At 44.1% G+C, this 144,179-nt stretch overlaps 1 long non-coding RNA gene across 1 annotated transcript; it reads left to right on the top strand.

The window, feature by feature from the left end:
- Positions 1 to 54,255: 54,255 nt before the first annotated feature.
- On the top strand, positions 54,256 to 134,941 carry LOC146785136 (uncharacterized). The gene is made up of 3 exons (XR_014970919.1): positions 54,256 to 54,348; positions 54,912 to 55,008; positions 134,174 to 134,941. It is a non-coding gene; the product is annotated as an uncharacterized LOC146785136 (long non-coding RNA).
- Positions 134,942 to 144,179: the final 9,238 nt, after the last annotated feature.

Genomic DNA, 144,179 nt, shown 5'->3' with positions numbered 1-144,179 from the left:
GGCAAAGAAATTTCGTTTTGTGACTAATATGAAAACATGACTCTGTGTGCAAAGAGGAATTACAGGCAGAGATTTATTGCGTATTGCTCTGGTGATTTTACATTTGCATTAGATGGAAAGGGGGAGCCATTTTTTGGTGCAGAAGCGAGTCTTAGCACACACCCAGCTGCTTACCCTGTGGAATCATGCACAGTATTCACAAGCGAGTGGGGTTTGAGGTTTCAGTCAGTAATGGAAATACATTCAGCATCACTAAGGCTGGTTGCCCTTGCTGGAGTGTAGTCAGTCACCCAGGTTACACATGGTGCTGGTCTGAAAAAGCTGTTTGGACATGTGCTTTTATCAGAATCTGAAAAGTGGATTCATAATGTGTCAGTCTGTAAAAGTACTTTTCACTTGCCTAAAAAGTAGTAGAAAGTATGCTTTGCAATTGGCAAAGAAATTTCGTTTTCTGCCTAATTTCAAAGCATGACTTTGTGTGCACACAGGAATTATTTTTAGAAATTTAATTTGTGAAGGTGTTATTGTGATTTTCATTTATAGGAAAGGGGTTTATAGTATTTTAAGATTTCTAAAGAACATAAAAAATGTAGTAATATATTTAAATAAAATAAAGGAATTTTTTTTTAGTTTTTTTCAGGTATTGCTGAAGAGCAGTGAACAAAATTTAAGATGCCTACAAAATCCAGAGTAAAGAAAGACCACAAAAAAAACTATATTTGAAGACAACTGGAGGACCTAAGTTAGTTGGAGATGCTCATGTTGGGAAAAAGAAAAAATCTTCTGGTAAGCAAACAAAAGATTTTTTAAAGAACATATTCAAAAAAAGGAAAAATGTACAAAATGTCTGTACTGGAAAGAATGTTTTCAATAGAAAAGGAGAGGAAAAAATTGAGCATTTAGATAATGCAAATATACCTTCTGCAACTAAAAAGATTAACTTAAACAGAAAAACAGCGTTTAAAGAGATACGTAGAAAAATGTTTCAGAGAAGAGTTATGTCCAATTTGATAAAGGATGTGAAGAAATATAAGCAAAAGGCTAAGTTTTATAAGAGACAGAAAGAAATTGAAGCCATTGCAGCAAAGGCATTAGAATTAAAAAGGAAACTATTCATTTTAATTTTGAATAGGATGCGTACATTAGATAAAATGGTTAATGTACTGAAATCACAAAGTAAAAGGAAAAGAGTAGTGAACAGAACAAACTTTTGTAAAGTGTTTTTAGGAAAATGGATGCATAGTTCAAGTAGTGAACCTTTTTTTAATGAAGAGAGCTATTTTCAAAGTAATAGTTTGCTGCATGCAGTTGACACCAGAGGTCGTGCTTACGAAGTGAAAAATGGTTGCATAAGGGAGAAGGAGATAATGGTTCCAAGAGATGAGGTACAAGTGATGGCGGATGAGGCTATGGGGAGACGTCCTAAAGCCCCAGTGTACACTTGGAATTGTAGTAGTATTTGCACTGTGCGTCAGGAATCTATTGATAAATTTCGTGAGTTTCTAAGAGAATATAGTAAAAAAAGTGTAAAACAGAAGATTAAGGTGCTTCAAAGTCTAGATCCATGCAGAGTGAGAGAGAATACTGGTTTGCAGGGTCATTCTCTGGCTTGTCTATCTAGAAAAGTGTGTATTAGTGCTTTCCATCATTTTAGAATGCTGGCTGTTCATCATACTGAAATGAGAAAGTTTGTGAGACGGTTGTATTTTGCTAAAAGTCCAGCAATAAAGTTAGATGAATTGAATAGGGCTCTGTTCCGTGGGTCAGTATCAGATGTAGAGAAGGTTGTTGATGAAATTCAGTTTTGTTACTTTGGTCCTGAACAAAACAGTGCAGAAAAGGACACAGTAAATGAGGAAGAAGTGGAAGAGAATGTACAACCATTTGTAAGTAAGACATTTAATGATCACATAACAAAATTTGAAAAAATCTCTAATGAAAGACCAAATATTACGTGTATTTGTTGCCGCAGAACTCATTATAGAAAACAAACCAGGTATGTTGATCTCTATAGAAAAAAGTGAAAATGAAGATAATTATAAGTGGAAGGATTTTGCCACATATATATTTCTTGAAAATTGTTTTGAATTGGGTGAAGTTCAGCGTATTTGTAAATACTGTTATAATAAGTTAGAACAAAATAGAATGCCGACCAGAGCTGTACATAATAATTTAGAATTGGATGCTATTCCTGCTGAACTTTCTGAATTAAATACATATGAGTCTATACTCATTCAATGTGTTCATCCGTTCCAGACCATAGTACGTATGGAGCCCAAAACTGGTAAATTACCTCCTTCAGATTTACTGAGAGGTTTAAAAGGTAGAGTGGTGTATTTGCCCTTGGATTTGAAAAAAAATATGGAAACTATTGATGCGGATACTTTGGAAACTGAACCATTAATTATTCTGGTTAATGGTGTACCTACAAAGAATAAGAAGATTTGGCAGGAGCTGGTAGATGTACGGAAAGTACAAAGAGCAAATTTGTATTTGAAAAGGAATAACAAATGGTATGAATCAATTTATATAGAAGAAGAAGAAGAAGAAGAAGATTTACAAGAAGACACAGAAACACCAACTGGACAAATTGAAAAAGTGGACAAGTCAAAGGAAGAAGAAATTTATGAACATTTTAGCATACATCCTCTTCATTCAAAAGAAGTTATGGGAGACAATATTGATCTGTTTCAGATGAAGAAAGCAAAAGGAACTCCCGTGAGTGTATGGGAGGAGAGCTTGGAAGCTCGATGTTTTCCCCAGCTGTTTCCTAAAGGAAAAGGAGGACGATATGATGAACGTCCGGAACAGATTCCAGCTTCTGAGTATCGGACTACAAGACTATATGCTGAAGATCCCAGATTTCGACAAAGTATTCCTTATTTGTTCCATCTTTTATTTGAAAGCGACTTGTCTGCACTGTCTTATGCAGTAAATCACATTTTAAAAAGTGGAGTACATTTACAAAATGTGTCTGCTAAGGATTTTATGGAGAAAGTGCAGCACCGAGATGATCATTTGGAAACACAACTGATCAATCTGATGGCTTGTCAGCGTGGGACAAATGAATATTGGTACCGACGCCATGGTGAATTAAAATGCATGTTACGAAATTTAGGAACACCAACATGGTTCCTTACCCTAAGCTGTGCTGAGTACGCTTGGGATGATTTACTGGATTTTCTACGAGAGGCAAATTCAAACATTAAAAACATCGAATACAAGACAGCAGGAGAACTATGCTCATTGGATCCGGTTAATGTTTGCAGATATTTCAATCATAGATTTGAGGCTATGATGTCCTTCATCTGCAATAAAAAAAATCCACCTCTAGGAGAAGTAGTGGATTTCTTTTGGAGAAAAGAGTACCAGGCAAGAGGTGCTCCTCATATTCATATGCTGTTGTGGATCAAGGATGCCCCAAAGTTTGGAACAGATACTGATGAAGCAGTGTTATCTTACATTGAAGAATATGCAACATGTGCTATACCAAAAAGCACAGAAGAGAAAAAGTTAAAGGAGCAAGTTTTACGTTTCCAAAGTCATCGGTGTGGAAAATACTGTCAACGGAAATACAAGAGCAAAGATAAATACTACACTAAATGTCGATTTGGATTTCCAAGACCTGTTCTTTCAAATGGAAGAGTAAACAGTTTTATGTCATCTGTGAGACATACTATCACAAGAAAATCACCTAAGAATACCTACAACCTTAAAAGAAAAGAAGAATCAAAAAATATAAATGACTACAACCCAGTCATTTTATCCATGTGGAATGCTAACATGGATATACAGTATGTAGCTGACAATTCCATTGCTGTTGCTCGATATGTAACGTCTTACATTACGAAATCAGAAAAAACAGAATTGAAGGAAATGTGGGAAGAGATTTCTCACGAGAAGACTGTCAGTAAGAAGCTGTACAGTTTCAGTTTGAAGATGTTATCGCATCGAGAAATTGGATCCTACGAATGTTCAGATAGGTTATCTTCTGCAAGTCTCTACTCGAAATCAAGAAGAATAATTTGGGCAAGTTTAGGCCTTGCAGCAATGAGAAATCGGGTACTGAAATCTGTTGGAGAAATTGAATATTTGGCCGAGAATGACCCAGAAAGTACAGATATTTTGAAATCAAACATGTTGGACACATATTATCCCAAGAGAAGTCTTCATCAAGAGAACATGTGTCTCTATGAAGTGCTGCAGAACTACATTTATTCACGGAAAGCCACAGAAGACATCAACAATGGAAAATATAAAGTCATTGGTGAGGAAGGATGTTTGGTGAAGCAAACAAAAGGAAGTTTGATAAATCACAGGAAGCTGAGTTGCGACACTACTGACAAAAAGGAATTTTACTACTTGGCTCTTTTACAGCTGTTTAAACCATGGCGTACAGAGGATGAACTACTGGGAGAATTTCAAAGCTATGAAGATTCTTTTAATGCTTGCAAAGACAGCATACAATGCAGTACATTCTCAACTTATCTGCAAATGTTAAATGAAGAAATTGAACAGGAAACTACAATTGCAGCAGAAATAGCTAGAGACAGTTCTCAGGACAGCCAAAGTTCAGGAACACTCAGTCAAGATCCCCTAGGACAACCAATCGTTGAAAATGAAGCATCAATAGCCATGAATGAAGTGGAAACGGCTATGAATCAAGCTCAAGAAGAATTTATAGACTTACAAAATTTGGAAAGACAACTGAACGAAGAGCAGCAACAAATATATGAAGAGATCAGAAACAACATTGATCACGGATTTCTACATGAAAAAAAAGAGTGCTCATGCACATCATTTCATCCAATCAGGATGTATGTAAGCGGACAAGCTGGAACTGGAAAAAGTTTCCTTATAAAAGTCATCAGAAGCTACCTACAGCAAAAAACGGATTCTACTTTGTCTTGTGTGGTTACTGCTCCAACTGGGTTAGCAGCATATAACATAAAAGGAATCCCTTTACATCGTTTGCTAATGTTACCAGTGGAGCATGAGAACAAAATACAATACAACAAGCTAACTGGAGAAGCATGCTTGGAAGTTTCAAGAGTATTGAAGAAGATGCAAGTTCTCATTATTGATGAGGTGAGCATGGTATCAAACTTAATGCTTGCCTTTGTGCATTTAAGAATGCAGCAAATTCTGAAGACAGACTATGACGTGTTATTTGGAGGAAAACACGTCATAGTTTTTGGAGATCTTTTGCAACTTACTCCAGTTAAAGGACAACCAGTGTTTAATACTGTGACACATGAAGACACGAAGAAGTCATTGGGAAGCATCGGTAATGCAAATATTTGGTCCTTCTTTGAGTACAAGGAACTTACTACTAATATGAGGTAAGCAAACGATGAAGAATATGGAAGTATTCTGAAAGATATCAGAATTGGACTACTCACTGAAGCTGGCACAAAAGCATTACAGAGTCGGCTGCTACATAATTTATTTCCAAAGGAAGAAATAGTTGCAGAGAAGATATACAAGAACATTGCAGAAAAGAAAAGTGTCATCTGCTTAATGCCAACTCTACGTGAATGCTCAATATTCAATGAGGAGCTTTTTGTAATTGGAAAAGGAAGATATCAGGAAATTGGAAGCAGTGGACAAAATTGAGGATGGAAGAATTACTGTCACAATAACAGGCACACTGAAAAATAAATTGGATTCACTAGAGAAGAACATTTCCAAAACAGCTGGATTAGAAAAAAATCTATATGTTTGCATGAACTGTAGAGTATTTTTAAGGAGAAATTTGGATGTTGAAAAAGGTTTAGTTAATGGAGCTATGGGAAGAGTTGTGGGTTTTATTAATTATCAGAAAAAAGATGGAATTGAATGTTTAAAAATAAAATTTGATCAGATAGAAGAAGTTAAAGACATTTGTCGTTGTTCAGTTCGTTTCATGCTTGTGAAAGATTTATATGTACGTAGGAAGCAGTTTCCGTTTTCTCTAGCATATGCTGTAACTATTCACAAGTCTCAAGGATTGACTGTAGATTGTGCTTTTGTGAACATTGGTTCAACTGTGTTCAAAGAAGGTATGGCATATGTTGCTTTGTCACAAGTGAAAACATTATCAGGTTTATTCATGATAGACTTTGATGACTCAAAAGTTAGTGCTGATGCAAATTGTGTAAAGGAGTATAATAGATTAAGAAGAAGCTATGCTCCTCATTTAGGTCAGTATCCTGTGTTGGAGAAACGTGTAGTTTCTCGTAAAAGGAGAAATGAGAATATCTGTAATGAAGATGTAGAGAGGAGGAAAAAAAGAGGAGTGATGTAATTGCAAGCAAAAAGAAAAAGGAAAATGAAGAACAGGTTGTAGGATGTCATTTTGAAAATAGCTCTGGTGTCAACTGCTACGCTAATGTAGTGCTGAATGCTGCATTTTATCTGGAAAGTGTGCAAGAGCAGATAATAGTAAATCAGGGAAAAAGATTCTGTTCTGAGTTGAGTCTCCTTTTTCAAAAGCTGAGTAATGATAAAACTCAAATAGAAAGTGCTACTGAAATTAGAAAACTTTTAGATGTATGTTCAGGACGAACACAGTTTTCTCAAAATGTACAGCAAGACGCACAGGAATTCTTGATGTTTTCTCTTCAGGTACTGGAAGAAGAAGGGGTTCCCATTAAAAATGTATTTGGTCTCTCTTATAAATGGGAACATAGTTGTGAAAACTGTTATAATATATGTGGCTCTAATGTTGATTCTGAAAGGTTTATTTATTTAACATTGCCAGAAAGTAAAACAGTCACTTTTGCTAAATTAGTTAAAGATGCTAATCATAGCATGGAATGCAGTGAGTGTCAATCTGACATGTTTTCAACGTTAATTTTAAAGGAATACGGACAGTATGTAATTTTAATGATGCAACGCTGTAAAGCTGATGGTTCAAAATTAGATACTTTAATAAAGAAGTTTACAGGACAGCAATTATCAATTTCAGGAAAAACTTTTGTAACAGTTGCAATAATTTTCCATGATGGACCTACTGTAACTTCTGGTCATTACACAGTTTATCTTAAATGTGAAAAAGGCTGGACACTGTGTAATGATTCCCAATTGATTTTTAAGCAACGTTTGCCTTTTGATTTAGCAAATTCCTATCTAATCTTCCTGAAACCTAAATTTTAGAGAGATTTGGCAACATCTGGACAAAACAATTTTACCATTTTATTGGATTACCATTGGAATTTAAAAAAAAAATGATTTTACAAATTACCATTTGGCCTAATGGAAAGGTAACCAATTGTAATGTGGACTTTTTCAATTTTTAATAAAACTTTGGAAAACCAAAAATTAGAAAAAATCGGTAACATCTGCACAATGAAAATTTTGGAATGTTATTGGATTGCCATTGGAAATTTATTCAAAAAAGATTTTTAAAATTACTATTTGGCCATGCGGAAAGGTAAACAATTCTATTGTGGACTTATTTAATTATTAATAAATCTTTCGGAAACCAAAATGTTACAGAGAATCGGTGAGATCTGTACAATTTAAACTTTAGATTTTTATTGGATTAACATTGGAAATTTAATCAAAAAAGAATTTTAAAATTACTATTTGGCCTAAAGGAAATGGAACCAGATGTATTGTGGAGTTATTTGAGATATATTTTTGTGATTATACTTCTGAAACAAAAATATCAGACGGTATTTTAAAGAAATAGGTATTGATATTAGATGATATTTTTTAAGAATATTATGCATTTCTATAAAGTTATGTTTATGCAAAAAGAGATTGTGGGCTTTTTTAAAACAATCTTTGAGATTGTTAATTTTTTTTTTGCCCGCTGTTAAATGATGAATGCAATTGCTTTCACAATTTATAGTGAAATGCAATATATTCTGAAAACAGCAAAAAAGGCAAAAAACTTTTTGAAAAATATGTAAATATGTGTACTGTATTATAAAATGTTTTATTAAATATTAATACTTTTTTCTTTTTTTTCAGATTGAGATAGAAAATTTTCGAAAACTAGAACCATTTTTAAAGCAATTAAAAAAAAATTTAAATGAATAAATATTTTTTTGAGTGGGTATGGTAAGTCAAAAATATCATAGTCCCTTTTTTCCACTTCTCCACAATCACATTTTCAGTTTTTCATTGTAGTCTCTCAAGGACCTTGTAATGTGATAATTGATTTTTAGTGTTTTTTTAAAAAAAAAAAAAAAAATTACGCGTACCGTACGCGTACGGTAAAAAAAAATCAAAAAAAAGTTTTAAAAACATATATAAAAAATAGATGAAAGGTAAGGTTGGCTCTTAAAAGAGCCGTTGTGTTCATGCAGGGACAGAGGAAAGAAAGAATGGGAATATTAGACGGTACGACAAGTGTGCTGATCTATTTTATTGTTCACTAGGGAAATACTGGTCTCCCTATAACAAATTAGATCATGACAAGTGGCGCACCGTATTTCAACCCTCAGAAACCGAGGGTTGGTTTCCTGAGGACGAGAAAAAGGAGATGCTCCCCCCACAGATGAAGGGCTCACCTGACCTGCAGAAGAAGGACTCGGCCCTGCAGATGATGGTCCAGGCTGAGTTGCTGTGGATGTGCTTGGTTGACTTACTGAAGGGTTACCTTCAGTATGTCGAGCATGTGTCCTTTTGTGTACATCCTTAAGGTGTCTCAACATGGTGTGATTCCCGAAGGAATACTTCCTGTCGGGATTCCCTCTTGAAAGTACACGGCCACACAGCTTACAAGTCACTAAGGGTGCATTTACCTTTTGCTGGCCCTCTGGAAAAGAAAAATACTCCCATATGAAAGAGGTCTTTTGTTTCCTCGTTCTCTGCCTCAAGGTAGTGCTGCTAGCCTCACTCTCAGAAGGGCTCTGTTGTTCTGCCATCGTATCACAAAGACAACCCAGCTCCTTCTCCTAAGGGATCACAAGCAGAAATGAGGGGAATGGGTGTGGTGTAGGAGAGTTCTAGAACTGAAAGTAGTTTCAACCAATCAAAAGTTGTGTTTCATGATCACATGACCCACGGTACGCTTACGGTGCGCTTACGGTGCGCTTACGGCAAAAGTACGCATGCGCGTAAAAAAGACACGCGCAAGCGCGCATGCGCAAAACAGGCACGCCCCTTCACTTCCGCGTAACGTGCGCGTGCAGCGTACGCGTTACGCGCTGTGCGCGCGTGACATGCGTCTACGCAAATTGCGTAAATGAACGCAAACAGCGTAGAAATCTAACGTAATTACAGCAAGACGTGCGCTTACCGTACGCGCACGGTAAAAAAAAATATGTAATACTAATAAATTTCACCTGTTTATTTTAAAAAAATGGTAAAATAAAAACATATTGTAGAATTTTTAAAATTTAACCATAGTCTTTAAAAAAGGATAAAAAATTAAAATAAAAATATGTAAAAAAAAAAAGAAGAAAAAAAAAAAAATTGCATTTAAAAAACCTTGCAAATTCACTGAAAAAACCATGGGTTTCACTCACGTTATAGTTAGGAATTAGCATTTAAAAAACCTTGCAAATTCACTGAAAAAACCATGGGTTTCACACACGTTATAGTTAGGAATTAGCATTTAAAAAACCTTAGAAATTCAATGAAAAAACCAAAGGTTTCACACATGTTATAGTTAGCTGGACATTTCACTCGTAAAAAACCATTGAAATTCCCCCGTTATAGTTAGTTCAGCTAACTATAACTCGCGCGCCCGTAATGCACTACTGATGACGTCACATATTACATCATTCATGACATGGTCAGTGACATCACTCGTGACATCACTGATGACATCTCAAATGACATCACTGATGACATCATCCTTGTGACAGAGTGGTAGACCTCCTCTCACCCTAATATAACCTTTGATACAAACATTCAAAAAAAGAGACTGAAATTTTCAAAAAAATGGACATACCAATACCAATTACAACATCCTCTTCAATATTTCTAAGATCCACATAAACATCCACTCATTCACCAACAGTCCTATACAGTCACTCATACATGTACTCACACATCATATGTACTCATACACCTAAACATCCTGTAACACAATGCCACTCATCCATAGAGTTACTCACACATAGTCACTCATGCTAATAAAGAATCAAACATCCATTTACTTGCATATACAGTTATACACACACCACCACACTTACTTTTACAGAAACTTACACATACTTAGTCTTTTAAACAATCACTTATAGAAACACATACTTATTCATACAGGAACTCTTCCAATCTCTCACTCTCACATATACTCACTTATAAACACCAATAGTCACATATACTAGTTTAAAACATATGTAGTTACTCATAAAGACACTATTGAGACAGTCTATCACTCACTAACACACCCATGCACACACTCATCTACCCATACAGTCCTGCACACATGCTGTCTTCAACACATACAAACAGTGAGTCACTCATTCATGCACCTATGCACTACGTAATACCCCCCACCGAACCATACAGACACTCAGACTGATACTCAAAAAAACAACTAATAACCCATATAAACACTCATGTAGCTACTCACCAACCCACGCAGCCACTTATACACAAAGTGAGAGACTGATACAGATATTTACATATTTAAACATTACTCACTAACCCATGTATTCACTAAGATACACTTAATCAGTCAGTTACACAATAAATTTTTCAAAAACAAAGCATCCATTTAGACACTTATATACCCATTTATTCTTCCATCGACCTTGAGATATACATATATTAAACATATTTAATTTTCAGAAAAACACACATTCACTGGATGATGTCATCAGTGATGTCATTTGAGATGTCATCAGTGATGTCATGAGTGATGTCACTGACCATGTCATGAGTGATGTAATATGTGACGTCATCAGTAGTGCATTGCGGGCGCGCGAGTTATAGTTAGCTGAACTAACTATAACGGGGGAATTTCAATGTTTTTTTACGAGTGAAATGTCCAGCTAACTATAACATGTGTGAAACCTTTGGTTTTTTCATTGAATATATATATAGATATAGATATATATATATGAACACAACATCAATCCAGCTTCATCAGACAAAAATCCAACGAGGTAGGCACGGACCCAAGAGTGTAGGTAAAAAAGCTTCTTTTAATGAATCAGGTCACCCTCATTCCAGGATATATTTATTTATTTGTTATAGTTTTATATTAGTTACAAGTTTTGTAATTATTATATAAATTAAAATGATTAGTTTAAGAATTGTTTTAAAATAGATATGTGCAAATATATATTCATTATTATATGTCTATTTTTTTTAATTACGTTTAATTGTTATATTTGATCAAATATATATTAAATATATTTAAACTTTTTAATTAATGTTAATATTGAATATATTTAATATTTATTATTTTAATTCATATATATGTAAAAAACGATTAATGCAATGATATCTATAAAACTGATTTATTTTTCTCGATTTCTTTTTTTACTTGCCATTATAAGTATAGGATGACGATATTTTTTACAGCGATATTTTGGTCACAATATTTTGGTATGAAGATATTTTGGAGGTCAATATTCTGTCAGTAAACCGCTCATGAAATGGGTGCAGCGCCGGAGTAAAAGTATGTTTTAAGTTCTTAATTTTAAAATGGAGGGGGGTGAGCACGCTGAAGCTGCATCTAAAAGATAAAACGAGGCGCACGTGAAACGGGTGCCGAGCTGACAGTAAAAGTATGTTTTCAGTTATTTAAAAAAAGCATTTAGGCGAACCGAGCCATGTAGAACAAAAGAAAGGCACAGCCGCCATACTTTAAGGCACTGCACCAAAACAAATAAAATACATTAAAAATACCATTAGGTTCGGGGAAGTGCGGTCAGGAAGTGATAGCTTCATACCTGCAATACCATCTTAATTAGAAAGTAGTGCTCTGTAATTGTAAATGAAACACACAGAGTAAGAGCACATGTAAAATGGCCAGCTGGTATGGGAGGTTACAAGAGTAGAAAAGGTGGGACTAAGAAGGGACTACTAATCAAACTAACCAAAGATTTTTATTTTTTTTTACAAAAGAAAGTCACAAGAGCCAAATAAAAACATGGACAGACAATAGGCAGAGCTTGAAACCCATAGCCTGAGCACTGCATGTCTTGAGAGACAGCGCAAACCCTGCCTAGGCAAGGCCTAAAAATGAAGCCTCAAATGGCGGCTGTGCATTTCAAGGAAAGTCTGTAGAACATGTCTTCATCAGCTACTTACCTAGAACACTGCTGCCATTTGTATATACCTCTTTAAGCAGGTATACATTCATGGATTGGGGCAATCTCTTCATGACCTAGTTCTGTAAAATCACTCTTAAATATGGAGGAATTCTTCACTGTAGGGGCTTTCACAGGATCAATGTTCATTCTAAATGACATTTTATGGGAATATTTAAGTCATTTGGGTGAAAAATGACCATCAAAATCAGTAGAACTTTAATCCTCCTTGACTTTTCAGAAACATACAACACCATGGACCATGACGTCTTAATTTCTGATATAGAATCAACATGGACATTCTCCTTTATTCAAGGAGCTATATAGGGGAAAGTACATTTTTAGTCCTTTCTATCAGAAGCCTGAAGGATTTACTGGGATGGAGGGTTCCTCCAAATGTTTTGTGTTTTTTTGATGGTCATTATATTCATGTGTCCTCGAATCAATGTTATCAAGTTATGAAACCCTGTATTTGCAATGTATGCGAAAAGCAAGCTGATACGGTTCCACATAAGAAAGGGGACAGGAAGCTGCCCTACAGTTTCTAGTCTATTTAACCATTTAGAATGGATCAAAGAGAGCTGATTGTGGAAACATTGACTCCAAACCAGAATGTTCCTACTTGGCAAGATACACCTTGGCCATGTATAAGTATTTTTATGAGTATATATTTCTGAGTATATTTGCCTACAGCAATATGAAATCCCTTCATTCACATCTGAGGTCAAATACCCATTAGTAATGCTCAACACATCACTTTTGTTACTCCAGCCAGGCCCTTTACAAAGAGCAAAACAATTTCGCTAGAAATATTCACTACATCGCCTATCAATACATCATTAAGAAAAGTATATATTTACTCTTCTTAAATGCCACATCCACCTACCCAGACTTATAAAAGTTATGATTACATTTTTGTAGGTCAATATTTGGAGTGCGGTATAGTGGCAGCACACCTTAAACCATGATCATAGCTTACTGCATAATTTTTGCGAAGATTATGTGTATTATGCCCTCGGTGGTTATCTGTGTGAAAAGTGTGTACAATAAATACCCTACCATACAAAAGTCATACTAGATAACAGATTGCTTAATTTTCCATACAGTGAACATAACAAGTGCAGCACATGCGGCCACCACACAGATCCCTTTTCATGTTATGTTATTATAGGTTACACAGTTTTGTAGAGCACACTGTCACCAGGGAGGGTATCCTGGCACTGTGCAGGTGTGAGTCTAGGCACACCTAGGGCTAAGTGTGACTACTCGAAAAGTCAGGTCTTCAGCTTCTTGTGGAATTCAAGAGGTGAGGAAGAGACTCGTGTGTAGCAGCAGGTCGATCCACACTTTTTTAGTGATGTAGGACAAGGTTACTGCAAGGAATTTAGGGGCTCATTATGAGATGTCCGCCCGCCATCATAACGGTGATGGGAACGCCACCCAGACGTGCGGCGGTCCCACCAGTGCAATTAGGATGCACCCGCCATACTGGCAGGCGCATCCTGGCCTTTTACCATTGCGGACAGTGCTGCTGGCTGCAGCACCGTCCGCAATGGTAAAGGAGCATGCACAGCATTTGCCTGCACCATGTGGCAGGCAACACGTGGTGCCTGCCACTGGGTGCAGGGAACTGCCGGGGGTACCATGGGTACCCCCCCAGTGCACTGTTGCTGGCCCCCAAAGCCAATCCCCGCCAGCCTTTCCATGGCGGCATCGCCGCCATGGTAAGGCCTCCACAACAGCCACATCCCAATATGGCGGACGGTGCCTGCTAGGCACCGCCACCATATTAGTGGCCCAGCTTCGCCCGACAGGCAAACGTAAAGATTACCACCAGCGGAAAAGCGGCGGACGGACTTTACATCCGTCTCGATACCCACCGCCATGCTAATATGGCGGTGGGTAATTCTCATTACGATGGCGTAACGATCGCCACCGCCGGCCCGGCAGTGGCGATCGTTACGCCTTCGTAATGAGCCCCATAGTACTTGAACCTGTTTTTCACAAGCAAGAATTATGTGAAAATGCATAAGTAGAAGAATGACGAAAATTTGCTAAATGCATAAAACCCAAATGTCAGAATTTATACTAGATTAAGCTTGCATAAAAACAATTTCGCCAACACCTACACTCAGTCCAGGTGTCTTAGCAGAAAAGCGGCTTGATCCCTTTCCTATCACTGTAGACTTCCCTGAACAGGTCTTTCCAATTTCATTGGGGATTATTTAGATAACACATTAGAGGTGTGAAAAGAAGACTTGTGCAAACATCATACAGATTTTCTTTAAAAGTCAGACAGCCTTACAAAGTTGGAAACATCTTATTTTTAATTTTTTAAGTGGGTGAAACCCTGAAAGCTTTACATTTTCTGGTTACCAAGCAGAAAAACATACCTTTGCTAGCAAATTCTGTCATGATTTGTGGATTAGACTCACTTTCTTCTGCTTGGCAGATACAGGAGTGGAATACTCCGCACTCATTAGTACTGGGTTCATTCAGAGGAAGTAAATGCTGTAAATGCACCTGGGATGTCAGCACCCTGGTAGGAAGGACTTGACATCTCAGAAGGATGTACAATGCATCAGTGCCCAAATCAAACTTTATTTCCCATGACCACTGAACTCTCATGTTGTTTGAAAATGGCATCCGCCATTTTGAAGTTTTGAGTGTAAGTTTGCTTGTGGTTCAGAGATAATCAAGATACTTTCTTCTGCAGCCAGGACCATATTACCAGAACTTGTGAAAATAGTTGGAGATTGTTTGTTCCCTTTAGAAAACATGTTTGGAAACTGAAGCAGAATACAGAGAAGTATTCTAAGGATGTAAGTTGTGTTTTGTAAACCAAGGTAGTTTGAGGTGCTGATTCTAAATTTACCCTGAAGGAATGTAGAACTATATTTCTGTTGCACAATTATGGATCCTATATTAAGTGGGGAATTGGAAAGGATCAACATCACCTTTAACGACTGTTGAAATATACATTATATGTATGTCATGTTTAAGGTAATGGTGGTGTTAAGTGAAGTGATTCATTGGTATCAGTAAGAACATTATTCTAATGAATGTTGTTATATCACGGTTTTATGAAAAGACCTTGAATGCATATCACATCCAAGCAGCATATACTGAGGTAATTATCTCAGTCAGAGAAAACAGTGAGATTTTGTCAAAGGCTGAGTTAACAATTATTAAAAGGATATTGTTTATGTTCTTGTTCAGGAATGTTAATGTTCCATTAAAGCACAGAGAACATGAGACACAAAGATAACCTAAAGGTTTATAGTTTCTATAGCAAGTGATAGATGACTCACTATACAGATAAGGCATAAAAGATATTAATCTTCTCTTTAGAAATCCGATAGGAACAGTAGACATCAAAGCCCAGCACAGGGACGAGTCTGAGTGGCATATCCAGTGTTTTTATTTCCTCTCATATTCCATTTCCCTTTCGGCAGGACTCCTGGTAACAAACATATTGCTATTGTGCGTGCTTGGCAGGGGAAACAGAGAAGTTAGGAAACATTCATTGTCCCCATCGGAGCCTTAATTCACGGTTAGGGCAATTTGACTAATTCATTTGCAACAAAAGAAATTCTCACAGGAAATAGTTCCTGTTATTTTATTTTTCTGTGAAACTATGGCTGAAAGCAAAGTTATCCAGATGTGACAAGCTTTGCCACTTCACCAAACTTATTTTGTAAAAAAATAAAAAGGTGTACAAGACTGCTGGTGCTGCTGAATGCAAGTTGCCAAATACTAGGGCTATCTAGTCTTGATTCCACCTCATGCCGCTTTCTTACATAACTCTACAGTCTCTCCTTATCTCATCCTCTTATATTTTTCAGAACAGCTTTCTCTCTTTGTCACTGTTGTCCTATTTTTCTTTTCATAATTCTTTCACACTTTCCCACTCTTCCTCAAGGTACAAATCTGATTGTGAAAAACAAATGTTGGGCACAAAAATGAATATCTGTGCCTACTACCTGAAAACACTGGCACGAATTAAGCAAAGTGTTTCCTCCTAGAGATAATACCAGATATCAAGAGCCCTAGAGTTTCTTTTAACTCACTAACATGGCCTTAAGATTGAAAAGGTTGCGTGATCGACTCATTTTCAGCTGTTTTTTCTGGGCAGTACTGCTACTGTTAGTATTCTTGTCACCCTGCCCCAACATAACTCCCTGAACAATCGTTGAAATGGTTGGAGCTGACTTACTTCCCATCGTATGCTACTTTCATTAGTAGTTTTACCTGAGTCCAATGTGGGTGCCATGGCATCATGGGTGCTTACCAAATTCTCACCGGCTGAAGCAGCAAGTGGCTGGAATTTTGCGATGGATTCTCTTTGCAGCCATCTTATTCATTAAGCTTGTGTGTGGGACCTAGTAGATCTTTCACACTGATATGTCCATATATTAATAAGAGGACCATGCTGGAAGGAGCTCCTGTTCCCAAAGTCCTCCAGGATTGAGTAGACACGGAAAGAGGAAGCTCACAGGTCTTGAATCACACACCGCCCATGAAGCGCTCCATGAGAAAGCCCAAATTGTTGTACTCTGTAACACTCAGAGAATTCCAGTGGAAGAAACTTTAATTGCTTAGTCACATAGCACTGCCGCCATTGTGTGATGAAGCTCATACTGCTATATTCCTAGAGTCGAAGTCGGCTGGCCTTATAATCAATTAAATAAATGATTTAAGAAGAGCTCAATTTAGGCGGATTAGAATCGAGGATACATATCAGCCATGAGAAAGTGGCATGTTGGCATCAAAGTATGTGTTGGTTATTGACAATTTGTATGAAACATGAAAATTATTTGGTGATTTGCAATAAAAAAGAACTATAAAATGGCATAACTGGAAGGAGTGGAGCATTTGATTTGCTTGAGGAATTGATCATAGTTATTATCAATGACTCCTACCCAAATAGATTTGGGTTGTGAAGTTAACGGCGTCATGAGGGAAACGTTGGCAAGAGACTTAAGATCCCTGTTAAAGAAGTTTTAAATATTTTACCAAGACTATTTCAGTGTGGCACACTCCTCATTCAGATCTCGGAGCCCAGGTAGTGGTAAGACACTATTTTCAGACTTCTGAGTGCCTTTGACTGTGGCCCAAGTACACTTGAAAGTATGATTGTGTATAAGGGACTATGGTGCACTCTGAGAGGTTAAATTGATTGATGTTGGAGTATGGTCTTTCAGTTTTAAGCCAGTAAGATGGCTCAGTGAGTTATCAATTTTTCCCTGACATTTGCTCTTATCTGAAGGTAAAAAGTTCAGAATCTGGCAAGACCAGCTCACACTTCCACAGCGGGGGCTCCTGTGCCATGGTGGAGGAGCATCGCCCCCCCTTCCAGCAGCCCAAAGAAAACAATAATAAACCTTGGTTTATTATCATTTTATGTTGTGTCCCAGAGTCTAGTGGGCTGGGATAGGGGGATACCAGGCACCCACAGGAGTGGTATGAACTGTTATCAGTGCACATGACCTCTTGGCCGGCCGTCTCAGGCGGGCCAAACCGTCATGCGCACTTTGCATGTTCTCCACGCAGGCTGCATTACAGCCTGGGTAGAGAACACGCCCAGGCTCCCAGTATCTGGCTGAGCGCTGAACCACGGCACTCATGCCAATCACAATGCTGCACTGCAGCGTTGTGAATGGCTCAGGGGGTCCTGGGTGCTTCCTGCTTCCGGCTGGAGCAGAGTGAGGACAGGAGGGACCACGAGAAGAGACGCTGCTGCAAGGAGGTCAATGTAATTGTTTTTTTACTGACCCCCTGCCCCCACCCCTGATCCGTGCCAGCCCCCACTACACCTCCATGTTTGTGAGGTTGGTACAATGACTGCATCACATGTGTTTTCAATGCTACATTTCCTGTATTTTATTTTGCCTCATTAATTCAGTTTAACTTTTGTGTTTTAGATAATGATTGAGAGCTAAACATCAGACTTGCTCAGGAAATGAGTCAGAGAGCCACTAAAAAAGAGATTGCAGAGCCAGGACCCCAATGGGTGCTGGCGTCTCAGAATCGTAGGCCATCAGGTTTGAATGCTTTCAGAGAGACAGAGGTCCACACATAAGATATCAGAGCACCTCATGCTAGGATGGTGTCATTTGTATGCCACTCAGTTTGAAGGGTAAAAATATCTGAGCAAAGTGAGCAAGCATGTGTGTACTTGTTTGTGTGTACATTGGTCAGAATCCCTAATGAGAATGTCAATTTGGATACATGTAAAAGTAAACCTAGGCCTGTGCTGTTAATGGGGCCTTTCTGTATAGCCCATTAAACCGCCTGGATCTGGGTACATTGATCCTAAACAGATCAACCGAGGTCCCGCAGTTGCAGGGTAAGTGGGAAGGTGACCCATGAAAAGTGAGCTCTATCACACAATCAGAATACGTGAAGGAACTGGTCACTCAGGCTGACATGATTCAACATCGGATTGTATGAGGTTTTCGAGATGGAGCCTGGATGGTTAATGGATTTTGATTACGAAGCAAATCAGTGCCTGGCTGGGTTATAGTGATAGTGTGCATGCAGAGCATAATTTGTAAAAAACATCAGTGCCAGGGCTCTTGATAGGAGGCCACTGCAGCTTGCAGCACACATTGCTCCTGCCATGCTGTCAGTGATACTAACAACACATCTACTAACCACCACACTCCTACACGTGTGACAATTCGGACTGTTTCAGGCCTCCAAAGCTATAAGAATGGCTTGGGTGGCAGGGAAAAGCATTTTTTTTTACATATAATGAGTTAATAATTTCCTGTTGTTGTGGTCATCTCCAAATTAGCCAGTCAGCACCACCTTGTGGCAGACTATCACAAGCACCGGTGTTGACAATTAATAGCCGGTGCCGAGCACCAGAAACCACCTACTCAAATTAAGCACGTTCAGTGCATGGATAGTGATTGAATCTTGTGACTGAGACAGAAAGGTGAGTGGTGGAATTTTGTGATATTGAAGCATTGTGGAATTCAACCACCTCTAAAGCACAGGAGAGAGCAGACCGACCAAAGCCACTTGGGGATGGCAGCTGTAGTTTAAGAGCTGAATTTTGGGTATAACAGCAACAAATGCGACCTCAAACCTGGAATCCCTGTCAGAATCACCACAACAAAGCCCCAAGGGACTCCAATCTGATAGGTGGACACAATGCAAGACACTCAAGGATTTAGGTCTTTTGTAACACCAAAAAGGGCCTGGCCACATGAAGCAAGGCAGCTAATCACTGCAGTGACACTCCAGTGAGAGGGACTATTCCTGTTTTCCGCTGTTGGAGGAGACTCAGGTGGCAGACCTAATTGTTCTGATGAAGTCGGGGTCCCCTCTAGATCCTTGTCCACCACGCATTCTACACTTGATCCCACAAACGGTAGCGGTTGGCCTGACCCCGCTGCTCAATAACATCATCTCCTCTGGTGACTTTCCCAGCTGCTGGAAAAAGGCTTGTATCCGACCGATCCTCAAAAAGGACTCCTTAGACCCAACGGTACTAAAGAACTACCGGCCAATATCCTGCCTTCCCCTGCCAGCTAAGATTCTTGAAAAAGCTATAAACCAGGAAATGATGAGATATGTGGACCAAAACAAACTCCTGGATCCCTCTCAGCATGGTTTCCGCCCTTATCACTCGACAGAGTCCGCCCTTATTATGGCCACTGAAAACATCCGAAAGGAAATGGACGAGGGCGGCAGAACGGCTTTGATCTTACTAGATCTTACGGCGGCATTCGATACCGTAAACCACTCCATCCTATTAAATAGACTCAAAACTTTAGGCTTCACGGGTACGGCACTTACCCTGTTAACCTCCTTCTTGGACTCTCGTATCCAACAAGTACACTGGGAAGGTCTTCACTCTGACGAATTTTCTCTTCCAGGTGGGGTCCCTCAGGGTTCGGCACTGTCGCCCACCCTCTTTAATCTGTATGTCACTCCCCTGGCTGCCCTAATTCGATCTCATGGCCTTCAATTAGTGTCTTATGCCGATGACACTCAAATCAGAGTGTCAGTGTCCCAGTCCATCGAAGCTACGGCAGAACGCTTCAAAAACTGCCTTCTGGATGTTAGAAACTGGATGAGTTGTAATTTTTTTAAATTAAACGCGGACAAAACCGAGATAATCGAATTCGGTCAGAAACCATCTGTCTGGAGCAACCTATGGTGGCCTCAGGAGGCAGGCCCCTGCCCTAATCCGGTTGATAAAGTCAGAAATCTTGACTTCTTGATGGATAAAGATCTCTCCTGTAAAACGCAGATAAATCAGGTCACCTCCACTTGTTTCTACACCATTAAAGTCCTTAAAAAAATCCTACCTTACATCCCTCCAACTCTAAAAAAGACTGTAATGGCTGCCCTGATAATGTCCCGAGTGGATTATTGTAATGCACTCTACTTGGGCACAGGTGAAAAACAAATTAACAAACTCCAGGCAATTCAAAACGCAGCAGCTAGGGCTCTACTCAATCTACCCTACCGTCACCCAACGTCAAAAGCTATTAGGGAACTTCACTGGCTCCCAGTTAGAGCCAGAATACAATTCAAGGCACTTTGCCTGGTCCAGAAATCTCTGTATGGCACTGGACCTGATGACCTGTCTAAACTTCTCCCTCGCTATGTGCCACCGCGTGCACTAAGGTCAGCCAACCTTGATCTAATATGCCACCCAAGAATAAGAAGAATGCGATGGGGCGGCAGGTCTTTCTCGTACCAGGCCTCCAGATTGTGGAACTCTCTGCCCTCCCACCTGCGCTCACAAAAATCTAAACAATGTTTTAGGAAAGCATTAAAAACCTGGCTTTTCTCTCCTCATTAATGATCCACTCTCACCATTCTCTACGTTATCTCAGCGCCAAGACGCCTCGGCATTCGAGCGCTCTATAAATATTTCAGTATTCAGTATTCAGTATTTATTGTCCTTGGCACCCACTGGCAATGCCATTTTTAAAGTATAGGGCAAAGATTCTGCTACCAGAATTTTGTGTAGGGGCAAGGGGTGGGACAGAAAGGGATCCCTTGAAGTAGAAGACTCCCCTAGGGTTTCACACTCAAAAACCTCATCTTAGGATCCATTTGGGTCCATTCAGTGTTCTAGGAGGAGAAGTGAAGTCCTGCACAAGATTTCAAGATATTGACCTGCGGCTCCCTCTGCCTGAAGCAGGGTGGAGAGGCACCGTTTTTGTTAGAAGTTGAATAATGCAACCAATTCAGGACTCTGTGGTTGACCCCACGGTCACAGGTTTGAATCCCATCCACGTAGCCATTTGGTTTTCCAAGAAAAATAAAATGAGTACCACTGAGTTTGGTAACAATAAATATTATTCAGTAATATCGCCAAGATCTCCTATGGTGTGAAGATGAGCTCTAAAAATATACTTGTTATGTTATTAAAATACTCCAGGTTTCATTACTAGCTTGTTCCTGCTGACAGCAACCTTAATCTCTTGGCAAAACATATTATTCCCAAGAAGCAAGTAATGGGGAGCATTTCTGGCCAGCTGAGTAGCTAAGGACCCTTGTATTGGTATATTAGGGAGTCAGGGGAGATGGGGGAATACAGATGAAATCCACTCGACTTGTAGCACCATCCTTAGTTTGCACACCTTGCTCAGTGCTTGCCAGTTGGGCATTTGGGAACCACCAATCAGATCTCTGTGCCCGTGAAGGTTGACTCTGATTAGCCAAGGATTGATTTAGAGCATCAGCAAGAAATGATGGAACCAATTAAAAGAGACATGTTTGGTCATAGCCTGTAGGAGTGGAAGACAGGTTTCCTGACCCCTGCTAAAGTCTCCAATGATCTGCCTTGGATTCCAATGGCCCAAATACAAGCAAGGTGAGTATGATAGGTTCCTCTGAAGCACCAAGCACTGGTAGATCCGTCAGCGAAATACTCAGACACATTATAATACAGGGACACACATTCCACATTTAACCCACTTATATACAATCACAGAATATTGTCAACCTATTTAAAAGCTCAGTTATCTACCCCACAGAGAGTAGAGAGGAAAGGTGTCCAATACGTCTGCATGTTAATGTCCTGAGGAGATGCTTAACTCTGTACAAGTGTGCCCTGTAGTGCACAAAAGCTATTCTAAAGTGCGAACAGGGAAAGCGCGACAGTGAAAATTTGTGAAAAGTATGGGAAAAAAGGATAAGCTTTTGTAATTAAAAAAATGCTTCAATCTGTTCGAGCGTGCCCTATAGGGCACAAAAGCTATTCTACAGTGCAATGAGGGAAAGTGTGGAAAGTATGGGGAAAACCATAAACCTTTGTTTAAAAAAAATCTATAAGTATGAGGCCTGTACTTCAGAAACATTCGAGATGTTCTTTGGTTGCTCCCCTAATTATATTCATGTAGTAGCTCTGCAGACACTCTTCAGCTGAGAACTTTAAGTAGATCCCATCATGCCATTCTTTATTGAAACGTGTGGGCGGCACTCGGTAGAGGAACCCCTCATCTGAGCCAGCTATGATGGGAGGGAACCCCAATGACGCCTGTGGGCAACTTGAAGCAACAAGTGGATGGGGAGCCAGAGCCCGACATGTCCCAGGAATGCAGCAGCAGAGGGAACATGAGGTGCATTGGTCCAAGGCAGACCTCATCAGGAGCGTGCACCACAGAGAGCACAATTACAGAAGCCCTGGGAACGGCTCGCCCCAGCGGCCAAAATTACAAAGGGTTCGAGCCTCAGGTCTCCAGGCGCGAGGCTCAAAGACTCGTCGCTCCCGTTCACTGGATTAAATAATCACTGTTTGAAAACTTTTAAATGTATCATATTTCTATTGGTATTTGCAGTTCATGAAAGGAATGATAGCGATTATTTATTTTTAGAGTTTTATATAGCGCTGGTAGGACCGTGGGTTTCAGAGCGCTTTACAACATGTACACAGGCAATAAGAAAAACAGACAAAACGAAATGGACAGCCGTTCGGAAGGCAGGTAGTAGAGTCGAGAATTGGACAATGCTGGAGTGGAGAAGCGGGGCAGCCACCGGATGCGGCCCAGTAAAATTGTTTAATATGTATATCGAAGGAGCGCTGTGCAGGTTGTGACAATGAGCCTCCTGGGGAAAATAACATTTATTTTAAAAGATAACTTAGAAACCCCCCATTCTATAAAATTAATGTGAAAGGTCCGTGCCTTCCCCTCAGCGCCAAAAGCAAAGTCCTGTGAATGGAAGATTCCCTCTAATATGATGTCACAAGGCACAGGTACATCCTGAGGAGAGGCATCCATCACAGCAGCGGGAGGAAGAGAGACAGCTGTTGTGCTGGGGAAGCATGTCGAGTATGATGGGATATTCTTTCAGGATCAACGCAAGATCTTTTTTGTGACCAGATCATTCGTTTTTTTCTCAAGAAATCGGATAATACCCTTGTCTTGCCGGCTCTCCTTGTTATTCTGAAGCACATGGTATCACCCACCAAGCAGTGATGACATGTTGAGAAGTCTTCATTGTGACGTGTCCTCGGTAGAAAAGGCCCGTAACCAGGTAGCCGCAGCATTGCACTCAAGGGCATTGGACGGAGAGGACCACTGCAGACGGCTGGAGCTGGAATGGTGAGAGGCTGAAGATGCAGGGACTGAGCAGGCTTAAAAAGAAAAGGGCAGGGGTGGGCAAGGTGAGAGAAAGAAAACCGAAATGAAAACCAAACTGAACTGAAAACTAAACATGTATCCAAACCAAAAACTAACTTGAAAGTGACTTCAAATTTCAATTTACCCTAATCATTCGTTTTTTCACCCCCATTCATTCACCTCCACTCTTGACCCCAATAGCCCCTCCAGCCCAATGCTTCCCTTTGCAACCTCATATTTCACGTTTCAAAATCCATCCCTTCCTGTCTCTTCTGGCCCATTTCTTGCCTTCTTTCCACTTTCGCCTGCTTCCCTTCCTTCTCCAACTCAACCCCTTTTCAGATCTTCCCTTCCCTACCTTCACCACATGTTCCTATTCTCCTCCTATTCGCCAACTCCTCTCCTACCAGGCAGCTGGACTATTTTATTCAAGGACACAGGGCGGGGAGGATCGCTGCTGGTGGGTGAAGCTGGGGACAGTTAGAGGCTGAAGATCGGCGAGCAGTTAAAATATCGAAAATAAAATATCTACCTACACTAATATCGAGTTGACAATATCGAAGGGACAGAATATCGAAGTCAATAATATCTATGGACAGAATATCGACCCTAAGGTAAGTATTTTTATATCGATGTTAGTAATATCGATATCAAATATATCGATGTTACTACTATTGATGTTACTAATATCGATATTTATATTATTGTTATGTATTTTATTATGTATTTAATATGCATGTGTTATATGTTTTTTGTTAAGTGTTCTACTGGTTTTAAAATATATTTATACAATTTTTATATGTTAATAATGGTTCTTTAAGTCAAGTTTGTATTTTAGTACCGTAGCGGGTTGTGGGTTTATAGGGGAATAGGGTGGGAAGTAATTTAATTATATGAAATTAATTATACATTTTTAGGAATTATAAATTAATTTTAATTAATTTTTGCGTTTAAGTTCTGTAGTGGGTTGTGGGTTTATAGGGGAATAGGGTGGAAAGTAATTTAATTGTAATTAAGGAATATTTTTTTTTTATTTATTGGTATTGATAATTATATTATTGTTAAATAAGTATTCATTGGTAATTCATTTTTATTAATTGGTAATTAGTTTTTATTAATTAATTGATAATTATGTTAAGTGTATTATTGGAGTGTGTTGTGCGTTTATAGGTGAATAGTGTTGGAAGTAATTGAAATCTAATTAAGTAATTATTAAATTTGTTGTTGGGTATTGATAATTAATTGGACATTAATTATTAATTGGTAAATATTTTAAATTATAATATTTTGGTTATGAAAAATAATTTATTGTTGATTAATCATTAACTGTTAATTAAATATGATTAAATATTATGTTTTGATATTTCTAATTAATATATTAATAAGTAATTATTAATTGGTAATTAATGTTTAATAATTATTATTTTGGGGTATGAAAAATATTTAATAGTTCAATATTTTTTAATTGGTAATTAATGTTTAATAATTATTATTTTTTGGTATAAAAAATTTAATTGTTCAATATTTTTTAATTGGTAATTACTTTTTAATAATTCATATGTTTTTGGTTATGAAAAATATTGTATTTAATATTTATTATTTGGTAATTCATATTTATTAATTATTATTTATTGGTATTTATTATTAATTTTTTGTTAACCCCTTCAGTGCGGCGCGGATTACCGCGCTGTGCTGAAGGGTTCGTGCGCGGGCGGGGCCATGACGGAGCGGTTCCGTCGTCCGCACAGCGCAACCGATGCGCATGACGGAACCGCTCCGTCATGCGCATCGATGTGGTTAATTAATTACTCATTGGTAGTTATGTTTGTAATAATTGTTTATTGGTATTTGTAAATAATTTTGAGTTATTTAATAATTAAATCACTAATTATTTTAAATAAATATTTTATTTATAAGTATGTTATTTTTTTACATTCTACGCTATCCAACACTTTCCCTACTGTTGCACTCTCTGGAGTTGGAATAGTAATTTTTATCCCTACGCTATCCAACACTTTCCGTACTGTTGCACTCTCTGGAGTTGGAATAGTAATTTTGACCCTTACGCTATCCAACACTTTCCCTACTGTTGCACTCTCTGGAGTTGGAATAGTAATTTTTACCCCTACGCTATCAAACACTTTCCCTACTGTTGCACTCTCTGGAGTTGGAATAGTAATTTTTACCCCTACGCTCTCCAACACATTCCCTACTGTTGCACTCTCTGGAGTGGGAATAGTCATTTTTTTCCCTACGCTATCCAACACTTTCTCTACTGTTGCACTCTCTGGAGTTGGAATAGTAATTTTTACCCCTATGCTATCCAACACTTTCCCTATTGTTGCACTGTCTGGAGTGGGAATTGTAATTGTTACCCCTATGCTATCCAACACTTTCCCTACTGTTGCACTCTCTGGAGTGGGAATAGTCATTTTTACCCCTACGCTATCCAACACTTTCCCTACATTTGCACTCTCTGGAGTGGCAATAGTAGTTTTTACCCCTACGTTATCCAACACTTTCCCTACTGTTGCACTCTCTGGAGTTGGAATAGTAATTTTTACCCCTACGCTATCCAACACTTTCCCTACTGTTGCACTCTCTGGAGTGGGAATAGTAATTTTTACCCCTACGCTATCCAACACTTTCTCTACTGTTGCACTCTCTGGAATTGGAATAGTAATTTTTACCCCTACGCTATCCAACACTTTCCCTATTGTTGCACTGTCTGGAGTGGGAATTGTAATTTTTACCCCTATGCTATCCAACACTTTCCCTACTGTTGCACTCTCTGGAGTTGGAATAGTCATTTTTACCCTTACGCTATCCAAAACTTTCCCTACTGTTGCACTCTTTGGAGTTGGAATAGTCATTTTTACCCCTACGGTATCCAACACTTTCCTTACTGTTGCACACCCTGGAGTGGGAATAGTAATTTATACCTCTACGTTATCCAACACTTTCCCTATTGTTACACTCCCTGGAGTGGAAATAGTCATTTTTAGCCCTACGCTATCCAACATTTTCCTTACTGTAGTATTTTTTGGAGCTGGAGTAGTAGTTTCATTGTCTGTGCTATTTAATATTGTTTGTAATATTTTAGCTAATGTAATATATAATTAATTTTAACAATATTCAAATTAAATGTAATTTTTTTAATTTGTTATATATAATTATTAAATTTTTATTCATGTTATTGTTTTATGTGTATGATGTATTTGTAATTTATAATAATTTTTAATAATTTATTAGTTATTAAAATAATTATTAAAACTGATTATTAAGTAAGTATATATATTATATATTATATGTCTATGTGTAATTAATGTTTTATTAAATTATACATATTAATTATTAATTCTAAACATTATAAAATATATTTATGTTTATTTTATTTATAAGTATTATTTGGTTTATTTTATAATTTTTTTAACAAAAAAAACCCCGATATTTTTAATAACGATATTTTTGACATCTATATTTTATTTTCGATATTTTTGTACTTACCATGTTGTAGATAGGATGTCGATATTCTTGACATCAATATTTTTGCTCCGATATTTTTGTAGGTCAATTTTTTGACCTTCAATATTTTGTCAGTGATCCCTGAAGTTCCAGGGTCTGAGCAGGCTCAAAAAAATAGGGGCCAGGGGTAGCGCCAAGGGGACAAGGCTGGTGAATGAAGGAAACAAAAACTGAACTAAAAACACAAACGGAACTGAAAACTGAAATTGAAAACAAACTGAAAACTCACTTGAAACTGACTTGAAATTCCATTTACCCTTAATTCTTAATTGCTTCACCCCAAGTTTTTTCACCATGTGCTTCCCTTTTGAGTCTTATATTTCACATTTTAAACCAATCGTTTGCTTTCTCTCTTTACCTATTTATTGCCTCCGTTCCACTTTCACCCACTTTCATTCTCCAGATGTATCCCTTCCCGATCTCTAATCCCCTTACCTTCCTTCACTACATGTTCCTTATCCTCCACTCTCCAATTTCTTTCTTCCCACTCTTTTAGTTTTTATTTTATATTGCGCGAACCAGACCCGAAAATATCAGGAATCAGAGCGCTTTACATGAGCATCAGTTTGTTCAGATGGACACATTCATTTTTGTTAGGCATGGGGAGATTAAGTGATTTGCCCAGAATCACAGGATGTTGAGCGTCGTTGTCCAGAATCAAACCCGCTTCCCCTGCTTCGAGTTTGACCGCTTTAGCCGTAAGTCTACATCCACTTCCCTCTTTTCACTTGACTTTGATTTTCTTCCCTCGCAGCCTTACCCCTACTCCCATCCCATTTCTGGCAGCCTTTTGATACCAAATCCATTCCTCTCTTCCCAACACATTGACAACCACATCCACCCCCAGCACTTCTATTACCTTCTCCACTCTTTTACTTAATTTTTCTTCACCTCCCCTTATATACCTCTTTAAACTTCCTTTTCTCATGCTTTCCTTCCTCCTTTCCTCCCTTTCCTCATTTCAACTTCATTTTCATCCACTTCCTTCTGCCATCCCATTCCTTCCAAACTCAGCCCTGCCTGTGCCACCTTCCCTGCAATATAATTTCTCTTCTCTTCTCTCCCCTTCCCTCCTCTTCCCTCCTCTCCCCTTCCCTCCTCTCCTCTCCTCTCCCCTCTCTTCCCTTCCCATCCCCTCTTCTCATCGCCTCTCCCCTGTTCTTGCCTTCCCTTCCTTTTTAATTTTCCCTATTCAACTATGCTTTCATACCCTTTCTTCACTTCCATTACCTTCCACCAGCCGCGGCCCGTGGAGGGAGTTCCGTGGGGCGGTAAGGCGGGGTGGGGGAGGGGCAGGGTGGGGGGTTCTAAAACCCAGAATATGGATAATTGCAGGTAAGTAAACAATTAAATAAATAAAACGAATTTCGTAGCGCGCGCTGCATCGCAATTCGTTTTATTTATTTAATTGTTTACTTACCTGCAATTATCCATATTCCGGTTTTTAGAACCCCCCACCCTGCCCCTCCCCCGCCCCGTCTTACTGCCCCACGGAACTCCTTCCACGGGCCACGGCTGTCTTCCACCTTCCTTCCAATTACTTTCCCCTTCCATATTTTTACTCTCCTTCCTTCCCTATTTTTCCTCTCTTCTTCCCTTTCCTGTCCTTCCCTTCTGGCCCATATCTTCTATCCTTTCGCCTTTGTCTCCCATTCCCTTCACTCCTTCCATATCTCTTCCTTTCACATGCATTCCTTCTCTTCCCTTCCCCTTCCATATCTCTTCTATTCTCTCCACTTCACTTCCCTCCCCTTTCCTTCATTCTCCTTCCCTTCCCTTTCCTTCCCTTCCACTCTGTTATCTTGCTTACTTCCCTCCCTTCCGCTTCTAATCCCTATTTCTCCTCTCCCATCCCATTACTTTCCTTTCCCTCCGCCTGTATCCTTCCCTCCTGTCCCTCTTCTTCCCTACCTCCTCTCTTTCCCCCTCCTCTTCATTTTCCATCTCAACTCTTAATCCCCTTCTCCTATTACATACCCTTCCCATATCAGTCGAATGCCTAGCTCTCCCCTCTCCTCTCCTTCACTCTATCTATCTCCTCCCCATCACTCCTTTCCCCTTCCTACCTCTAGGTATTTCTTCTATCCTCTACCCCTTTTATAACTTCCATTCCCTCACTATTCCTTCCCTATCCTTTCCATTTCCCATCTCTTCTCTCCCCTTCAATTCTATTCCCTTCCCTTCCCTGTCTCTCCTCTCCTCTGCCTTTCCCACCACACCCCTCCACTTCCCATTTCTTCCCTCCCCACCTCTTTCCTATCTTCCTACACTATTTATTCCTATTCTTTCCTTTATCCCCCTTTCTTTCCCTTTCTAACCTATTCCATTACCTTCCATTTTATCTCGCCTCCCTCTCACTACCCTTTCTTCCCTCCCCTCCCCCACCCCTTTCGTTCCCTTCCCCCTTCTCCCTTTCCCATTCTCATACTATTCCCTATCTCCATTCCCTTCTCTCCTCCCCTCCTCTTCCCTATCTTCCTTCATTCATTCTTTTCCCTTGTCATCTATTATCTCCCCTTTTCTCCCTTCCCTTCCAAACCTGTTCTTTCCCTTCCCTCCAGCTTCACCCTCTCTTCATATTTCCTATCTTTACCTCCTGTGCCCATCAGTTCCCCTCTCCTCTCTCTTGACATTCTCTGCCCTTCTCTACACTTGCCAAACCCCTTCACCTTCCTTTCTGTTCCCTAATCCTATCCGCTCCCCTCCTACCCTACCTTGCCCCATCCCCTATTTCTTCTCTCCTTTCTTCTCCTTCGGTTCCTTTCCTTTCCCTCCCCATCCTTCTTCCTTCCTTTAATCATTCCCCACATCTACTTTCCCCTTTCCTCTTTCCTCCCCTTTCCTTATCCTCTTTCCTCCCCTCCCATTCACCTTCCCTTCATCTTCCCCTCCCTTCCTCTTACCTGTATTGACCTTCCCAGCCCTTCGCTTCCTCTCTCTTCTCCTTTGACATTGCCTGCCCTTCCAATTCTCTTCTCTTCTCTTTCATTCCTTTCCAATCTCTTCCCTTCCATTTCCCTTCTCTATCTATCCTCTTCTCTGCATTTACCAACTCCCTCCCCTTCCCTTCTCTTCCCTCTCCGTCTGTCCCCTTCCCTTTCCTTCCTTCCTACCCTATTTCTTCTATTCTTTCCTCTTTCCCTCCTCTCCAAAGGCATACAGTGCACACTCCTAATTTGTACGGCTTGAAAAGATTTTTAAAAAGTGCTATTCGCGTATTGTCCCTCATCTAGGGGTGCAAGAAGGGCACTGAACTCAACAGGCTGAATATTGATGCACATTTGTATTCTCTCATTTAATTTTTCATTTTTTTTTTCCCCTTTATTAATGCACTTAGCGTGGAGAGGGTAAAGTGCAGAAAGGGCAAGTTCGGTTACAGTAGTGCGAGACTTGTTTGTGAATTTTGGTTATGGGTCATTTTCAGGTAGGCACCGAACACCGTGTTATTATGCCACCTTATTGCCAACTTAGATATCAATGTTTGCAAACATTGTAGACAGAACAATCCTTCACATGCTCCAGTGAAGTCTTGAAAGTTTGCCATCGGCACCTCAGACCAGTGACTGACGTACCAGGTGCAATTTTCACATTATACCAACAAGCAGAACATGTGTTTCTATAATCACGATTTAATCAGGCGCCGCCCGTGCAGGTAAGAGCTGTGAGGGTGAATTTCGACAGACAACCATGAGGGAAAATGAATTATTTATTTAATTTTCCCCGTGAACGTCTGATGTAATACACCCCCCTCCACCCTCCCCCCTCCAAAATCTCCCCACCAACTTGGCCCCACGGCCTCGCCACTTTTACCTGCACCGGCCACAAAGTATGTCTGCATCAATTCGTCTAAAAGTCGCGCCCATGTAGGCTTCTGTGGTAGCCCCCGTGGTAGCCCCCATGGCAGCGCATGGTGGCTACACTGCACGGGCACAGCTGCCTTACAGGACCCCTCAAGCACATGAGGGTAGAGATTTAAGTGACGGAAAGGGGCGGGGCCTGTTGTCCCTTTTCAGCTCTATAATCATGCTTCATGGGATGGAATGACCTAGAAAAGGTGGGAGGGGAAGGATGCAATACTCATTATTGCAGGCAAGACGCTGAAGGGGCTCTGTGAAAGGGCACGTTAATGACAGAGCGCGTGGCCTCCACCCCCGCAAGGCACATTACACAGCGCACTTAGAAGATGTGCGCACGTAGGTCTGTTGGGAAGTGAATGAGGGGGATGCGCGCTTATTGTCTTACAAAAGTCCACACATATTATTTGAGGTGTTAATCTTGTTTCCAGTGGAGATTAGCGGTTAATGGCAAACTCGTGGCGCAGTATAATATTCTCTCGTGTGGCGTGAACAACGCGCCTCAGTCCTGCTCTCCGCCCCTCAAGATATTAAAACACAGTTATTTTATATTATATTGCAAGGCACTTATAAAGTTCCCTCTTCCATTTACATGGCCTCTTCCCACTGATGTTTGCCTCGTTTTGAAAATGGTTAGCTCCTAGCTACAGCTTTCCTTATAATGTTGAAAATGGAAACATAGAAGTGCTCACTGTCCCAAAGTACCTGTGTCCTGCAGAGTGTCTGTACTCCACACTGAGAAGTATTAATTCTCCCTTTCAAATTAAAGAAGTTTAGGGACTCAAGGACATATTTATCAAGGTTTTGCGTCGCCCATGGTCTGCGATGCAAACGGGTGCAAGGGCAGTGCAGAATCTGAGTGAGATTTACAAAGTCAAGCAAGGCCGCCTTGTGGGCCCCGGCGTGGTTTGATAAATCTACAGAACGCATTGATCAATCTACAGAACGCAACACAGCAAAAGTCGCTGCCTGGCGATACTCTGCCCCAAGGAGTTGTTCCATGGGTGGAGCGTGGATGTTCTCACGCATCCACCCATGGATTTTGGCACATTCCCAGATGTACCATTAGTGGTAGACCTGGGAATGCGTCAACATGCTACGCCTCCCCAGGTGAGACGTAACAAGGAGAAATATCTTTATTTCTCCTCGTTTTTTTCTTCTGAGTGTGCTGAATTCTGCAGCACACATAGAAAGAGGAAAATGCCCCTCAGGATTGTTTTTGTGCAGGAAAGTATCCCTTCCTGCATGAAAACAATCCTGCCTACAATGCAGGCACCCTTGCAACATGACACAAGGATACCTGTGTTGGTGTTAGGCAGCCAAAAGTGCTCCAGTGCCAGGAATGTGCTGCATAATGTTAAATACGGTGCATTCCTGCCCTATCACGCAGCACAGTGCAGCAAGGTGGCTTGTTGCGTTCTGCTGCGTTATTGATGAATATGCCCCTGAGTGCCTAACAATACCTGCACATTAAATCATTGTTTATAGTACAAACACAAAAGGGGGTTTGGGATGTGCAACACGTGAAACACTGTTGTATGAATGAAAGCTGGGTTGTGTTCAGCAGGTGTTTTTGGTTGCGCCTTACGGTTGTCCTCTGCCCCCCAATGCTTCTGTGTTCAATGGGTCACGTGCTCTGTAGTTGAAGTCCTTAAGATACCGTCCATAGAAGGTTGGTTCCTTGAAGAGGTGCAACTAGAGCCATATTTCAGGTGGGGGCTACTAAAAATTTCGGGGTGGCTGATTCTTCCAGCAACATGCAGAGTGGAGATGCAGGGGCTTTAAGAAGGGGTGAAAAACAGCAAAGTGTTGTTAACAAGTAAATGGTCTTTTAAAGACTTGTGAAGTTCTCGGGTGAAGCTGCAAGAAGACAGACGCCAGCCCACAGCAGCTCAAAAACTGTGTGTGTGTGCCTGGGAAGCTGTCTCAGCCGGGCTGACACATACGACGGGAGGGGATGAAACCCTTTGAGCCCAATGGGCGTTGCGCATCTGGGTCCTTGCCCTGGTGATGGTCTCAAACACGGCGGGCAACTAAGAGTCCGACACATCAACTTCAAGGAGCTGTTTTAAAAGTAGAATTTTGTCCATGAGGAACCTGCTGAAAAGAAGTTAGTTGCATTGTTACATAGGCCCTCCTACTATGTATGTATGGATACACAGTAGTTTTAACCCCTTCCCTGCTCATGACGGAACCACTCCGTCATGAGCCACGGGTGCCGTGTGCTCATGACGGAGTGGTTCCGTCATGCTGCGGCTGTTGGCGGCCGCTCCGCCCACGCGGCGCTAATTCCCCGCCTGTGCGGGCGATTAGCGCCGTGGGCGGAGTCATGACGGAACCCCTCCGTCATGAGCACAGCTCAACCGTGACTCATGACGGAGGGGTTCCGTCATGAGCACGGCGCCACCGCAGTGCCCCCAAACCCCCCCCCCCCCCAGCGCCGTGGCGGAATTCCCGCCGCGGCGAAGGGGTTAAACATGCAACTATTTAGTTTGTATGTCTATGAATGACGTTTATTATGGTGTGCATTCACGTTATTAGCACCCCATTGACCTTGGATTATTCTTTTCTTAATTACTTGAATTAATAATATGTTTACTAATATTGCTGCAATATATGTATCCCAAATCTTTTTTTGTTAAAAAAATACTTTTATATCAAAATTGCGACTATGGAGTCAAAACATTGGGTTATTTCATAAATTGATTTTATATTAATTCTCATAGGAAAGGTATCTGTTATTTGAAGTGGTTTTTAATCTTGCTATATCATAGAAGTTATGATTTAAATAATGTGTTTTGTGAAGATGTGTTGTGTTCGGATGTGATGTGGTATTTAAGTTGTGCTGCTGGGAGGATGGTTATTTATAGTATGGGTGTGCTGTATTGTCAGTTGTCGCTGTGGTAAAGTTAGGTGTGGGTACCACATAATGTTAAATGATGTAGCACATAGTCATGTGGGATGTGATGTGGTGCATTATATTAGGATGTAAAGTGTCATGATAAAGTGTTGCATGATGTGATGCGGTAATAAGTTGTGATGCGTTTTTGTATAGCACAGCGATCATCAATCGCTCGGCATCTTGCCATTTTAGGTTCATGAGACCAACTGAGGTCTATAATTAATCATTTGATCCAGTGGATAGAGTACCTGGTGGAGCTCATCTGATCTTGCATGTCACAGGTGAATGTGGCTCATTTGGTTTGCTGGTGAAGGGTTTTCTTTAAGGTTGAGCTCAGCACGGAGGGAATGAACAGGAGCAGATCCACAAGGCAATTAATCATAGGCCCTAAGACTTTGTAAATCTTTCTTATATAGTCACTGAAGTTAGACTACATAGGGGCCTCAGCACTGGGTTGATTGGGTTTACATTAGGAGATGCAATTTTGTTTCAAAGAAAAGTATTTTTTAGTGAAATGCTGGTTTAAATTCTTCATGAAGACATCAAAGGAGGGCTTAGTGCATATCTCTGGAGAAACTGAGTTCCATATTCCTGGGGCACTGTCAGAGAGTGATCAGGAAAAGCACCCTTGCCTTCAATTCAATCCTGCTTTTGTTTCAATGTCAAAAAAGGTTGCAATGCAAGGGTACTGCCATTAAAGTCATTCTTTAGTTTCTATGATGTAGAAAGAAAATAATGAAGGCATTGTGTCTTGTATAGTTGAGTGAACAGAAAAAGTTCTTACCTTTGCAAACAACAGGTTCATGGGAATTCCATGATATTTTCTGCCGAGGGTAACCTCAGAAACAGAGATATAAGGTCTTCCTGGTGGTGGATGGGGGACAGTGTGACAGTACTTCCCCCTACAAAGTGCCCAAGGCAAATGAAAGGTACAGGATTTGAATGTGGCATGATGTGGTATGAATGAGTGTGGCAGGTCCCAGAAGTATCACTTTCAGCCATATGCCATCCAGTCAGCAAGAAACCAAAGTGACCAAGTGACTAACATGCTTTAAATCAAGGATGCAATGGCCCCCTATCTCAGGGGACACATTCGGCGAGACAGAAGGTGCATCCTATTGGACACAGGAGCTGGATTCAGTAGAGTAATGTGAAATACCTCTTGGAGCTTATTGCTGGGTTGCAAGTGCATCAATTAGGCTACATTATTGATTTTTAGGTCGAGCCTAGAGCAGCGCGCCTGCGCTGCCTGCTCGACTTTTAGTAATGGGCTTTAGAAAGCTCACCACACGCTTGTGCGTGTGGTGATTTTTTCTCCCAGGCTATTGGGCTTTGCGTGCGTCTTTCTAAGAAAGACAGCAGGCAATTGGGCAAAGGCGGGTGCATGGCCCTCCTTTGCTCCACCCATGGTCTATTGCTTGCGCTTACCCGCACAGGCCACATCTGTTTTCAATTATCGTGCCGTGCGATTATTGAAAACAGATCGCTCACTGTGGCACATGCGCGCGCACCACTCGCGTGCTTGTCTAGTAAGTTGTCCGTCAGTCTTGTCTCTCAGAATACTTTCATGAGAATGTATTACTGCACATGAAACCACCAAGGCATTATTTAGCCGTGTATCCTTTCTATGACCGATGCTTGGTGTCCATACATATTTTCCAGTATTTCTTTCAATCCGTTTGCGGGTTTTTTCGGCCATAGTGTCAGCATGGAGATCAGTGTTATTGAGTACTTTATGAACGGGAGTTACTTTGCAGTTGTGTTCAACCTTTCCTTCTGTTACCACTATGCACTGGGTGCTAATATCACGTGCTGCTTCGATTCGAAACTGTGACATGCATGACTGACCGACACAATCACACCTGACCACCTTCCCACATTGTCCTTATGAAACGCCATTATGCTGCATGTTAACATTATAAAAGCAAAAAAAGTGTGAAATTGATGTAGCATGCGTAATACTAGCTCTTGGGTGCTGTCACTCACTAATTTTGTAGGTGACCGTTTAATCCATATGTAAAGGTTAGGCGTAGTCAATAAGGCTTGCCCTTTTGAGGTTTCCTTTTCTAGCGCCATTCAGAAATCTTAACAGGGGCGCAGCTAGACCCGAACTTCGGAGGGGGGACACTAACACTTCCTCCAAAAGGGCAGGACCAGCATGTCCCCGCCCTCTGCCAGCGCACTAACCGCCCACGAGGGACGGTGCACAGGAAGGTCTCTACCTGCTACCTGACCCTTAAAAACCATCTTTCAAAATAAGTGAACTGTACCAGAAACAATATTAAATCAGCATACAATGTAGAAATCACAGCGTATGCAAAAGGGATTTAGAAATGTCGTTTTCGCTTTAAAGTTCTTGTTGCGAGTTTTGCTAAACATATTACATGGTCGCAAGCACAAGAGCAGGCCTTCCAGCCGCAATCCCCAGGAGGTTATGCCTGCACCGTTTCCGGTAAGAGCTCTTGTGGGCGGTAAAGCAAGTCTTGCGCATGATAGGTTCGAAGATCCGGGCAAGTCCAGTGAATGTCCCTCATCCTGGGAACATCTTCTCCAACCCCCTCCTGCCCCGGAGCCGATGACATGCCTGGCATTCAGCACACTGGCCCAGCACCAGACTGTGATGTCTGCAGCACTGCAGGCACCGGCAACATCAAGGGGGGGGTTCACTTCACTCCTCCCCCGCCCCCCAGCCCGTTGGGCTCCCAGTCTCTGCTTCATTTATAAAGTGCGAGTTTCCTCCAGTCCGGGTCACAGAACACACATCCGTTGGAGTGCGCTCTTTACTCCGCTCTTCTAGGTGTGTAATACGTGTGCAGCAGACACACACCACAGGTCTTTGGAGATACCCCCTCATCTCCACCAAGGCTGCTGTCAGCACTGTCTTGGGCTCATTCATAAAAGAGTTTGCCTCAAAGCACCGCTCGCGTACATTATTCCTCCTCGATCTAGCGCTGCCCACCCTCTGCCCTGTCACCCGTGCCGGCAATGCAGGGATCTCACACGCGCAACCACGCGGCATCCGCTGCGACACTCTCAGAAACATACAACCTGGCCTCTGTCTGAGCGGGGCATATTTTTAGGAGCTGCCAGCCCTTTACTGCCCTTCATTACATCTGCCAATAAGCTAGTTCAGCGGGTTGAGCACCTGCTGCAATGCAAACAGCAAACAATAACCATGTTTGGGCTTTATTCAGGGTTAATGTAATTCTCATTGTGATATTTTCCGGCCAGCCACGAGCTGCGAAAGCCTTAACCTGACTTGAAAGCATGTCTTCTCCGGTTAATGACTTCGCTCTGTGCTAAATAAGATTTGAGACCTCTGGAGTCGTTTTCTTCGTCTCTTCGGAACAGTTATTTTGTAGTTATCTAGGCTGCTGACTCCAAACTTGACCTTATCGGAGCATGTGATCGCCTTATCTTTACAAGAACTCTGCACGGACTGTAACAGCAAGATAGGAAACTGAGTCACGCCTGGGGTGGGGGCAGGGCTTCGGACCTACAGCAGCCAGTAACATGTGACACAAAAAATTACAAAAAAAACCAACATACTGTAAATAGCTAACACTCATATAAGGTCCCAAAGGCGAGACCTATTGGCTATGCCAATGCTTGTTTTTTGTTGAGTTTTTTATAGCGCGAACTTGACCGAAGGTATCAGTGCGCTTTACATTAGCACCAGTTGCATTACGGACGAACACATGACCTAACTCTGAAAAATGGACCTCTGAACCAAACAGTAATGTGTTCTTTACTTTCAACTTGATTCTTTTGTTGGACAACTAGTCTTTTTCATCTACCAGCTGTGGTGCCAAGTCCATCTATAATTGAGAATCTGTCAACTGCTTGGATATGCTTTGGCCTTGAGCAAACGTGTATTGCCCAATTCTAGTGCTCTCCATGTGGTCTAATGCCTTTCCGGCAGTAAAGCATTTGCTGAAGCAGAACCATCATCTAATGGAATGGCTGCAAGATTTACCCCGCAGTAGCAATCGAAAGGTAAGACCAGTGGTCAGAGTGGGGGGGAACGGCAGGGCACGGCGTGCCCCTACTTCTTCACTTTCAGGGATTCCGTTCCCCTACTTTTTTATTTTGAAAATGCGTCCCGGGACGCAAGAAATCACCATCGCCTATAAATAAAACTCGGCATTCCTGGCGTTCGAGGACGGGCGGCAGAGAAGTAACAGGGCTCTGTCTTTTCCTTCTTACCCAGAGAAGAAAATACAGTGTCCACTTCTGCTCTGTCGCTTCAGTTCCCCCCCCCCCCCCAATTCTTTCCTTCTTCCCTCTCTTTCTGTCTAGCAGTTCTTCTCTTACAGAAAACCGAGATTTCAAGACGGGGTTTTCACACTCTTTCCTCTCCTTTCTTTTATTTGCTCTCCTGTGAAATGGATCCAAAAAAGAAAATCATTTTTGCTGGTAATGTCGTATTTTAATTCCAGAGTGCAGCATCTGGAATAAAAGGTTTAAAATAGTAAAAATAACTAAATAAAGTAAGACAGAGTGGTAGCAAACTGACCAGATTGATTTTTTTCACACCCAAACACATTAGCGCCACTTTTACAGAGTTTGCCAGTGAAGCGCTATTTTTTTTTTCTTGTCTTTGTTTTCTCTGGGCTTGCAACTAGTGCACCGGTCCTGGAGGTACTGCAAAGTGTGGATTGGAAAACAAAATGTGTACTGCGGCTCTGCGTCCAGGGATGTGGTCTTTTTACCATGCTGCTTACCTTTTGTAAGGATATAAGCAATGGACATTGAAATGGGTCCATTCAGGGCCCTGTAGTCATGTCCTTAACTTTTCAGGCAAAAGCACTCACTGATTTCAGAATAGTGAGTGTAAACGCATTAAGGTAACCATGTTGTTCCTGCTTACATTTCACATGGTTTGCTAAATTTTACATTCCATATGAGGGTTTGCTTTTTCCAGGATGTTGTTACTTTTTTTTGTAGGCCGCATATTGCTCTTGTCTAGTGCGTCATTTAAATTGAGCCGCATCCAGGTGTTTATAGCCGGCAGCAATTGGGTTGTAGTTGAAGGCAGTGTGAGCTTTTCTCAGTGGGGAAGTATGGTGTTCAGCGGGGAGAGGATGTGGCACTATGGCCAGAGCTACTGAATTTGTAACTGGGGAACCAGGTTCAGCCTTAATAACCAGTCCAACAGACCACTCTCCTGAGGGAGCACATTCATATGCTAGACCCTAGAAGGCTGCGCAAGACCTTAGAAGCCCTAGTGTCTTAGCACCAGAAGGTGAACCCTAGCAGTGGCAAGTGTGGGTTAACCTTCAAGGTTTGTCCATCACAATCCATACTGAAGTTCACCTCCAGTCTTGCAGACAGGCCTATGAGGCAGCACACCCTAGAGCGACAGTGACTCTGTCACTGAGGTCACAGGACACTTGAGAAGGGCCAGCTCTAGGGCAGTACAACTGGTGTGACCGCACCGGGTGCTGACTTTGGGTGGAGGCATTATGTTTGCAAGTATATTAAGGTTTTAAAAGCGCTTGCTGCCTCTTTCCTGGCCTCCAGCAATTTTCGGCAACAATAAAAATGTCATGATGACTCTGGTGTTTAATGTTCTTCCTAGAGAGAGATCATTTTGTCTAGTGGAAGTTTTGATTTATGGAAAGGTAGCTCAGAGGGTTAATGTGCCTGCTGCAAAGAACAAGTACCATACATATTGTGAGAAGTTGGCCTGGTATATGCTGTCCACTAGTTATAGTGGGCACCTTGTACCAGTCCAAACAACCCTTATTGATGATAGGTTTAAAGACAACCTTTATTGAAAGCTATCCTAGTGGTAGCTATGGAGAGCAGCGTTCAGGCTAAGTCTTGAAGGAGTGTAAAGCAGCTTGGTTTACCAGATTATAACCTCTTGAATTACTAAATGAAAGGAGATCCACACAAGGTATATATAAAATATATGTATTTATTTCTAAACGCTCACTACTAATCTCTTTATGAGATTAGAGTCCAAGATACACAATAATACAGTTCTAAAACGACAGTAAATAGCACAATATACAATGGGCCCTAGGGGCGGACCAAACCATATATTAAGAAAGTGGTATAAGAACCACAACTTGACTAGACATAGTGCCTAAAGCACGTAGAATCCCTGGTACCCCAAGGAACCACCCAAGGTAGTGACACAGGAGACCCACGGGGGATGCGTGCAGTGTGAGAACACAGGCGCGAGACCCGTACTATTTCATGGGAAAGTCGCGGTTGGTATTTTAGAAGTTAAGGACACTTAGGAGAGGACTTTGAGCAAACCCCTTTAGACTTAGGGGGTTCTAGGGCCAGCACCCACGGGACCACCGGAGTACTCGAGTTACCTCACCCAGGGAAGCCGGGTGCATAGGTGTCAAATGGTGTCGGGGATCGTCGTTGATTTCAATAGCGATCTGCTGCAGAGTGCTGCTGCCGGGAAGGAGGAAAGTGTCCGGTGTGATCCAAGACTGGATCGAAGATCAGAGAACCTGAAAGCAGAGGGGACAGATTCTGGGTCACTTGCCAGTGACCAGGGGCACGGTAGACGAAAGCCCACCAATGTTGGGTGATTTAGGTGCAAAGAGGTGAAGCTTGACTCTGCAGCCACGAGGACCAGGAGGCGTTGATGACAACCAGAAGCTGGATTTGAGCTGTCCCACGAAGGATGTCGAGTGCTGCGGTGTTGGTGCTCATATTGAACACAACAAGCCTTGGCAACAGCAACCAATGCAGGAAGAGAAAAGATGCTTCGGTGCGGACCAGCAAGTTCCTGGGGACTCCCCAAGCAATGGAGAGACAGGGCACGTCTACAGCAATCAGGTAAGCCTAATTAGAGGTAAAGTTGCCTTCACAGTGACCCACCAGTCGACAGACTAGGGATCGCGAAGAGACCTCAAGAGGAAACACAAAGGGCCAGCTCACGGAACACTTGTGGAGTGTAGACAGGCAATCTTCAGTGCAAATGCTGCTCGGGGTCAGGGCTATAAGTAATCCAAAGCTCAGCTGCAGGAGTTGTTGGAAATCTGATGCTTCTGCAAAGTGACATGGTGTCCAGGGGTTCGATTTGCATGGTCGCCATGAGGGATACGGGCCTCAGACTTGCTGTGGGCACTGATCGACCTCTAAGACCATGGAAACCCACCTCTTGTGTTGCAAAATTCTTCGGAGGCTGGCGGGAGCTTTGGAGCTCCAAACCGGTCAGATGTGTCTTTGGTGCCTGCCTTGCAGGGGAGTAACTCCTTTACTCCAAAGGAGATTCTTCACTCCTCTAGTTCAATGTAGATCATTGAAGTTCCAGGATTCAGTATCAGAGTTTCGTCCAGGTGTAATCTAAAGTCCTGTAGCCAGGGGTTCCTTTCTTATACCCAAGGAAGGGGTGGGACAAACTCTAGGGACCCACCTATGGGAGGGTCAGGAAAGAGGGGGGGGCTACACCCATTTCCTTTGTCCAGTTTCATGCCAGAGCAGGGGCTGGCAGCCCCTGCAACCGGTTTGAGCTGGACTATGCACAGGGACACCAAATAAGCCCCCAGTGCTGAACTTCAAAGCACTCTTGGAGTGCACCCACCCAGCCCCAATACACTAAAGCCTTTCTGGGAGGTGGTGACACCTCCCTGTGACAGGAAACCTATTGTCCAGGCCTCCCCTGCCGGAGTTTCGTCCAGCAGCAAGAGGGCAGACTCGTGTCTGTGGCTGGCAGCATCCATTTTGTGATGCCAGGGCTCTGTTAGCTGGTACCAGGTATACCGGTGCTGTCATGTCTCTCCCTCTAGAAGGTTGGGATCATACTCCCACACCAGTTACTGGTGTGGGGGTATGATTCCAAAGTGTTTGACACCAAATACGACATGTTTCCGTGCAGCCATCCCAAAGTTAGCATTTACCGTTTGGTTATAATGCACTTAAGAGTGTATGGTCTGGCTGCATCACAAACAACTCCAGAATAAAGGTTCTGAAGGCTGCAGAGGGGCTCTGCTCATGCATTGGCACCCTCTCACATAAAACCCAGCACCCTGCCTTCAGGATTGGTAAGGCCTGCCATAGGGGTGACTGATAGGTTTATATGTGCAGTGATATGGAGAGATATAGTGAAGCTATATCTCAGTAAGGGGTGCATGCACCACCTTACCCAGGCTGCAGTAGCGGACCTGTGGTGTCATTTTTGAAGGCTTCCCAGGGGTGGCACAATACATGCTGCAGCCCCTGGTAGGCCTCCGGGGTACCTATGCCCTTGGTACATAGTATACCATATACTAGGGACTTATAAGGGTACCCCAGAATCCAATCTGGAGTGTACCTATAGTACTTGTAATCAATTTAAGGGAGAAAGCAGACAGGCTGGGGTCCTGAATAGCAGGATCCCAGCCAGACTAAGTCGAATACCAGCAAAACACCAGGAAAAAAGTGCAGGCAACCATGCAGTCAGATTCCACCTTCCTACACAGATCACAAAGTGCACATAATGTAAATAGGTCAGTGGGCTACTGCTTTTGTCAGAGAGATACTTTTGTTACTTGCAGTTTATAAGTTAAAATCCTAACATACAACAGTGAGCTATTAACTTTCATCTAAGAGCTGCATACAAACTGCAAGGTATAAATTAGAGCGTTATTTTTCCCCCCCAGTCTTTGATTGTCCTAATGTTGCCAAAAGTGTTCTTTTGGACAGAAATCAATTCTGATTATTAAAGAGAACCCCCAACCATGGTATTACGTTTTAAAATTCTGAGTTTATGTTTCTCCGGACCAATCACTATTAATCTATACGGCCTACTAGTATGGTTGTCATGTGACTCCTACACCTTGTAATCCTTAGTCTTGTGTAACATTTTCTATCCAGTGATTTACACACATATTGATTGTCTCTGAGTAATGTGTGTGATGTAAAGTGCTCTGACACCCTACACTGGTATGAGTGGCGCTGTAAATCAAATTAAATGCATCTGAGAGAGAGTGTGGTTATGGAGAGTTGAGGGGCACTGTTAAAGGGTGATAGTGAGGGAATCCATGGCAGAGGTAGTCATTGGGGGGCACTAACAAACATTAATGCACAGGGCACCACCAGTGCTAAGACCGGCCCTGCCCTTGAGGCCAGTCTGGCTCACCCATAGGAAGCTCCATTGGCCTTGTTTCAGAAGTAGTAGCTGCAACTCACCAGGGATTGGCAATGCAGAATTTGCACGCACTCCAAACTAAGTTCACAAACTTCACAGTCTCTCTGCTTCATTCACAAGCACTTTTAACATGTGCTGTTTGCTGTGGGGCCACTGGAATAAAATATGCAGCAAAGGAGGACAAAATTATGCCACAGTGTTGACTAAATTATGCATTTAAAAAAAGGCTGCAGCGTAATGCTGTATATTTTCTGATATTTTATTATTTTGACTTGTGTACACATGCTAACAGTCTCTGGAAAGATTTTGCCTCATTAGTACCAGTGTAACATACAAATGCAGCAGTGAGAAAGGTGATCAGTCAACCTTTGCAATAAGCCATCCACGCCGCAGCAAAACAAGTCACATTTTTTATTAACTTTTGATACGTTTGAGATATAAACAATTTATTAGTTTAAATGGTCAGATCATGCAGCAGATCTTGCATTATGAGGCAAATATGGCAGAGCCATAATTATATAGAAAACATTTGCAAACTAGGATATTTTGCTATTCATGTTTGAACTGCTGTTGTGGAAAAAGGGAGAAGTGCTGAGGACAGAAACTCCATGGCTCGGAGACAAATGGCTTGGACTTCCACATTTTATCGTATTTGGGACATTCTGTGATTAGAAGCATATCCTACTTTGTGAATGTGTTTTAATGTCAATAACTCATTATAACCTTCTCTAATCATGTGTATCCATTGGTTGATTAAACTGGGCAGTGAAATGCCAAACAAATACTAAAAATTGGGATATTTGCGCATTCTGGCTACACCTCTGGCTCCGCCCACTGAGCCAATCCTTGGGTTATTCCCACCCTCTGATTCTCTGCCCACAGTTCCCCTACTTTTTTTCCCCCACTTCGACCACTGGGTAAGACCCCAAGTGAAGAGTGGCGGGCGTTATTCCAGATGAACGCTGTCAACCATGCATCTACCCAGGAAAAGATCTCAGTGATAAAGAAGTGCAAGCAATGCTCCATAGAATGGTTAAACCTCTCCATTTGCTCACCCAGGTCCCAGTTCCTCCTGGAAGTAGATTGTGTTGCCATTTTGTCCAGTAATCTCTCGACTGGGCTCACCCCCATCACATAAGATTGACAACCTCTACATGAACCTGATAACTGACTTAAACATGACATCTGTCTGAACTGCTCTTTGCTTTGGTTTGCCTTTAGTTTTCAAATTGGCTAGGACTGGAACGAGATATGGAATAAAATACGCCATTCTACACATTATAAGGATATTGAAAGTCACCGAGGAGCTCCTTTATAAGGACTTGAAACTTTGTACCATATACCAGGGACTTATAGGTAAGTTGAGTGTGCCAATTAGGGGTATGTCGATTTCACCGTGTTGAAAGGGGGAGCACAGTTACTTTATCTCTGGCTAACAGGGGTAACGACAAAATAGAGACAGGTTTCATAGCGGTCCAAGTGCCAAGAATAAGAAAGAGCATGCCAGGGGTAGCTGTAACTACCATAACGTCCATACCCATGAGCTTGGGGAGTAGGGTGACCAGATTCTCAAAACAAAAAACGGGGACAGGTCATAGACATAGAAGTAGGACTACGGTTTGCAGTAACCATCGACATAAAAGTAGGACTATTTGGCAGCTGTCATAGACATAGAAAAAGGACTACAATTACAGCTCCCTCCACAGACCGAGATGAAGCATTACAGACAACAAATCTGCAGTCTTTTATTGGCAACCCTCTCCTTCACACAGCAGCATTAGTACTTTTTATTACATTTACACTTTTAAGGACTATAGCATATATTTGCCAAAAATCTATAAAACATCACAGGCTAGCAAACGGCAGATTTACTAGCTTTATCAATGCTCGTTTCTATAGCTGCACGACAGCACCACATAAAGTACAACTCACCAATGTTGCTTAGTTGCTCATGACAGAAAAGCATGGGAGGTAAACTGCGGAATGCTAAATTGCCAAATGGCAGCCATGGACCAATGTACAAAAAAAAACTTCTCTCCAGGTATTACTGCCTTAGGGTCTTAAGGGTGGCAAAGGTTGGCCGACCACACTGTCCTCCCACATTTGCGTAGTCACTGCTGAGATGTCATGTTACCTTACTGGGGTATGTATAGTGCACTCTAGCCATTGGTATCATCTCATAGTGCAATAGTGTGAAGACCTGAGCAAAAAGCTCGAGCAGCGCTGCTCGCCTCTTCCACAGGTGTTAATACTGCTCCTTTAAGTCCTTTCCAGCTAAACAGTTTGCCGTGATCTGAAAGGTCAGTCAAAAGGTCAAGTCATAGCTTTGATATGGAGAACACAAAGCATGCATCAATTGGTTATGAATAAAACATGCAATGAGCAATGTTTTAATCCTTGCACGGTATGCATAAGGGCTACTGAAAAGTTTGTATGACTATGAATACAAGCTACAGGATGAAGAAATATTGTTTTATCCAAAGTAGAAACTTTGGCTGGCACGATGACGTAGGTGGCGCTGCGTGTAAAATGTCTCTCTTCAAAGGATTTCCCTTCTTGCTACAGCGCTCACCTCAGTGACGACACATGCCGTAAACAGTGCAAAGAGAGCATGCGCGCACATGCTCAACCGGAACAATGAAAAACAGGGACATTTCTGTGTTTAACGGGGACACTGTTTGAAAACAGGGACATTTGAGTCACTTGGAGAAAAGTGTCGGGACACGGGGACACTTCCCCAAAAACGGGGACCGTCCTGGGAAAACGGGGACGTCTGGTCACCCTATTGGGGAGGTATGTGACTCCCTGCGTGTGGCCATGAAGTCAGGTAGGCGGAGCTTGTAAAGTCTACGACGACCGATTGTCGTGCTCCGATAGCATGGATCTGGAGATGGCGCTATAGCGTGAAATCTCGGTTTATAAGGTAAGGCAGTATTGATTTAAAAGGTGTTGGGATATAGGAAGCAGACTTTTTATTCGGTTTTCCGCTATCATTCACAATCACAACCCTTTATAAAAATCGCCTTGCTGTCATTCTAGCGCTTCCCACTTCAGCGAACACATGAAGCGCATGCGCTCTCCGGTTGAGATGCACCCAGCGCCTGAACGCTGACGTTGACACCTGTATTGACTTTAGATCGGGGCGATGAGGATCGCCAGGACAAACCTCCCTCGGCTCTTCGTCTTCCATCAGGCTGGAGAATCTTAGACCTGCCAGATAGCCCTTCCAGAGATAACTCGCAGATAAATAATTTAGCACGGCCGAGATCTCTCTCCCCCTACGCTCGGCCGGCCTTTGGGGAGACGGTGAGGATCAGGCAGTGGAAATGCCCGGCTGTGATATCAGTGAGAGGCCTAACGAAGCTCTGGGGAGGCCCGCGCACAGTCGATAGTGCGCCCCTGCGGCCTACGAAGGCCTCTCAGCGTGAAAAAACTGCATTTAGCTGAGGCGGGCGCCGCAGGTCTCGTGCACCGCATGCCGCAAAGTAATAGGACGAGAAGCCGTGCTCACACTGGGGATGTTAGGGGCAAACAGGTGCTTGAGGCCAACCCTGACGAGGTCAAGATTGACGCTAGTGGTAACGAGTTCGATAAAGCGCAGATACCACAAGCTCAAATTGGATGTTTCACTTAAAACAATAAAACAACTCTAATGATGAGTGCCTCGGATGGGGTTCAGGTATTTACGTGGCACAGGAAATGCAGACACTTTGGACTCACGCTGTTTTCCGGCTCAAATGGATGGATGCTTCTGGAAGGGTAAACATCCTTTACTAAACAGTCTTTTCCATGCATACCTTCACCACACATCCTTTACCATTCATATTACTTTCATGGGCATTGCACATCAGTACATCTGGTGTAACTGAGTGTTGTAAAATGCATTTATGTTGTGTGTGTGGCCAGTTACAAAATGCATTTATGTTGTATGTTTTATGCAGGTGGACTCTGCACAGTGTGCTCATAGTGCATTTCTCATGTTGCTCTATGCTCCACAGTATATTTTTCAAGTTTTTGGGAGAGATTTAGGGTTTGGTGTACAGGGTGCTCTGTCAAAAAGATGGGAAAGTTACTCAAAAGTCCTGAGAACCCTAGTTGCCATCAGTTTCTTGGACTTGGTATTTTGACCTTGATCTGCCACTCCAGTCACTTTTCCTTTGATATGTGACCTTGGACGGTTTGCTTTATCAAATACAATTTTTTACAGGGCACATATACAATGTTGCCAGTGGCATGTGTATTATCTGTCTAGTGCTTGTGTTAGTAGGTGCATATTTTTATAGAATGTTCTGATGTGCATCTTATTAAGCAGCTAGAGTTCACCAGATTGTCCACCTTTCAAATGGACCTGCGCCACCAACATTTTGAAGATGTATGCATCCTTTGCATGGTATGTGTATTTGTATTGCAAACAACTCACCCAGGAGGGTATCCTGGTGCTAGAAATGGGGTCTCTAGTTGGCAGAGGTATGCACCCTGTGCAAGTACGGACCACCATTCAAGTCAGGGTAAGCTTACACACTAAAAGATAACCTGTGCTCACTTCTGGTAGCTTGGCACAGAGCATTCAAGCTTATCGAAAGAGGCAATGTGTAAAGTATTTTTGCAACAAACTCACAAAATAACACAATGACAACACCACCAAAATTCTCCATGCAGGCTTAGAAAAATAGATAATATTTTTTATGAGTAAGATAAGACCAAAATGACAAAAATCCTGTAAGTAGAACTGGAGTTATGAATTTTTGAAGATGCAATCAAAATATAGGGCTTAGTGTAATAAACTGCCAACCTGGACATCTGGTCGCGCTAGACCGGGGTAAATCCAAAGTCCATGCCGACTGCGATAGAGTGCAGTGTCTACAAGACTCATGCAGGAACCACTGAAAAAGTACCATGGATAGAGGAAGCGTCGATGAGAGCAGCAGAGGAGACGATGCGTCGTCATCGATCCCGGGGATGCAAGCAATACGCCAGTTCTGATCTGTGCAGTCAATGAAGTGTCGTTGAAAAACCCCTTTGCGATGTAGGCAACAGAGTGAGCCCAATCTGTAGGATATCTTGCAGGCCATTACTGCATCTAGAGAGGCACTGGAATCGATATTTGACTGCTTGAGATTAGACTTTCCTCATTTTATGCCCTGGAGAGGGTGCACAGGGTCTCAGCCCGGCCACGATTGCTGGGTGCGCCACCCAGGCTGGTGGTTGCCAGACTTCTCTACTATCGAGACTGGTACTATATCCTTGCACAAGCCAGAGAAAGAGGTGACATTAGGGTAGATAACAAGAAGGTGATGATCTTTCCTGATTTCACCAGAGAGGTACAGAAGCAACAGTCCACGTTCCTGAAGGCCAAACGGCACCTACTCCAAATGGGATTGAGCTATGCTATGTTATTCCCGGTTACTGCAACACTCTCTTTTCGTCAAATTGGAAAAAAGTGTCTTCCACATGTCCAAAGTTGACTTTCTTGGTTACCTTTTAAGTCCAGATGGACCCAAAAAAGGTGGAAGCAGTTCTTAATTGGCCCAGCCCGACCACAACCAAACAAATCCAAAGTTTTTTAGGATTTGCAAAGTTTTATAGACGGTTTATCAAACACTTACAAAAAATGATAACCCCTATTACTGTATTACTTCGTAAAGGGGATAAGTTCAGGTGGGACGACACAGCAGAAAAAGCATTCCAGGACCAAAAACAACAGCTCACTTCAGCACCTATCTTGATGCACCCAGACCCATATTGCCCCTTTATTGTGGAAGCAGATGCTTCACAATACGCAATATGTGGTATTTTAACCCAAAGACATAAGGACACACGACCAATGAACCACATTGCTTATCACTCCAGAAAGTTTTGACCTGCGGAAATTAATTACCCAATAGTAGATAAAGATTTGGTAGCCATTAAAGCTGTGTTTGGAGAATGGCGTCAATACTTGTTGGGAGCTAGACATCCTGTAACGATCTATACAGATCATCGTAACCTCCAATGCCTGCGATCTGTAAAAACATTATCTGCTTGACAACTCAGATGGACATTGTTATTTAATGATCACAATTTTATTATTACATAGCGTCCTGAAAAAGAGAATTCCAAAGCAAATGCTTTATCGCCTATTGGGGAGGAGGATTCACAAGAACAACAACCCAAACCACAGCCTATCCTTCCTTTACTGTGTTTCCAAGCAAGTATCTGTAGTACCGAATTCTTAGTTGAAGTAAAAACCGTGATACAAACACACACACAAGAACAATGGCTATCCATGTACCACTTCTCTTACTTTTCATGGTGATTTGTTATGTATGAACGAGCAACTCTTTTTACCCACACCAGAGTAACAGACTATTACTATGAAACTAAGTCATGATACACCGTCATCTGCTCATCCGGGTGTCACTAAAAGCTACCACCTGTTGAAACGTTATTTCTGGTGGCCCTCCATGTTTGATGGTGTTCAAAAGCATGTTGAAACATGTGCAATTTGTGCTCAAAATAAATCTTCGCAGCTAGTGGCCTTTTACAGCCTCTTCCAATACACCCGCAGCCCTGGCATGCCGTTTCTCTAGATTGTATCATGGAACTACCAGCAACTAAAGCTTGATACACCATTATTTTAACCATGGTTGATAATTTTACTCGCATGGCTAATTTCATACTCTTGAAAAGGCTTCCCTCAGCATCAGAATCAGCAGGAACATTCATGACCAATATTGTGTGCTTACATGGAATCCCCTCCATAATTATCTCCGATTGTGAACCCAATTCATTTCCCGCTCCTGGAAAGCTTTGAGTAAGACATTAAACATGGAGGTGCGCATGTCATCAAGTTATCACCCTCAAACAGTTTGTTTAACTGAAGGCATGAATAAAATGCTAGAACAATACTTACGTTCTATGTTAGCAAATAGCGAAGAGGAATGGGTAGATCTCTAATGGGCCATGGAATTTGCCTACAATAATGCTGATCATTCTTCCAATGGTATGTCCCCCTTCTTCTGTGCACATGGCTTTCACCCAAAAGATATTCAAAGGAATTTAAATCATGATACGACAGTCACAGCAGCACAATAATTTCATAAACATTTAAGCTCAGTACCATTTAGCCAAGGCCAAAGAAACCCAAAAACGTATAGCAGACAACATCACACACCTCAACCTCAATATACTGTAGGGGATAATGTGTGGTTAGCCACTAAACATTTGCATCTGAAAGGAAGAAGAAAATGTCATCCTCGGTTTATAGGTCCCTTTCCAATTCAAAAAGTTGTGAATCCTGTAGCAATACATTTGCAGTTGCTATGCACATATAGTTTCTATCCATTATTCCACGTTTCTCTCCTCAAGCCGTATCATCCAGCAACCAGAAAAACAACACCTCCACCTCCTTTGTACGAACACTTTAAAAACATTTTTTTTATTGAAGTTCCATAGCAGCAACTCAATAACAAACAGACATAAATAATACAACCGATAACACTTATATCAAGACAGCCATCATTATTACAATAATACAATTATACAATTTTAGGCCCCAATCCCAAACACTACCATCTGCTTGCAATTAGATAAGATGTCCCCTGTATATACATAAAAAACATAGAAAACTAGATTACCCCACCATATACTCCCCTCACCGCCCCCATATCAATAATCCTAATTTCCTTTTCCTGAATCCCTTCATAGCATATAAACTATATTCCAAATTAGAAACATTGAAAAACTTAGCCCGCCACAACTCAAAAGGCGGGGCCTCTTGCTGTAACCACAAAGAAGCAATTGTCAGCCGAGCAACCGCCGTAGCCATAAAAATTAAATACCGGCGCTTATATAAAGGCTGCCCCTCCTCAACCTCCTCCCCTATACCAAGCAACATCATGGATTGAGAGATTTTAACCCCGTCACCAGTTATTTCAGTCAAGAATTTCTCTATAGATTCTATCAGAGGATCCAGTACCACACATGCAAGAAAAACGTGAATGATATCAGCACTATCTTTACCACAACGGAAACACTTCCCATCATGCTGCCCCCCCACTACATCATTTTTTATGGGGTATGATATACATTGAATATCATTTTATAATGTTGACTTGTGAGATTAGCTGCACACAAAATCCTTCTTGCCAGGTCAATGTTTTTTTCCAATAAGATTCCGGGGTTCCCCAGCCAAGTTCTTCATTTCGAGTTGTATTTTTCTAAATCATCCGATCTACCCTCTAACAATACTTTATATATAACCCCGATCTTATCATGCCGTCTAATAGATTCTACTATTTTAACCTTCATAATACAAATAGGGTGTTTCCCTAGAAAATCCCTAATTTGTACATACTTAAAAAAGTACGTAGAGGGTAGATGGAATTTATCCGCCAGCTCAGCAAATGAATAAACTCGCCCATCATCTTGATATAAGTCACCAAGTCGGGTAATCCCCCTCCTTTTCAACCGATTGTGACCTGATCCCCAAAAATCAAGGGAAGTACTCCCACAGAATTGATAGGGGTGTACCTAGAGAGCGAAGGAATCTCACTGCTCTTCTGTACAGTATTCCACACTTTGTATAAAGCATTCAATACCTTAAAACGTGTTCTTTTAAAATAACTACCATCCACGCTATTAAAAAGGTAATGCTTCACCTCTGATCCTAGAATCATCTGGTAAATTGAGGGGGCTTCGGCTAAGTTTCTAACCTCCTCTCCAGTAAGTAATATTCGAACATTAACCAAAATACAAGAGTAATAATACAGAGCAAAATCCGGTATAGACCATCCTCCCCTTTCTCGGGATTGAATCATATATCTAGCTGCTCTCCGAGGTTTTCCCGGGGCCCACATAAACCTGGAGCAAAGTGCTTGTAAATATTGAATTTGTTTATGGGAGACCTCCAGTGGCACTGCCCTAAAGAAGTACATAACACACGGTAAAACGTTCATTTTCAGCACATTCGCTCTGCCTACTAATGACAAATGGAGATTCTCCCACCATTCCAATGAGCTTTTCACTCCAGAGATGATATCACCCCAGCTAACCTCAATGATATCTTGAACCGAGGTGCGTATCTTAATTCCCAGATAGGTGGCCTCCTTAATGTACCTAACATCCCCATCCATTTCGTGACTTGTGCATAATATTTGAGTTTTTGCAGTATTTAATTTATACCCAGAGGCTACCCCAAAAGTCTGCACCAGAGATTCGATTTCACCTATAGCAAGCCTAGGGTTAGAAGTGACAATTGCTATATCATCGGCATAGGCCAATACAGAATAGCGTTCTTGTTACACTATACAAGGCAAGATCATACTACTTTGTTCTAACATAAGAATAAAGGGATTAATATATAACGCAAATAAGAGTGGCGAGCAGGGGCATCCTTGTCGTGTACCTCTGGAGATCACAATTTCCTGAGAATAATATCCCATTGAACAAATGTTCGCTGTCGGAAGATGATAAAGGGCCTTTAGTGCCCATATATAGCCTTGTCCAAAGCCCATTTGTTGCAGTTCCTGCCAGAGGAAATTCCACGAAACCCGGTCAAACGCCTTTTCGGCATCGAGTAAGATCAGGCGAAGTTCACGGGATTCTACCTGTGCGATATCAAAGAGGGTTATTACTCTACACACATGATCTACCGTCCCTCTCCCCGGTATAAACCCATGCTGTTTTAACAAAACTATAGATGGTATAATTTTTGCCGGCCGCGTGGCCAAGATTTTCACAAAGATTTTACCATCAGCATTGAGGAGAGAAATTGGACGGTAAGACCCAGGTAATGCCGATGGTTTCCCCTTTTTCTTAAACACATAAATATTAGCCTCGGACCAGGTTTGTGGAATCCCCTGTTTCTGTTCTGAGCATATCATTTTTAATTTCATGGAAAAAAGTCTTGAATACTTCCAAGGGGAGTCTGTCTGGTCCTGCAGCTTTCCCTGCTGCCAATGAACTAATGGCCTGCTCTAACTCCCACATTGAAATCGGCTCCTTAAGTCTGTTGGCATCCGTTTGATCTAGCTGGCCCCATAGAGCAACTGGCAGTCCCATATCACTTAAAGACGGGTCTCCAATCTGGGTTTCAGTATATAATTCTGAATAAAAATCATAAAATACTTTAAGGATTTCCTGAGGGCCAGATACAATAGCCCACCATATTTTGATTCCCCTTAATTCTTTGTTCAGACTCTTTACTACGCAATTTCTGAGCTAAACACCACCCCGTAGATTCGCCGTACTCATAACATTCTTTTCCATATGTTGTACGAACACTTTTGGATGCAAAACGTATCCATGGAAAGTTGCATTATCTGGTGGATTGGAAAGTATCTAGGCCAGAAGAACGCTCTTGGGAACCATTAGCCCACCTCCAAAATGCACCACGGCTGTTATGAGCCTTCCATAAGCGCTATCCAGAGAAACCACGCCCCATTCCAACGGTGTTGGGAGGGATTTTTCGGGGGGTACTGTCACGATCTCCATATTGCGCCCTCTACGTGCACCCATCTGCACATCATAAGCCATGCATAGTGGGAGAGGACTTTTCCATTTAAAAAAATACACCCCTGGCCCATGCAACCAGCACAACCATATATGTATGTGTGATGTGAACTATGATTTGATTCAAGGTACCTTATTGTATGCACCGTACAACCAGCACTGCCGTATATTTAACTGTGTTGTGGACTGTGATTTGACCAAAGGTACATTATAGTATGCAGAAACCGTAAAAAGCAAATGATTACTTCATGAACGAATGTGCTCTCAAAAACAATGAATGATATGTACAACCCAGCGTCTGTTTTTAGATAACAAAATGCTTGCTTCCTCCAGTTAATTATATTTGTGCTCGCTCACTTGTTAGCGTCAATGCTTCTCCGTTCTCTCTCTCTAATGACGTATGCAGAATGGAGATGCATGCGCGGGATGCTGCGGCAAGGAGTTGTGACATAGTGGCAGCCATATTGGGTATGGCATTAGTATATAATCCCACACCTGAGTTCCAGAAGGTGCTTAGCCTTCCGGATTCTTCGAGGACGCACGCACGTATCCAAGGACGCTTACCTGTTTGAACCACACTCCGGCTCCCATGTTCTGGATCCAAGGTAACAGCAACTCTCCGCTGGCTCTTCACTCGATGCGCAACCTTCAAGAAAGAAAACACAACATGTGAATTCAAGTAAGAGCTAAAGAACAATTCTTTTTAAGGAACAATTTTTGGAAATACTTTACAAGAACTTTGTGATGCAACAAAGACTATAGTAAAAGTTATCTGTTATATGTTATCAGTTCTGACTTTTGCCACAGTTAAAATTCCCATTAATATTGTAAGTGTTTATAAGCAAACTTTTCGCAGTGTTTTAGGTGTCCGCAAGGAATTTCCCCAATAAATCAAGAATACAGAAAACTATAGCATGTGAGTATAAGGGAAAGAAGCGATAGTGATTGGGAAGAGGGAGAAAACTAATCCATGTAAAAAAAAAGTGTTAGTGATTGTTTCTCCTTCATTCTGTTTGTAGTTATCTGTTTTCACTGCTGTATTCTCCATACACTACAAGTGGAATCCAGACAAAACAGCTGACACCCTCTTCACCCACATCAACGGACGCTTAGCAGACGAACAGTTAATCAGGGGCAGATTGTTTTAGAACACAAGTGATAACGTTCATTTGCGTGGGAGGGAAAACTGTCTATACTTTAGGAAGACAGAAAAAGTAATAGTGCCTTTTTGTTGCCTTGCAGGTCGACAACTAAGAACATTAAAGCGTCCACCACCAGGCCCTCCTTCTTGAACCCTACTGCATCTTCCTTGTGTTACAAGCCAATCACTGGTCATAAGGTAGGGTGCTAGGAAGTCAGTCCATAACGTCTCTGCGAATCGAACAGTGCGGACTTCAAGTAAGAACGCATTGCTGATTTTGACACCAGTATTCTGAGGCACGGTCCAGACAGCTATATGTCGCTATTTTGATGAAAATGCAGGTTCTGGGACATCCCCTCTAGCAGACTGGGGTGCTTTAAAAGTGGTGATCCATGGCACCTGCATTTCTGAATTAGTGGGCATCCGAAAGACACTCTTATTCTGGTCCCAGGCTCTATAGATGAAAAGTCTTGTCCTCTTTGGAAGAGCTGAGAGCCCTCGAACGACGTAGACCGGGATACCCAGAATTACAACCCGAAACACTTGCAGTTAGGGAAAAGGTTGCAAGGCAAGTGGAGCGGTTAAGATGCTTTGACTATAAGCAATATCTGATATGAGTGCACGCAGAGAGGGCCTGCACGGCATCATTTTTAGCTTGGCTGGCAAACCCGTCCAAGTGGGGCTTGGTCATTGTGGAGCTTACCGCTGCTGATGGCTCTAAACTATATAGACAATGGCTATTAACCAGGAGTTTTATGAATACTATTCTGCTGTGTATCGTAGTATGGCTGATTGCTCACTAGTAGACGTTGCAAACTTCCTGGCACCTTTGCGGCTTCCGACTTTGTCCCCTGAAGAGGCGGAGATCCGAGCTGCCATAAAATCCATGGCTCAGAATAAGACACAGGGTACAGACGGGCTGCCAGTTGAATTCTACTCCACTTATATGGATATACTTGTCCTCAGGTTGGTCGACCTTTACAGATCTGCCAAGGCTATGGGGTTGATTCCTTCATCTACTAAGGAGGCTTTGATCAAGCCACTATTGAAGCCAGGGAAGTCAGCATAGAGAAGGAAGGCCTATAGGCCATTGTCTATGTTAAACGTCGGTTATAAAATACTGAGGAGGATCCAGGCTACGTGGCTGCTGCCCCACATGTCTACTCTGATCCATGCAGATCAGACAGGATTTATTCCAGACTGAAATACGGCACTCAATATCCGCAGACTCCTCGCACTATTGGAGGCAGACTCTTACGATGAAGCGCAGGCGGTGATCTTTGCGGTAGACATCGAAAAAGCATTCGATAGTCTAGAGTGGTGCTTCCTCTATGGTGTGATGACTTGTTTCGGTCTAGGGCAGGGCTTTGTAAATTAGATCATATTACCGTATTCTGATTCCTCCGCCAGAGTGAAGACACTTCCCCCTGTCACCACTCCTTTTCGCCCTGGCTATGGAGCCGTTGACTTGTCATGCCAGAGCTGGGAACGCTTATGAGGGTATTAAGGTCGGATCCCATATAAATCATATTGACTTATTCGCAGAAGATCTATTACTGAAGATGGTAGCCCTCCCTGCCTGCTGTGTTTATTTGTGGTATTGCCAATCTGGGTCCCTCGGGCACTATTCCGGCATATGGACGCGCTTCTCACGGGCTTCCTTTGGGGTATGGGCCGGAGGCGGGTGGCATTGTCCACAATGCAGTGATCTAGAGATGAGGGCGGTCTGGGTGTTCCTGATTACGAAGCATACTTGGCAGAGAAACTTCAATGGTTTGCACAGTGGATCGCTAGCAGACTTACCCCTGGGAGGAAGATGGGACCATCTGTACCTGATCTTCCAAGTTTGAGTAGGGTGCTTTTGCAGCTTCTCTGTCCTGGGATTACCGACCCTTCTGAGTTTTGAGTGATGCACCACTGTTGGACCAGAATACGATGACCTTACTCCCCAGATATTCCCTTCAAATTCCTGGAGGTTCTACTGCATGGGGGAGACTGGAATATGATAATGGATTGGGTGGAGGCGGGTGCATCAACACTTGGGTCCCTCTTTGAGGATGGTGTACTCCTCCCATTCCAAGAGTTTTGATCCCGTTATGACCTATTGCGGAGTCAATTCCTCCTTTATGGCGCTGTGACAGCGGCCACTCAGAAACATTTGCGTAGGAGCACATTAGAACCCACATACATTCCAAAAATTCCCAATATTTAGTTACGTCATCGGGGACCTTTAAGGCAGTCACTTGTATTTATAGAATGATTCGGGGCGATGCAATCCTACCTCTAGAGGCCCTTAGGGAACTGTGGTAGGGGGATCTGTGGATTCCCATTCCGGAGGATGACTGGGGAGTAATTCTACAACACATGCCTATGGTTTCCAGGAACACCAGGTTCAAACTTATTAATTTCTAGGTGCTTCATAGAGCATATCTTATACCTGGAAGGATTGCTAGACAATTTGCTGTGCAGGGAGCGAAATGCCTGAGGTGTGGTGACGTGGGGGCCGAGTTTTATCACATGTTTTGGGAATGCCCAGAGCTAAGACATTGTTGAGAGGAAACTACTAGAATTTTGGCAATATGAATGAGAGAGAAGTCCCATGTATGCCTGGCCACTGCCTTCTCCATTGGTATCTACACACAGCTATGAATAAGGCGACAAGCCGGTTACAGGATTTAGCCTTCATCTTAGCAAAAAGGGAGATTAAGCGCAACTGGAAAGCTCCGAGTGACACTCGGGTGGAGGTTTGGAACCGGGAACTCAAACGGTGGGCGAGTTATGAGTGTGCAGTGTTGCTGAGGGAGGCTCAGCGGGGCTGTGGATCCCTGGATATGGCCCAAGCTTGGGAGTCAGTGGTGGATACCCTGCAGGATCCTGAGTCCCCTTCACCTGGGAGATTGTCAGAGACCCCTTAATTGTTTTTAACCCTGAAAGGAGCTCGCATCCTAATTAGATGTAGCTTCCGAAATATTAAAGAGACCGAGACTGTATACAGAGCCACAGGATACACCTGGCTTAGCGTAATATACTACCCGAGATAGACCTGGGAGTTGGCACCCTCGGTTGGGAGCAGGGTATGCCAGGAAAAGCCCATGTTCAGAGTTGGGAATGAGGAAGGGACCTGCCTGTTATGGATGTCGAGCAGCAGTTAAGACCGAATTTGGTCCAGATGCTGGGCTAGTACTTTCACTTCACATTGTTATTACGAGAGATGTTACTTCTCAGTATTATATTTCACTGACTAGCAGATTACTGTCATCTGTATGAATATTCCTAGATGTTACAAAACCCACTGTGTGATGATTATGTTTTCACAAAAATGACAATAAAATCTGTTTACAAAAAAAAACAGTGTTACCGTGTTTAAGGGCGAAGCACATGCACTTTAGCACACATGCAGTTTCACAGTGGTCAGCAGTGGTAAAATGCTCAGCATCCTAAGGCCAAGAAAAAGAATTAGCAAAAAGAGGAGATAAGCAGGCAAAAAGTTTGGGGGAAGACCACCCTAAGGATGACAGGTCTAACACCTGGCGTGGAAGCAGGAGCTGTATGGGCTGAGCCAGGGTTAGGCCTAGGTTAATAGCAGAGTCTTCAGGTTCTTATGGAATTCAAGAACTTAGGTGGAGGCTTTGATGGGCTGGGGCAGGTCGTTCCAGGTTTTAGGAGTCGGGTACGCTAAGGCAGTACCTCCGGATCTGGTTCTACATATACAGGTGTGTGTGAGCAGGAGCCCGGCTGTGTGGAGATGTCCTGTAGATTTATGGAAGTTCATTCAGTTGTTGAGATATGTGGGGCCAATGTTGTGTAGGGCTTCGATGCGTGCGTGAGGAGTTTGAAGAGTACTCATTTGTAAATTGGGAGCCAGGGTGGTATTTGCAGTTCACAATGAGAGGAGGGTGGGAGTTTGAGGGTGAGCCTAGCTAGTTTTGTGTGGTCTGGAGTCTTCTGGTCAGTTGAGAATTGGGTCCAGCAGAGAGTGCATTTCCATAGTCCAGCTTGCTGGTGGTGAGGGCTAGGGTCACAGTTTCACGAGTGTTGGTGGAGATCTATTTGAACACCTTCTTGAGCATCTTGAGTGTGTGGAAGTAGGAGGCAGTGCTCACTTGGTCGGTCAATATGAGTGGATTATTGATTACTATTCCGAGGTTCTTTGCGTCGGTTGCTGGGAGTGGTGTCAGTCCGCGTTCGTCAGGTCAGCAGGTGCAGATCAGGTGACGAGCCAGGAATATAAATATGCTATCAGTTCTGATAAATACACTGCCATCACAATAACTGATGTGTAGTGCTTAATTTGATCTAGTGGTTGCCAGTGGGGGCACTGGCACTCATTTATGGGGACGGCCACTAATTTTTCTTGATCTGACATTTCCCAAGAGCTAGAGTGGAAACGCACATAAAGGGAAAAGACAGAGAAAGAGTAAGACATGAAAAATGCCACACAGAGAAAAAACTGAAGTCTGCAAGAGTAAGATAAAGGGGAAAGTGTATCCCGGTAGTGGATAAAAGAGGCATGAGGTGGATTGTTGACTACACACCTTTGGTATTCAGCATGCTGACATTTTATTGCCCCGGCCGTGGGCTTCAGAGCAGAGCTTTGGGCACCAACACTCATTCTTTTATAAATTAAGCACTGCTGGTGTGCAAGGATTTTCATGGAAGCTGGCAAAATTACACTTTGTTATTTGTGGAAAAAGAGTGTTTTTGTTAAAACGTGTTGCAGTCAAGTGCAATTTTGTGTTCATTCATGGTTGGAATCAGCTGCTTAACTGACCCCAATGTAGCACTACACCAGCAGAGAGATTGTGCATTTATGGAACGGATCTCATGTCTGTTGATGTTTTGGGGTTCAATCAGCAGCTCCCAATGGTGTAGCAGGTGCAGTGGCACCGCTGTTCGTGGGAGAGGGGACCACTGCATCCCAGTTATGGCAGTCTTTTAATATCCATCCAAGGTTTGGAGGAGCCATTTGCCTTGTGTGCATTTGGGTCAATGGCACGGTTGCTACGTCACTGGGTTGAGTGTGGGGTGCAGACGTATAATGAGTCCAATGAATGCCAGCTATGATGTGGGGCATGTATACCAATGTGTGCCCTATGGTGTGCACTGAAGGCATTAACTATTTGATGGACAGTAAGCTGCAAGCTGGTTGTGAAATTTCAACACACAGTGATGTCATTTGCGGCTGGTGTTGTGGAAGAGTGGTGAGGCAGGGGAAGGGATTGGTGGGGGACAAAATAAATAACTTAATTTAAAAAAAAACCTTACCTGCAGCCGGTCGCGCTCTACTGCTCCTCTTCTCGCAGGCACAGGCTCCCAGACTCCACTGCAACCAATCTTGATGCTGCTGTCATGTTTTGAGAGCAGTGGCCGGATTGGCCTGAGCGCTCTGAATTTGCACTCTCAGTGAGACTGGGAGCCTGTGCCTGCTCTCTCCAACCCGGCAACGCAGCTCGGTTTGGAGACAGCTTCAGTGCGCATGATGATTTGGCGGTCGTGAAACGGCCAGCCAAACCGTCATGTCCACTGACAACAGTGCTCACCAGTTATCTTGCAGCCTGTCGTTCCCCCATGGCCCCGCCCCCAAAGACTCGGCAGAAAAGGAAAACTAAAACGAGAATAAAACTTATTTTATCATTTTATTTTTCCTTCCGTTCTGAGGTAGGGCAACGCTCCTCCGCCATAGCGGAGGAGCCACCGCTGTGTGATGTTGCGCTTTTGAATGCCCCAAAGGCCACAATAAGGACTATGGTGGCCAGTTTAGCAGCGGGGATTAAGCAACATTCTCTCTGTATACTTCTCAGTTTCTTATCGGATGTCTAATATTACATGCGGGGGGGAAATTGTGCATGGTATATACATATTTTGCCCCCTTGCCAGGGGTAATTGTTACCAGCGTTAGGATTCTGCCGCACTTCTGCCCTATTTAGAGCCACCCACTGCTCTTCCATGTTCCATGTTCGCATCCTGAATGCAGTGATGCTCAATGAATACCAACAGCTGTCCGTGTTTGTCTCCCTCTGCACATCTGCCTTCCCTTTCATGAGCTCGTTCCTTCTGCAGTTGTCAGCTGTGGTTTGTAAGCGCAAGATTCATGACTACTGACCCAGGCACACCTGCTAGGGAACTGTCTGCACCTGTTTGTTCTTATGACTGGTTTTAAGGCTAAGGTTGAACAGGCCTTATGCTCATTCCGCTTTTGTACTTTTAAGGTCTACAATAGTTTTGCAATAGGGATTGTGGCTGCATTTTGTTAATATCCATCACTGCCGTCTTATTTGAGGTGGGCAATTGGCAAAGTGGAGATTGTTATAATGGAATTTTACACATCAAGTGATTTAGTGCTTCCATTTTAAATATTTAAATTTAAAAGCTCTGTCTAATACTGCATATTGTGATTGTCCATGAAATCTACATATTCTTATTAACTGTTCATATAATTTCCCAGTATGGTGGCATACTATGTACACCAAACAGCGTTGATACAGGAAATCAAAAACGTTACATAATCTAGGGGGCAGATTTACAAGCCCCTTGCGCCACTTTTGCGTCGCTTTTCCCATGTTAAGAGTGACGCAAAAGTGGCGCAAGGGGCTTGTAAATCTGCCCCTAGGTATCTATCATCACTTGCTCCACCGCTTCCAACATGTGTTTGGGGAAACATGGGGCCGAGTTAATCTGCGTTTATAGGTATACCACCACACCCCTAAAACGATAACAGCTGGTGCATCAGCAATAACAGGTGCGAGATCACACGCCTTTGGGTGTGCCACGCCAATTTAGCTTTCTGTTGAGCATGCCTGTTTCCATGATAACACTGCATTAGTGTGGTGCCATATGTGTGCTTAATCCATGGAGAGCCATCGCTTTTACGCATGCTCTTAGTACCAGTGGCGGCTCGTAGGGAACGGGGTTGGTAGGGGGTTGAAAACATATATTTTTTAAAACAATTATCTTTTCCAATGGCTGCATCTTTCCTCCACTTCTCTGCTCTTCCTAACTCCAGTCCGGAAGAAGCTGTAAGAAGCACCCGGCAGACAGACTCCCCTGAGCCAATCACAACGCTGCAATGCAGCATTGTGATTGGTCTGAGTGCCGTGAATCGGGACTCAGATTGGGACAGGGAGCATGTGCATATTCCCCAACCAGGCTGTCCATTACATCCTGGTGCGGAATATGCAAAGTGCACATGACTGCTAGGCCAGCCGGCCAAGCAGTGATGTGCACTTAGTGTGCACAGTCCACTTCTCCTCTCACACTGAGCCACCAGCCCCGCCCTGCCCTAACCCAGCCCACAGCAGCCAAAAATAAAACGATAATAACCTTGTTATTATTGTTTTATTTTTTCCCTTTTCACTGCTCTAAGAGCAGTGGGGCAACGCTCCTACTCCTTAGCAGAGGAGCCGCCACTGCTTAGTACATATAGCCTGAGACTTAATTTATACAGTGTAAATCCACATGCATACAATAGTAAATACCTACTGCTCTGCGTACCTGTATATCAGGAGTAAGCCTGATTGGGAATCCAGATATCTTTGAATATACTACATAGGTTTCCTTGTAATCTTGTCACTTACAGATTCCATTTATTCTCTCTACTAATGAAGGGTCTATATAAAAAGGTATGACGCTCAGGATTGTACTCCAGATGTATTAAGCAACACCTTTAGTGAGATTCCCACACATTTTAAGAAGGTTCTTTAATTATGCTTCTTAAGATGCGCCTATTGTAAGAATGAACATTTGAATACATTTGAATATAAGTAGGGTAGACATTCCAAACCCTTTCCTGCTGATGGAATTCCACTCAAAATGTGAAATATAGAATCTAACATCTGTGTAATTCAGTCGCGGCCGGCATGGCTCGCAGGTGGGGGGGCAGGCGCGGGGTCGAATGGGGGGGGGCGGTCGAGTGGTCGTGAGGGCAGGGGGGGGTCGCACGGGGAGGGGGGTTTAAATAATAATAAAAAATGAATAAAACGTACCTTTCTCGGGTACCGCGTCTTCTGCTCAGTTTGCTCCTGGTTTTCTGCCTCCGCAGGAACAGGAAGCAGACAGCCTCCCTTCCGGAAGCCAATCACAATGCTGCAATGGCAGTATTGTGATTGATTGGCACGCCGACCCCACAGGCATCTATGGGGAGGCCATTTTCTCCCTGTAGGCTTCACGCAGACACTGGGGTGTGATACGACGGTGTCGAATGGCTCGGCGCTCTAGGAAGTCATGGAAGTCCTGACCCTGGAACAGAGGTCCGTTGTCTGACTTTTCTTCTTCCGGTCGTCCAAAGATGGCAAAGATCTTTTCCAGGGCCGGCTGGACATATGCGAACGCCGTGGGTGATACCAATTTCACCACTGGGAACTTGGAGAAGGAATCCATGACGACCATGGTGTGCCGCCGGTCCGGGAAACTCCTGAAGTTGACATTGACTTTGGCCCATGGCATGCAACACAGTTCCTCCGTGATTATGGGCGCGGGAGCAGGGTCGCAGCCGGTGATGGTGCAAGGGTGACACCTCCGGACTTCTTCATCCACCATTTCTTCCATGCTTGGGAACCACACCTTCGCCCTGAGTCTGGCCTTGGTCTTAGCGGTGCCCTGATGGCCTTGACGAGCCAGCACAACCATTCAATGATGTAGGTCCTTCTGCACAATGATTCTCTGTCCCCTTAGGATTAGTCTGGATCCGCTAACACTGAGTTTGTGTCATACTCTCCATATTTGACGTCGGGAGTTCTGTTCTTTCACAGTGAGCAGAGAGACGCCATCCAGAAAGCAATACCATTGCCCCTTTTCTAGGTCCTCTTTGAATCTTCTCATGGTGTCAACCGCATCCGTGGTGTTGCAACGATCTTCTTTGGTCTTCTTTGGGCAGGCACTGTCCTCTATCATGCAGATGAAAGCCTCGGTGCTTGCTGTATCCCCTGGGAGCGACTCTCCCTCCTTCGCCGTGGGGTGCCTTGACAGAAAGTCATCTGGGTTGTCTGCGTCTGGTCGATACAGCAGCTGGAATGAGTGCACCTGTAGCTTGACTGTCCATCTCTCGATCCTTGGGGCACCAGACGCGTGGACCCGCTAAATAACGGTATGAGGGGCTTGTGGTCCATTATCACCAGAAAGGGATGACCGCACAGGTACAAATGAAAATGATGGAACACCCACCGAATGGCCAGAGCCTCCCGCTGTATATGCGCATATCTGGTTTCTGTCTGGGACAGTGCGCGGCTGAAATATGCCACTGGGACGCAGATTCCTTTGCTGTCTTCCTGCAGGAGGACCGCCCCTAGCCCCACCGGGCTGGCGTTGACTACGAGTTCTGTCTTCCTGTTAGAATGGAAGTACGCCATTGTTGTCTGATCAAGGAGCGCTTTCTTGATGCCTTGAAACACCGCTTCCTCCCGGGACGTCCACTCTCAGGGTGTACCAACATTTGTCAGCTGTCGTAGTGGTTCGGACACTGTGGCAAGGTTCGGGAGGAACCTCCTGCAATATGTCGCCATCCCCAGAAAGCTCCTTATTTCTGTGGGATTCTGCGAAACTGGGGCACTCCTGATTGCTTGCCTTGCGAGGGTCGACGTGAAGCCCATATCTCGAGAAGACGTAGCCGAAGAAGTCTATGGACCCTTGGTAAAAAGCGCACTTTTTCTTGTGGAGGGTGAGTCCACAGTCTGCCAACCTCTGCAACGTGGCTCTCAATCTGGCATGATGCTCCTCTAGACTCTGCGAATATATCAAAATGTTGTTGCTTAAGTTGATCACTCCTATGAGGCCAGAGAGGGCTTGCTTGATGGCATTCTGGAACACCTGTACCGCAGATGACACCCCAACGCTGAGTTGGGTATATCTTCGGAGGCCCACGTGCGTGGAGAAGGTGGTAATGTAACGGCTGTCTAGCGCTAGTTCCAGTTGGTGGTATCCAGAGTTCAGATCGAGCTAGGGAACTATTGGACACCGTTGAAGTCCGCCACTATATCATTCTTCGTCGGGGTCACATGTCTCTCTCTCCGGATGTCCTGATTAGCAAGCCTCATATCTATGCACAGCTAAATCATGCCTAGTTGCTTCGACTTGGGCACCACCACCAGCGGGGACACCCAAGGAGTGGGCACGATACCTTCACTATAACTCCCAAGTCCTCCAGGGTCTGCAGTTCTTGCTCTACCAGCGGGCGGAGGTGGAAAGGCATGCGCCGATGCCGGAGTGCTTTCGGTTGTACTCCCAGGTCGATGTGTAGTTTCACTTGGCGCCCTTGGAGCTTGCCCAGCCCCTGGAAGAGTTACGTGAATTCCCTCATCATGTTCTTTGCGTGATTCTCGTGGATCTGCTTGGCAAAGATAACCAGCTACAAATCTTCAGCCGTGTGGCAGCTCAGTAGCGTTCCCTTCTTTCCTTTGGTTATGTGGAATTTGGTTTGCACGGAGTACTTGAAATTCGAGACCTCGACCTCCTTCATCCCTCGCATTGGTATTGGTTCTGTGCCTCCATATGTGTAGAGTTTGGCCGCGCTGGGTGTTAACCTTGGTTTGGGCGACAGCCGTTCGTACTGGTCAGAGTCCATCACATTGACTGATGCCCCGGCGTCAATTAGGGCGTGTACCGAGGTTCCATTGACCTTGATGCTGCACTTCGGGAGCAGACACCCCTTGTGTCCTGGCCATCCTGCGAAGGAGATGACACACGTGTCATCGTCGTCCTCATAGTAGGCAGTAGCGCCTTGTTTGGGTAGAGCTTCAGGGTTTTCACGCTTCTCGAGTGTGAGGTTCCGAAGGGTCGTTGACCGCCCTCTGGGTGCGCCACCGCAAGATCTTCCTCCGCTACTGCGGCAGATGCTGGCGTAATGGTTGGCCTTGCCACACATTGAGCATGTTTGTCCTCTTGCAGGACATCTGGCCTGCTCTTTGTGATCAAACCCGCAGTGTTCTCACTTGCCACCGAGCCGGCCACCAGTGTTTCATCTCTGGCTTGGCGCAGGTCGCCTCTGCACGACTTCCACTGTCTCTTCTTTCACCTGAACTACTTGCTGCATGGACACGGCCGGAGTGTTCCTGACTGTCCCCTTTTTTACCGAGAGGCCAATACTGAGGGAGGAACAAACGATGGGCACAAGACAGGGGGGAGCAACAACAGATGGCCCCACAACATCAACAACCATATCTGAAGACTCACAACCAGCAATATTGGAGATAGCAGAAATGGCTAATCACTGTGACACCATCATGAAAGACATCTTACCTATTTTCAACCTCTCCTCTGTAGACCTCACAAGTGAGGAACATGATGTCCTCAGTCGAGGTCTCTCATTTGTTCCCAGTAATCGCCTTGAGTCTTTCAAACTGCATGAAGACCTGTTCTCCTTTTTTAGGAAAGTCAGGCTAAAGAAATTCTTTTTGGACAGAGCCACGGATAATAATGAAGAAAATCTATAGAAATGTAAACCCCCTTCCTTGTTCACACCAATCTTAGACATGGTAGGTCCAGAGGTTAGTATCTTTGAACAAACTGTTATGAAAGAGATATCACGTATCATCAAATACCCTTTGAATACACGTTGTAACCTATCGCAGAAAGACAATCTGGCTTTAAATAAAATCAGATATAACAAAGAACTCATTGTCAAACCTTGTGACAAAGGTGGGGGATAGTTGTTATGAATAAAACCGATTATAACAACAAAATCTTGGAAATGCTGGCAGTCTCAGAACCTTATAAAAAATCACATCCTATGAGAGCTAGCTATATTGAATACCCACATTCATAATATGACTCATAGAGCCTTAGACCGTGGATTAATCTGTCAAGATGAATATATTTTCCTAAACAAACCATGTCCCATGGTTCCAGTACTATACGGGGTCCCCAAGACCCACAAAAGCATTGTTGATCCCCCGTTACGCCCTATTATTTCCACCATTGGCTCTAGCACAGAGCCCCTCTCCAAATATGTTGATTCCTTCTTATGCCCATTGACCCAAAACTATGCCTCCTATATCCATGATACGGGTGATATTATAAACAAAATTGAAGGCATGCCATACAACCCTAATGCTGACATACTAGTAACGCTTGACATTGAGGCGTTATACACCAGCATCCCTCAGTGTCAAGTGTTGCAGGCAGTGGCGTCACTCCTTCAGCGATCCCCAGGAGTTAGGCCTGATGACTTAAGTTTTGAGTTTTTGGGGACAGTTCTGATGAATAATTTCTTTGATTTCAATGGACTTGTTTATCAACAAGCCAAGGGCACCAGTATGGGGGCTTCCTGTGCGCCGAGCATAGCGAACTCCTATATGGGTGAATGGGAGTTGAAAAATGTCTTCAATGAAGCAGCCTCCTTTTATGAAAATGTCAGCACATGGAAACACTTCATTGATGACATTTTCTCTATTCGGAAAGGAGATGTTGCCACACTGCAGGAGTACATCTGTTGGCTCAACGCCAGTGACAGTAACCTAAAATTCACTGCCAAATTTAGCTCGGACCAGGTCAAAATATGGACATCCTGATCTTCGGATTGAACAACACACTACAAGTCAGTTTGTTTAGAAAGCCTACAGCTAAGAATACCATACTTCAATACCAGAGCTTTCACCCCACCTGCCAGAAAGGCTCCGTCCCATTTGGGGAATTCCTGCGCAATTGAACAAATATGGGTGACTTTCATTAGCATGGTGACGCATTAAAGAAACGTCTCCTGGCCTGTGGCTATCCACATCGGTTAGTAAGACATGCATTCAAAAGGGCCAAGTACTATAACCGTGATGCATTATTACAAGGTACCCATCGCACACCCAAAGAACAAGTGACATGTGTCATCAATCACTCCCAATTAAATTATAAAATCAAGAATGTCATCAATAAAAATTGGAAGAGTTTGAATACAAATGAAAATTAACCACAACTACAATCACCGCTCGTGGCCTACAGGAGAAATAGAAACTTGTGTAATTTATTGGTGCACCCAAGACACCAACCCTCTATGACACAGAACCAGACTACTATCACGGGATTACCTTTAGTATTAGGTAACCACAAATGTGGTTCATGCCACACTTGTGACACGGCCGTGGTCACAAATTCATTGACATACAAAGGCAAAAACAATAAATTGAGAGACCTTACCAACTGCAGGAGCCGTAAAATATAAATGTTATTCTGCCCATGTGGTCTAGCTTACATAGGAGAGAAGGGGTGTGAGTTTTACACGAGATACAGCGAACATAAAACTGCCATAAGAACGCACAAGTTGATGGCCCCTGTAGTCCAACATTTCGTAGACATGCACCACTCAGAAATGGATCTTAGGTGGTGTATTCTGGAGAAAGTGAAGCGTCAGGCAGGGCTGCCTGTAGAAACAACTCGTAAAAGAAGGGAAACGTTCTGATTTTTCTCTCTGAATAGTGTGAAAGAAGGACTTAATGAAGAGATTATTTAGAATGTCACCAATACTTGTCAACTCAGTTCCCAAGGGAATTGCATTGGAAATCAGTGAGCATTGCACACACTGTGTGGCTGACCACAATTCTTCATTATGTTTGTGACCACTTAGAATTTTTCATTTTAGGATTTCCTTTAATGTACTAGGTATTTACTTACATTTCTTCATTTAGTTAGACCCATTCCCCTTTTTTCTTTCTTTGTTGCACTTTCCTTCTCTTCAGATTTTGGTTGGTGGACTTAGTGTCAGATATGTTGACTTTTATCTTTGAGAGGTGGTAATTCCACTTCACGCCGCTAATTGCGGATATTATGATTATCATATTTTAGTGATGGTTGCAATCACCTTTTGTTAGACTACACACTTCTGGTTCCATCTCATAACTCTGATGAGACTATAGTTTTTTTGTCCATCCTAAGATGGCGCCCGCCTTTGCACTTCTGACCAAAGTAAGTTGCAGTAATCTCACGTGATGACTGGTTGTTCATGTAGTTTGACGTGCGTGGTTTGACTTGGCAGATCTCTTTAAAGCTCATTAATGGCGTCCACCGCTGTCTACCCGGCTGGGTATGTCGATGGACCACTTACGATTCTAGCACCAGATTGATCCGGTAAGTCCCTATGCATGCGCTCTTTTTCGAATGCACCCCAACCTATCTAACTACTACTGTGGCATAGCTCATACTATTCCTGAGCCTTAGCCGTCGATAATCTCGTAGCCCTGCCTGTTTATATAGCTGGCCACAGCATTTGTTTCTTACGGCTGCGTGTTTCTAACTAGACATTCATATGCTGTCAGACCTCAGTAGCCAACCGGTATATGGAGCCCATATACGTTTTCCGTTTGTGTAGGTTACCATTTGCCTCATGGGTGCGTACCGTGCCTGCTTACACCCGGCCCCCACATCATAGTATATTCCATGTCTGTTTGTGTTTGGATCAGGATTATAGCCCTCTCAAGATGTTGATTGCTCTTATTGCATATGTTATATTGGGTTCTGTTTGGTCCTCTTATTGCCTTATCTCTTCCATCAGAGTAATACCGGCACTTGGTGTCAGAAGAAAGTCCTTTTTTCACTATATTGAAGAGACGCCCTTTCTGTTGCAACCCTTTGAACAAAAATATCTTTGAGCAGGCGTCGTGTCTCACCCATTCAGGTGTGTATGCCATCGGGGTCCCCATTGGATTATGAACTTTAGGAATCTACTTTTTCACAATATCAATATCCCCTCACACAGGGACTTATGTTTTCCTATCTGCTTTCAGTAGACTGAGTGCCGCCTTGACACATCCGGCAATCTGACCCCTAGTCCACAAGACACCACTTGTGAGTGTTCTAGGTAAGGCACAAACAGTCCTCCTAGACTATTATATTCGCTCTCTCTTAGTTTTGTATTATTTATATTTCTTACTTTCCCTGTCATTTTATTTTCTTTCCTGACAGCATACTCTTCAATATAGGACATTGCTGCGTATCATGCTAGTAATGTAGTGGCCATTTCTATTGAAGTATTACTTACATTACTATATTGTGTAAGTATATTGATCCTTAGTGAAGATTCCACACCATCAATTGGCATCTTTTGATTTATTTTGGGTAATCTCACTTTGGTCCCCCTCTCTTTCTCTCATAAGGTACTTCTGGCCTTACACGATGATATGAGGTGTTTTCTGTACCTTTTTCTTTTCTAGTAACTGTTTCTCTCATTTTTGCGCAATACTTCCCACTGTACATATGGGGAGATATGTGCGCCTCACACCTATGTTACAAACTTTTAATGTGTGAGCTTCACGTGGCGTGGTGTTTCGGTTACAGTTTTTTTGTTGGTCATTTATATCAAATTAAATGTTTTCTTGTCACCTAGGTCCAATCTATTGTTTCTCTAAAGGATCCTTTTATTGGGCTTATAATATACACTGTTTATACCTTTTAGGTATCCCCTGAGTGTTTTGTGATCTTTTGGTATCTGGAAAGGTCCTGAGAAAGGTGGTCTAACTACCTTTTATATGCCACCGAAATGCTCGTCGACCTTGGTTGTTCAGATCCAGCTGAACATATCTACCTTACATGGTCATGGAGACCCTGCAACTCTGTCTCCCCTTTACCCAGATATATATGCTTGTGTGAATGCTGTATGAGTCAGGATGGCTTTTGTTTGAATATGTATGAATATTTATCTGTATGTTTAATTGTCTACATTCGGGGGTTATAAATTCACAGTGCACCTTACAATTTATAGAGTTTTATGTAGTAGACTGGTATATATTGATGTTTATATATATATAAAAAAAGTTTTTTACAAAAGGAGAAAAAATTATCACAAATGTGTATTTGGTTTTATATAAAACATGAGACAAATCAATGAAATTTTGATACATATGTTTTCCATGTTAAAAAAGAAGCTAAATAAACAACCATGTTAAAATCAATTTTATTCCAACATTCTTACTCCTGTTGGACCTCCTCCCTTGTGCTTGTTTCCTTTTTTTCCATTTTATTTATACTTTTATTTTTATTCTCTTTCGTTTATTTTTATTTTCCAGGCTTGGCCATGTCAGGCAGTCCCTGGTGGCCTCAGCTGCCGATCGGGTCCCTCAGACCTTCCGCCTGTGCTGGGCCTCTGGTGACGTCCTCCGGGGAGATTTCCACATGTCTGGCCCAAAGGCCCCGCCCTCACGTTGAGAGACATGCCCGACGGGCCTGGACCTCAAAACGGGGTTGGCCTGAAGCGGAGCTGACGTCACTGCTCGCTGCTCCTGCTGGAGCCACTCACACGCCGCTGCGATCGGGATGGCCTGTTGCTGTCTGTAGTCCACTCACCACCCAGACGCCGGACTGCAGATGGGAGCGGCCCGCCCAGATGACAGCGCAGTGGGCGTCGGCAGTTTCCCTTGGTCAGACGCTCTCTCGCATGGTCTGCCAGGGCAGCGGCCGTGCGGCATGGGGAGCCGCGGGCCGTTTCACCTCCTCGTCGCCAGTGTAAATGGTGCAGCCGAGGTTTGAGTTGTGGCCTGGATTGCGCACTGTAAAGACACACACGCTCACTCAATTTACTGTGCCAGACAAAGGTCATGTGCGACCTTGGCCCATTTATTTATACCCTTGGACCGAGCCCGTTCACGAGGGGTGGTGCATGGCTACAAAGTATTGTAGCGGCCAGTTGGCCCTCTACACCCCTCAATACATGTATGAATCCTGTCCAGTCGAGCGCTCAACTTTAATTTAATAACACAGCCATTTACTTGAGGGTTCAAATTCAGGACCTATTTTTCCTTATCATTTTGATATACATCATTGACACAATACAGACCCATTCAAAATATGGCCGCAATCCTTGGCAGGACGTTCTGCACTCCAAACGAATATGGACCATGTGACCTCTATACTCCGTTCTTCCTCATAGACCCTAAACTTTCTTCTTAATTAACAACTATATCTTTAAATTAGGACCATCTCCATATTGGTTTAATGTAAATCATCATCTCAATAATCATTAGACATGTACCATTGGTCCAACTCAGACGTTGTCTATATGGTCTGACACGATGCTTGGTAAACATATGTTCTGACACTCAGGCCCTGATTACGAGAATACGTGCTATTTATGACATCTTATAAATAACAATACCACGTTGTACGTTATTTATTAGGGTAACTAGACATAATATCGAAAAAAAAATATCGAGTAGCCAGAATATCGAGTTTTAAATATCGAATGGACAGAATATCGACTTGCAAAAATATAGTGGTGAAGAATATCGAAAAACAGGTAAGAAATATCGATTGCAATAATATAGAAGTAAGTAATATCGACAGTCATAATATAGTTGTTAAAAATATCGAATTTTTTATAGTGTTTTAAGTGTTAGTATATGTGTTAAAAGTATGTATTATTATTGGAATGTATGTTAGAATATTTTTAAATTATTGAATTTTATGTTTTTTTATTTTTTTGTAATTTAATTCCGTAGCGGGTTGTGGGTTTATAGGGGAGTAGGGTGGGAAGTAATTTAATTATAGTACATTAAATAATAATTTTTAGGAATTATTAATAATTTTTAATTTAATTTTGCGTTTTACTTCTGTAGCGGGTAGTGGGTTTATAGGGGAATAGGGTGGGAAGTAATTTAATTGTTATTAGTTAATTATTAATTGGTATTGCAAATTAATTGGTTGTTGATTAATTATTAATTGGTAAATAATTAGTATTAATTGGTAATTAATTTGTATTAATTGTTTAATTGATAATTATGTTAATTGTATTCATTTAATATTTGTAGCGGGCAGTGTGTTTATAGGGGAATATGGTGGCAAGTAATATAATTGTAAATAAATAATTATTTAATTTATTTGTGTATATTGTTAATTAATATATCTTTAATTTATTTTTGCATTTTACTTCTGTAGCGGGTTGTGGGTTTATAGGGGAATAGGGTGGGAAGTAATTTAATTGTTATTAGTTAATTATTAATTGGTATTGCAAATTAATTGGTTGTTGATTAATTATTAATTGGTAAATAATTAGTATTAATTGGTAATTAATTAGTATTAATAGGTAAATTGATAATTATGTTAATTGTATTCAATTAATATTTGTAGTGGGTATTGTGTTTATACGGGAATATGGTGGGAAGTAATATAATTGGAAAAAAATAATTATTTAAATACTTTGTGTATATCCTTAATTAATATATTATAAATTAATTATTAATTGGTAATATTTGCATTTATTAATGTTTGTTATTGAAAAACAATTGTTTGTTAATTAATTATTAATTGTTAATTAATTAAACAAAAATGTATTGGTATAAATAAATAATCAATTCTTGTGTGATTGGTAATTAATTGTAATACTTGTTTTTGTATTAATAATTAATTAATTTAAAAATAAAAATACATTTATTATTTTCTCTACTATTGCACTTACTTGAGTGGGAATAGTAATTTTTACCCCTACGCTATCCAACGCTTTCCCTACTGTTGCAGTCACTGGAGTGGGAATAGTAAATTTGACACTCCCGCTATCCAACGCTTTCCCTACTGTTGCACTCTCTGGAGTGGGAATAGTAATTTTTACCCCTACGCTATCCAACGCTTTCCCTACTGTTGCACTCACTGGAGTGGGAATAGTAAATGTTACCCTCCCGCTATCCAACGCTTTCCCTACTGATGCACTCTCTGGAGTGGGAATAGTAATTTTTACCCTCCCGCTATCCAACGCTTTCCCTACTGTTGCACTCTCTGGAGTGGGAATAGTAATTTTTACCCCTACGCTATCCAACGCTTTCCCTACTGTTGCACTCACTGGAGTGGGAATAGTAAATGTTACCCTCCCGCTATCCAATGCTTTCCCTACTGTTGCACTTTCTGGAGTGGGAATAGTAATTTTTACCCTCCCGCTATCCAACGCTTTCCCTACTGTTGCACTCTCTGGAGTGGGGATAGTAATTTTTACCCCTACGCTATCCAACGCTTTTCCTACTGTTGCACTCACTGGAGTGGGAATAGTAAATGTTACCCTCCCGCTATCCAACGCTTTTCCTACTGTTGCACTCTCTGGAGTGGGAATAGTAATTTTTACCCCTACGCTATCCAACGCTTTCCCTACTGTTGCACTCACTGGAGTGGGAATAGTAAATGTTACCCTCCCGCTATCCAACGCTTTCCCTACTGTTGCACTCTCTGGAGTGGGAATAGTAATTTTTACCCCTACGCTATCCAATGTTTTCCCTATTATTGCACTCTCTGGAGTGGGAATAGTAATTTTTACCCTCCCGCTATCCAACGCTTTCCCTACTGTTGCACTCTCTGGAGTGGGAATAGTAATTTTTACCCTCCCGCTATCCAACGCTTTCCCTACTGTTGCACTCTCTGGAGTGGGAATAGTAATTTTTACCCCTACGCTATCCAACGCTTTCCCTACTGTTGCACTCACTGGAGTGGGAATAGTAAATGTTACCCTCCCGCTATCCAATGCTTTCCCTACTGTTGCACTCTCTGGAGTGGGAATAGTAATTTTTACCCTCCCGCTATCCAACGCTTTCCCTATTGTTGCATTCTCTGGAGTGGGAATAGTAATTTTTACCCTCCCGCTATGCAACGCTTTCCCTACTATTGCACTTACTGGAGTGGTAATAGTAAATTTTACGCGCCCGCTATCCTACACAGAAAATATAGAATATTTTTAATTAATATCACGTTAAGATATATGTATTAAATTTTTTTTTTTACTTACTTTAATTATTCATTAAGTTTACTGTTATTTAAGTATTTTTAAGTATGTGTCAGTTAATTATATGTATTATTTAATTAATTTAACATTACTTTTAAAACATTTAAAAAATTCGATATTTTGACTGACTATATTATTTACAACGATATTTTGGATTCGATATTTTTGTAATTTCCTGTTTGGAGATAGGACTTCGATATTTTGGCATTCTATATTTTGGCATCGATATTTTTGTAAGTCTATATTTTTGTAGTCGATATTATGTCAGTGATCCATTTATTAGGTGTGATAACACCTATTACGAGATTCTGGGAAATAACATGCACATTTTGGTGTTTAACACCGCAAGATTTTCTCCTGTTAAATTCCTGCAGGTTTGACCTGTCGAAATTCAACAAAGGTTGATGTATTTAATGCATCCGATAATTTTCAAATACTTCAAATACCCTCCAACGCATAATTCTGACCCAATATGTAAACAGGAGTTTACAAACGGATCGCAATACACACACTCACTCGTAATTAGACCTCTATTGGTAATTTAAAATTGCACCTTCCCCCACTTTCAGTGGAACACCATTCAGATTACAACCACATAGGAACCTTTACAGCAGACATGACTGAGACTGACCAATCAAACTTGAGGTAAGCGGTCCTACACAGACTGGACTGAGTGCGAACACCCAACCCAACTTTATTTTAACGAACCCAACTAAATGTGTTCAAACCGCAATTTATCTGATTTTCGACCCCTACAGCTTACCATTGTTACTTTACATTTTCGCACCTTTTTACCTTTGTACCCATCACTTATTATCTATTCTTATGCGCTCTTTCTAATATGATTAATACATAATATATCATGTTCCATAACCTTAAGACACAATTCACTTTTTACTCTATTTTTTAAACACCCTCAGTGTGGTAGCACACATTTGCAGTGCCTACAATTGCATTACTCTAATGTTACCTTGCATAAGATTTAACAGTGTAACACAAATACTTGTTATCCCCCCCATATTGTATTTTCAACAAACTAACCACGTGCTGGCTGTCCGCAGTTTTCAGTTCAGGTATTTGTGCAGAAAGCACCCAAAAATACCATCGACTACCAGCGAAAACAAAACTCGAGTGCTTTATCTAGATACTGGCCAAAGGCTTTAAAAGCGAATTTACCTTTCCTTACCTACAAAGAAAAGTATGCGGCACAGCCGAATAATTTTAAACTATGGGAAACCTGTATATCACAAATTTTTCAATTGTAATTGCACCTTTACTTTTGTTTTGTACATACAAATGCTTATTCATGCAACTAATTCTGCTTTGTGCTATGATTTGTTATTTTAATGATATATAACAACAACCTCAAACCACCCCCGTTTTTTGTTAAGAATGAAAGTCTGGAGCTCCCTGGTGTAGCTGGCCCGTCCTCCACTTATCCTTGTTTCTCGTTTGACTATTTAACCTAGTGCACTCTGAATCACAAGAGTGTCAGTGTGTTCTCTCCATGCCTCCTCAGGAAGTGCTATTCCAAATGGAATCTGGTGTGGCTACTTGGTTGGGGGCAGTTTGTGTGTGTGTGTGTGTGTGTCAGCTGCGGCCCATGTGGGTAAGAGCTGTGGGGCCGGGGGAGTGGAAATCTTGAGACGACGACGAGAGGAAATAAAATAAATAATTAATTGTCTGCTGAAGTCCCCCCCCCTCCACCTGGCCCCACTGCTCTTACCTGCATGTGCCGCGGCCAGAGTGTGTGTTGAGAGTAGCACAGATGTCTAGTTGTAACTGTTTTCCTCCATCGCAGGACCATGAAGCACACACACACACGCTTTGTATGTGTCCCTGTGTACATTCTTGATCTGTGACCGCCCAGCAAGAATTGTGCCTTATCGGGCTGACCCAGCTGTCTGCTTAAAATCTGTCTTCAAGGACTAGAAGTGGCCCTGGTTCGAGAGCTGGACTGCATGCCGACTCTGTCCCAAAGACTGGATACTAAATGATATGGCATACATACAATACATTGCTACCACTACATTGTGGAGATAAATATATTATTACTATTCTTACCTGCACCTATACTTACTTTGAGATGTAGTGGCAGGGTTAATGTAATGGATGCAATATCTTTGTCATGCAGTACAATGCATTCAATGTAGTGGGGGTATGCCATGGATGCCACCTCAGGTGCAGGAGATAAGCGAGCCTGTAGTAGATATATCTAAAGATCCGAGAGTACAATGATGATGACAGACAAAATGCAGGGAAGCAACTCCACAGAAATGACCTTGCCAACTTTGTGTTATATCAGCAGGAATGAGAGATCCTCGCTAACCCAAACTCCACTGCTTCTTAGAGAGGTACCAAACCTGCATCACTGCTATGTTCCATCCATATGACTGCGCATCAAGCTTGTGATGGAAACTCACATTCGGAATGAGTCGTGACTGATGACCTCTGGGGTTATCAGAAGAACTCAGCTCCATGTGGGTCCAACATCATTGTCTCCTCTCAATCTTGAACTGGAGACTTTCTTTGTCCCTAGAACTTCTTCAAATGCCTATGCCTTTGAGGATCTAAAACACATCTGAAAGGCTACATCAGACATCAAGAAATCCACCAACAACAAAAAGGCTGACCACAACTGTTGGTTACTTGGTGGTTGCAGAGACACTGGGAGTAGATGTTTTACTGTCAACTTCAACCCTACCCAACCATGTCCAGGATCAAAGGGTCCCACTGGACACTGAAAATATGTACCCCTAGCTGGACAGTTACAAAGTGTGAGTCTGTGAAGCTGGCCTGACACACCCAAAACTGACAGGGAATTGCCAGAAAAGTTAACTGCAGTTTCAAGCTACTGGCTCCTTACATCTAATTGGAAGATCCAGCCAACAAGAGTATGCAAATTTAGGCACCATTGGCAACGGTTACAACCGAAAAAGATTAAATTAACCTTTCCTGAAAGCCCAGTCACCAAGCAAACTTTTTCTGATCCTAGTTTAGTGAACATTTTTATACATTTTGGCTCCCTGGGAATAGGCAGAAATGCTGAGCTGCCTTGAATCCCTACTATATTATGTGGTATGTTTATCTGTCTCTCAAAGATATTATGTAATCTCCTATTGACTGATGGTCTGGTAGTAAACATAGAAGAAATTCTCAAAGACCTAAGCCTTCTGTAGGCTCATGAAGTTGGTTCTGACAGATAATTTTGCACCCTAAAACGTCAGAACTATCATGCATCAGAACTATCATGTTTGATATGTTATACTGTAATCTATAAAACTTTCTCGGGGCCCTATTACTCAAACTGGTGGTTCTAGGCACTTCTGTTTACTTAACTGTATTTAATTTTAACTACGCTCTTAATCAGGTAGTTTAATAAACACACGTCCATTACAAAGAAATGCCTCTGGCAAGACATTCAGTTTTATTGAGTAGTGTAACTTCAGGATTTGGTTATGGATTTTAGAAATTTGCTCAACAACAACTATAGCTGGAAAGTCTAGTAAACTAATGGAACAGCGGCAACATTTTGCAAGACATATCACCCTGAGTGCCTGGACAATGAGAAGAAAAGTTTGTACCATGACTGATAGGGCAAAATAGTCACCATCATACTAAATCTGGAGGAAGATCCCTACACCATTCTTCGTGACCCTTCCCCTGCACTTTTTATTCCATACCAAAGACTAGGGGGTGATATAGAGCTGGGCAGAGTGGGTGAACCACCATAAATTGGCAATTCACCTACCCTGCAATCTTGAGATTCCCCTGCCCCATTCAATAGTGGGGGAACTGCAGGATCTAGATCCGATGGATTTTCAGCTCGCTCTATGGGTGCAAACCTTTGAACTGGTAGCCAGTCTGCCACAGGGCCACCAAGGCATGGTAACAGTCAACCTATATAGAGGTGGCTACCATCACTAGATTTCCCTTGCACTGGACTGACTTCCAGGGAATGACAATCATGAGCAGGGCAATCAATTAATGACCCCAATGTGCAGGGAGAAATCTCGCTGTGCATCAGAGATATTGATCTGTTCTCAAAAGGGATACTCCTGCTTGTGGCATTCATTTTTTATAAACAAACAGAAATACTGAAGACAACATGGCACTGTGAGGAAGGCACTTTATTATATGGTGGTCGTGTGACCTCATCGTGTAACAAGCATGGGCAACTACTGCATTTAGCGGTACTTGGAAAACTATTGAAAACTTTTATAAAATTGTGTTCATGGACTCCTTCCCAATTGTATTCACGAACTCTAGAAGGAAATGAGTTACAAGGGCCAATATAGCTGGGTGGGTCAGTCACTTTGCATTTATAGCAGTCTCCAGTTCCAGGTTCTTTAGGAGAACCACCATAGTCTTCAATAGAGTTGCCGTGATGTATAGGATACAGGATGGTGACAATACTGAAGATGATGATCTGGTGATGGAGGTCTGGCTGTGGCTGCCCCTCGGTCCATGGCATGGTCGGAAATTGTTGGTCACAGGTGTTGATGTCCCCCAAAATCTGGATGACGTCTAGCCAAAAAACTGTTGCTCTTGGTCTACTGGTCTCCTGTCACAGCCAAACCAACAGTTCTCTTTAACTGAGGCTAATGACCATCTGGAGCAACAAAACTGCTCTCCGACAACTCTCTTGGGTCCAGCAGACTCAGCACAGCCTTTTAAAGTTGAGATTCCCAGGCTGCTTTTCAGTGGTCAGCAGTGGTCAAGCGATTGTGGCTGTAACACACAAAAACGCTTGAGGTTATTTGACATCCTTGCTATCCATTAGTAGTTTGTGCTTCTTCGGAGCGGATCATCACTAGATTTTTGAGTGGTCGTCTCACCAGCTAACTATAACACCCCTGAAGCCTGTGGTTTTTTCAGTGAATTCCGAAGGTTTTTTAAATTTGAATTTCTAACTATAACATCCCTGAAACCTATGGTTTTTTCAGTGAATTTCAAAGGTTTTTTTAAATGCTAATTTCTAACTATAACGTCCCTGAAACCTATGGTTTTTTTCAGTGAATTTCGAAGGTTTTTTAAATGCTAATTTCTAACTATGCCTACAAAGGTAGGACATGTGAAGAAAGAGGAAGAAAAGCGCAGAAAGAAGCAAGAGAAATGCAGAAACAAGCAACAGAAGTCCAGAAAGATGAAGAAAAGTGCAGGAAGAAGCAAGAGATGTGCAGAAAGAACCAACAGAGGAGTAGAAAGAACTCCTGTGCCCCCAACTTTTTGCTGATGGGTACTGGTGGTAACTGACTCTGACTAACCAGGCCTAGAGCCAGTGCTATGCTAAAAGACACTTAGAATACAGTGAAAACACCTACATACACTAGGGAACACTATCGTTGGGGTACCCCTGTGATTAGCATGACCTCCTCTGTATTTGCCATGAGTTAGTGCCTGGGTCATTGCATGAGTACATGGGTACTGACTAGATGATTAGAGTACTGCAAGGAGTGTGCATGGTGAAATTATAAGTGCTTGGGTTTTGGCGGTGTGATTGGATAAGTACATGGTGCTGGCTGGGTGATTGAAGGAGTGCATGGGTAGTGACAAGGAGATGGCTGGACTGCATCAGTAGTGCTCAGGGGATTGTAGCAGTGCATGTATTAGTGCTTGGGTCATTGCATGAGTACATGGGTAGTGACTGGATGATTAGAGTGCTGCAAGGACAGTGCATGGTGATTGGGTTTTGGCGGAGTGATTGGATAAGTACATGATGCTGGAAGGGTGATTGGAGGAGTGCATGGCTAGTGACAGGGGGGTTGCTGGAGTGCATGGGTACTACTTGGATAATTGCAGGAGTGAATCAGTACTGTGTAGGTGGTTAGAGGTCTGCATGAGTAGTGCACAGGGGATTGTAGCAGTGCATGAGTTAGTGCATGGGTCATTGCATGAGTGCATGCGTAGTGACTGAATGATTAGAGTGCTGCAAGGAGAGTGCATGGTGAATTTATAAGTGCTTGGGTTTTGGCGGAGTGAATGCATAAGTACACACATGTCACATCAGGCCCCGCCCCCTCCCTTCACCACTGTGCAAATGCGCCCCCTGGTGGGTTTTAAGTTGGGGGATTAATTCCCCTTGAGTCCTGAGGGTCCCTAGGGACCAACTAGCCCACCAGTTACCTCCAGTAAGCGCCACAAAGCTGTGTTGCAGAGTGGTGCAAAAAGGGGGCATGGCCTTGGGCCAACTCTCTGCAACGCAGCTCCCTGGCGCTTACTGGAGGTACCTGATGGGCTAGTTGGCCCCCCAGGACCCTCAGGATTGAAAGGGAATAAATCCGCACGGCCCCCTCCCGATGCCAATTTCAGCCCCGGGGACCCCATCCTCCGGGGCATGGCCACATTTTTTAATTTTGTTTTATTATTTATAAAGGAGGGGGGCTGCATAGCCCCCCACCTTAGGCCTCTAGTAGCCCCGGGGACCCCATCACCTGGGGCTGTGCCTCTTTTTTATTATTTCTTGAGGAAGGGGGGCTGCATGGCCCCCCTCCTGGGCCACTTCTGACCCCGGGGACCCCATCCCCAGGTCCGGCCCTTTCCATTGGGGACTGTGGGGGAGCCCCAATGCCCCCACTGTCCCACCGGTTCCCCGCCTCCTGCGGGAGCAGGCATTGCTTTTCCACACGGGGAGCTGCTAACATGCAGCTCCCCTTGTGGAAAAGCAATGTGGTTTGGATTTTGTAAGCAAGAGCAGGAAACCTGCTCTCTCTTACAAAATCCAAATCAGAGTTTGCTATGACGGCTCCCGCCCTGTCATAGCAAACAGCAGTGTCCCAGGGGTGGGCACCCGAGACACTGCAAGAGTCGGCCCTGGGGTGTGGCTGTCCCCAGGGCCATCAAGGGCAGGTGGTGGTCCCCGGCGCGTGTGGGGGGGCTCGTGCCCTCCCCACACATTTGTTTATGATTAAATAAAGTGCCCTGGGGAGGTGGCGGTCCCCGGGGCGGCGTGAGGGGGATTGGGACCCCCCAACACATTTTTTTCAGTGCCCCTGGGACCTGGCCCACCCAGGGGCTTAAATACAACGAAGCGCGGAAGCCCGCACTTCGTTTTTTTTTTTTGGGGCCGGATTCGCGACCACAGCACTAATTCGGCCAATTTATTATTTTTTTAATGCTTTTTTTGGCCCTGGGGGTCCTTGTGGGACCCCCTAAGCAGGCCTAGGGTGTCAGGGTGTTTCTACCCTGCCCCCTTTTCTTGTTTTTTCACCGTGTTTCACTGTTTTATTGTGACTCGTTCTACCGAGTCACAAGATGGCTGCCAACACTTCCTGGTTTGGAGTGTTGGCAGCCAATCACAGTGAAGCTCGGGCTTGGGAGGGTTTGCGGACCCATCGCGGCCATAGATATCGAAACCTTTTCTTTTTCTAATTTCTCAGGAACTACTGAACGGATTTACACCATTTAACAACAAGCATTGGCATAGCCAATAGGTCTCGCTTTTGGGAACTTATAAGTATTTAGTTATGCAGCACAATATCCTTGGTGCAACAACATCAACTGTTGCATGGCTAAACACTTATAAGGTCCCATAGGCGAGACCTATTGGCTATGCCAATGCTTGTGCTCCGTACAGTACTTGAATTTCCTTCACTTTTCAATCATTAACCTGGTCGGAGAAGTCTGCTTCCCCTGCGCCGCCCGCAGCTCCAGCCTTTAACAGTCGGGAGAACTGGCAGTCCTGCCTTTTGGGCCAGACCTCTGTGACTGGCATTAGCCAGCAAGTTCCCTTGGGAGGGCTGCTGGCCATATTTTTAGAGAAGAAACGAGCAGTTGTCAGAGTTGGACTGTGCCCTCTATTGTTCATTGTTCCACGGATACAAATTGGTGCCTGGATAAATAAGTTCTGAAGAAAGAAGCATTATCCATGCATAATTTACTGAGTAAGTTTATTTCGGTGTCTGCAGCTGGGGTGGTGGCTGCAAGGGAATGCAGTGGTTGCTTGCTGTGCATGAAAGTTGGGGTGTGAATTGTCGTTTGCTCTGCTCAGTTGAAAATGACTTCCTGTTAGACGGGGAGGCAGTTGAAAATCACTCGTGACAGTGTCTTGTCTGTGCCGGCGCAGCACTTGTTGCCGCAGCCAGCTCGACTGGTTTGGTTGAGCATTAACCTGCTCATATAAGCGCGGCCCTTCACAATCTGCTTTATTGGGACGCACTGCAGGAGATTTAACACTTGATTGACCCAGTTTTTCTTCACAGCACTGACTTGTGTTGCACTTTTTCAGCAGGTTGTTTTCAGTTGTTGGTGCACATGCAAATTCGTCTGTCATTTGTAAAATTGTTAGTACTTGCCAGTAAAGATAGTTGATGTTATTTCTGTGGCCAAGCGCCGATGGCTTGTCTTGCGGGGTTAATGGTAGCAAAGAAATGATATATGAACGTGCTCGAGATTTATTGCATATCTGCACCGAGAACGTGGACTGGTCAGTTGTAAAAAGCGAGACCACGTTGTTGCATGGAGGGGTGGAGGTACTGGTTTGTAGGAGACCTATATTGTCTGATTTGTTAAGAGGCTTTCTGGTGGAAATTAGATTTCCCCAATATACGTACAGTAAATATGCTATCGACACTTGTGGCTTGAAAAACTAGTTAGCTTGGTTGTGTTGCAGTGTGTTTTTAACAGTGCCATCCTAGTTTTCCGACGAAGTTTGGCTGCATTCCGATTGAGGCATGTAACTTTAATAGTATGATTGAAACTCGCTTTTGCTTGTATGCATTCTGATTTTAAGTGTGCCGTCACTGAGTGCAGAGGTGGCCAACAGTGTGCCGTAAATACCGACTGAAGCCCATGTTAGTGTCCACCTTGCACCATGACATTCTTACATTGAATGGCCGCAGACCATGAGCTGGCGGTGTTGAAGCCCAGACTCGAGTGCGGAGCCTCCTAGTCACGCCGCTATTGTTATGCTGCCAGCAGTGGAATGTACCATTCTGCTTGAGAAGGGTGCGGGTGAAACACCAGTGTTATCGGAAGCTGGGAGCCGGATTGCACGCCTCGTGGAGGGAGTGCACTCCGTGGTCTTGCAAAGAAGGCTGCTTCTGGGCTCTGAAATTACTTCAGGCAGAGGAAGTGAGCGGGAGGGGTCGGCTGACTCCTTGCCAGCTCCATTGGTCAAAGCGCATGATGTAATAGGTTACAGTGCAGCCAGCCCCTTGTAGCTTTTAAAATGCATTTCAAGAGAGCATCACAAAGGGAGCCGTGTGCTTTACTAATAACAGAACTTAGCCTGTAAAACGGCATCACCATGCGAGAGCGAGAAAGAGAGAGCTAGAGAGACAGAGAGAAAGAGAGCGAGAGAGAGAGAGAGAGAGCGAGAGAGAGCCCGGGAGTGCTGCGTGCGTGCGCACGCAGCCTGCTCTTTTTCAAAGCACATACTTGTGGTGCGCCGCTGCGCACTCCTGAAAGTTGTATGCCGCCACAAGCATGAGTATGTGCTTCAAAAAAGAGCTGAACGACATCTAAAGGTCCTCCTATGCCGCGCATGCGCGCTGCGTAGGCGAGACCAAAAAAACTTTGGGCACCTTGAATTTATTTTTGGGCATTTTACTAGTTAAGCATGCTTGCATTTATGATCTTACAGTGAGTGCAGTGGCCAACCAGTAGAAGAGAATTATTGCTGCAGCAGCTTAGTTGATTTCAAGTAAGGCGCACACAAACACTCACAAAATATTTATTTTAGCAATACCACTGCTACCTAGACAAAGGAGCAGTGGTGTCATTTTCCCAAGAAGCCTCTCTTGCCCTTCAACTGATTGTCTCCTACTGGTTGGTTTGAGCCAGGGCGGACTAGGCCATTGCTCTCCTTCCTGCGAACCTACTTGGTAGTCGAATAGCCTGTGTTTTCTGCTATTATAGTGGCTGCAGTACACAACACTAGTGGTGACCCCATATGAAATGTCACGATCCCTAACATGTATTTAATTGCAAGAGAAACATTGAACGTAGGCCCAGGACTCTTTTACCTGGGTGGCTCTGAACGGGCTGCTGGTGCCCTCCAATCTCACTCTGGCTTTCTGGGTGCTCTGTTCTGTTAGGCAGAATACGATCCTCAACCAGGCCTGTTGATTGGTACTTGTAGAGTGCCTCAGGCAGCTCAAAAGCTGTTAAAATACAGCAAGAAGCAACTGATGCAGAACATTTTGCTGTGCTAACTGGAGGTTCAGCTGGCATCTCGTCTGTGTGCAAAATACCCCCTCTTCGCCTTAGGTGGCCACCACTGTGCCTTGTAGTACCTCCCTTCCTCCTTTGTCCACTCTTCTCCTTGGCCAATTGGTTTTCTGTTGGATTGTGCCCCTAGAGGACTGGAGATGAGGTTTTGGATGCTAGGATGTTTAACTTGCCTTTTGTGGATTTTGTGACGTGTGGCTTTTGTCGTGATAAAAAGATTGATGGGGTGGGGTGGGGCTGATCTAGAATAGATGTGATAATCTAGGGTGAGTGACCAAATGCTATGGGTATGAACAACAGAGGGAAGGGTGATTAATGTGCAGTAGCTGAGGTGCGTAAAGGCAGGCAAGAGCATGGCTATTCCTAGGGTTTGTGAAGAGATCTACACGAGAGCTGAGGGCAGTTTCTAGTGGGTCTGACCTGACATTATGGTATTTGGTGGCTGTGCCGGAGTCCATTGCTAACCATGAGGCGCTGTGTGGGCTTTGCGAAGCTGTGCTCGGGCCTTGCCCTGTGTAGCTCTGTTCAAGAACGATATCTTGGTGCTGTTGACGATTAGAACGGGGGGATCTGAATAGCAGACTGAAGCAGAAGGGTCCTGCGAAGGCAATGTAGGGGACTACTTAGACCTTGTAGTATGCTTGACAATTGAGCAATATAACAATATAAAGTTGAAACAGGAGGATCATGGCCCTGCAGGCAGATTTTTATACCTTATTGAAATACATTTTAAGAGGAAAAGGAGGAGACTGATCGCCTGCTTCTTTCAGTGCTAGCGGCGAGTATTCTTCAATCTGCAGGCTGCTGCGGCGAAGGAACGCCTCCCCTGCAGGCTCGGCTAACTTCAGGAATCAGAAAGAATAACTGTTTACTGACTGCAGCGCCATGGGCAGACAATATCTTTTAAGACATTGAGATGAATAACCAGGGCCTGTGTGTCATAGTGCTATGGACCATGCAGAGGGATTTAAACTCTATATGTTCTGAAGTTAGAAGCCGGTAATGTGACTTGATCCTGGCACCAGAGGTTGCAAGGAAACACACTACTGCGTTCTGGAGTGCTGCATCTTGAGATTCCAAACTTCATGGATACCAATTTAAAGGCTAACCGGGCAATTACAATAGCTAGAATGGCCTGGACTTTTTACAGAAAGTTTTGAAACTTCAAGATTCTTAGTATTCAATGTTGATGATAAAAGTCTGCTTTTGCTTCTGCAGAGAATTGTATGCTCCTAGTCATCGTGATAGGCAGGTTTCTAACCTTTGACCTGGGTGTGTGGCAGGGACCAAGTGACCTTGCCGTGTACGCGTTGCTAGGTTGACTTCGGAGCACCGACCGCCATGATGAGGTCTGTCGTCGATGGATTCAGATTCAAGCAGTAGATATTCACTCACCGTTTAATCTCGAGGAGGTAGAGGCCAAATCATTGTTTCTCTTCCTTGTCTATTTGGAACGTCACGTTTAATAATTGGCTCCATATGCATAGGTGTAAAATATTATGCTCTGCGATTTTACATTAGTGGACAGTGGTATGTGTGTGTTTATGTATGTGTGTGTGTATGTATGTATGTATATATGTATCGATCGAACACAATGCTCTTTGAAATTGCCCCACAAGTGGACGAACTGCAACTGGAGGGGAAAGTTCCTAGTTTGATCGCATGTGACCTTTCAGATAGAAAAAAAGCAAGGGGGGGCCTAGTATGTTGTATGACACGCTCCAGGTATCTTTGGAAAAGGTTGGTATGGTTGACTGTATAGCCACCCGCTGATTAATGTGACCCCTTGTAGGGAGACTGGGATGAGCCGTGGATCCAGGAATAGAAACAGACAGCCCTTCACACACCTCATAGAATTGGAGAGGTGGTTTGTCTCAGGCACAGAACTAATACCCGTTTTATCTTAACAGGACTGTCCGTCTTAAAGAGGCACAGATGGGACCTCGTATATGTGCAGTTACTCTGTTAAATCACTCTACATATCTCTCAGCATTACAGAAGATAGGAGGATGGATATTGTGGTTGAAGAGTTACTGTTTCCATCAACCACTGAAAGGAATCCTTCGCACTTTGTCTCTAAATAAAAACAAGCATTGGCCGCGCGCGCGAGACGCCATATGTGGTGGGGGAGGGAGAGAAGCAGGAGTTTTGTGCGCGCGCGGCCAAAGCTTGGAAAACAAGCATTGGTCGCGCGACGTGGGCGGAAAAAGTGAAAGCTCCAGATGGCGCCGCGGGCGCTGAAAGCTGCCGGCTACGTGCGTGCCCGCTCGCGTGAACGCAAGCGCTAGGCCGTGTGGCAGCACTTTCAAAACCTGTACACTAAATGTCTCGCCTGATTCAGCGCATGCGCTGGATCAGGCGAGACCTAAAAAGGGCTCTTTCTGAACCAAGGGCTACCTTTTTGCCAAATTTGGGGGCATATTAGCAATAGATGGCGATAAATATCGCAAAGCGCGGTTAGCGCTTTTTTATTTATCGCCGTCTATTGCTGGAATTTTTCGCCCGGTTAGCGCGTTATTTACAACGCGTATCACCGAGGCGATAAAAATTCCAGTGATGGAGGGTATATCGCCGTTTTCCAAGGAACAACGCTGGTTTTCCAGTGATGTTCCATGGAAAACAGCGATAACCTTGCTGATACGACCCTGTGGTCGTATCAGCATAATCCATCCCCAATGGTGAGTATAGCTAAATCAGGATTTTAGCAGACGTTAGATTTTGGCGAAAACCGCGGTTTTCGCCAAAAACTAACGTCTGCTAAAATCCTGAGGGCCACCTTGTAAATATTGCGATGTGTATGTAGCGATAATTTACAAGGTAGTCCGTCAGGGGTACGCCCAGTGACGCCCACTTTGCATCTCATTAGAGATGAGAAGCGGGGCGTAGGGAAAACGGGTGCTAACATGCACTAATGCATGTTAGCAACCCCTTGTAGACAGGGCGATAATCTTATCTGCGCTTTTTGGGGGAAAACGCGTTTTGGGAGCCCCCCCTTTTTTCTCGGCCCCTGCTTGGCGAATCACACCGAAACCTTCAAGACAGGAGCTGACCGGAGCGCCCCACTGGTTTTGAAAATTATATATATATATTTTGTGTGTTTGCAATAACACTGCAGGAGCGTTTACTGAATCTCTGCCAAAGTGTGGCAGGGCACAGTGGTAAGCACTTTCAACAGCCCCTACAGATGCTTGTGCCCAGAAGAGTCAACGGGGCTCCTCACATCTCCAGCTGCCTCCTTTCACCCCTGTTGGTTACGCTTTAGAGGGTGAGTTTGGAAACCCCTTCTGACAAGCCCTCTGCTGGAAGCTCTGCCCCCCCTGTGCAGAGGAGCCCCCCGGTAATCGTAGAATCACAAAGCCTCTCACACATCCGTGCGCGAGCTGTAATCGCGGGTGACAGCTGGCTTTTGCGGCTGGTTTGAGATGATAATGTTAATCTCGCGCAGCCTCCACTGACGATGCGCCTCACAAAGGTCGGACAGCAAAGGGGATGCTGGGACCTTTGACGCAATAGGGCTCGGGGCGCTATCTGCAGGGTCTAATGCGGTCACATTATGGAAACCTTGAAATGGTGCAATTAACACTGAAAATCCAATTTGCTTGACTTTGCTGCTTGTTTGGTATGGAATGGAGCGGGCAAGTTTCACTGTAGCCCACTTACGAAGAGATTATTCAACATGGGGCAAGTGAAAAAAATACATTGTGGAACCATTGTTAAATTTATATGACAATTTTAGGCGTTCATTCCAAACGGCCTAGTAAAGCTAATTCAGGCCCAGACGAGCGATTTCACCTCAATCGAGATTAGAACGGGTGCGTTAATAGCGCATTTTTCATCGCACAATTTTTAACGGGAATTTTTTAAGGGAAAGAAAATCGTACTTTCCAAGGTTTGCAGCACCGAACAGGAAAAATGTGACATTACCATGTTATCAAGCATTCTGACATGGATTTAAATCTGCACCCAGTAACCACCACAAGTGGCGGTATCAGTATTTGTGGGTACGGGATTACCACAAAAAACACCGGAGCCTGTAAAACCAGACTTAATAATTACAAACCATTGTAAGCATTTAACTGAAAGTTCAACCGAGAAATTCCGATCCATCCTTAAAGTTGTGTTAAAGAAATAGCAAATCGAGTTACATAATGCTGCTTCTGTCAAAAAACAAGAAAAATGTCTCTTTTGCAGAGCTTTAAGTGGGCCAGGTCTTGCCGGCGCTCTGCACCCGCAGTTATAAAAAGCAGGTGCTGAGACGGGTCCCTACCGGGCTCTCCATTTCTGCCCTCACTCTCAAGGTAAAAAAAAAAACTTAACTCTGCAGCAGTATCACTGCTCAAAGCCTTTGATGTAACTTGAAAGATACTCGCTTTAGTTCTTTCACAGCCTCATCATTTCAGAACTGTATTAATTCAATATTATATACTACGAAGCCATAGTTGTTGCTTATTTCTCATATGTAACTAACGACCATTGACAAAGCCAATAGTCCTGGCTTGTTGTAGGTGTAATGTTACTTGTTGTATTATATAGCTGGAAGTAATAAAGCAGCAAACTACCATTCGGGCGGCGCTCTATGCTAAGCACAGATTTTAAGCTTATTGTGTTTTTAAATCAAGCCCTTAAATACATCGGCCACGCCCCTTGCAGAGACCCCCCCGGGTTTTTTTCACTCCACTTAAAGCCTTGAATTCACCTGCTTTAACATTTGATTTTATTTCGATATAAATTAGTATGGTGGGACGTTGCTTCACTATCTAACAATAAAATACAAGTCTTTTGGAATCATAGCAAACATAGGGGCATATCATCAACAAATTGTGATAATAATCGCAAAGCGCTGTTAGTGCGAACATTTTTATCGCCGGCGAAGTCCTGTTTTTATCGCCGCAGTAGCGACGTATTAGCAACGCGCCGCTACCCGGCGATAGCTAGCAGTTCTGGCGCCAATGGATGGCGATAAAATCTTAGCGCCGGTGATAAAAAAACACACGCTAACGCGAGAAAAGTCGCGATGGGCCAATTATCGCCAAAATAGGCCCGACAATTGCTAACAGGCCTGCATTTTGCATGCTGCAAGCACGAAAATGCACTATAAAAGGCCCCCAAGCAGGGCAAAAAAACAAAAAAATAAAAACAAAATGGAGAACACAGAAGAGAGCAGAGACATGGAGGAAGCTGGGACAAGTGCGGAGCCAACAGCAAACCCCCCAGCGAGCCAGGAGGAGCAGAGAGAGAGCCAGGGGAAGGCCAAAAGGAGGAGGAACCCCAGGTTCAGCCACCAAGAAAATCAGGTCCTGTATGGCCTGGTGGCTGAACATCAGCAGGAGCTGTTAATTAGGAGGACAGTGCCATTGTCCAGGAAAAAAGAAATCTGGGAGGACATCACAGCCAAGGTCAATGCTGTGGGAGAGAGCAAAGAGGAGGACAGTGGAGGTGGTAAAGAAGCGCTGGAATGACAGCTAGAAGAACACCAAAGAGAAGATAGCAGCCAACTGGAAGGCAGCTATGGCGACTGGAGGTGGTAGTCCTGGGCCCCTTCTGGAGCTGGATGAGCAGGAGGAAATGGTGGTGCAAGTCATCACCGAGGAAACGGTGGTTGGAGTGGCGGGTAGGGACACTGCTGAATGTGACCAGACACAACCACAGGGTGAGTACAAACTATGGAGTGGGTGGACTGGGGTGGATGGGCACAATGGCACACATGTACAATAAATAGCTTTGTATACCCACAATTACTGTGGTTCAGGTCCCAGATAGCCCTGTGCATGTTAGCATGGACACACATCAACTGATCCAACATAAACATTGCTAGACACACTTTGCCGGACACACTGATATTGAAATGTGCAGGGACAACATCAGACCACAAAATAAGTGCTACATCACATAGCAAAATGCCCCATCACATAGAGATGCAGCATGCTGCCAAAATGCACCCCTTGCACCATTACAACCCATATCCAAATCATCTTCACAAGGCCGCAACTCCCATGTGCCAAAATGAGTATGCAGTGTGAATGTGCCTGATCACGTGCACGATAAAGCATGCCAAGAAGAAGACCAGCACACCTGCAAAATAGCACATGTGTCTGACTCATGTGCAGGGATGTGAGTGGCCAACAAGGGTGACTTGGAGGGCCACACACAATCTTGCACACAAGCCAGACACATGTGCAATGTTGCAGGTGTGCTGAGCTTGTTGCTGGCATACTTACCTGTGCACGTGATCAGTCACATTCACACTGCATATTCATTTTGGCACATGGGAGATGCGGCCTTGTCAAGATGATTTGGATATGTGTGGTGATGAGGCAAGGGGGACATTGTGACAACCTCATGCATGTTCTACAAAAATGCCCCCTTGCCTATACATGCTATGCAGTACTGCGTACAGCAAGATAAGAAAGTAACAAGTGACTCTGCATACCGACAACACATGCAATGTCACAACAAAAATACGGATTTAGTCATGTGCCCTCCATTGCAAAATGTGATGCAGGGCGCACCATGAAATCCATTCAGTCATCCAAAGTCTACTTACCTGCATTCACACATATCCCTGTCCATACTACCCACCACCCTCCCCCGCCCCACGTCAATGCCTGGCATGTACTATTTCCTCTTGCAAATTCAAAAACTCATTAGGTCTGAGAAAGCTAGATCTTGAAATCTACCAATAGCACCAACCTAGTCCCTCTCCCCTCACTATGATGTACAAGTGTCCAAGCATAGGATCCTTGGCTCGTTACTATGACATTTCTCCTCTACTACCTTTAAGATGAAGAACCATGTAATAATGGGAATAACAACCAATATTCAACACAGGCCATATAAACAAACATCATTATCACAAATAAATCCATCCTAAAGTCAATTTCACACTCCCTCAAGCATGTCACAATCCCTGTTGCTCTGAACTCTTTGATATCCATTAGCAGTGCGTAATCTGTGGTATCCAGAAGGGAAACACTAAAAACCCAATATACAGGCTGCCGCTTTAGATTCACACATCATGCATGTCTACGATGGTGTCAAATGGTTACATCTACTTGCTATAAAGGCTCTACCCTGGTACCAGCTCACCTCGCTCAGTGTTGACATCGCTCTCACTGTCTTGGTCTACCAATAGTCCAAATAAATGTTCCCATGCCCTAGCCGCCTCAAGTGATCCTTGCTCACCGTACCCTTGACCAGAAGTAGCCTAACTATCCCATCACACTCTGCCCATTTGGTGAACTCTCACTTCCATTGATCTAAACTCGTGGCCCCACTTGCCTTCCAGTGCATCGTAATATCCCCTCATGGCCACTAATAATCCCCTATCCATAAACTTGCTGCAATCACACTTTGAGCTGTGTGTGGGAAGCAATGCAAGATACAAGCCCCCAACACCAGATCTACCTCCCTGCCTGTCAACACCTTCAATAGTGCCATCACTACGGTCCAATAAGTAGCCCAAAGTGGTCACCTCCAAATCATGTGAGGGAAGTTTGCCCCCTCTCCCCGAACCCTTGGGCATTCGTATGAGTCAGTGTTGAAGCATGCATTGACTCCTTGCCGGTGTGAGGTAAGGCGATGTAAAACATTAAAAAGAAGCCATTGAAAGCAGACGTGCCTGGTGCACCTCCACGCTTACTCTACAATCTCAGCACAAGCCCTTTCAGGTATCTCTCTCCCTACATCTACCTCCCATTTCAATTAAGTATGTCCAAAAGGGGCAGCTTCTCAAGATTCATGCGCATGTACAGGCATGTGACTGCCTTAAACTTTACAGCTGCTGTCGACATGTATTGGCATCCTAAAGAAACCTCAGGTTCTGCTTGGTCCCCTTTACAATGTGCACGAATATCCGCTGTGATCGCTGCATGGAGTAGGAAGTCCCCCCCTCTAAAATCAAAGCGCTTATGCAGAGTACAGAAGGTCACCGTCTGGTATGATGTAAAAAACGGCCCACCACTGCCACACACACTCCACATGTGGGCCCAAATTTGTGGGTAATGGGTGTGGACACTGTCTGCTCAGACAGCAACAACAATTGCTATACATGCAGGAAGCAAACCATGCAAGATTAAACATGACAGACGCAATACACACAACACAATCACAAGGAGCCAAAGCGACTTAGAGGCACATGTGTCCTACACAGTGCAGCTCCGTAGAAAAAACACGGTGCATATAATCAAGGACGGTCTTAAAATTATCGCCACTTCAGCGGCAGGAAACTGCCGCTAAAGCGGTGATAATGTGCCTGATAACATGCTGCAGAGAATTCCAATAGAAGCCCATGTTCACACCAGAACATGTGCTTCTATTGGAATTCTATGCGGTATATTATCAAGCACATCATCGCCGCTTGTAGCGGAAGTTTCCTGCCGCTAAAGCAGCGATAATTTTAAGGCCGTCCCTGATAATATGCCCCCAAGTAGGCTCCCATTGCCAATGTGCCAAAAGTGGGCCCTCCTCACACATAACTAATTGCACACAAAACACATGCACATGTGCAAGCCCCTCCTGAGCCACACTGACAAAGCAAGTGATAGGGCATGATGAATAGCATGCCTGCAGGACAAAGAGATTTACATGGTGCAGGACACCTCACTGATGTTACGGAGTGTGGAACACATCCTCAAGGGAGCATGTCACACCCTGACACAACCTTATGTACACACAACCCCTGATGTGAACAAGACACTTGATGACTTACTATGCACAAGTGTCATAACTCTGACAAGGACACACAATCCGCACGGCTTTCCACATGTCTGCATTGTACATACACAGAAGTCAAAGGCCCATTTCATGAAAGGGACAAGGGGCAGTTAAACAAAAGCAGCAGGTGCCACCATCACACAATGCACTGTACACACATATTAATCTGAGTATATCAACATTGCCTAATAGGTGTTCTGGACTGCATTAGTCACATAACACAAACCAGGACACAACAGGTAGCATTTGTGTGTAGACACTGTCAAGACACATTTCTCACATAGGTAACTTGTGATATTACAATGTACAAGTACACCCTCACATCCGTGATGTCTCTGAAATAATCACCATCCAGAAACTAACATGCATATTGTACAAAATATCTATAATGTACAGTCTCCCTCAGTCTGCTTGTTAAGTCAAATAATGCATGCCCATACATGGATACCACTGTTAAACTGTATCTCCCATGAACATTGCAGAGGGAGAGACAACACCTCCTGGACAGCAGGATGTCCCACTCCGCCACGATGACTTGCCTGAAACCCCCACCATCAATGTGGATGAATTTCAACGAATCCTGGATTCCTTTGCCACACCAACTCCAGGAGCAGGGCCACCCAGCAGCATTGCGCCAAGCCCACCCCTGCACAAACCACCCAGCAGCAAGCACCTCCCACCACAGCTGCCTCACAGGACCCTAGTAACCCACATGTGGCCTTTCACCGCATGGTGCTTGAGGTCCAGCGTGAGACACGTGACTATGTGCGGGTAGGGTTGGAGAGCCTGGCAGCCAAATTTGATCAGCAGCGGTCCGTGGAGGGAGTTCCGTGGGGCGGAAAGGCGGGGCGGGGGAGGGGCAGGGTGGGGGTACTAAACACCGGAACATGGATAATTGAAGGTAAGTAAACAATTAAATAAATAAAACGAATTTCGTAGCGCGCGCTGCACTGCATTTTGTGATGCAGGGCGCGCTACGAAATTCGTTTAATTTATTTATTTGTTTACTTACCTCCAATTATCCATATTCCGGTGTTTAGTACCCCCCACCCTGCCTCTCCCCCGCCCCGCCTTTCCCGCCCCACGAAACTCCCCCCACGGACCGCTGCTGAATTTGATGACCTACGTGGGTGTCTGATTCGCATCCACGCAACATGCCGAGGATGTCAGATATCCACATACCACTCAGTGCTATCCAACACACCCTGGATGACATTGCTGGGGTCATGATCCGGAGAGCTGACACACTGTCCCAGCAGGGTGGCTCCAGTAGTGTCTGTGCTGAATTATCCAGACTTTCATGGATAATGGAGGCCAGAGAGCGGAGGGAACTCCAACAGATGGCTGCCACGGCTGAACACCAGCACAATCTTGCAGGGATATGACAGGCCCTGCCACATCATGTCACATCTGTGCCTCCCCACGGTCTTGCGCCAACATATGCTGCTGCTGGCACATCCACATCCTCAGCTCCGCACCCTGATGTGTCTGTGCCTCACAGTGCTGCTCCCACCATACCACCACCCACATGTGAGACATATGATACATCAGAGGATGAATCTGAGGATGAAACTGCCACACTGGTAAGGCGCAAGTACACCTACCAGTGACGTACAAAGGCCTGTCTCACCATTGGATTGTTCATATCATCATTCCACTGACCTTCCCCTTCCACTGTCTTCCGACGTCCACCAACACTCAGCTTGGACCCACACATGGACCTGCAGCAAATCTTCTTTTCCTTGACAATGGCACTGCAAACTCCGCCTCTTCCCCTGGCTCTGTCACTCCCAATGGACTCTGCCTGCCACTCCAATGGGCATCCATCCAATCCTGTGTCGTTTGGGCTACTTCTGGTCCAGTCTAACCCTTGTATTGTAAATAAATTCCCTAAAATCACACAGATGCGTGTTTCCATGACCAATCAAGTATTTCATCATCATCATCAACTTTATTTCCGCGAAATAGCCATAAAAGCAAAATATACATAAACACATTTCCAGCAATTAAATACATATACACAGACCAATATTCAGGTAGCACATAGAATGGGACGAACAAGCAATTAATCTGTCTCAATAGTTGTGCAATTACCGCATAAAAAATCGCAAAGAACATTATAATTTAATTAAAAAGCCAGATTTAAAACTTTCTTCTAAAACATATTAAAAAGGAAGGGTCAGTACTTGTCTTGTTAACTTATCAGGACTAGGGGAATAGAACCCACAGCAATTCATTACAACTTACAGCCGATCTGTTTTCTAGTAAGGTACACACTGAGTAAAAACCTACTTATACAAAACACTACCAGTTGGGTGGTATTTGACTTAAGTATACGTTCTGCCTCTTTATAAGACCTAACCCCCATGTTTTTACATAAGGGTTTGACCCAACGGTCCCTTGATTTTTTGTAGAATGGGCAGAAGAACAATAGATGGGCATCATCTTCTTTTGCTTTTTGAGAACAGAAAGTACACAGCCCGCTGTCGTTTTTGCCCCCCCCACCTGCAAGTATTTGCGGTGGTTTGTAAAACCCCGTATCTGAATTGCAGGTATAAAGTTTTTGCTAAGGGTGGTTCTATCTCATCCATAAATTGTTCAAATTCGGGAATATCCTTTAAAATCAAAAATTTCTGAGACAATGTGCCAATCGTTGAGCTATGAACCGATTCATCATTAACATAAGACCAAAAGGTAGACTTTACAAGCTTTTTAAGAAAGGGTGTCATGTTCTGGGGTTCTTCCCATAGCTGGGAGAGTCCCAGCCTGTTAAACCACTGAAAAATGTGCTTTAACCATGCGATTTTCTTACACCCAACATTCTGAGTTATTTCTATCAGCCCACTCTTATAATCGCTCAGCTCCGGGGTTGTCCATAATCTAACCCAATACAATAATGGCCTTAGTATTGCATGGTAATCTGTCCTTTTGAGATTAATGTCCAAAAACACTGGTACTAGGGGAGTTCTCATTGGTATCTTAAGCAACCTACGTATAAAATCATTTTCTTCTTTCTCGAAGTTGCTTTTACAGGAATGCCCTCATAGTTCCGCTCCATAAAGTGCAGCTGATTGAGCCTTTGCCTTAAATACTTCCAATGCCGGAGTAATAGCTTTAGAATAGCTGCTACCATGCATTTTTAAAATGGGCATTGAATTTTGTTTTAGAGATATTTTGCTTTTTTCCAGCTGCCCCTTCCAAGAAAGCGTACTATCCAATGTAATTCCTAAATAATTAAAACTCCCCACGTACTCCAGTTTTTGGTCGTTTAATACCAGGTTTTTCCTAAAGGACTTCTGTGGGTTTATGGACATATATTTTGTTTTGGATGAGTTTATTTCTAACCCCTTCCCCACACAGTAATTATTAAAGGAATTCACTAAATTTTGTAGACCCTTGGCTGTTTGTGAGATGAGAATCGTGTCATCGGCGAAGAGTAGTGATGTAATCGCCTCAACTCCTAGCTTCGGGGAATCATGATCACAATTACTTAAATAGGTGGGTATATCATTGACGTATAATGAGAAAAGTGTGGGCGCAAGCACACAGCCTTGACGCCCCCCCCGACCTATAGGTATAGCCTTTGAGACCTCACCGCCCTTCCCCCATCTAACTTTGGCGTAGTTCCCTGTGTGTAATCTAATAAGTTCTTTAAGTAGCTCACCAGGGTTTGCCATATTCTTGAGGTTGGACCACAGCAAATTACGTGGGACGAGGTCAAAAGCGGCCCTCAAGTCAATAAATGCCACGTACAAACTGCCCTTCCTTATATTGATGTATTTCCAGCAGATGCACGTGAATCTGAATACTTGATCGACCGTGCTGGTTTTGGATCTAAACCCTGCTTGATATTTAGTTAATATCTGGTTCTCCCCTATCCATTCTAAAAGACGGTTTAAAATGTGTCTGGCAAAAACTTTTTGTAAAAGATCTATTAAACTTATCGGGCGGTAATTGCTAGGGTCATAGCGATCCCCTTTCTTAAAAATTGCTACAATTTCAGCCCCTTTCCAGGTTTCGGGAATTGGTGTTCCTGCCACTATAGAATTACATAAAAAATTTATATAGGGCCCCCAGACTTCCATGTCATGCTTGAATAAATCACCAGGAATCTTGTCAGGACCGGGGGCTTTGCCCGTTTTAACGGCCTGTAGTATCTCAATAGTCTCCTTTAGGCTAAACCACAAGGGGGCAGTACTCGATACTGGAATAATCTCTTGGTCCTCCATGGGTGACCCCTCGTCATTAGTAGCATACAGTTTCGAAAAATGGTCGCACCATGTTTTTTCATCTAAGTAAATATCCCTGGGTGATCTACCCTTTTTATTTCCCTTTGATATTAAATTCCAAAAAGTGCTCTGATCTCTCAGTTTGGCCGCATTTGAAGTATTTAACTAAGGCAATAAGTAAGGGGCTGTGAATACACAAGAAGGTCCAGCAAGGGAAATACAATAAATGTACATGTGTCACCTGACACGCATAGGCAGTGAGATGACCGTGTATGTGCAAAAGCAATCAATCAATTATTTAAATCACAACATCTTTAAAATGCACCACTAACCCATGAGCGTCTCAAGGAGCGGGGGGGGGGGGGAGTCTTCCACTGCTTGAAAATCCAGTTTTTGAGGAGTCTTATTAATGTTAGCATGTCCTGGGTCTGCTGTAGGAGGGTGGGGAGAGTGTTCCAGTTCTTAGCGGCGAGGTGGCATAACGATCTTCCGCAGGAGGTCGCTCTTCAAATGCGGGGGACTGTGGCGAGTGCAATGTCAGTGGAGCGGACCTGCCGGTTTGGGGTGCAGAAGCTGAATCGTCTTTTGAGGTATGCAGATCTGGTGTTGTAGAGTGGGTTGTGTGCGTGGTTCAGGAGCGTGAAGGTGATCCACTTGTTGGCGGTGAGCCAGTGCAGGTCTGCCAGGTGGGGTGTGATGTGCTGTCGGCGAGGGATGTCGAGGACCAGGCGTGCAGAGGCGTTTTGAATGCGTTTAAGTCGTTTCTAAAGTTTGGCCGAGGCTCCTGCGTAGATGGTGTTTCCGTATTCCAACTTGCTGCTGACGAGTGCCTGTGTGACTGTTCTCCATGTTTCGGTGGGAAGCCACCTGTAGAACTTGCCAAACATCTGGAGGGTGTTGAAGCAGGAGGACGAGATGGCGTTTACCTGCTTTGTCATGGAGAGAGTAGAGTTGATGATGAACCCCATGTTGAGTGCGTGGTTGTTTGGTGTTGGATCTGTTCCCAGTGCGGCCCACACCAGGAGTTGTCCCAGGCGGAGGGGGTGGATCTGAGGATGAGCACTTCTATCTTGTCCGAGTTTATCTCCAGTTGGCAGTTCTTCATCCACTCGGCAACGCCTTACAGTCCTACATGGTGTTTGGTTGTGTAAGTGAGGGTGGCCATGGTGAGGGAGAAGATCAGCTGGCTGTCGTTGTCGTAGGAGATGATGTTGAGGTTGTGCAGTCGGGTAATGTGTGCGAGCGGTGACATGTACATGTTGAACAATGTTGTGTGAGGGATGAGCCCTGGGGTAAGCCGCTGATGATTAATGTGGATTCGGAGCAGGAAGGGTGGAGGCGGACGGCCTGGGTTTTTGCCGGAGAGGAAGGAGGTGGTCCAGTCACGAGCCTTGTCTCTGATCTCGGTGTCGTGTATGCATGTGCATAGTGTGTGGTGCAAGACAGTGTTGAAGGCGAATTACAGGTCCTGGACGATGAGTGCTGCTGTTTCGCTGTTGTCCATCCAGGGCATTATGTCATTGGTGGCGGAGATGAGGGCAGTTTTGCTGCAGGAGTTGCCGCAGAAGCGTGAATGGGATGGATCCAGGATGCTGTTTCCATAGAGGTAGTGGGTCAGTTGTCTGTTGGCGGTCTTCGCAATGACTTCTCACAGGAATGGTAGCAGGGAGATGGGACGTAAGTTCATGAGGTCCTTGGGGTCAGTCTTGTGTTTGTGGAGTAAGGGGTTGATCTCGGCGTGCTTCCAGCTTTATGTGAATGTTGAATTTTTTCGAAGGAGATGTTGATGCTTTTCTGGATATGGGGTGCAATGGTGGTGCTGGCTTTGTAGCAGATGTGGTGTGGGCATGTGTCTGACGTTGATCCGGAGTGGATGTTGTACCAGATTTTGATTGTGTTTGTGTCGTTTATGTTGGTCCAGGAGAGCAGGGGGTTGGTGCGGATGGTGTCCGTGGGGATGGAGGTCTCAGTGCTATTCGTGACAGTCGTGACGTTGTAGCTGTCATGGATGTCTGCACTCTTGCGATGGACGAAAGTGTCAAGGGAGTTGCACAGGTCTTGCAAAGGTGGGATGTTGTTGGTGTTGGAGCTGGTGTTGGAGAGTTCTTTCACTATGTTGAAGAGCACTTAGCTGTTGTGTGTGTTGTTGGCTATGCGGTCTTTGAAGGAGGCCCTATTGCGGATCTGATGAGATGATGGTGTCTGCGGGTGGCGTCTTTGTGGGTTGCGTAGCTATCCAGTGTCTGTTCACAGTGCCATTTCTTCACTAGCTCATGGCAGGTCTGCATTGACGCCTGGTGGTCTGCATTGAACCAGCTGGCTTACTTGCTGGTGTGTCTGTTGGAGTGTGTCTTAATCTGGGCGAGGGTGTTGGCGCAGTCGCCGATACTTTGTCTGAGGTTCTGGGCGGTGGAGTCAGTGTCGGTGGGTGTGCTCCAGGCGAGGCTGGTGGTTAGCTGGGCTTCTGTGACTTTGCTCCAGCAGTGCCGGTGGATCTGTTGGGTGTGGTGGTGCATGGTGTCTTTATGGAAGGCAAAGTTGATGCATCAGTGGTTGTTCCAGTGGAGGTTGGTTGTGTGGTTGGAGTAGACGTGGGAGCTTGCGGAGAATATGTGGTCAAGCGTGTGGCTGGTGTAGTGGGTGGGTGTTGTGACGAGTTGTCTGAGTCTGAGGTTGGCCAGGTTGTCGATCAGGGTGGTGGAGCTGGTGCCGTTAATGTACACGAGGTGGAAGTTCAGGTCAACGTGAAGGATGTAGTCTGTGGATGTGAGGGCGTGTGTACTGACAGTCTGCGATCGAGTCGCAGAACTGTGTTTGGGGTCTGGAGGCTCTGTAGACGAGGGTTACTCTGAGGGTGGTGTTGGGATTGGTGTGGATCTGGAAGTGCAGGTGTTCGGCGTTGCTGAGGATGTTGTCGGTGTTGGTCGAGACTCTGAGAGTGTTCCTGTTGACGATGGCAATTCCTACTCCTACTCCGTTGGTGCGGTCCCCGTGGTTGATCTTGTAGCTGCACAGGATGGCTATGGCGGGGTAGTGTTCCGAGGAGGGGTACATCCAGGTCACTGTCATGAAGGCCATGTCTGGGGAGGTTGAGTCGAGTAGGTCCCAGAGTTTACTTGCGGGTTGGCGTCCGTGGCGGGTGTTGAGGACAATGCATCTGAGGGAGTTGGGTTCCTACCCAGTGGGTGGATTTGCTGATCGGATGCTGGTGACGATGCTGGTCCGGCAGGAGAAGGGTCCTTGTGTGCGTTTTGGTCCGGGCAGGAAGCAGGTGTGTGATCGTCCTATGTTGAGGGCATTGAGGGTGCTGGCATCATAGCGGCAATGTGTGTAGTTGCGTTTGCAGGCCCAGGATGTTCCTGAACTTTGCGCGGTCCAGGCGTGGACGTACGCCAGAGGAAGGGGAGGTTGGAGGATCAGCCTGGCGTGTGGGCGGTACGAATGGGCATGTTGCTGTGCGGGTCAGCAGGGGATACTGTGGCGGGAAGGGAGAGCGGAGACGGGTGGAAAAACACGCGTCCGAATACAAGGTAAATGAGCAATACAACTAAACCAGGCAGAAGGGGGCACAGTGGGCCAAACTAAATTTCACTTGCGATGAAGGTACATATGAAAAAACCGAAGGCAGACAGTGAAGAAGGGGCACAGGGGGTCATACGAGATTACACGGGCCAAATAGCACTGCCCACATTGATCAGATAGCACAATCTAGCAATATACCAACTCTGACCCACGTCCATGTAGGACATATGCATGAGTGACAACATGTACAAGTCTGTTGCAGTAGTGTCACCAAGAAGGATAGCAAAGCATAATCTCCTGGCATATCGCCTTACACAGGACGTGTTGGTCAAAGATTGTTGTGATGTAGCACATTGCATGTCACACCTCTAGGTGTTCACAACACATTCACATTGTTGATGAGACCCAAGGGCACAGGTCTAACATACATACATGGAACTACAAAGTAAGCCACACTGAAGTTGAGTCTACAATAGTGACTGAAGCCAAAGTGCAAAGAGTCAGTCAGCCCCTACCTGTTCACAAACAATGCCAAAACAAACTTTAGATCCCTCGCATGAAGTGCCCACATATTGGCCAATGTGCCCACGGATGTCAGTTGAACTGCACTTAGCTTATAGTCTGAATCAGTGGCAAGATTACAAGGCTGTCATCACTATGAGCCAATGCTAAAGTTACAGCTGGGATGAGTGGCTATGACACTGTTGGTACAGGGAGCAATGCAGCATGGCACCACTTGTGTGCAGAAGAACTGCGTGCCTGCAACCAAACATCATCAGGTACAAAAGCATAACTCAACTGATTAAGGGTGTCACAAATGTAAGAAACTCGAAGTTAAGTCAGTATACTGAACAGCGCAAATTCAAAAAGACACCTGTGAATGACCTCTATTCCAAAGTCATGACTCAGTCTCATATAACTCATGTGACTCACTAACACTGTTGTGCCATGTGACGTTAACAATGGACACACAAATGACCAACAGCATGCATGGAATGGAGATTGATTGGCCATGCCCGGGAACATGTAAGGCAAAGCTATCTGATGCACTAGCACCACGCATCAAGTGTGCAAAGGTCTGTGCAATGGAGATGGACTCCGACCCTGGACCATGCATGTTTTTGACGCTACATGTGTAACTTTGATATACTCACAAAGCAATGTCCCTACGTTGAGTTGTAAATGTGCACCAATGTGCAGTACAACTCTGTGCATCACACTTAAGATGTTGGAGGTCACAATAAACTGTCACCAGAGTAGGCCGTAAACCATATTTGCTAATCTATCAGACATGCAAGGTCATTGTGCTCACATCTAAGGTATCTGGACTCAATCCATCCTGCTGACTAACAGGTCAGGACCTTAGTTACGCATACAATGATTACTCCAGTGATGGTATGAGTTGCATACAATGGAGCAAGCCCCACTACCCTGCATCAGCCATGATATTAGTGCAAGCAGAAATCAAAAATAACAAGATTTATTTCACAAGATGAAAATTCAAAAAACCCTACACTAACACTAATCTATTACCCTAACTCTAAACCTAAACTAACTACAAATATTGATCCTAACAAACACTATCTACCCTAACTATTTACAAACACACAAAATGGATAAAGACATCAACCCCCCACCCAAAGCTAAATGAAACCTATCCCCAAATCCTATCGCATTCAAGAAGTAAAAAAGTCTAAATCTACATCTAACTAAGCCTATACTAAAACTATTCTAACTAATACACACAACAATGAACTAACACAATATAACACAAAAATAGGGACATTGTGGGAAGGGAGAAGAGGGGGATGGGTGAGAACATGGGGAGTCTTTATTGCAGTCCCAGGTGAGTGCGGATTACATGGAGGTGCCGGTTGAAATATAACAGTTCCCTCCGTAAGTCCTTAAAAAAGGCATTGTTCTGTGTCACCATCTGCGTGAGTTGGGCAAGGACAGGATCAGTTTGTGCAGGTGCAGGTTGGAATTGCACCTGTGCGGGTGTGGCAGCAGGGGGATTGACCGTGTGGGAGCCCACACTGGCACCTGAGGTCGAGGGGATGGTCTTGCTGCTGGTCAGATCACATTCCGGCAGCGACTTCCAGGTCCCAGCCTTCTTCTCGTCCCAATACCTCCTTGCCATGAGACGATAACCCTTGTGGACCTTCTTCACATAGAGGTACCGGTCCATGGCAACCTGGAATGTGTGTTGCTCCTCAGGTGTCATGTTGTCTGAAAAAATAAACTCAATGTAATTTTTATGTCCCCCACACTATGTAAACGTCCAACATGATATCTGTATTACAAGTTCAAAACAACATTGGAGGCAATACACCCGCTTCACTCTATTAAGTCAAAGACTGACCTGTTAAACCCAATGTCTAAGCCAGATTCAATCACTACATGCTGTGGAGACTGACATGACAGTGCATGGCATGGGACATGCACTGACACTACTAAAAGCTAATGACACGCTACAAACATGGCATCATTAGGCAAGCGGGCTGTGGGTGACATGTACAATTGACTTGAGTCGGGAGGCATAACCCCTATGTGCACAGCACCACCCTCTCCTATCCTGTGACAGACAGCTGCATCAAAAGTACAATGCACACGTGCAGCCATGTGTGTCCCCCAGGAACTGTGTGCAGTACATCAAGTCAGTGCCAAGACAGGAACTCTTGCACAAGCGTGCAAGGGTATATGTGTGCAGGTGTGAATATCAACCTATTGTAATCTCACACTACATGCATAATAACATGACTGGGACTGCCCTACTCACACTTTCAATCATGCTGCATCATGCCGCACACATGGAAACATGTTTGGTGTATGAATGCTGACTTAGGCACTCACTCACTCCACCATTACTATGCAATTGGTGATAGTCATCCACTGCGAGGGGGAGACCTCATTGAACCACAACTGCCACTCATGCATGTCTTGTAACCACTAATCTCACTCCATAGTAGAGATGAACACGCATGCATCAACTACTCAAACTGTTACAATGGATTACACATTGTAATGGCACCCTGGGGTCATGAGGGTTGTGTAATTGTTATGGCTAATGCGTACTCATAGATATTGTTGGTGCAGGCAGGATTGTCAAATATATGTGACAACAAATGATGCATAGCTAATGCATGCATATGAAATGTGTGTTGAATAATGTCACCAATTGTGTCAGCTGAGTTGGTACACATGATCCTGAGTCCAGCATGGAATGTCCCCACGGACACAGCCTGACAACACCATTGCAGTGCAAAAAGATTCAATTTCAATTAACGTACACATCTATTGAATGTGTTTGTGTAACATGCCATTGACAATTTTGGCTCTGAGCTACACACTGCCACTTCTGTTTATCTGCTATGCAGCATACCTTAGAAATCACTGTGCCAACATGTCTGACCTTGGACAGACATAAATGCACTTCCTCCTTGTGCAAATGAACATGGGATAAAATGCAAGTGGCCTATTGCCAACACTACTTCAGTGTAAATGCCTAGTTGGCAGCATTAGTTGCTCGAAACTAGGCACATAAATTGACATGTGTATCACTGACTGTTGAAGGACAAAGTCACAACTCTGAATAAGATGCATTGTACCCCTTCAAACTACCATTTTTTACACAAATCTGAAATGCAGAATACCTCAGCACATCGTAGGCAATTGACATGCGATACACACCCATACTGCTAATCAACATGTTGCATTTGGCACAGACACTCATGACCCCGCAACCTGCCAATATTTGTTGTCACTACTCACCAGTGGTGTGGGGGTTCCAGAATCGGTCAATGACCCACTGGGTGATAGGTTGACGTCCATCTGTGAGAGGATGTAAATATGTGTTGTCAGCAAACTTTAACAAACGTGGCATATTCACAATGTAAATTATTACAGTGACAGACAATGCTACATGCCTGTGGTGTTGACTTCATGTTGGCCACATGACTGGGTCCACTTTGAATGGCATTCACACACGACCTGTGGAAGCAGAGGCTGCCCAGCCAAAACATCACTGCTGGCAGACCTGCACATATGAGTTGTGTTATGCAATCTCAAGGCACCTTCTCCACACGGACAGCGACATTTTTTTTGCACTCATCATCCTTGACCTATCGCTGCGGCGTTCACCACTGTCTCTCAAAGCACACCAATATGCAGACTCAACAATGCAGGGATCCCAGACAATGCCCTCATCTGGATCTGCTCCTTCCTCAATGGACATACGCTGTGGGTCAGACTCCCCCCTTTTGTCTTTGAGCCTACAACAAGCACCTGTGGAGTCCACCAGGGATCCTCACTCAGCCCTACACTCTTCAACATCTACATTGCTCCACACGCCACAATCGTGATCAGCTATGGACTCAACATTGTATCATATGCATACGACTGACAAGTCCTCCTCGACACATCCAACTAACACAACTCCACCAAACTCAAGTATTGAGAAGCCATGGAAGACCTTGCTAAATGGATGTCAAACAGCTGCATACAAGTAAACAACAACAAAACATAAGTACCCATCATGCTCCAAAACCTCCACTCATGGAATTACACAGGGTCCTCCCACGGCATAGGGAACCCACACCCCACCACGGACAAGGCACGCACCCTGGAATCCATCATGGACTCCGATGGTCAAAATAATTGCAAGAACTATCCGGTCTCATCATCATGCTTCCACACACTCTGCCTCTTATGTCAGACCATCAAATGACTCCCACTCAAAAACACATAGACAGTCACTCATGCCCTGTGTGACAGCTCACCCTACTACGGCACCACAGTCCATGCCGGAATTGACATAAACCACATCCGCAAGCTGCAGGACATCTCAAATGCAACCGCAGGACTGATCCTCACACTGCCAGGACACTGTCACACCTCCCACCACCTGCGCACACTCCACTGTCTCCACATCAAAGCTAGAGTCACCTTCAAGATGTTCACCCAGGCTCACACAGCCATCCACAACACTGGGCCAACATACCTTAACGTCCAACTCACTGTCCATGCACATCAAAGGATACGACGATCAGACCAGCTAGCCTATGCCGTGTTCCCCCGCACCAGAGAGACCAGATCGTGAGTCTACTCCTTCCGGGCCACCTCTGACAGGCAACGTTGCTCCCCATCTTCAAGCATCAACTCTGAACAATGCTCTTCAACAGACACGCCCCTTGATATACTTCAACATGCAAACACCGCTACACACCCTGCAACCCTTCATGCTGAGTGGACGCTCACAATAAGTATGTCTATTTTATGATGGTTAACAACGGGGATCTCAATTTAAATAGGGTATTTACAGTGGCAAACTTAATCTACGCGGTCATTACAACGCCAATCGTCACTACAACTTGCACTGCATGGCGCTCACCAATGATGGATATTAGGATTGACTATTCCAACACCTTCCCTACTGTTGCACACACTGTAGTGGGAAGAGTAAGTCATACAAATCCAAAGTCAAGGCCATCATGCGCAAGTATTTTTTGCAAGTAGCATTGTATTAATCACATTGTTACAGAGTCACGGTCTTGAGACAGCATAAAGATGTCATACCTTCTTGTCACACAAGTCACTTATATATGTATGTAACATTAGTCATGGACAAAAAGTGGATTGGTACTTACCATCACGGATGCCAGGCATGACTCCTGTGTAATCCAGCAGGTCGGCCTCCCGCGGCAGCATGTCCTGCCAGCGGTGCTTCCACTGGCGCACGGTCCAGTCGACTTTGAAGCAGCGGAGCCTCTGCGCACGCACACGCTCCCACTGCACCTTCCGCACTGCAACATTGTAGCCGTGGAGGATACGTCCTCCCCTCTCCAACATCAGAGGAAGGTAACAATGCACCAGCCAGAGGAAGCTCCCCAATGCCCCCACCAACATCCGCCCTGACCTTCCCACAGCCAGCATCTCGACGCACCCCAGTTCTCACCCAAGCCTAATAAAAGAAAACCCTCTCATGACACCAAACTAAAATAACCCACCACAAATACAACTAGACTGAGGACAGTAGACAGTAAAAACTAATAAAAGTGTAAAAAAAAATCAAAAGACACTTTAGACAGGACACTGCAACACAGCAACACTCCCAAATTCACTCTCCAGAACCACAATCCACCAGACACCTCCTTCGCTCAGCAAAATCAACATCAAGATGCTCAAAAGAGAAACTGAAAGTGAATGCCACACCCTGAGAGACAGGAAGCATGCATACATCACTTCCTGTGTGTTAGCGGCAGGTTTTATGGAAAGCGACAAAAATCTGCACACTAGGAGGCCGCTAATGTACTCAGGCTGATGCTGTAATGTGTATGCGGCCCGTTTTAGTAAATGCGATAATAATCTGCACGCTAAGTGTCCTTAGGCTTACTGTAATGTGTATGCTGCCAGTTTTAGTAAATGCGATCAAAATCTGCATGCTAAGTGTCCTTAGGTTTACTGTAATGTGTATGCAGCCAGTTTTAGTAAATGCGATCATAATCTGCACGCATAGGGGCAGATTTATTACTTCTGGCGCATCTCTGCTAATCAGCAGGGATGCGCCAGAAGAGTTGCGATGCATCTGCCCACCCGTGAGCCACCACTGATGCGCCACATTTACAATGCAGTGCATCGTGGCGCACGGATGGGCAGATACGTGTCACATCCCCCCACGGAAAGGCGGCGCATTGCTGGAGTTGCGTCGCAAGCGCGACGCAGCTCCAGCAAGGCTCGGGGTGCCCCTATCCCTAACATGCTGCGTCAATCCTTACGCCTGCTTCAAGCAGGCGCAGGGTTTTGACGCAGCATGGCCGTAAAAGTGACTGAGTGAAATCTTGTCGATTTCACTCAGCTACTTTTCGGAGGCGTTCCCCCCGTGCTGGAACGCCCACATGTGGCGCAGGGCTTTACAACGTGACGCATCTCCCTAGATGCATCACGTTGTAAATAGCCCATAGCATGGCGCTGGCTTTGCGCTGCCGCTGCATCACAAAAGTGACGCGACGGCGGCGCAAATCTGGCGTAAGGGGCTCGTAAATTTGCCCCTAAGTGTCCTTAGGCTTACTGTAATGTGTATGCGGCCGGTTTCATTGAACGCGATGAGTTTCTTCACGCTAAGAGGCCGCTAATGTCCTGATGCTGATACAGTATTGCAGAGTGTGTCCCGCGATGTTCTTTCAAAAGCGTGGTAGGAAAATCTTCGCTTTTTAGATAAAAAAAATCACGCCCAGCCATTATTCATACAATGATGGACAGTCAGGCCAAAAATCTGATCACAGCACAAAAATGCAATGTGAATATAGGTTTGTACAATGAAGACAGACTACATTTTATGGATAAATCTTTTTATTGAAAGGAAGAAATATTTGTCAAACACAGCTTGCTGCCTACATCCAGAGGCCGGATGGGCGAGCATTTGTGAGCATTTACGCAGCGTTTAAGCCACAACCCATATACCGGCCGCATACCTGAAGAGCGAACAAGCCACTAAGAATGTCTTCCATTTCCAGAAGAATAAACATGTAAAACAGACAAGTGATAGAATCAAGAACAAAGGAGAACCACAAACCCCTCCACCAATACCCCTCCCACCACCCCACCTTCTGCACCGGTTACAGCCTCCCTAGATGATAGTAAGCATCCACAATATGCGGGGAAGAAAGCCCCTTCGTCACTCCACTGGGGGAGCGAATGCGGATGATTGCTCCATCGGTAGAAGGCGTAAGACCTGCAAGTACTTGGGGCATGTGACTTCCCTCATATCTCGGTACAATGAAATCACAAAGGGGCCCACAGAGTTGCGAAATCTCTCACCCTTCCCTCCGCACCCAGAGACAGACGCTCCATAGCTAATAGGTTCCTTAAACGTTGTAACCAGGACAGGAGCCCTGGAACTGCCACTGTACCCCACTGTGCTAGGACAACCTGCCTGCCCGCCAGCAACGCTCTGGCTATTTGCCTACCCCTGAGGGATGTTAGTGGGAAAGCCTTAGGATGTGAGAGGCCAAGGAGAGTGTACTCCTGGGCGCCGGGCATTGCAATGTCGAACACTGTATCTATGTTATCTAAGAACTCACCCCAATATCTTTGCATTTTCGTGCAATGCCATAGTAAGTGCACGAGGGTATCAGTCATTCAGCATCCCCGCCAGCAGCGATCTGGCTTGTTTTTATCCCAGCCATATAGTTGCGCAGGTGTGCAACACCAATGAGAGCGAACCCTAAAGGAGCTTTCAGCCCCCGCTACACTGTGCGCAGTGTGGTGTGCGTAATACAGGATAAGTTCCCATTCCTTGGAGGAGAGCGGCCTCCCCAGCTCCATTTCCCACAAAACCTGCGCTTTTGTGCACTGACCACTCAGACTCGTCAAAAGCATGTTGTACAGCTCAGATGTGAGGGGACGTTTGCCGTCCTTACGCACTAAACACTTCTCATATGACGTAAACAACCTCGACATTCGTGCATAGCTAGTAGGCCCCATCACTGGCGTAACGAACCTTGAGGGGGCCTCCCTGCATGGCACTTGGGGGGCCTCCTACGGGCTCAATCAGGAGCCCTGCACCCAGAGTGCTGTGCTGAGGGTGCCCCTGGGAGCTTGGGGCCTCGCCAAACCGCGGGGGCTGCGTGGGCTTGTGTTACGCCCCTGGGCACCGTGACCCAGTGTGTTATTTGGCGGTATGAATACACATCAGCAGTGTGCAAATCATTACCCTGTATGATGCGTGGAAATGGCACCAGCCCTTCTAGATCAAAGAGAGACCCTGTGCGCTTGCAGCCCTGTTCTCGCCAGCGATGGAATATGGCAGTCCTGAACCGGGGGAAGTCCGGGTTATCCACGCTGGGGTTCATCGGTGAGGGGAAAGAGGTCCAGCCCTTCCGTACTGCCACCCTGTCCCAAACCTTGAGTGTGGGCGCCGTAACCGGCGAAGAGTACAAGCCCCAGGCCCAGTGCTTACGGGGTAGCCACAGTTCTCTCCAGATGTTTTTGCCCGCCACAGACTGGTGCATAAAGTTCCAGTGCTTCTCCGATAGTGGCCTATTCCATTACACTATATAGCGAAGGCATGTGGCTTGGTAGTAGCCACCAATAAGGGGCAATCCCATGCCACCCAGCATTTTCAGGCATGTAAGCTGCGCAAGTGAAAGGCGCGGTCGCTTGCCCTCCCCGACAGACTTATTAATGAGGGCTTGCAATTGTGTGAGTGCATGGTGCGGGGCCACCATGGGTATAATTTGAAATACATAGAGTATGCGTGGAAGAATTGACATTTTGACTCACGCTATGCGTCCAAACCATTTGAGGTGCAGTTTTGACCAAGCGTCCAGCGCCTTAGCCGTCTCATCCAACAGTGTTGAATAGTTGAGCTTCACTGTACGGGCAAGAGTCGGAGCCAGTTGGAGACCGAGGTACTGTATATCCCCCTGCACCCAACGGAATGGGAATTGTTGTTCCATAGCAAACCCTTCCTCAGGGGTATACCCAGACTACCTTTTAGGTTCCAAGACATTTGACACACAAAATGGCATGTAACAAGACTCCTCCCCACCTCAATTGCTGATTTCACTAACATTCATTCAATAAAAGATGTGAATTGTAAGGGCACTACTCACCTGGGGTGGTCTGTAGGTGATGAGTATGTGCGCAGATCAACCCGACAGTAAGGGTGGCCATGATGTGCCCTACTCACACGTGAGGCTCACAAGTCGCTGGGGGGAGTGGGGGTGCAGCTCCGTCTCAGCCAAATAACCATGTCTTGTCGTTCCGCATGTAAGCGTGCTGGCTGGGAGATTGTTTGATGTTGACTTTCATCTCGTCCATGGCTTTGCTTGCAACGTAGGTGAAAGATCTTCCTCAGGCTCGTGATTTGACGATCCCAGTCGAGTCTGCAAGGGCAAGGTTGTTGGACCAGCAGTTCCTCTTGTGGATGTTGAGGTTGACTCTCTCGTGGATGTCTTTGTGCCTGATGAGGTGTGGTGAATTGTAGGTGTGTGTGAGTAGTTTTAGGGTTACTTTCCCCTTGTCGGTGAGCCATTGGATGTTTTGTATGTGTTCCCTCTTGTGTTTGTGACGTGGGTTTCTGAAGACGGGTCTGTCTGCAGCTTTCAGGCTGTTTTAGAGCTTGTATAGTGGCGTGTTGTAGATCCCAGCGTTGAGTTTGTTGCAGTAGTCCAGTCTGCTGGTGAAGAGTGTGTTGTTGACAATTGTAATGCATCATGGGGTTTCCATTGTGATGGATTGGGTTAGATCAGTAGGCAGCTGTAGCTGGTGCAGGCAATGGAGTTGATCTGACAGGGCAGGATCATGAAGGATTTGGGATGATGCTGAACTTGCGTGTGTGGTCTGTCAGTGAGGGCAGGCTCACAAGGGCAGACAACCACCAGAGCTTGTCCCATGCGGATATGGATGGACCGAGGATGAGGAGGTCTGTCTTCTCGCATTAGAGCTTTATGCAGAGGTTTGTCATCCAATATGCTAGTTCCGACATTCATTCCTGGGAGCTGGCTTTTGTGTCTTCTGCGTTCTTCATGAGGGGGAGGAGGAGCTGTGTGTCGTCTGTGTGGGATGATATGCTTACCCCGTGCTGTCTAGCAATGGCAGTGAGTGGGGACATGTGTATATGGAAAAACGTGTGTCTTAGTGACGCTCCATGTTGTACTCTGCAGTTAGTGCCTGTGGTTTTGGAGGTGGGGGGGATAATCCTTTGGGTTATTGCAGGGAGGAAGGAGTGGATCCAGGAGAGGGCTTTTCCTCGTATCCCCTTGTGGTGGTGTCTGTCATCTGGGGTGCGGTGTGAGATGGTGTTTAAGGCTGCGTAGAAGTGTAGTAGGATGTGGTCCGCAATGTGACCCTAGACAAGTGGCATGCGTATGTCATTTTTTGGAGGCAAGGTGGGCATTCTTGGTGCTGTGCTTGCTGCCAAACCGAGCCTGGGAGTGGTCCATGATGGAGTTCGCTTCAATGTAGCCAGTCAGCTGGGTGTTTATGAGTCTCTCTATGACTTTGTCCACCACGGGATGCAGGGAGATGGTCAGATAGTTTGTCTTGTCTGTTGGGTCATATTGCCAATGAGCCGATTTGTTCAACGTAGAGAACAGTCTTGACGGTCTTCATGAAGGAGTCCAGAGATGGAGTGCATGTGAGCTCTGGTGGTGGCTCATTCAACGTTTTGGATGCATGCCGAGAAACGTTTTCTGAATTGCCACCATTTCACACCCACTTTTCAGATTTGCCCCCAATTTCGGAGCCACTTTTCCATTTTGAGCCCCATTCCACAGCCAATTTTCTGATTTTTCCCCCTTTTCACGGCCTTAACAGTGAAATTTAACACCAAATTAACCCTAAAATTCATCATTTGGCACTTACAAACCCATACATTTCTATTTTTCATATCAAGTACACCCTGTGAATCATGAATTACATACATACTATTTGACACAGCCATTGATGAATTGTGTGCCAGATTTTACTCCTTGTAAAGTTAAGTTGTGCATGATTGACACACTATTGCATCTCTGTGATGATGATACATACACACCATTATTTAACTTTTGGACTCTTACTTGCAATTATTGTATAATGGTAAAATTTCATAGTGAGTATACAGATGCAGGAGAGTAACTTGCAGACAGGGTATGTGTGTTGAGTTTGTTTATTGTCACAAACAGTTCTTGAGGTAATTTTCAACAAAAATGTCTTTGTTTTTGTCAGTCATAATGTGATGTGCTCAAGTGAAGTAATTGTTTATTATCCTGTCCCTTCGGGCAATTCCTGCAGCAGTGGCTGTGGGCCACCTCGCTGATCTTCGTCATCATCCTGGTCATCGGCCGGTGCTGCAGGCACTTGGATCCAGGGGGCATTTGTGCGGACACAAATGTTGTGCAATACGCAACATGCTAGTATGATTTTGTTTACCATTTCTGGGCTGTACAGCAGTTCGCCACCTGTAATATCCAGGCAACGGAAACGTGACTTGAGCATGCCAAATGTACGCTCCACGATACCACGTGTGCGCCGATGTGCAGCATTGTACTACCTCTGTGCCTGGGTGGTGGGGTTTCGTATGGGTGTCATCATCCACGGGCAGAGAGCATATCCTTGAACACCTATGACATGTAATGGGGAGATGGGTAAATGAATCATTAGGCATACTATGTTGGCAGTGTTGAAATTTTTTTCTCTTGTTATTTTTTCTGTTTTTAGACTTAGGTTAGACATGTGTTGCTTCTGGCTATTTCGCGGCATCACTGCTGAGTACATTGCCTCAGTGTTGATCCTCCAACCATCTATTTTGCAGGTGTTTGCTACACGGTTGCATAAGTGTCACTACAAGTGTACAAAATGGGAATGGGACCTGCACAAAAACCAAAGACACCAACAGCCAGCCTGGCTCGCCTAACATCTAGCCTTGGCACTGATGCACACTCCTCGCAGTCACCGCCATGTGAATGTTCAAATGACATAGGCCACGCATGACACAGCTCACATTCAGACATGCATCTCATGCTGATTGCAGACCAGTGACACCACACAAGCCAATGCAATTGTATGTCCAGAGCTAAACCAAAGGAACAGACCACAGCCACCTCACCTGCAGGGCCCACTGGGGACAGTGAAGGTTTGCACACACCATCAACAATAACTTGTGACACAACGTATACTTACTGGCCTGCGTCATCTGTCACTAGCAGAGCATCAATCTCACATGACACAACTTCTCAGAATCATTTACACGATGTGGTTTATCTTTGCGCACTTCTTTGCATTTGTAATGGATTAGCATTTAACAGATCAATTTCAACACACAGGTGGTGACCGGATACACATACAATTACTCCTCGGGCAACCACATGACACACCATATCACAGGTGTGAGAATGAGAAATATGTGTAGCTGAGTTAGAGAGGAGATGCTACTAAACCCCATCAACAGCAGCACCCACAACACTGCAGTCAACACCAATGGTGCGAGATGGTGGTTTCATGACACATTTTTCTGCCTATGCATGCACATTTGCCCCACAATGCACTTGCTACAATCAAAGTGCATTGTTACAACCTTGGTCACAACAAACTTCTGACTTGGCACACTTCTTTTACATGTGTGAGTACTTATGCAACGTTGGGTCACCCGAATAGGTCACCAGCAACAAGAACTGCCACATAATCATATTCCTCAACAATGCGACCACACACCGGACAGGGATACCAGTGGAGATGACTTTGATTAGCTACATAGATGGTCAGGTGATGGGGGTTACTCTCTGCCATGGGTACTCACATACTTTCTCTCTGGGCCTAACTTTACAGTGTGGTTTGTGGTAGTGTGCTGCACCGGTGGGGGCGGGGTCAGTGGGGAAGGGGGTTGGGCTAGTGAAAAAGGAAACTGACCATGTGGTTGAACACAGGCCCCTTCAGTGGACGCCCTTGTTCACTGAGCCACAAGACCCGGCATACACACATCTTTAACTTTCTCTCTCCCTCACTCTCCCTCCCTCACTCCCTCCCTCTCTCTGTCTCCCTCCCTCGCTCGATCTCTCCCTCCCTCGCTCGATCTCTCCCTCCCTCGCTCTATCTCTCCCTCCCTCTGTCTCCCCCTCCCTCTGCCTCCCCCTCCCTCTGCCTCCCCCTCCCGCTGTCTCGCCCTCCCTCTGTCTCCCTCCCTCTGTCGCTTTCCCTCTCTCTCCCTCTGTCACCATCTGTCACCTCCCCCCCCCCCGGCAGCATGTGCTGAGACAGCTTACTGGGCACACACACACAGCCGCACCCTAGTACTTCACGGGTCTATAATGGACCATTTACTTGTTAACAAGGTTTTGTTATGTTTCACCTCTTAGCGCACCTGCATCTCCACTCTGACTATCGCTGGAATCGCACAGCACCCATAGAGCAGAGTCTCTCAGAGTCCGTGCTGCTGCGGCGGTGTTTGGTGGCACTCTTATGACAAATTTAAAAGAATGAGACACATGTACAATGTCTTCAAGGTCCGCGGGCCACCAAGAAAGGCTTGGCGGGACACTGGCGGCACGCGGGCCGTACTATGAATACCCGTGCTCTACGCAGTGGAGCCTGTGTACCTCAGCCTCGTACACAATACATCAGCATGTGGCACGAAGTGATGTGCCCGTGCCTTTTGTGCCCCCCCTATCAGTTCATAGGCAACGTATTTACATCCTCCCTCTTGTTGGGTCAACATGATTGTGTTTTTAGGCATGTGGTGTGCTCAGTTGGTACTTACCGACAAGCAATGCATTTCCATATGTGCCATCCTGGAAGCGCTGGTTTATGATGCAGTGTCGGAAGATGAATGCATCATGCACACTCCCTGGGAATTTGCCAATGACATTTGTGAACAGTTCGCGTTGGTCTACTATTGCCTGCACATTCATTGAATAGGTGTGCTTCCTGTTACGGTATATGTGTGCGCTGTCTGCAGGGGGCACAAATGATACATGTGTGCAGTCAATTCTATCCAACATATGTGGTAAGCCAGCAATGGCATGGAATCCTTGCTTGATGGTAATCTGCTCCTGCACAGTGTTGGGGAAGTGAAGGTGCTGGGGAATCAGGCTGAGTATGCCATCCAAGACAATGGGGAGGAAGATTGAGAAGCCTGCCTGTGATACTCCACCGACTCTGGCTGTTGTTGGTTGGAATGTCCCAGAGGCCAGAAAGTGTAGCACAGCGAGCAGTTTTGTCTGCGGAGGGATGTGGGTTGTCCGCTGTGTTGGTGGCGTCAGCCTGTGAGCAATCGGGGTCAGGATATGCTGGATGGATGTCCTTTTGAGCCTGTAGTGGGCTATGACTTCCTCTGGCCTTAAGTCTGCAAGGTAGACACGTCTGCGCAGTGCCCACTGTGTTCTTCGTCACTGCATCGGTGGTGGTGGTCCAGGGGGGGTGGCATTGGCGGTGGTTGTTGTTGTTGCTGCTTTGGTGGGACTCCAATCTGCATGATGACTACCTCCATGGCTTCTGTGGCTGTTCTGGGGAAGCTCGTGCCTAATCTCCCTTATATACACCCACTTATCTCCAGTGTAAGTCAGGTTTTTATCAGGTGTTAATAACTGGAGATAGCGGAAGTTAGCGTGAGTTTTATTTGTAGCTAAGCGGGTTGGCGATATCCTTGATAATAGTGAGAAGCTGTGTTAGCAACTTTTTTCGTGAAATTTCAGTCAGGAACGCCTACTTTGCATGTCATTAGCGTTGAATATCGCTGCCTTGCAAAGCGATAAATTTCCGGTCGCTATCGCCGGAAAAGTAACGCTAAATGGGGTTAGCGACACCTTGTTGATAGGGCGATGAAATTATCGCCGCTTTATCACGGAAAACTGACGCTAACGTGGCGATAAATCCCTTGATGATATGCCCCATAGAAATATAAATTTTTCTTTTAACCCTGAAGGGGCTTAGAAACCTCCATTTTACTTCAACTTTAAAATCGAATTAGAGGATGTAATAGGTTGTTGATGAAAGTTTTGCCATAGTACAACACTCTGGAGATAATAGTCTTTGCTCTATTCCAAATCACAAAACAGAAGAATGGTGCAAATGCATTTGCCCATTTGTTTTGTTGCTGCACCCATGTTTTTGCTTTCTTCTGTGCGTGAAGTACGACTGGTATGACTTGAGGTAGGTCCCTGCTGTGACATAGTACACAGGCTACACCCTGCTGAAGACTCCCAAACAGGCTGAAACATGGCTGGGTTGCTTGTGGCCCCGTTCAGAAGGGACCTGGCAGTTCAGGCTAGACTATGACCATTGGAGCAGAACAAAGACTGATTTGCATATGTCTGCTTCCTGTCTGAGGTGGCATGGTGGGCAAAATACCAATGAGCTGTGACGTAGCCCAAAGTAATTACCAGGCTGGGATTAATTCATGCATTCCTCCCACCACATTTTGCTTTTCATATTTTTGTGTATTATTTACCTCAGCCCTACCCGGTTACTGTCTTGTGGGCCAAACACTCCCTTGTTCGCCACTTTTAGAAAGTTGGCATTTTCCTGCCTAAAAGCTTCTGAGCCCTTCTAGGAGTGTCTAGCAGCCTAGGCATGTTAATGGCTCCCATGTTACGAATAAGTATTGGGCCTAAAAAGTGAGCAATAGGGAACTGGGATTAAGCATGGCCAGAATGGGCCATCCTGCCAAGATGGTTAGGGGCAGAGCTGTTCCCTGTCCCACTTACATTTCAAAGGGCTTGCCTCCAGCACACACAAAGAAACTTGTCTCTAGTCTTTTGTCACCCCAGAATTCTTAGAGCCTTGGCAGGGGAAGGGAAGAACTTTCTAAAACCAGATGTGGGGTAGCCTAAAACTCCCCCCACTTCAAAGGAAGGCAGAAGGTATAAATATTGGACCACATGAGTCACTTTTCAGTATGCTCCTGGATGTACAGTGGACTCCCAGAAGGACTGTCTTGTACTTCAGAGGACGGCCCTGCTGCTTGAGGCCTGCTTTGTACCTCAGAGTATTGCCCTGTTGCTTGAGGCCTCCCTTGCTGTTTGATTCCATGAGCTACCAGAGTGACTCCAATGGTTAGTTCGATAACCTCCTGTGTGACCTAAGGGAACATAACGAGCTCCAGATTCGGCCGGGCTTTGCGGTAGCTTTGCAGTAGCTCCTGCTATGATCTCTACAGCAGCAAATCCTGTAAAGCAGGACCTCTTGCAAAGAGTATCTGGCCTTGTGGAGGACCTCATCGGGTACCGCCTCCAGCTTCATCCCGCTAGTGATCTTCGACTTCCAAAAAAGTGACAAAGTCCAAAGATAGAATTCTTCACCACGACCCCAGACAGTGGCTCCTCAACAATGACACCTCCTCCTCAAACACCACGGCTGTCATGCCCCTCTGAACTTTACCTTCTCAGGAACTTTTCTGTGAAATTTCTTTGAGGTACGACGGTAAGCTCAGACTTTGCCTAATCCGCCTTTTGTAGTTGGACCGTGCTCCAACGAGGTCAGCCTTAACTTTTGACTTTGCCCCGGTCTTGCGCAACAAGATACCCACAGTTGGCAATTTGTTCTTTTTGGCACTTTTTAAAAATAAAATCTTTAAAAATTCATAATTCTGGTTCAACTGATTGAATTTAATTTTGTATTTGTTTTGGTGTCAGATAATTTGTTACATTTTACTCTATTTTTCTTGCAATTTCACTTTATTTCTGTTAGTGTGTGCAGCATAAATATTTACCACTGTCCCTCTAAGTTAAGAATGACTGCTTTTGTGGCAAGCTACCAGAGAGGTAAGTACAGGTTAATATAGTAAATTTTGTGGTTCACTATGAAAAGGCTTGTGGTTGTTGCTTGAGTAGGGGTTCCACCCACCTCAAGCAGTAACTCAATTTCTTACACCCGTGACAAGTAGAAACTCATAGAATAGTAAATAATTCTTAAAGCCGCAAGACCTATGGGGAGTGTCAACATCCATGCAACAGGTAAAAATATCTTAGCGTTTGGATAAAGTGGCAAAAATACACCAAACGAAAGAGTGATGCTTTCACTACTCCAGAAAAACCACTGAGTAAAAATGATGGGCCCTTCTGCTGTCTAGACTGGATCACTGCAACATGCTCTACATTGCCCCCCACCCCAAACAAAAATACAAAAGATATAGATGATTCAAACCTAAGCCACCAATAACTCCCTGAATAAGAAAGAAATAAAGATTATCAATCCAACAATGCACTCCTTTGCAATGCACACAAGTCCTAAGGTGGTCCAGACCCCGAGTATCTGCACACTTGCATGATACATGAAGTGTCATTGTCATTCGCATTTTGTTTCCACCCACCACAGCATACACTTGGAGCAGCCCACCTTATTCATTCGCATTTTGCCTGATCACATGTGCAAAGTCACCAAAACACCCGAACCCTCCAGCACCAAGGCTGGTGTGCCAGGACTGCTTAGCTTCTCCTTTATTTTTATTTGCTTATCAGTTTCTTTGGCCTTTGTGTTTTTTTTAAACGATTCTGAAGTGACAATCCAGCTCCTTCCAACAGGATTTCATTTGAGATTTTTCTTATTACTGAGTGCTTTACCCGGCAGGATATAGACTCCTGGCTGACAGCTTGGCCTTTACGGACAGAACCCGAGAAGAACAGTTTACAGAATAAGAAAAGAATGAAACAGTTTTTTTGTACAATGCTTCGTGCGCCATTGGGATTATTGACCAGTAACAGGTCTGACGACATCCTGCAAGCTGTGTTTCGGCCGGTATTGTCAGAATCAGGATTTCAAGACGTACGGTAATCCCGCGCGATTGAACATTTCAAGGAGGGAGTAGTTTCCCAGGTTTAACCAACTTCACCCAAAGTGAAGTTTAGTCTGCCAGGCTCGTGGGCAGTGTGTCCTGTCTTCAAAAGAGAGTTATCCACCTACTGAAAACTATTCGCAGGGGCGTAGCTTGCAGGGGGGGGGGGTGATTTCGGGGTGTTAAACCCCCCTTAATAAATGCATTTTCTGATAAATAGTTGGGTCCAGTGGCTTTCAGTTGGGTATGGTGAGATGCCAGTCAGATTTCGCCAGTAATTTTTACATACATACAGAAAAAAACACATACTCTCTCCCTCACTGTTTTGAAAGTCCTCAAAAATATTGGTTATTTTACAAAATATTGTGTTTTCTCTGTTAGTACTCCCACTAATTCGCATTCCTCTCCCTTTCCACTGCCCCTTAGGCCCTTCTCACGTACTCTACTTGTTGTATAATATATTTAAACATTATATGCCAACCTGATTGAAGATCTGAAGCTCACACCCCCTCAATCTTACTGACCAAGCTACGCCCCTGACTATTCGCTTCTGAGGTCAACATCACTGTCAGTAAATGTCATGCTTAGGGCCAGTGAAGTTGCCTTTTTTTAGGCAGGTTCTAAGCAGTTTGGTGACAGCAGTCTACCCTCTACTCTTCACAGTCCTGGGAACAGGTATGGACTGTCCTATCGTTCTACCGGGAATTTCCCCGCTGGGCTGGAGCCATTGGAGGCCAGTTTTGAAGGGTCAGGGCTGCTGCTGGTGCTCAGACACTTTCTCCACCCCCCTCAGGGCTGCTGCTGGTGCTAAGACACTTCCTCCAGCTCCCACTGGTTAAGTGTAGCCGGCACAGGGGGGCTTCTAGAAGAAGACAGGTGGAGACAGTGCTGGAAGTAGAGGGAAAGTGATCAGAGAGGGAGAAGAGAGAGTAGAGAGACTGAGTGAAAAAGAGAATGGATGGATAGAAAGAAAGAAAGAGATTGCATGAGGAGATGTAGGGAAAGGGGCTGTTTAGAGCATTTTGACCTGGGCTGCTTTTAATTCCCGAGCCTGGCCCTGCCTGAGAGGCAGTGGGAACAGTATCCATCTTCCATAAATGGCAACTAACGTAGCACTCTTCCTTTTTAAACTTTGAAAGCTTTGTAATCAGCAAAGCTTGCAAAGTTTTTTAAAGAAATGCAAGATTGCAAGTCATTCAACAGTGCAACTCTGTCGCACCGTTGCTCATAATTATCGATTGCATAGTAGGTTTATTAGCAAACGTTTATTATAGCAACCTCATCGATCCGTTTTTGTACAGAGCACAATCTTACCTAATAGGGCATGGTACCAGAATATTGTAACCAAAATATCATCTGAGCGAAATATTGTTTTCTAAATATTACCACAAAATAGCTAATAGACATGTACACCCAATGAAATGATATCTTGTAAACAATATTTTGGAAACACTATTTCTGTCAGACAATATTTTATCCAGCAATGTTCTGACAACTCATGCTAGGATGTTTAAAGAATGTAATAATGTTTTTAAAACAAATGTCTTTATTATTGATTCCTGTTCCACTTAAAGTCACAATACAGATGGTTAGAATTTTACTGCATAATTAGCAGAATGCACTGCAGTGAAAGGAACTTCAATAATGATATCCAAAAGAGATCCCAATTCTCATACCTGTGGAGAACGAGATTCATACCATGTAAAACACCTTGAATGGTCACTGTCACAAAGATATATATATATATATGTTGACATATTTGATTCTATCTAAATCCATTTTACAGGAAACTGTTATTAGAAAATCCTGATGTTAAAAAGTATACCTTCAAGCATCCACTTTCTGTAACAGGGAGATTTAGAATTAGCAGGACAAGGACACACTCCTTAATTGAAACAGTCAAGACTAACTGGTATGGTACTTGAATATCGTGGCTTAAATTTCCTCTGATAAAAATGTGATGTCCTAAATATGGGTTACAAAAATATTGCCCTACTGGATTTAACAATAGAAAATACAAACCCTTTGTAGTGGTGTTTTTGTGAACGATATTTAAGCAACTATATTTATGTCAGTCAATATTTTTCTTTTTATGGATATTAGCTTGAATAAAGGACTTGATCATGCAATTGTGGTTAATATACTCACCCAGAACAAATGTATTCAGGAACCATGGGTATAGTCATGCTCACGCTCATTGATGGCCAATACTGTACGGGGGTTGCGGGGTGGGGTAGCTAGGAGGGGGTGTGGGAATGTTAAAAAAAATGTCACTCACCTGTGAGAAAGTGCCCTCTTTCTTGCATGTTATGCTCCCACTTTTTGCTGAATTGCTGATGTTCTTTGACTGAGTGTGCCCTGGACACCTGCTAATCAGATATCCAGGGCCTATGTTCCTTCCCTAAAACTGCATTGAAGCCTAAACCCAACTGGCATCTCTGGCCACATGTCAGCCCCTGGTAAATGGTACCACAGGTACCCAGAGCACTGTGACCAGAGCAGGCCTCTAAGGGCTGCAGCACTTATTGTGCCACCCTTAGATGCCCTGTACCCTGACACTCACACACTGCCTTTGCAGGCTGCGTGACTTGGTGCAGAACAAAGTGAAGAGTCACATGGCACACCGTGTGTGCCATGCCCACAAACCACTGCCCTGGCATACATCAGTCCCCTCTCTAGCTGGGTGCCCTATGCCAGTGGTGAGGGTACATGTGCATGAGCCCTGTACCCCTACAGTTCCCAAGTCCATTCCTGGGCACTGTAAGTGCAGTGCTGCCATTAAGAGTATATGGTGCTGGGATTTTGTCATCACGAACTCTGCAACACCACAATGGCTACACTGAAGACTGAGAAGTTTGGTATCAAACTTCTCAGCACATTAAACCCACACTGATGCCAGTGTGGGATTTAATATAAAATGCACAACAGAGGGCATCTTAGAGATGCCCCCTGAAACTCGACCAACTTCTAGTGACCTGACTGAGTGGCTGCCTAGGCTGCCACTACCAGACATGTTTCTGGACCCCTGGGTTGAGAGCTGCTGCTGGGGGCCTGAAACAATGCACATCCTTGGATGAGGTGCCACGCCTCCTCCCCCAGGATGGGCAGGGTTCACGTAGTAGAAGCTTCAAAGGCATGCCGCCTTTGTGAGCCTCTCCAGACCATTTGCTGCTTTCAGCAACTGGTCCCCACTGGTTCTACCCCCCACATTGGGCGGGAGAACCGGCGGGAAAAACAAGTTAGAAAGAGAGGTGTGCCCACCTCTGCCAACTCCACCCCTCAGGTGGGGTAGGCGAGGTGAAGCACAACCTTGAGTCCCCACCATCTTGAGGATAGGGGGACCCAGCCAACTAGGGACAGGCTCCTGCCCCCCTCCCACTGGAGAGTGGCAGAATAGGGGGTGTACCCACCCCAGGGAAGGGACCCATTGATCCCTGCCCTTTACCTACCTGTAACGCCCCTAAATTTAGTATTTAGAGGGCACCCTGTACCATGCTTCCTCAGATCCAGAAACGGCAAGAAAAGAAGATAAGAAGAAGGACGAAGAGCCGTGCAGAGCTAACAAGAGGACGACATCCACTGACTTGGCCCCAGCCCTACAGGCCTGTCTCTCCTCAAACCTGCTCCTGCGAAATCCCGGTGTGTCCTGCAGCCAGCAACCTCAAAAAGCCCAGAGGACCTGCCTGCCTTCACTTCAAAGACTGAATCTCCTGTGAACACCGAACTTGTTCAAACTGCAGCTTCTGGTGCCAGCCAGAGACCCCGAATCCAGCCCACTCTGCACCCGCCGAACCTGGCCCGAGCTCGAGTGGAAAAACACCACAAGGAGGTCACCCCGGTGATCCTGACCCAAGATCCAGTGACCCCTGACCTGCCTCAAGCCTCCAGCCGACTCCTACAGCCTAAATCCAGAAGGCCCCCTTAACCGCGACCAGGAGCTGGTAAGAAGATCTGACCCCAAAAGGCACCCCTGCACCCGACACCGCACGTCTTTGTGTGCCCAAACCGATGGTGCCTAACCAATCCTTAAATTCCCAACTTACCTCTCCAAGTGGTGGTCGCACCCAGAAGTCCTTCGTCTCTCTGCCTGCAGTGCTTTTTCCAAACCGGAGGTTCTCCATAGAAAACATCAGGGCGCCCGACGTCGAAACAGCACTCTACACGCGGCCGCCCCAGTGCCGCTGAGGGTGCACCTTTTGTGCTACTTTGTTTCCCCATTTGCCCTGACCGTAACCCTGCGAGCTTTGCTCCCACAACCCACTGGCCTGCTTGCCAGCGGCCACCAACCAGAGGCCCCCTAACCCCCATTGGATAACTTTGGGCCTCAACACTGCACCCGGCTGCCCTAGTGCCGCTGAGGGTGCAACAACAGTGCATCACTGACCCTGGGGGACCCCTGAGTCTAACCCGAGAACCTTAACTCCCACAGTCGTTTACTTACTTGTGAACCGTTGACTGTTTTCCTCCAATAGGATAACATTGGCACTTTTTCTCCAAAAAGTTTTGAAACCTAAAAATATTCTTTATAAATCGCACAATTAACCAAAACGTATTTACTCAACTGTTTGCAGGAAATGCCCCAGTGCTGAATCTAGGTACCCAGCACTGAGTTAGAAATGTAACTTACCTGCAATTTACTGTAAAAGCCTATTCATTTCAATTAACTGCTCCAAAAAGTTTTTGTGTGGAGTTTTGAAATCTGAAAATATTCTTTAAAAATCGCACGAATAACCAAAATGTATTTTCTTACCTTTTTCTAGGAAATGTCCCAGTGTTGAATCTAGGTATCCAGCACTGAGTTAGAAAAGTAACGTAAAAAGTAACTTACCTGGAATTTACTGAAAAAGCATATTCATTTCAATGTACTGCATTTGCTAAGTGTTGCATACCACTGCACCCCTGTAAATCAAACAAAGTACAATTTCTATTGCATTTTCAAACTGTTCTATATCCAGTAAATGATTACTGAAAAGTATTTAATTCTTACTTGTGCCAGGATTGCTCGATTCTAAAAATAATCAACAGTATATTTTTATACAAAAACAAATGGCCTAGAGTTCAGTTTTTGAGTGTGTGAATTAATTTGCTGACTGAGTGTGTACATCAAATGCTTAACATTGTCCTCTGATACTGTCTTACTGCTCGACCAAGCTACCACTATTAGAGGAAGGTTCTATCTAACTTTAACCTCTGCCTACCTCTAGGGACACTTCGACTCTATACACACTATACCTCATTTTGGTGTAGTACATATAGAGCCAGTTTCTTACATCACTTGATCCCCGCATCTCTCCTCCGTCTCTCCCACATCGTCCCTCCACTCCTGCTGGAAGAAGGAAGCATCCCGGCTCCCCTGAGCCAATCACAATGCTGCAAAGCATGGAATGGGAGCCTGGGCATGTTCTCCACCCAGGCTGTAATGCAGCCTGGGTGGAGAACATGCAAGGTGCGCATGACAGTTTGGCCCGCCCATGACGGCCGGCCAAACCATCATGCACACTTACCAAAGTGCAGCAACCACTCCTCCTCCCTCATCACAGGAGCCCGACCCAGTGCCGCCCAAACCTGGCGGATACTAAAAATAAAATGATAATAACTACTGCAAAGGATGAACAATTATGTTCTATGGGGCAAGACAACAGAATAGAGCTGCAAATACGTCCGGACCTGTCAAAATCCAAAATGCATTTTTAATAGTTGTGCCAATCATCCTTTTTTTCTTTCTTGGTTGCCAATTCATCTCCTGCTGTCTGTGCATGGGCGAAGCTTACCCTGCTGCTTCCCATTAAAAAATGGCTTTCTCTGTGTGGGGGAAACTTGTGACGCTGCTGACCATTCTCCACCTGTTAGGCGTGCGTGAGGGAAGTGTACCCTCCTACTACGAAAATGCTTGTCCTATATATACGAGGGAAGCTTGCACTGTTAAAACCCATAGCATACAAGCTCTGTATATAAATAGCTGAAGCTTGCACTACTGTACAATTTGCACTACCTGGATGTGCACAACAGAAGCCTGCCATGCAGAGTCGAGTTTGCACTGCCGTTGCCTGTGTTGTACCTGTTCTATTTGTTAAAGGGAGGACTGCACTGATGGTCGAGTTTCACCCGTTGCATCTATGTGAATAAAGACTGCCCAGTTTCTCGGTGAGGTACATATGTGTGGGTGGACAGCGCGGCTATGTGTCCATATCTGGGTAGGTGTGTATCAGAGCGGCTCAGTTCCAGCTGACATAATTCTCCTCGAGTTAATCCTTCAGTACACAATGTACCAGTGCAGCTTAGAAGAAATGTTCGGCCAGGGAAATGCTCTGAGAGGCCTGTTCTTGCTGCATGTGGTGATTCATCCATTTCTTTTGATCTTTTCTCTACTTGGGTCTCGCCCTCCAGCCCCCTTTCCCATAGGCTACACCCTTCACGCTTCTCAACCGCGCGTCATAACTCTGGCTAGAATACTGGAATGTAGCTTTTCCGAAGGCAATACAGTGTATAAGGGCTAATAATAGCCGATAGAGGCCCTTTGCACAATATTCTGGCGTGTCCCACCTGCTTCCCTGTATTTAAGGCATACTAATTTATAGGTGATGTGCTCCAACAATATTTCAGCCTTTCCTCCGAGGGCTAAACCAAGTGTTATATGCCGTCCACTTTAATATATTTTGCTGGTGACTTTTCCATCTAGCAGGCGGATATTTTCACCTCCCTGCCCAAAGTGGTTTCACCAGTAGGCCCTGTAAGTATCAGTGACGTAAAGAAACTTGAGGGGGTCCCCTGCAAAGTACACGGAAAGGCCCCCCCTCTGGGCTCACTCAGGAGATCTCAGGCAAGGGTACCGTGCTAAAGGGGCCCAACGGAGCTCGGGCACCCCCCCCCACTCGCAATGCGGTGGCTGCCGGGGCCTTTGTTACGCCATTGGTTTTTATCAGTCCTTAATTTGAGCCCGGGGCTTCCGGTGCCAACAACACAGACACTTTTCCTGAGCACCAGTTAAGGACACATTCACACTCATTTATGGTAGGCATGTGGGCGGACGCCGAGACCCGAACCTAGTTCCCCAGCTCTGAAGTCGGCAGCTCTGTCCATTACACCACATCCTCTCCCCACTTCAATGGTTAGTAGTTGGTTCTGTTTTAGGCAGCGCTAACAGGAGAAATGAGCTGGTGCAAGCTTCCTCCTAACAAAAGGCCCAGCACTTATGTTTTTTTTTTTTACAAATTATCCACTTGTTTGTATTTTGGTTTCAGTGACCTGTAGCTGCTCTGGTAAAAATAGAAGTACAAGTCCCGTAGTAGAAAATGGGACGTTTCACTTTCCACTACTTACACTTAGAAAATATTATCAACATGGGAGCCGTGCCCCAATGAAAAATGTATGTGCTTTCTCTGAAGACCTATCTATGGGGTTATGTTATGATGCTGTAGTGTGGGAGCAGGCTGTGGCTGCGGGCGCGGGAGGGCTCACATAGCTGTAACTTAGAGCAACCCAAAAATCAATAGCTGGAGCATGAACAAGCTGAATATTTACTGCCTGCCCCTGCTGCCCTGTCCACGTTGTCTCATATGTTTAAAATACAGTGACGGTGTAAGATAGTGCAAGAGGGTGGGCGTTCAGCTGTGCTCTTGTTGGTGCTGCTTGTCTTCGTGTGTACGACTGCCACTGCTGCTCGAAGATGCTCAGGCTGTCTGCTTGACAAGGTGAAGCCATTGAGGGGAGAGGAGTACATCAAGCCTAGTGGCTTGGGCCTGGGTTTAGAGCAGGAAACAGCCTGATTATGACATTACTCGCTTGCAATCATTTATTACAAGCGATTAGTGTCAACATTATCATGAATCCGGGGTGTTTTGACATAAAAATATGCTGGTAATTGTTGGAACTTTTCCCTTCTGTCAGGTCACCCCAGATTATTTTGCCTTTTTTGCAAAATCTTATTTATGCTGGCTATATAACTCTGTGCCCTTTACCCCTACCAACCAGTGGTAGAGTGCTTGTGCTTCTCATTTCAACGTTGTAAAACTGGTATACACCTGATTTGTTTATTTAATTTGCCTATAATTCCCCACTATATGGTAACAAGGTGTACCCCGGGCCTGTACGTTAAATTTCACAAGTGGACTGCAGCAGCTATTCTGCCATCCATTTTTGGTGACAATGTAAACATCCCTGCAAGCCTGCAACCAACCAGTAGCCTGGCTGCTGTGCAGGTTTTAACTCCAAATTAGACCTGACAAATTAACCCTTTTTTCCACAGGCCTATACCTTAATTTTAAATATTAGCAAGTCAACTCCTTAGTACACATCATTGTCCATAAGGCAGGGTGCATTATATTTAAAAGAATGACATGTAAAAATGTAACGTGAAACATGTCCGTGTAGTGACTAGCACTTCAAAGCTATATACACTGTAGCATAGTTGGCTGCTCCATAGGAAAGCCTTAGGACACAATATTTCATTTAATAAATATTATCTCCACCTAGGAAACAGCAGCATATGTAACTTTTAGGCTTTGTGTGCTATTTCTTACAAGTTTGATTCACTGGTGAAGTCGAATTTGTGATACATATTTTAGAAAGGGGACTTTTGGAAGCTACATCTGCATTTTTCTCTCTCACTTCTGTCTGTCAGTAATTAGCATTTCTGTGGATGTGAATGAGGTGTGAACTTGCTCTTAGGAGAAGGACAAAAGGCCTTTAGTGTGGGGAGGTGTTTTTGTGCCCTTGACAGGATAGCCTGTGGGTGGGGCCTTGAACAACTTCAAAGATACTTACTCTGTCACAAGCAGATGTAGCTAACAGCCAGGCCTGCACCCTTCTTTTGCTTCCAAGCCAGACCGGCTCCCATCACAGAATTAGATCCTGCTGGTGTTTCAAGACCTTCTTGATGGGTCTGCTGGGATTTTTCATGTGACTTTTGGGTCGCACTTCAAAGAAGGAAACCAAATGTCAAAATAATTTGTGTGTATCCACTGCCTGGTTGTTAAAAGCTTAGCTTTGTTCTACCAGATTTCTGTCTCTGAGTTTTGTTGGGGGTACAGGGACTGTCTAAAACTGAATTTTAGTGTTAGATGTGGGAGGACACTCTGATTACCAGTCTTCACTTCCCACAAAAACCCCTGCTCTCAGAGCCCTCGTTTAGTGTGGCCAAAGAATTCAGCCATCTTGAAAGTGCCCAAAATGGGTAGCGTTAGGCCATCCCCAGGGGGTCATTGCCTTCCATAAGCTTATGCCAGGCATTAATGTGGCATTTACAGACACCCACTTAAGAACACTTCTGGGCCTGTGGAAGATCAGAAGAGGACTGAACCTGCAGTCTGATACCTGAGAAGAGTCTAGAAGACTGAACATGCTCGCTCTCTTTTATCCCGGACAATGAAGTGGAGTTCAAGGGTTAATAAGCTAACCTCCTTTTAAAGTTTCAGGGATACAACAAGCTACAAGAGGCCTTTTCCTGCAAATGTCCAGCTGACAAGTGGCAACTGGGCCTGTCCAGGACCCTCCATTTGAGTTTTGCCTGTCAAACTTTAAGTCTGTAATTGCCTTCCCTAAAGTCCTGGGGGACTTTAGAAGTGTACTCTTGTGGTGGATTGGGACTAAAAGGGCTAATGTCAGGAGTAAAAATCTTTGACCATGTCAAACCTGGTTAGTGTATCTGACCCACGCTTTAATTGGCAAGTTTTGCTTCTTGGATCTATTTCTACTTAGCATTTTAAAAGTTAAAAGTTAATATCTCCAGTTCCTATTATTGAATTTTTGTCATTTTGCTTATTACATTTTATTGTAGTTTTCAAATTTTGGGGGGGATTTTAATTGATTTACATTTCAACTTTATTACTGTTTTTAGTACTGCATAACTACTTGACACATTGGCTCTATGATAAGTCTGTCTGTTCTGTGCCATAGCTACCAGGGGGTTGAGCTCATCTTTATTTAGTGACATTAGTGGCTCACCGTGACAAGGATTGTGTCCTGAGGTGGGTACCTGGTCTAATAAACTAATAACCCAACCTCTTACAATAATAAAAATCAAAGCACTAGTTTTTTAAAGCAGATTATCCTCTCCCACCTAAGATAATGCTCTACCCTAACTTTATTTAGAATATAAATGTAAGGCAATTGAATTTAAACAACCTAAGGAAATCATAATATTTACTACCTATGCCAGGTAAAATCTAAGGGCCTGATTAAGAGTTCAGCTGACGGGTTACTCCATTACAACCGTGACGGATACCCCATCCTCTTTATTACAAGTGCATTATATCCAATTGCACTAGTAATACAGCAGACAGGATATCCGTCATGTTTGGTACATAGTAATCCACCTGCCGAACTCTAAATCAGACCCTAAATCTGTCCTATACCATTCTGATATTATTTGCATTTAGCACTGGTTTAAGAAATCCGTGTGTTCTTTTTTCAACAAAGGGCAATATAAGAACAAATGGCATCTAGTACCTAACAATAACAATAACAATACACTATGGAACATGGGTGCAGCTTTGACCAGCTCAGACCAACTCCCATATATGACCTCAGCGTACATGTGTCACAATCAGTGGTGTAACACAGGCCCCCGCAGCCCCCGCGAAGCGGTGGGGGCAAGCTCCAGGGGTCCCCTCAGCACAGTACTCTGGCCGGAGAACTCCTGATTGAGTTTGGAGGGGGCCCCTCCATGTACCTTGCAGGGTGCCCCCGCAAGTTTAGTTACGCGATTGGTAACAATACCTAGATCACTATTGTGATCTGACGCTTTTGATGTAACACCAAAAATGTGTCAAAGTCCGACTGGTTAGTGGTGTGTTATGTACATGCTACTAGGACCCTGATTAGGAATCAGATTAAGCTAAATTACTGCATTTTTCTTTTTTTTGCATTAATCTCACACTGTCCGTATATCAGTTTCCCATATGCAAATTCTTTGCATTCAATTTTGCCAGGCAGTAAAAATGCATTTGAAAAAATTTCATGGGGAAAAACCTCATGCGATTTGATAGTGCGGTAAAATTGCATGCAGAAAAGGATAGCTGCTATTACAAGTTCAGAGAAAACCTTTCCTAGGTGAGGAATTAGCCCATAAATTTTCAATCTAAGAAGAGCAGTTGATAAATTATTCAAAAGTAAATAAAAGCATAACAAATTCACTTCTACTAAGTAAAATGTTACACCGTTATATTTTGATAAAATTAATTTAGAAATGTTTAGATTTTTTAAACAATTTTTTTTATGTAAACCACCAGCAAAGATAATTGAAGCAGTACACAGAGGTGACACTATTTGACGCAGCCTTTAAAAAGTCGGATACTAAACATAGTAAAACTGTGTGTTTTTTAAACCGTATCATGGAGCAAGCACACATAGCTCAATGTTTAGCTATGCATGAGGTTCAACTCCTTGTTCAGCACGCACTCCTACAGGTGAAAAAGGAAGTCAGGACATAAGGTAAAATTCTCATGGCAACACCAAGTTGTAAGAAAGGACCTATTGTCCCAATAGCATTTTGAGCATGTGAACCATTATGCACCTCCATAATCAAATTGGTGAGGCACTTAAACCTAACATAACTCTCTGCACAGCGTATGTGATATCTTCACGCAATATTATTCCCCTCCTTTTTTAAATTTATAAGGTATGTGATGTGTGCATTAATAACAATTGTGCATTAGCATATGTCTTACCCAATTGTCACCAATACAATAGTTACTACCAAGGCTACATAATATTTTTTGAAAGACCTGTGTCTATGCCACAAACACATAAAGATAGTGATGGCCAATTTTAGTAACAGGGGGTCTGATTTACAAGCCCATTGCGCCACCGGCGTGTCACTGTTTTGGACTCACCGGTGGTGCAGTGTGTCTGCCCATATTTACAAGGCCAAATAAAGCCACCCTGCATGACTTTTCATGGCCTTGTAAATATGGGCCCCTTCCATACAATTCTCTGCGTGAAAGGGGCGGTCTATGGGTGTTGCTCAGGGTGTTCCCACGTAACTTTACACATTCCCAGATTTACAAAGTGTCATAAACCTGGGAATGCATCCGAATCCTACACCTCCCCAGGGGAGGCGTAGGAGTGGTGCAATGAGGAGAAATACTTTTAGTTTTTGCAGCACACATAGAAGGAGCAAAACACCATTCATGATTGATTTTGAGTAGGACGGTGTCCCTTCCTGCACAACAACAATCATCCCCGCAACGCAGGTACCCTTGCACCATGGCACAAGGGTGTCTGTGCTGGCGCACAGCTGCTGTTTGTGCTCCGGTGCAGGGAAGAAGGACAGGAATGCACCGTATCTCGTAGATACGGTGCATTCTAGGCCTTTTATTTGACACAAGGCAGCACAGCAGGAAGGCTTGCTGAGCTGCCATGTATCAAAATATAGTAAATGAGGAACAGGATGTTTACTATCAGGCCCATGAAGTAGAACCGCACGTTCAGCAGGATGTCAATGCTATTGAAATAAAACTTTGGCCAGATGTAGCAGTCACAAACCCAGTGACTCACTAAATTTGTAGGTTTGAATCTGCTAAAAGGTTTTGTACTATGTACTAAACAGAAAGGTTTACCGACCTTTAAAATGGGTTTAGACATAGATTATGAATCACAAGTGGGAAGGGGTGTGTTGTGGGCATCCCTCCGAAATTGCAATTCCTATACATTTACATCAGTAGTTTACACCCGTTATAGTGGTCGCAAACCATTGACAAGCTACTGACCCCCAAGTTGGGGTGGTATCTGATTCACAAAATTGAAGGGTGCAAAAGTGGTTCAGAGGACCACTGCCCATGTTCACTTATAAGGGAAGAAAAGTTTTTTTTTTAAAAAAGCACCCCCATTTCTTCTAAGGAATCAGGCTACTTTAAAAAAATCTTTTGTTTATATAGAAGCAATCACGGGGATGGTTCATGTAGAACCTTGCAGGCTCGCATCCTTGTGATTTTGGCCATTCGTAGTGATTCACAAATTGTGGCCTGCCTAATTAATATTCACTCCATAACTCGATCTGCAACTCTCTACAGTTTGGTATTTTGCAAACTGACCTATTAATACAAAGATTGATTCCCAAATCAACATATTAGGCACAAAAGGAAGAGTCACAGTTTCTGACCCATTTTTGCTACCTGTATCTTAGTACTTCTGGCACTAAATTTCAAAAATGTACTTCTGGGACAATATTTTATTAACAATAAAAAAAAAAGTTGTTTTCAGACGTAATTCTTTTTATTTCAGAAACAAAAGAAGTACCTCCTCTTATAGGAAAACGTATGCTTTTTTTCAAACTAATTTTGTCTTTCACTAATCCAGAAGGAGCCAACGGGTCAGAAAACTGAGTTGTAAGTGCAGATCTCTTTCTAGATCATAAAAGGGACTCGTGTTCGGATGTTGTTGAACTTATGCAAGGGAAGGAAAATACCTGCTTGAACTGCTTGAAGGTGTGCCCATTTGTGTTCTAGGTGCTTGTCCCATGAACCCTGTTGGAATATGTGTTGGCGCATCAATTGCACGGAGCAAGGATAACTCTCCGTCACCAACATGCTAGTCAATTCTATAAGATCTTGGGTCAATCGTAGTGGGGATCGTCCATTTGCCCTTTCATCAGCCAGATCGTCCTGGTGCTGCTATTACGCAGACCTCAAGTCATGTTGCATTTGATTGCGATGGTGAACAGAACATCTTGTTGAACAGTCGCCAGATGCCCCGTGCATGCTCCATTGATTCAGAGACAAACTATAGATATGTATCCAGTGTCTGTATAGCACCTATACAGTCTTGTGACTCCTGGGTGACATGAATTGATTCCATTATCCCCAATGTTTTAGAATTTCTATCAAGAGTCTGAATTATAGCGTTGGTGGTGATTGATTCATAGGGGATATTCTCAACTGTATGTTCAGCATCCTCAGCTAATGTGCTCCACTAGCCTAATGTTCTGCCAGTGCCACATTATTTTCCTCCTCCTTCTCCTCTTCTTGCATTTCACCAGTGCTATGTGGAATTAGTGCCGATAGTACTGATGTTGCCAAGAACATAGTGGGAGTTGTTGAGGACCTAAATGAAACATCACATACAGACATTGTGTGCTGTATCTCGCCACTGCTGTCACTGACAACAGTAACAGTGGTGGTTGTTGTGAATGTGGTCACAGATTCACCGGCAGGCAGAGTTGTAGATGCAGATCTTGTTACTCCTATGCATGGATTGGGACTACACTTTTTTCCCCGGTGTTTTATATATCACGAACCTGACCCAAAGGTATCAGAGCGCTTTACATGAGCACCAGTTGCGTTACAGATGGACACATTCATTTTGTTAGGCACGGGAAGATTACGTGATTTGCCCAGAATCACAGGATGTTGAGTGTTCCTGCCTAGACTTGAATTCGGTTCCTCAGCTTCGAAATCCACCGCTCTAGCTGTTATGCCACATCCTCTCCACTTACAGTGCTCGCAGCAGATGGAGGTGTGGGTAACATTTTTGTTTTGTATCCTCTAGTGTCCAAAGCTTTTTGTTTTACTGGTGGTGGGGCATACTTCGTTGAAAGCTGATCCTCGGCCTCTAGTGCTGTGTTCCTGCAATGATAATGAAGAAAGATTGTTAGACTTTTAATTCTTACAAGTTATATTTCATTTACTTTCATTTTTTTGGGATTGTCCTTTGTTACATAACCCCAAGAAGAATATATCAAGAATTCCATATACAATTGAGGCTAAATGATTATGCCATTTGACATTTGTATAATGCTGACCTATTCCTTTTTCCAGGAAATTGATGTGTTGTGTATATGTATGTAGCACTTACCTGCCTCTTCTTCTTCCCCACCTTCAGTTCCAACTTCAGTCCACTCAGTGCTGGCGAGGTTGATGATCGGCTGGATTTGTTCCTCCCATCGTGTGAACTTGCGTTCTGGTAGTAGACCCCCTCTGGATTCAAGGCTCCCCATCTGTGTTTCTGGAACAAATCCTGAACAAGAATCTTCAAATCCTGGAAAGATTTCTTCCAGTCTTGCCATGTCCTGGGGTATGCAGAGAGTGCATTGATTTGCTGTCATTTGTTTCCATATCTTGGATCTGGTATTGGTTCTGGTTTTGTGCAGCAAATATCCCATTAGCCCAGCCTCTGCCAACACCTGTTATTATGACTCACTGAAGGTGTATTATCCAGGTCATTCAAGGAGCCATGGAATTGATTGGAAAGATGAGTAGAGGTGGTTTGCTCTTTGTAATCCAGGATTGAAGTAGATTGAACATCCAAGAAATTGCTAGCAAGAAGTTTTTAAATTGCAAAATGAAGATGGCGCATCAAGTAACTTGTAATGCAGGTCAAGCAATGACGGCTTTCTCATATGCTCTTCTAGCCATGTTGACGTGTTTAAATGGCATATATCTTGTGTGGTGATGTAATTTCTTATCAATGCGGTGTTTCAGTGCATGAATTTTTTCAAAACAGTTTTAGCCACTAAAATCTTTTGCCATAAATTTACACACTGTAAGTTAATTTCCACTGCACTCTGCAAATACTCTTAATTGAGTGATTTTTCCAGGCTCACCGATGGTTTTATCCAGCTGGTAATGGTCAAATCGGGTGGACAAATTTACCGGCCGATTCATAATGAGACCCTTAGTATACTAGAAACCCAAATTCCTGCCACCATGTAGAAAGGAGTTCTATGGCTCAGGTGGCAATAAAGAAGCATAAGGTATGATGGGACACATTGCACAGATCATCTTGTACGAAACGTGATGCAACAGCGGTGCAAAAGTGTTGCAAGGCCTTCATGAATATGGCCCTAAGTGAGGTAGTCAAACACTTGGCACAATAAATAGGAATAACTACAGCCTCTATCGTATTGACTGGAAATTTTCCTGCAAAGGGGGCACTGTTCTATATTTAACAAAGTGTCAATGTGCCCCACAGTCTGTGGCTGTGACTTATATGGGTCAAGTTTCAGGTTTATTGTCAGCCAGCAAGCTTTCATGTGAATTCAGTTGCCATGCATTATCTTTTGAAGCAGCGTGTTTTAGTGACATAGATTTTGCTAAGGTCGGTGTGATTTTCTGTTTTTACACGAGACCAAGATTTATGACATTCATGAATTGTGTATAATTCTCATTTATTTTTATGCTTTTTGCATAATTTTTGCATGCCCTAAACTGGTTTGAGATGAAAATGTCATGCAGACAGCTGCCTAATGCATTGAGCATGTATCTTGCATAATGTTTTTATTTAAGTGCGCACAGTTTTCATGCAGCTGACTGCCTAGTCTCATGCGGCTTTTGTACCCTAGAGCATACATCCCATATAACTTTCATGCCAACAGCTGGTCCATACACTGAGTGTGTTTGTCATATGACTTTTGTATAAGGGCATACCTCACATACAATTTCCATGCTGACAAGTGTCCAAGCATCACTTTTGTAATGCACATCATTTTTGCGAAGATTCTATGTATTGCAAAAATGTTTAGACTTCTGCCCCATCAATTAATCAATCAATCAATCAGACTATTTATATAGCATAACAGCTACACTTCACCCCAACTACAAAGAAATGCTCTGCTCATAAGGCCAGGTCAAATAGCCAGGACTTTGAGAGTGTTCTGAATAGGCTTTCAGACCAAATTTTGCAACAATGTGACAGGAGATGATTCCAAGCTTGGGCTCCAAGACAGAAGAATGATGCTCCTCCCCGCTTCCTACGTCTGATCCTCAGGACATGTAATAAACTATCAGACGAGCTGCGGGTTCTAGTCTGCTGATAGAGCCTTCGTCTATCACAGGGGCATAACACAGGCCCCGCATCCCTCGCAGTGCGGGGGGGCCCTAAGCTCCAGGGGGCCCCCTCAGCACTGCACTTCGGCCGGGGAGCTCCTGATAAGAACCCGGAGGGGGCACCTCCACGTACCTTGCAGGGGGGCCCCCTCAATTATCGTTACGCCACTGGTCTATCAGAGAGGTGATGAGGGCCTGTACCATAGAAAGCTCTGTGAGCGAGGGCTAAGGTCTTGCACAGAAGCATCTCCTTGACCGGCAGGCAATGGAGCTCCTTCAAGTGGGGAGACATTGATGACAGTCTGGGTATCTTTAAGTGTAGTCTGGCTGCTGCATTCTGTACAATCTGCAGTCTACTACCGGAAAGAGGACAAGCCCAAGGGCAGAGTGTTAGCATAATCACTCCAAGAGGTGATCAGAGCATGAACCGCTTTAGTTTATGGACAGAAAGGTACCTTTTGGAGGAAAGGTTTCCCAAGGTATCTCATAAAGACTGTGGCTTTCACAATATGAGACCTATTCGGCTTTTGTCTCAGTGTTACATTACTCTTTGAACTGTCAGTGAGTAGCACAATGTTGGCTTAACTTTAGAGGTAATTAAATATTTGCTGAGAACGTCTTTACAACATAGCCATGTTCTTTATGTAGAACTGAAACTGGAAACTTTAACCATATGAGGCTCAACCACAAGTTGTGGCTCGCCTGAACACTGTGATGAATATTGGAGGATGCCTCTTTTGCAGGAAGGTTGCCACTGGATGTGATAGAGTGTTTAAAGAAACAAGAGAGCCCAATTATAATGGTCAGGAACCTATGGTAGTAGTACGTTACAATTACAGCAGTCCCTGACAGGGAAGATACATAGAAAGAACAATAAATATAAGCCAGGAATTAGTGCTATATTAAGGCTGTCCAGCCAGGCAGAGTGATTTTAATAATGTTTCAGATCACAAAAGCAAGAATAAAGTGGGACACAATCCTGTGTTCAATGCCATAATTCCATCACCTAGAACAGTTGTACGTCATGTCATTGTTGAAGTCATTGGACTGTCTACCGTAAGATCCCCTAATACCTTACGTGTGATAATACAATTGCTCACTAGCTGTGATTGCCAATCGCTTTAGCTAAAATGGATCAGAAACTTTGCTTGCTCAGCTATAGATGTTTAAGGGCCAAAGCCATTGATTCTAGTTGCTTTGTTTAAAACACACCGGGGCTAGTATTTGGCACAATGTTCTTACTTGCTAGGACAAGTACTGTGCATGACTCTACATACCACAGCAGAATACAAGAAAAATGGAATTGCCGCTGAATTGACTTTGCCTCTCCTGTGGAGTAATCTGGCTCAGAAACCAGCATATGACCAGCTTCATCCTTATGTCCTATGATTTAAAAAAATATATTTTGATACGTCCCTGAATGTCCTGCCTTTTTGCCTTCTGATTCCTTCCTTCTAAACAACCAAGATACAATGTCACCACGTAATAAAGCATAACATTTAATAACACGCCATAAGGTGACAGGTCATAACAACGATCCCCCCATTCTGCTTCCTTTTCTCATTTTGCTTAATCCGTTTTACCACGCTTCCTTACCAGCTGTCATGTGTATCCCACAGAACCCATTTCCTCCTAGCTTCCATACTTACCTTCCATTCTTACTCACCAACTCAATAACTTTCTCCTCAGCTCGCCGCCTTCTTCTCGACCTTCAATATCTTTGTTTGTCTCGCCTGCTTTCCCCTGTGCTCCCCTCCTTCCTCACGGACAGCCATGGTTTCTTATGTTCTCCCTTGCTTACTTCCCATTCCCCAGCTTCCTTCTGAGCTCCCCTGCATCTCCACCATGCCCATTCCACAACTATACAGTTTCCTACTAAGCTCCCTCAAGTCCCCCATCCTCCCTTCCTTCATTAACAGCTCCCTTCCCTGTCTTGTCCTTACGCCTTTAGCATTTCACAGAGCATTAAACCAGCTTAAATACAGAATTTTGTGTTTCTCCTCTATTGGTAATATGGTAGAAAAGCCAATTATCTTGTGAGCATCGTGAATACAACTCCTATCCTCCCTCACTTGTCAATCCACTGTCAGCACTAACACACGCATGTAGGACCGACCAGAGGAAGCCCGCTTACTTACAACAGTGTAGCTGGCATTAGTGGATGCTGTGGCACTGGGCCCAGAGGTGTGGGAAACCCACTACACCCCAGTCATGGCTCTTAACTACTACCCAGCCAAGGGACAAGGGATCAATTTTCTTTGCTTGCATTAGGGCCCAGACCACACTCCTATGGCACAAGGGGATTAGGAAGCAAAAGGAGAGACAAATATTTCGGAGGAGGAATAGAGATTGAGTAGAAATGGAGTACAGCACAGAATAGAAGAGGTGCCGAGGGAGAGATGCGAGTGAAGTAACATCATCTCAAGATATTGTCAAGATTCACATACAGGCACTTGCTGGGTAACAAGATAAGATCATCACACAGGACATCAAAACACTTTCCACATGTCACGGTGTAGACTAGGGGTGGGTGGAGCTTGTGGAGTTTCAATCCGTGGATTTACACAGAGTTACATAAAAACACAGTGAGATTCCGTGGAGTTCTGCAAGTGGGTGGCTGGATTTGGTACGTTGCGCTGCTGTTGTTGATTTTTTAGCGACGGTAGCTTGTTCCGCAGTGTAAAATCAGCACAAGTGCCACCATGTGGAGTGCCTGAAGGCGCTGCATCTTTCTGCCGCTCAGGTAGATTTTCTACTCAAGCAGCAGTTTTCGCAACGTGAACGGTCACAACCTGCCACAACCAGCTGCTTTGAGAAAATCACACCGGGAGGCGTTCTAGCACCCCAAAATCGCACTAGGGAACTCAAATTGTCATTCACACTCGCCAACTTAATGTTGGCAAGCAGTGTGTGATAAAAACCTCCGCTATGTGGCGCTTGGTGGAGTTTTGCCTGAATCTGCGATACTCACGTAGCGCGAAGTGGGCAAAATTTCGCGAACTCTGCCAGCAGAGCGGAATTTTCCTCCCACCTCTAGTGTAAACCCACTCTTATCAGCCAAGGAGAACCAAGTAAGGCCTTCATTATGAGTGGCTTCTGAATTTCATTAGAGCTGGTAGCAACAGTTGCTGACCACATCAGAATTTTCAGATCTGCGGTAACACTACAAATCTGTTTCGTGTAACCTACAGATTTCGACTGCTGAAATCTCTGGTTGAAACTTCAGGCCAAAATAAAGAATTACTAGGGGAGTGAGCCCTGGAATTACTGATTCTTACGGCAATTTCTTATTTCTCAGGGGAACTTCTGACCTATGCCTGTAATCCACACTAATTTCACCTTCAGATTTACTGGTGCCACTTTTATGGATAACTCTAAGGGTAAACTTAACAGGGCCAAACCTGGTCCCTCATACTAAGGACTGTTAAACACCATTTGGAGAGCCACAGGGTAGACAGAGGCCACTAGGTCATAACCATCGTGGTTGAAATCATGTGCCACTTATGTCCTGAGGTCTGTCCTACTTTAGCTCTGCAAACTGTGTCAAGTACACCCCTTCTGCACTTGACTCTCATGGTAATGAAGGCAAGCAGTCTAAGAGTTCTCAGGTAGGTAGTGTAGTTGACAAGAACTCATAACTCAATATTTAACCAACAGACTAAATAATCGATTGTCCAGCCCAGTGCCTATCTTAGTAATATTAAAGTACGTTAATACTACACATATCAATAGGGATGCAGTTGAAGCGTTGCAAATGCCTCTTTGATTTTATTTTCAGTGAGGCACAACAGCCCCCTTCAGTGCTTTCTTCCCAATTCAGGAGTCTTCTTAATGTTTATTGACACTTGTGTGAGGCACTGGCTTGAGCATAGTTAGCCAAAGGTGCAGCTCATGCTGGATTACCTAATTTAGACCAGTTCAACAGCTTTTTCCGGAAAGGAGTCACATAGACAAAAGTCTAATGTTCTCACAGTGGATATACCTCTGTGAATTCAATCTTTAAACTTTCTGGTGGCTACTATCCCTTTATCTCTTGGTAAAGATGCAGCTCTGGTGGTGTGGTGGTGACCTCACTCGGTACACAGACCGCTGGACAGGGATCAGTATGGTAAGCCTGAACATTGTGCATTCATCTTTGGCAGCTGCACCCTCCCAGGATGGCCATGGGGTGCTCCACTTTAGCAATTATAGTCTCTGGGTTAGATTTGAAGCTGGTGATTATTTTCAGCAGGTGCAACTGGCAGACTGAATTAGGGCTTCTATGTCATGCATTCCGCTGGTCGCAACTGCAGGGACAACACTAGAGCCGATGTGGGACCTTCTATCCCTCTCTAGGACAATACAGGTCCAGGAACTGAAACCTTTGATCCCACACTGTCCCCTGGGGGGAAGGGGAGTTGTGATAAAATATGAAAAGAGAGACTTGAGGTACTGGATCGGCTCAGCAGCTGTGCGATACTGTGTAACAGGGTTTGTTATTTCTGAGACCTTCTACATTTGTGAGGTAGATGTGCATGGGACCAGCACTTCTGGCTTTGTGTTGATGCAATGCACTAGAAATAGCAAGAGGAGACAGTTACCTTAAGCACACTAACAGGTCTCTACATACGATTAGAACATTGGAACGTTGGAAGCTCCATTGAAAACAATGGAGTAGCTCTGGGCTTATAATGGCCGGTATAAGCCCGGAGCTCCAATATTCCAATGCTTCTTTGTGGCTCTGAACAAAGGCTTCAGGGAGCCTGAGGGGATTTCAATCGCCTCGCACTCACTGAAGCCTTTGTTTAATTTGTTAGAACATTCTGCCATCTAGTGGCAGAATGTTCTAATAGCCTTATAACCCTTCGTAGCTTGGCTATACCAGCTATTAAAGTCCCGCTGCCTTGTTAAAGACCCTCGCCTTTGGTTTGGGCCTTTAACACTGCAGCAGGCCTTTAATAGCCGGTATAGCCCGCTATGGTGGGCTATAAGGCTATGTGAACATGCATTAACTTCAGTGACATAAAGGTACAGGTTTCATCAGCAGCTTGGCATGAGAGCAGAATAACCAAAATCACATACACAGATTGGAGTTATTGGCACTCCCTGTGATGCAATGGGAGCAAATGTTGAGGTTAATTGCACTCCTAAGGATACACTCGGACCAAAGGTTGAGGTTACTTGCACGCCTAAGGATACACTTGAAACACAGGGAGGGATACATGGTTGGTGCACATATCAAGGACTCTGAAGTGCTTTCTCTCTGCACTATTGTTCGTAAGAGAACCACAGAGCCCAAGTCTTTCATCCTTGCGCTGTGATAGTTCTATTACCAAGGTTGTAGGAAGGGTCCAAAGTATAAACACGCAAGAAGCACTGGAGTAAATCACAGAGAAGACATGGAGGAAAAGTCTGTAGTCTTTAAAGACAGGGTTACTCAGTACTGTTAACTACCATCAGAGGTTTAATGTGCACTAACTGATATCAAGTACATAGCCTACTTCTTCCACTTGACTTCAATTTGAAGAAGATCTCGAGACTGACTCTGGGAGTCACGGGGGGTCTGGAGTAGCAGTGCAGGAGGAAGTAAGGAGGAAGACATCAAGGGAGCTGGAGCGTTTCTCAGTTCCGGCAGGATTCATCAGGTGAGTGTGAAGGGTGAAACTTGTTCTGCAGGGAGCAAGACCAAGCCATGATCCGGGTTTGGATGGGGTTTTCATATCTTCTCGACGGCTCAATGGATGAAGTTAGATCGCGTTCCGAACGTGGGGCACATGGCCATCTGGAAGGTTCTCAAACCATAGGAACACATGTGTTAGTACACTCTCTTTGACCTTACAGAATGAGCAAGTTCAACTTGTTGATCTGAACCAAATAACAGGAAACAAATGTATTGTTTTCACTCGAACGTGCATAATGGAAAAAAACACCAAGGCCCAAGTAACAGCTAGATCAAGGCTTGCTGTTGCCTCATGGGATTCTGGGGAAAGATGGCAGGGATTCAATGGAAAACCACACCAAGGCCCTAGTAACAGAAAGAGCAGTTAATCCATTGTTTCACTGTATTTGGGGAACGCTTGCAGGGATTCAAGCGTAATGGAATTATGAGTGCAGGGGAAGCATTGGTCATGAGGGTGCTGGAGAAGGCTCAGTCATGAAGGTGCTGAGGAATATCAGTTATGAGGGTGCTGGAGGCACATCGGTCATGAGGATACTGGGGGAACATCTGTTGAAAGACGTGGCGTGGTTTGGGTCCCACTTTTGTGCTCATTTTCCAGACAGAGGTTACAGATCCACTGTCTAAGGCTTTTGAACTGATTTGGTACGGTTTACTTTCAAATATCATATTCTGGCTGGAGTGAACACAAGGTATTTGGGGAACGTGATGAGTCTCACAGCAGGTAGCAATACTTTTGGAAACCAAAACAAGGGCACAAAGAATTCTGAGATCTCTTTACCTGACAGTAACCAGCCTTCCTGAAGCAGTAAGCAGTGAAGAAGAAGAGCAGACCCCGCCTAGAAACTTCTTCATCTTGACAAAAAGGCAACTACCAAATGGCTGTGCTGAAAAAGAACTAAACAGCAACCCTTTGCTAACATGGACCTCATTGAATTTCTAAAGAAGGTCTGTCTCCATCTTCCCTCACTTCAGTGTCTGGATCTCCACCCTCCATCCACAGGAATGCATTGAATATATTTCAACTGTCTGGGGAACATGTATCCATCCTCAATATTGTGCCATGCTAAAGAAGGAGAATGGAACCCACTTGTCCCAACAGTCAGACTCTCAACACACTAGGAGTCTTAGTACTACACATCTGCTACACATCTACCGCACATGCATCCACTCAACGCACAGTTGGAATGTCAGTGCAAGGGTCAGGGCCAAGCATTCTCCTCTGAAACAGAATGAAGATATTTTCAAGACAAATGATATACAAAACTTTGCACGTTACCACCACCACTTTATTTGACTAACCCAGGACATGGTCTGTTGTTCCATGTCAGCTAGGAGGACACACTTGGTGCACCCATTTAGGTCAAGGAACAGGTTCTGGACCTTATGTTACTACAGACAGGTTGCAGCCTTTGCACACACACTAGACCAGTGTGACTGCAGGGCCAAATAAGAACTTAGGGTACCAGTTTCAAGTGCAGTCAGGAACTCAGCTCAGGGGCATATGCATGTAGATCATGAACGGGACATTCCCATTCTAACAAGTACCTGAGTAGAGTGCCACCCGGCCACCAGTTCTTCTGCATCTCATTGAGGCAATTAAGGGGCAAATGTACAACATTTTGGCATAGGGCAGCACAAACCTTCTAGCTGTGCTGCCCTACATCAAAAGAAAAGGGCAGGAATGCAAGATATGGTGCATTCCTGTTCTTTCTGCCAGCGCTGGCGTACAAACTACAGTTGAGCGCCTGTGCAGGCACCTTGGGTGTCTGTGTTGTTGGTATGATAGTTTTTGTGCAGTAAGGTGCACTTTGCTGTACAAAAACAATCAAACAAGGTGTTTTTCTCATTCTATGTGTGCAGCATAATGCAGCACATGTGGAAGGAGGAAAAAATGAGGAGAAATCCTTGTCACGCCTGCTTCAGGAAGGCGTTCGTTTTGGCACTACCTCAGATTTACACTATGCTGTAAATCTGGGTCAGTGTCAAAAACCATGGGTGTTGCGTGGGTACATGCACAGCAACACCCTTGGAACACCCCTTCCACGCAGAGTAAGGCATTGCTTACTCCATATTTACAAGGCCATGAAAAGCCACGCAGGCCAGCACACTGCGCCTCCTGAGAGTCACAAAAGTGATGCTCCAGCAGTGTGAAAGTGCCGCAGGGGCATTGTAAATATGCCCCTAAGTGCTATGCAATGCACATACAAAACAATGCAACACAATACAAAACAGACTCACACTCTCTCAGTGCAGAAAAATGCTTTAAGTTACAATCCTAACCAGAATACTTGGTAGGCCACCTCTTCACTGACTTTAGGTAAAGTTTTTGGGGCCCATCTATATAGGGTAGGACACGTATTTAATGTTACCTCTTTTCACAAAGAGGAACCCATGTTTGAAGAGT

The sequence above is a fragment of the Triturus cristatus genome, chromosome 11 (assembly GCF_964204655.1).
Source record: "Triturus cristatus chromosome 11, aTriCri1.1, whole genome shotgun sequence".
In the NCBI taxonomy this organism is placed as follows: Eukaryota; Metazoa; Chordata; class Amphibia; order Caudata; family Salamandridae; genus Triturus; species Triturus cristatus.
The sequence above is the reverse complement of the archived record's forward strand: the minus strand, read 5'-3'. Positions and strand labels throughout refer to the sequence as shown.